This window comes from Vitis vinifera, chromosome 11 (genome assembly GCF_030704535.1).
Source record: "Vitis vinifera cultivar Pinot Noir 40024 chromosome 11, ASM3070453v1".
Taxonomy (NCBI): domain Eukaryota; kingdom Viridiplantae; phylum Streptophyta; class Magnoliopsida; order Vitales; family Vitaceae; genus Vitis; species Vitis vinifera.
Genome location: NC_081815.1, coordinates 18,447,906 through 18,569,909, shown reverse-complemented (window position 1 = coordinate 18,569,909; position 122,004 = coordinate 18,447,906). Strand labels below are relative to the sequence as shown.

The 122,004-nt window shown below is 36.1% G+C and overlaps 6 protein-coding genes across 8 annotated transcripts; 2 read left to right on the top strand and 4 right to left on the bottom strand.

The window, feature by feature from the left end:
* Positions 1-15,592: 15,592 nt before the first annotated feature.
* LOC100247920 (serine carboxypeptidase-like 13) lies at positions 15,593-18,713 on the bottom strand. Its single transcript, XM_003633151.4, has 14 exons — positions 18,527-18,713; positions 18,297-18,442; positions 18,098-18,174; positions 17,874-17,996; positions 17,703-17,805; positions 17,593-17,615; positions 17,290-17,391; positions 17,128-17,214; positions 16,905-17,039; positions 16,750-16,821; positions 16,550-16,671; positions 16,205-16,318; positions 16,055-16,109; positions 15,593-15,945 (listed from the first exon to the last, which is right to left on the bottom strand). The coding sequence occupies exons 1-14, from the start codon at positions 18,667-18,669 to the stop codon at positions 15,862-15,864; spliced, it is 1,386 nt and encodes a 461-aa protein (XP_003633199.2). The 5' UTR covers positions 18,670-18,713; the 3' UTR covers positions 15,593-15,861.
* A 16,202-nt stretch (positions 18,714-34,915) lies between these two features.
* On the bottom strand, positions 34,916-39,362 carry LOC100253044 (serine carboxypeptidase-like 17). Its single transcript, XM_002268481.5, has 14 exons — positions 39,169-39,362; positions 38,941-39,086; positions 38,671-38,747; positions 38,446-38,568; positions 38,242-38,344; positions 38,121-38,158; positions 37,867-37,968; positions 37,321-37,407; positions 37,075-37,230; positions 36,905-36,976; positions 36,702-36,823; positions 35,509-35,622; positions 35,341-35,395; positions 34,916-35,235 (listed from the first exon to the last, which is right to left on the bottom strand). Exons 1-14 carry the CDS (start codon positions 39,306-39,308, stop codon positions 35,152-35,154), a joined length of 1,419 nt encoding a protein of 472 aa, XP_002268517.1. The 5' UTR covers positions 39,309-39,362; the 3' UTR covers positions 34,916-35,151.
* An 8,600-nt stretch (positions 39,363-47,962) lies between these two features.
* LOC100258177 (rust resistance kinase Lr10-like) lies at positions 47,963-48,328 on the bottom strand. Its single transcript, XM_019222948.1, has one exon. It carries the CDS (start codon positions 48,326-48,328, stop codon positions 47,963-47,965), a length of 366 nt encoding a protein of 121 aa, XP_019078493.1.
* Positions 48,329-49,422: 1,094 nt separating this feature from the next.
* On the bottom strand, positions 49,423-79,382 carry LOC100244508 (adagio protein 1). Its single transcript, XM_002269069.4, has 2 exons — positions 78,820-79,382; positions 49,423-51,533 (listed from the first exon to the last, which is right to left on the bottom strand). Exons 1-2 carry the CDS (start codon positions 79,044-79,046, stop codon positions 49,925-49,927), a joined length of 1,836 nt encoding a protein of 611 aa, XP_002269105.1. The 5' UTR covers positions 79,047-79,382; the 3' UTR covers positions 49,423-49,924.
* Positions 79,383-90,835: 11,453 nt separating this feature from the next.
* On the top strand, positions 90,836-110,052 carry LOC100241048 (protein trichome birefringence-like 5). Its single transcript, XM_002268360.4, has 5 exons — positions 90,836-91,890; positions 107,806-107,998; positions 108,464-108,657; positions 109,076-109,234; positions 109,559-110,052. Exons 1-5 carry the CDS (start codon positions 91,067-91,069, stop codon positions 109,884-109,886), a joined length of 1,698 nt encoding a protein of 565 aa, XP_002268396.1. The 5' UTR covers positions 90,836-91,066; the 3' UTR covers positions 109,887-110,052.
* Positions 110,053-110,156: 104 nt separating this feature from the next.
* On the top strand, positions 110,157-120,834 carry LOC100246157 (putative serine/threonine-protein kinase). 3 transcript variants are annotated; one of them, XM_010658547.3, is made up of 7 exons: positions 110,157-111,206; positions 114,730-114,882; positions 114,984-115,114; positions 115,381-115,594; positions 118,393-118,624; positions 119,422-119,572; positions 119,868-120,834. In XM_010658547.3, the coding sequence occupies exons 1-7, from the start codon at positions 111,185-111,187 to the stop codon at positions 120,327-120,329; spliced, it is 1,365 nt and encodes a 454-aa protein (XP_010656849.1). In that variant the 5' UTR covers positions 110,157-111,184; the 3' UTR covers positions 120,330-120,834. The 3 variants fall into 3 exon arrangements, with proteins under 3 accessions (XP_010656849.1, XP_019078638.1, XP_010656848.1); XM_010658546.3 differs by having other exon boundaries at positions 110,852-111,206; positions 114,694-114,882; XM_019223093.2 differs by lacking the exon at positions 114,730-114,882.
* Positions 120,835-122,004: the final 1,170 nt, after the last annotated feature.

The following is a 122,004-nucleotide window of genomic DNA, read 5'->3' as shown; positions in this document are numbered from 1 at the left end:
ATAGGAGAAGCGTGCCCCGTGTATCTTATAGGAAAATCCGGATGAGGGTGATCCGGATGATAATGCGTGCCACGTGTCACCATGAGGTGTGTGGCACGTGTTCTCAGGAGGAGGGGTCCCTACAATGCCCCTTTTTTTAACTTGCCTATTTTGCTTGAGCGAAAAAATGGGCGGGTTAAAAAATAATTGGTTTTTTTGAAACTGAAGTCGTCTTTTTGTTTGGTTGGGCCACGTGGCGAGCGGAGGTGAGGAAGCCAAAAAAGGCATTTATGATGAGCCGCCGACTCTAGGTATTCCGAGGCAGCATGTCGTTTCAATGATGGCGCAGCTGTGCGTTTGGTTTTTCGAGGGGCTGCCCCCTATAAATAGCATACTATGCCTTTTGTTGCATTTTTCCTACTGCGTTTTTCCTGAGAGTACTGCTTCTTCTTCCTTCTGTGCTCTCCTTTGTTTTCCTGAGTGAAGCCCTAGAATTTTTCTACCGGTGATTTTTGCGTTTATTGTCGGCGACGTTACTGTGGATTTCAACCTCACGCCTCCAGATTTCCGCTTGGTACGTGCATTTACTCTTGTCTTTTCCTTTGTTTGCGTTTGTCTTTATTGGTCTGGTTCTGACTTGCTTGGGCAAGCTGCTTGCGACTGTGTGTGAATGTTGGTATATTTTTTGGTTTCTAGGGTTTTTTTTTTTTTTTTTTACTGTTGGTGTCACTTTCATGCAGTTTTACGAAGCGAAAAGATGTCTGCGAACCAGGAAGTGACTTCGCCTGTCCCATGCGGTGCTGCTCATGCCAAAAAATTGGTTGACAAATTGAGTGTGAAGGAGTTCCGTCTAGCTTTTGTAGATGATAAGCACCACTTTCACTTGACTTAGATACTATATAGGGTCCTTCCCAGTTGGCTTGAAATTTTCCTGCTCCCGTTTCTGCAGTATTTTCAAAAACTTTTCTAAGGACCAGCGTACCATTTTTGAAGCTTCTGGGCCTTACTTTGTGATTGTAATGAGCGGATGCCCTTTGCTAATAGTCCGCCATCCGGATGGCTGCGCTTTCCCTTACTTTATCTGCCCAATCCAAGTTTCTTCCTAACTCCACGTTTGCATCATCTTGTTTTGCTGCCTCAGTCCGGATAGTGGGTAGCCTAATTTCGGTAGGAATGACTGCGTCCATACCGTATGCGAGGGCAAAGGGAGTGTTTCCTGTTAGCCGTTCGGGTGTGGTTCGATAGGCCCACAGAATGCCGGGCAACTCTTCCACCCATTTTCCTTTGGCTTGCTCGAGTCTTTTCTTTAAGGCATTGATCAGGGTTTTGTTTGTTGCTTCTGCTTGCCCATTACTTTGAGGATAACGCGGTGTGGAGTAAGAATTTCGGATGTTCAGTTCCGAACAGAAATTTCGGAAGGCGATGCTATCAAACTGTGGACCATTGTCGGCTATAATGGTTTGGGGGATTCCGAAACGACAGATGATGTTTTTCCATACGAATTTGGTGACATCTTTGTCTTTGATGCTTGCATATGCTTCCGCTTCCACCCATTTACTGAAGTAATCCGTGGCGACGAGCAGAAATTTCTTTTGGGCTGGTGCGGCTAGGAGGGGTCCCACTATGTCCATACCCCACTGCGCGAAGGGCCATGGACCTGAAATTGGTTTCAATGTCTCGGATGGCATATGTGGAATAGGAGCATGCCTTTGACATTTATCACATTTTTTGACATATACTGCCGCCTCCTTCATTGTGGGCCAATAATACCCTTGCGAATGGGCCCTATGTGCCAGAGTCCGTCCTCCTGAATGGTTTCCGCATACTCCCTCGTGCAACTCAACTAACACATACTGGGCCTCTGAATGACCTAGGCACCGAAGGTAGGGGCCTGTGAAAAAACGTTTGTATAACTGCCCCCCAATTAGAGTGAAACGAGCGGCTTGCACCCGGATCTTGTGTGCTTGCTTGGGATCTTCGGGCAAAGTGCTTGTCCGGAGGTATTGTGCAATGTTGTTTGTCCATTCTTGGCCGTCTGGTTGACTTGCCTCAATGGTGCAAGTGGAGGTTTCTACGACAGAAGGGTTGGTTTGCACATGTATAGGCAACAGAATAGCTTCTTTGATAGGGAGGGAGGCAGCTATGCCGGCTAAGGCGTCGGCGCGCCCATTTTCAGTTCGTCTGATTTTTTCGATTCTCCACTCGGTGAATCGTTGTAAGGTGTCACTTACTTTTGTCAGATATCGTGTCATGCGCGCATCTTTGGCTTCGTATTCCTTCTGGACGTGTTTTACTACAAGTTGCGAATCACTATAGACTCGGAGCTTGGAAACAGATAGGGCCAGAGCGAGGTCTAATCCGAATAAGATGGCTTCATATTCTGCTTCATTCTTTGAGGCGGGGAACCCCAGCTGGATGGCTTGCTCCAGATGTTCTCCAATTGGTGATTGCAGTAGGAGCCCTACGCCGGATCCGGATGATCGTGAGGCTCCATCGACTCGCAAAGTCCACCACTCTTCTTCACTCTATTTCTGGCTTTGGCTAGGCCTTCGGGAATATTCCAGCATGAAGTTAGCCATTACATGGCCTTTCATGGATAATCTGGGTTGGAATTCGATTCCAAACTCACTCAATTCGATAACCCATTGCAGCATTCTTCCGGTTAAGTCTGGTTTGTGCAGAATGTTACGAAGGGGTTGGTCGGTCAGCACGACCACCGGGTGGGCTTGGAAATAGGGACGGAGCTTCTGGGCAGCGCTTCGAAGGGCTAATGCTGTTAGCTCCATTTTTGAATACTTGGTTTCTACGTCCGCCAATGCCCTGCTGACGTAGTAGATAGGTTTCTGCTCCTTTGGTGAGGGACAGCGGAATAGAACAGCGCTGATTGCCCACTCCGATACAGCCAGATACATGTATAATTTTTCTTTTGGGATAGGGCTGCTCAGGATGGGCGGCTGCATGAGACAGCGTTTAATATTTTCAAAAGCGTTTTGACAGTTGTCCGTCCATCCGTTTGTTCCAACTTTTCGTATTGCCAAGAAGAAGGGTCACAATTCATCAGTGAAGCGGGCTATAAAGCGCCCAAGCACGACGAGTTTGCCTGTGAGGCGCTGTAACTCCTTCTTGTTCCTGGGTGGTGGTGTTTCTATGACTGCTTTGACTTGATCCGGACTGACCTCTATGCCCCTTTGGCTGACCATAAACCCCAAGAATTTGCCAGCGCTTATTCCGAATGCGCATTTAGAAGGATTCAGCTTCATGCCATACTTCCTCAAGAGGTGAAAAACTTCTTGTAAGTGAAAAACATGCTCGTCTCGGGTTTTGCTTTTAACCACGATATCATCAATATATACCTCTATGGTGTGGCCTATGAGAGGTTTGAAGATTTTTGTCATCAGTCTTTGATAAGTGGCGCCAACATTTTTGAGCCCGAATGACATGACTCTGTAACAGTAAAGGCCGTGTGGCGTTATGAATGCTGTTTTTTCCTCGTCATCCGGGGACATGGGGATCTGATGATATCCGGAGAAGGCATCCAAGAAAGAGAGCATCCCTTGCCCAGCAGTAGAATCCACGATTTGATTTATTCGTGGCAAAGGGAAACTGTCTTTTGGACATGCATTATTGAGATTGGTGTAGTCGACGCACACCCGCCATTTTCCTTCTTTCTTGGGTACCACCACTACGTTTGCCAACCAGTCCGGATAATCTACTTCTCTAATAAATCCAACTTCTAGCAATTTGTCAATCTCAATCTGGATGACTTTTTGTCTGTTTGGGTGGAAACGTCTAACCTTCTATCAGATGGGTCTGGCTGTTGGCAAGACGTTAAGCTTATGAGAGGTAACTGAGGGATCAATTCCCTTCATATCCGAATGTGCCCATGCGATGATGTCATAGTTTTGCCTGAGGGCATTTTGCATGTTCTGGGTTTCTTCTGGCGTCATGAGGGAACTGATGTTCGTGAGGTGAGTATTTTCCTCCGAAATTTGGATTGTTTTTAAGGGATTTGCTGTCGGGGGATCTTTGTCCACCGAACCCAATAATTGCTATTGGTCACGTGCATTGCTGGGCTCAGGGAGGAATGCATCCTTCTGCTTGGTCCCTGCTTCTCGTGCTATCTGGTAGCATTGGCGAGCGGCTAACTGGCTGCCATATAAGTCAATTTGCCCATCGTTGGTGAGGAAACTCACCATTTGATGATATGTAGAGGGGATGACTTTCATGTAGTGTAGCCATGTGCGCCCCAAGATGATATTGAAGGGTGATAACTCTTGTACCACCGAGAATTGTACGTTGAGAGTGACTGGGCCTGTTTGGACCGGCAGTACAATGTCTCCCAAGGATGTAGTTGATGACCCGTTGAATCTGGACAGGATTCGTTCGGGGTTTTCAAGGCCTGTGAGGCTGTGTCCCATGTGGCTAACGACCGATGCTTGTACAAGATCGGCTGAGCTGCCTGGGTCGACCAAGATGCGTCTCACGTCGAAGTCTCCTATCTCTAGGGACAAGATGAGGGCGTCGCGATGGGAATGCAATGTCCGGGTGGGGTCAACTGGTGGGAAAATGATTGTCCCATCTATGGGGCGAGGGTCCCCTCTAGTTAACCCAGGCCGGATGGAGTTGATACGTTCGCGTACTGACGCGGCCCGCAGCAATTTCTGCCTCTTTCGCTTGGAGTCATATTCTTCGTCAGATGGGCCTCCGTTAATGTAGTTTATAACGGCCTTGGTGGTGGCTAGGGCTCTGGGAGCTCCAGAGTTGTGATTTTGGGGAGCGTCTCTTCCTCCAGCATTTGAGCAGAGGTATTGCTTTAAATGTCTCGCCTTAATGAGTTTTTCGACCAAATAATGGAGGCACCTGCATGTCTCTGTTGTGTGATCATGATCTTTGTGAAAGACACATCTCTTGCTATGATCTCTTGTGGATGGGTCTGTTCCGATGGGTCTAGGTCACTTGAAGTCGGACAAACCTTGGATCATTGGGAGAAGCTTTTCGTATGATATGGAAAAAGGTGTAAGAGCCGGCCTTTCCGGGCGACTTGGCCCTTCCTGCCTTCGGTCAGACGGCTTTGGCCGGTCCGGAAGTTTAGCATTCCTTTCCGCGCCACCTCTAGATGCCTGCCCAGCAACCATGACTTGCTAGGTGGCTGCCCGTACATCATCTTCGAGCATTGAATATTTGTTGGCCCGTCGGAACAAATCATCCATCGTTGTAGGAGGTTTTTTAGCTAGCGATTCGAAAAATGGAGTGCCTGGACAGATGCTTCATTTGAAGATCTGTAGGACAGCATCCATGCTGCAAGCCTCTACTTGAAGTACGGCTTGGCCAAACCGCTTCACGAATTCCTTTAAGGATTCGTTGTCTTGCATTTTTATGTTTTGCAGAGTGCTGATGTTCTGCTTGTGTCGAGCGGAGCACAAGTATTGTCCCACGAAAGCTTCGGACAGGTGCCTGAAATTGCCAACAGAGTTGGGAGGTAGGCGGTGAAACCATGATAGGGCCTGCCATTGTAGGCTGGCGGGGAACACTTTGCATAGTAGTGCATCGTTGCCAATATTGAGCGTCATGAGCTGTCGATAGTGCATGATATGATCGAAGGGATCGCTAGACCCATCGTATGTGGAAAATTTTGGTACGAGGAATCCCCTTGGGGGCTCGTAATGAATGATATGAGAGCAGAAGGGTGTGGAGAGTATGTCATCCAACCTTTTGCTGATGGAGCCAATGGGTGGCTCGTTTGGGAGGTTTCCCCCAGCTTATTGTACCGCTAGGTGCGAGTGAACGTTCTGCATCATGGGGGTGACCATGAGGTCACGATGCGGGTGCACGTTCTGCACCATGGGGGTGACAATAGGGTCAGGGCGTGGTGCCCAGGTTGTGGCTACTGGTGGCCTTGATCTCTCAGGCTCTTGTGGGCCTAGTCTTGCGCGCATCGAATTGGACAACTGAGATTTTCTATCATGTTGTCTTTTTGCTGAAAAATGAGTAGAGTCCGAGCTTTCCTCACGGGGAGCTCGAGACATAGGCGTGTGTGGCTCATGAGGCCTCACGTTGCATGCTCCTGGGATAGCTCCTACTGTTCCAGGATATATAGACTCTGGCTCTGGCCTTGAGTTTGCTACTTGGCCTCTTGAACGCTAACGACGAGGGGGCCCTGATGTTGAGGCCTGGATGCATAATACAACGTTTTCTTTTCTTAATCTTTCTGTCTCCTGGAGGAGAGCTTTCAATTGTCGTTCGCTTGCCAACTGTCTTCTTTCGATGGTTTGACGTCATTCAAAATTATTTTCCTCTCCCCTACCAGATGAACTGCTTCTGGAAGGTGTGGCCATCTTTGCTAGTGACTGAATCAAAATGAAAAATTTTCCCATAGACGGCGCCAATGTTGAGGCCTCGCGTCTCTTGTGATCCACGTAGTTGCCAAATGGATGGACGCACGATCTCAACCGATATAGGTTCTTGATTCAGTCGTTTCTCCTGTAAAAGGCGTCCGGACGGGGTGTCCGGACGCACCCTCTGATGGTTTTGTCAGCCATGGATAGAGAGAGATAAATCAGTTGGCCTTTTCTAGGTATAGTAAGCTTACCTTCCCCTTTGTGTGAAAGTTTGTATATATAGTATCAGAAGCTTTGTTCCCCTCTTCAATGGTGGGAAGATATTTTGTGTTGTCATGATGACACTAGGTGGTGGCAGGGTTATCATCACCCTACGGGCGGTTGACAGAGATCGTGGTAGGTGATCATGTGAAATGATCGTGGGAAGTGACTTGTTGTCACTTCATCTTGTCCCTTCACTCTGCAGGTGGCGGAACGTGGGCCATGGCAGGCTGTTTGTGATAACGTGTAAGACTTGCTTTACTTCAGTCAATGACCCGGACAATCATATCCGGATGACCTATGTTGGTCATCCGGATGTATTGTGAAAGTCGTCCGGATGTTTATGCTTATAAGTGTCGTTTGCCCTTCCTTGAGGCAGTCCGGATAGGAGAAGCGCGCCCCGTGTATCTTATAGGAAAATCCGGATGAGGGTGATCTGGATGATAATGCATGCCACGTGTCACCATGAGGTGTGTGGCACGTGTTCTCAGGAGGAGGGGTCCCTACACCGATAATTCATGTGATTTATCTTGATAATGTGAGAATTCTTTAAATCTCCATGATCACCCAACACAGATACAGAATATATGTATATATCTATCAAGCATTAAAACATGCATTCTTTAGATTTTGTGGAACATACCTGAGTCCATTGTTTATCGGGATGGATAAGGTATGGATCTTCAAAGGTTGTAGAGGGCACCACCTTTCTCTGTATTATCTCTGACAATGAGAGCGAGAGAGAACGAGTTCTGTTCTTGTTTCAAAAGATGTGATTTTCAAGAACTGACACTTACCCTTTATATACCCTCCTGCCTTAGGGACCATTCCGTTAAAAAGATTGGGCCATCTGTGTCTCAGGTCCATCATCTGAGACACATATGGTATCGGGCTCTACACATGAGGTAGCCCATACTTAGAAACAATAGAAAACAAATACTGTAAGGGTGAATAATAAAAATAAAAATAATAATAATAATAATGCACATTTTTTTTGTTAATAATAATAATAATAATGCACATTTTTTTTGTTAATAATAATAATAATAATGCACATTTTTTGTGTAATAACCTTAAGATATGTTCATTGATTGATACATTAGGACATATTTGATAATTATTTTTGAGAATATTTTTTTCTTCTCTAAAATAAAAAAATAGGAAAATATGTTTGATAATTTAAAATTTGTTTTCTATTTTCTGTTCTTAATAATAATAATAATAATAATAATAATAATAATAATATTTTTTTGTAATGACCTTAAGATATGTTCATTGATTGATACAATAGGACATGTTTGATAATTATTTTTGAGAATATTTTTTTCTTCTCTAAAATAAAAAAATAGGAAAATATGTTTGATAATTTAAAATTTGGTTTCTATTTTCTGTTCTTAACACAAAAAACATAGTATTTTTAGAGAATATCTTTTAGTTATTTTTAATTATTTTCACTTGTTTTTTAAATAATTGTTAGGGTTAATTCACAATATTCCAACAAACACCAGGATTTTTCTTCCATTTCTTTGTGCAAAATGAAATAGGTAATAACAACTAGTAGCAATAAATAAATAAACTCGTGCAACGGAAAAATAAATTAGACACTAGAATTTTTACATGGAAAACCCCCCAATGTGAAGGGAAAAACCACGGGACCTAGTCCAGTTCAAACTTCCATTATCAACAATAATGGGTTACACCTGTCTTCTCTAGAATAATCTCTAAAGGCTACCAAATATATCAAGAGCACATATAACCTTGGATTATATAATCTCTCTTGGCAAAAACAAGGAAACTTGGAGAAAGAATACCTAAAAACACACTGTTACTATTAATGGACAGTAACACCAGTTCTTGAGCTCAAAATCTGATCTCCACCGTTTAGATTGTAGCTACTCGAGTTTCAAACTTTTCCTCCAAATTTCAACTCGATCGGACCACAGATGAAGCAGGATCGACTCTTTGATGAAATCTGGGCAATGAGATGTGTTTTTCATTTCTCTCTGTTTTTCCTTTTTCCAAAAACTTTATGTTTTTGTTTTTTTATATTTTATTATTGTAACTGACTTGGGCCCTAGCATATGGGGCCCACTTCCTCACATACGAGGGAACCCAACAATAATTATATAAACATGTAAAATAATTAAAAATAAAACACTAGATATAAAAAATATTTTTAAAACATATTTAAAAATATAAAAACATTTCGGATTTCCAAATAAACTTTTGTTCTATAAAACATCAAAGAAAATTTTCAAAAATTGTTATCAAAAACTGTTTTTTGGAATTATTTTCAAAAATAATTATCAAATAAAGCCTTAATCCTTTAGTCAAAACTATCTAACCGATTTAAATGCTTAACCTTTTAGGACATCATAACATGGTGTTAAAACTTGTTTTACAAAAGTTAGAATTGTGGCTAATATTGGCTTGATATATGTTGTTGGCTTACTATTATATACTAAAAGTTTAAGATTTTAGTTTAAGCATTTGTGAAACCAAGTGATGATGATCTCATTGACCTTAAGATATTGTTTTAAATTATCTATCATGAACTTACTAAGGTAATTTGGTAGATCCATATACATAAGAAACTTTATGCAAGTTGTTGATACCTCGAGTCCCTGACGATCCACGCAGTTGCCGAATAGATGGACACGCGATCTCAACCCACAAAGGTTCTTGATTCAGTCGTTATACCTGCAAAAGGCATCCGGACAGGGTGTCCGGACGCACCCTCCGATGGTTTTGTTAGTCGTGGTTAGAGAGGGAGATATAAATCAGTTGGCCTTTTACTAGGTATCAAGAGATTACCTTCCTCTTCGTGTGAAGGTTTATATATAGTGCCAGAAGTACTGTTCCTCTCATTAATGGTGGGGAGATATTTTATGTTGTCATGATGATATTAGATGGCAGCAGGGTCATCACCACCCTACGGGCGGCTGTCAGAAACCGTGGTAGGTGATGCGGCTGTCAGAGATCGTGGGAAGTGATCATGTAGAATGATCGTGGGAAGTGACTTGTTGTCACCTCAACTCGTCCTTTCACTCTGTAGGTGATGGGACGTGGGCCATGACTGGTTGTTGTGATAGCGTGTAAGACTCGCTTTACTTTAGTCAATGATCCGGACCATTGTATCCGGATGGCCTATGTTGATCATCCGGATGTATTGTGTAAGCCGTCCGGATGATATGTTTATAAGTGTCGTTTGATCTTCCTTGAGGTAGTCCAGAAAAGCGTGCCATGTGTGCTTTATAGGAAGATCCGGATGAGGGTGACTCGGATGACAATGCGTGTCATGTGTTACTGTAAGATGCGTGCCACGTGTCATTGTAAGATGCATGCCACGTATCTCGGAGGGAGGGGTCCCTACACAAGTCACTATTTAAGAATATTAATTTTAAGTGAATATTTCTTGAAAACATGAGAAAATATTTTCTTTTTATTATTTTTTTCATTTTAATTGTGGACCTTCATTTTTCTTGTGCATTCCCACTCAATGGTAAGACTTACTTTTTTTATGAAAAACTTTTTTTTTTTTTTTTGAAAAAGGTGGAGTTGCCACTTATTTTATTTTATTTTTATAAAAGGAAAACAAAATAAGAAATAAAACCTTTAAGAATGACTCTTTATTTGGAAAAATATATATTTAAAAATCTGATTTTAAATTTAAGGGTCAAGTTACTTATTAGAAAGGTACCATAAGGTGACACATCTCTAAGCCTTGAATAAAGGTCTCTGCTAATGAGTTGAGGAAAATATGATAATTGGTTAGTAAATTAGTGGATAGCAAAGAACAAAAGTGACATGATAATAAATAAGAATATGGTAAAAGACTATTTAAACAAAACATGTATACATGATGAAATCAAATAAATGAGGAAGAGGAAGGAGCGTACCTCAAAAGCTGATATTACATAATAATAGGATCAAAATGAGACATGAACAAAATAAATCCGAAAAAATATTTAAACCTGATATTTTATTAAAATAAAAAATTCTACATCATCCTCAAAGTATCTAAAATATAAGACAAGTGTCAAAACAATTTAATCAATTATTGGTTATTTCAGGTTAAATCAAATTCATCATCACTTTTCAAAACATTCAGCAACATGGCAGAAGAAGCGAGCACATAGAATAGAATCGAAAAAAACCTAGATATAGAATTTTATCATGAAAAAAATTAAGTAACATCTCCCATGTGTCTAAATCACAATCCAAAATGTTGAATCATTAAACTATATCCCAATTCGTACTAGATTAAATTAAAAGCATATCAATAAGAAATAGAACAATTTTCAATAGTATGTAAAGATAAATTTAATCAACCTATTTAAATGTATGATAAAATCCTACCAAAATTCATGCAATTCATTCATGATGTCTACTTAGAAAAAATAGGAAAGTACTTATAGCGCATAAGAAGGATTTTTAAATCTAGCCAAATATCCCCTGACCACGGAACAAGGCCAATATAGTAGGTGAAAGCAAAATGATTTTTTTTTTCTACCATTTAGGAAATCGGTTTTCAATAAATAATAGGTCAAAAAATAATTTCAAAAATTTTAGATTAAATAAAATTAAAAGGAACAAAAAATAAATTATTTTAAAAAAAAATTAGTTCAAGTGTTTAAAATAGGGCTAGTACTAGGCTTGTGTAAAAACCAACTTAGGTCTTCTAATTGAAAAATGATTTTAGGTCCATACAAAGTTCAAATGACAAGTTTGAGAAGTTAGGAATATGTTCTGAGCATAGAAAAAATTTTAGAAAAATCTTAGGCCATTTGTTTCTAATTTTTCAATTCAATGGTCACAAATACATCAAATATTAATAGGGGCATTAGGCTTTTTTTTTTTTTTTTTTTGTGAAAATTGAAAATATGTGGGGCCTCACCAAGTCCCCATTTATTATACATGAGTTTAATTTATGCATTCTAAACCTCATATGAATATTAGTGAATTCATCAAGGCCAAAGATCATTTTATTATATTTGAAACCATGAATTTGGATTCGTGTGTCAAAAATCGAATTTCAATCTTTTTAGAAAACAATGGAAAGATGCATACCGATTGAAATTGATTACATTTTTTTATATATAATTTTTTTTTAAACCCTAATGACCTAAGATGACATATATTTTTTTTTAGAAAAAGTTTAAGGATTAATTTTCTTTGGAAAAGGTTTTGAAAAAGTGGGTATTAAAGCATACAAAATATTAAACACAAAAACCTCTACGATATTAAGTGACATAAAATTTAACATCTATAATTATTACCAATAAACAACCATAAAAGGACGCAAAAGCAATGAAAAACCAAGTTGAGAAACCCTAAGCCATTGATCATATATAGTCAAAGGGCCTAAATTGAGTGAGAATTGTTAGGATTGAGCCATTAAAAGCATGATGTGATGTAAAAAAATTTGAAATTCATTATTTAATCATATTCTAGTTTTGCTTTTATCTATCCTTATTTCATGCATTACACTTTATGAGCATTCTTGTTTACATCTTTTGTAGTATACATGACTTAAGTGTATTAGGATTTGCATGGAAGATACAAGTCATGGGTTCCTTGCAAATAGATGACTTGTTTATAGTCGATTCGTGGGTTTAGGCAATCCATTATAAGTTATAGTGCACCACTTCCTAATTTGAGGGATGATTGGTTTTGGCTATCAACATGGTTTTCCCATGGTGAGTGTACTAATGTGTATGGTTACACATTGAGGTGAGTTGTGACTTAAGGTTATCAAGTAGTCATGACCTCACTAAGTTGCTTCATTATGTTGTGTCTTAACCTTAAAAGAATATCGAACTTGTGCTAAAATTAATAGTGACTTTGACTTACGAGTGAGATTGTAAGCTGATCATATATTCCCTATTGGGTCATTGTTGATGAAAGTTGGTAGTAATAGATATTTTGAATAAAGGCACCATGATATCTCATGGGATTGAGATAGTGTGTCACCTTAGGTGATCCTAAGAAGGTGTGTTTATGGAAATTATGATCATAGTAGTTCTTTAATTGAAACTTAATATAAGCTCTTTGAGAGTTAAGACATGTCAGTTGAACACATAATAGGAGGATTTGTAATTCAAGAATAGTAAAAGTAGTTTTGAAAGGTTGATAGCTTTCACCTTATTAGACTATATACACTAGTTTATGGGGAGACTAAACGCAATGAATTACTGGTCACGGACCCAAGCACATAGTGTCTCATTATTATTTACATAGGATACTAGAGTTTAGTTGATTTTCTATAGTGGGATGTTAAATCAATTTCATAATTGGATTATAAGGGAGCAAGTACTCCTATGGGATCCAATGGTCCTCATTCTGAGCTCATATATCTTGTTAGCACTAGTTATGAGGGTCGAATTGGCTCTCGGTTGACTTTTGTGTATAAGGGTGTTTTGGTAATTATGCAAGGTTATACCGAGTTAAGTGAATAAGGTCTTTAGACTAGGCTAATTAATTAATTAGTAGGTCCTATTGGGCTAATTAATCAATTAGGATCCAATTTGTGTTGGATTAATTGACCTAAGCCCATGTGAGCTCAAGTCACTTAAGCCTAGTTAGGAACCTTATAAATACCCCCTAAGGGTTAGGGTTTTCATCACTTTTGTCTTCCACAATCTAGAGAGAAAGAAAACCATAGTCTCCACCCTTCCTCATTACCAGAAGTGTGCCAAGAACAAGGTTGAGTCATCAGGTAAAAGATTATGGGTTTAAGAGACTTTCAACAACTTCAAGGTCATTTTCAATACTTGGAATTTAAGGCGTTGTTTAGATCTAAGATGCCAACAAGAATCCAAACTCTATGTCCATGCACATGCCATGCAAGGTGACATGAAACTATCCTAAAATGCATCTAGATAAATTATCCTAAAATACACCTAGATGAACTAACTTTAAGGGTATCTAAGTTTAATGAACTAAGAATACATTTAAAGGAACTATCTCAAAGTGTACCCAAATGAAATGAACTAAAGTGCAACTAAGATGAACTATCCTAAAGTGAAACTAAGAAATTTCCTAAAATGCAACTAAGTGAGTCTAACCCAAAATGCATCTAAGTGAGCTAAATTAAAGTGTATTTAAGTGAACTAAGTGAGTTAAATTGAAGTACAACTAAGTGATCTAAACCTAAAGTGAACTAAGCAAGCTAAGCTGAGGTGCAATTAGATGAACTAAGCTAAAGGGCCAGTAAGTGAGATGATCTTGAGCTAAAGTGTAACCAAGTGATTTCATGTGAGTTGAACTTGAGCTAAAGTGTAGCCAAGCAAGTTGAACCTAAGTTAAAGTGTGACTAAGTAAGCTGATGTGAGCTAAATCTCAACTAAAGTGTAGCTAATAGAGCTTAACCTAAGCTAAAGTATGATTAAATGAGTTAATGTAACTAAACCTGAGTTAAAGTGTGACTAAGTGAGCTGAACCTAAGTTGAAGTGTAACCAAGTGAGCTGATGTGAGTTGAACTTAAGTTAAGTGTGACTAAGTGAATTGAGCTTGAGCTAAAGTGTGACCAAGTGAACTAATGTGAATTGAACCTAAGCTAAAAAGTAGCTAAGTGAGTTTTATCTAAGTTGATCAAGTAAGTTGAACCTAAGCTAAAGAGTAGCTAAGTGAGTTTAACCTGAGCTAAAGTGTGACCAAGTGAGCTAATGTAAGTTGAACTTGAGCTAAAGAGTAGCTAAGTGAGCTAAATCTAAGGTGCCACTAAGTGAGCTAGGCTAAAGATGCAACTACATGACCTAAACCTAAAGATGCAATCTAAGTGTCCTAAACCTAAAAATGCATCTAAGTAACTTATACCTTAAAATGCATCTAAGTGACCTGAACCTAAAAATGCATTTAAATGACCTGAACCTAAAAATGCATCTAAGTGACCTAAACCTAAAAATACATCTAAGTGACCTAAACCTATAAAAGCAATCTAAGGAAACTAAACCTAAAAATGCATCTAAGTGACAAATCTAAAAAAACATCTAAGTGACCTAAACCTAAAAATGTATGCAAGTGACCTAAACCTAAAAATGCATCCAAGTGACCTAAACCTAAAAATTCATCTAAGTGACTTAAACTTAAAAATGCATCTAAGTGACCTAAACCTAAAAATGCATCTAATGGAACTAAGCTTAAAAAAACACAACTAAGTGACCTAAATTGAGGTGTGATTAAGGTCACAATTGGGATCCATAAAAACCCCTAGACAATGAATCTCCAAAGGTAGCTTAATAAAGGTACCTAATGAGTGACAATGGACCACTATGAGACGACTATAAAGCAATGAGAAGTGGAGGAAAGCACATAGAATAACATGTGGTACTAGGACAAAATGGAAGGTCTACACTAACATTTTCTAACTAACTTGACCTTGAATATATTTTAATATCACCTTTGGAAGCACAGTTGGAAATACTTTGTAGCTTTCAAGTGCTTTCTTTCAAATGAAAAGAAATTACCATAATAAATTTTAAATATTTTAATCATAAATATTGTTAACAAATTAAAAAAAAAATTATTTACTAAATTTTAAATTGTTGAACAACTTCTAAATAATACTAAATGTAAGAGAATTTTCATATTTTTAATAACAAATATTAGAATGCAATTTTTATTTAAAATAAATATTAAACATTTAAAAATAATATATAGTTCATTTTATTGTTTTATTCATTTGGCCTCATTACATTGACTACAACTGCTTTTCTTTCTTATTTTGTTGTCTAGAGTTATACCATGGAGTCCTTGTTTAGTTCACTAGAATGAGACCATAGATTTCCTAACTGAGACATCCACAAGAGTTACATACCCTCCAGTCAAATGGCTTTCCTAAGGTAGTCGTGACTCGTGGGGTCACCTTGAAGTCCCTCATTGCGTAATCCATAAAGTCTCTTTCATTAATTACCTTATGCATAAAGTTCTTTTTGAAAAGAGGTGGGGGGGAATCTCATGAAAAATTATGTTCTATAAATTTGGATCATCACCTATTTTTGAATCAAATTAGTTGCTTTCCATGATATTAAAATTCTGTTTAATCAAAGGACTAAAAATATAAGTTACATAATTATCACCTACAATGATGTACTTAAAAACACATCATTTAAATACTGTATAAATAATTATTGATAATACATTTAATGTCAAATAGGACCTAAAAAACTAAGGCCTTTGTTTGTCCTCAAATGGGCCTTTGATGATCACCTCAGCCTTTTCACCCGCATCACATGCCTTATATAAGTTAGGCTCACATGGATGTCAAGCAATTACTGTTAACTAGAGTGGATAATGAGCAAACCACCTATCAATCATGGCATAACACTCCTTGGGCTTGTACTCAATGGCTACATGACCTGCACCCTGTACATATATCCATAGAAATTAGAAAATTAAAACTATGCTTTTTGTTTTTGTCTTCAAAAATTTTATAAAACCATGAAGAGAAGAATGAGATGAGAATTGGTCTTGCCTTTACAGTTGCAAATGTTAGATCAAAGTCATCATTTGTAAACGTTTCTGTGTATCTACATGAAACAATAATGGTATGACCATGAGCTTTCTGTATATTTGCATGAGCTTTCAGCGACAAAAATTTGTATTTTCAAATTTTGGAACTTACCCCGCAACTTGACCATCAGTACACCATGTTCGCCAAGGATCTTCTAGTGTCAAATTAAGTGAATTTATCCATTCTTGTGTGCCAATATGTGGAATAGACATGTCATGATCACCACTATAACAAGCCAAAAAAAAATAAAAAAATGATAGTATTAAGTATTATTTGAATGCCTTGTGATTCCTAACTCATTCAATTCAAGTATTGGCTTGATTGATACGATCTCATATGTCTAATCAAGACAATTATGTTAAAAAATAAGCATATATAATACAAGTTGACCATGATTCTATAGGTGGTTTATCTATATAAAAAAAGAAAAAGACGAAGACGAGGTGAATTCATTACCTGTATATTAGAGCTCGAAGGCCTGTATTAGTGAGATTCTGATGATAAGCGACAGTGCTTGTTACATCCTTTGTGAAAGCTAGGTTGGTAATATTGCATCTTACCCAATGGCCTTTTGTCCCCTGGTTCACATTATCAAAATTTCATGTATATGAAATTATTTGTATGCATCTCATCTATGTATCATAAAATCGATATACCTCTCTAACGCGAAGAGCTTCTCGTACGTCTTTATTATTGGCCCATATTTCAGAAAACACATAATTGTATTCCTAAAACAAGAAGAGGATAATTGGTATGCAATTCAACTTGTTCAAGTTTTGCACAAGCCTATATGAGATGAATAGAGGTTTACATGGCAAAAGTATGCAGATTTTTCACCAAGTTGTGTGAGGAAATGTGTATGATTCAACTCTCCTTCCTTTGGTTTTCGGGATGAAATACCACAGTTTGGTTCCAAAACTTGCATTATGTATATTTGATCGATCAACTGCAAACTCAAATAGTCACCATATCTCCATTTTTGTAAAAATTAATAATGGGGCATAGACTTAAAAGTCATTTGTAATGTATCTAACCTTACTAATGGCTTCCATATCTGCAACACATTGTTCATTGCTTGCATTTACTGTCACATAATCGCCATTGCAGCTTGTTTTGGCAGACTTGAAGATCATAGAAAGAAAAGAAATTGTAAATTTTAAAGTAAGATCATATGACTAAGGGAGCCACGGAGTCACCTCATAGAGTTCATCAGATATAAGAGTCAGCCGGTGTGCAAATGGAATTCTGGAATTCACATCATTATCTGTATCAGTCAGCGGGTTCCCAAGCACATATCCCTGTTTTACAGTTCCAAAAAGATGATAGGAAATAAATTTAACCACGTGAATTGCAGAACTTGAAGCAGTCAGGCTATAGGCCATAAGGAAAGGACCCCAAAAAATTTAAGAGGAATATTCCACATTTTCATAATCAATTTGTTGGAATAAGCCAAAGAAACAGAAAATAGTAATTGAATTCCTATAGTAAAGATCATTTACTTGGAGGTTCAAGCTTGGACTACCTGCAATCCATAGCAAACCGAAAGATAATGTCAATGAGCCGAAATTCAACAGCTTCCAAGTTTTCCTTTCAAATGAAAAGAAATTACCATAATATATCTCTTGAACAACCATTGGGACAGGTATGCCCGAGTATGAATCGCCGCCAACGTAGAGCTCATTTTTCAGGAACTCGGGATGATCCACCAACCACTGCACAAAGTTTGTGAAATGTTCAACATTTATATGAATATTATAAGAAAGGTTACCATTTAACATACCTTCTTGAGGAATTCATATGTCTGTGCTGCGTATTTCAAGTCTTCCATGATGTAACCTTCTTGTGTTTTTGAGTAAGAGAATCCACTACCCACAGGAGCATCTACAAATATTATGTTGAGGGTCTGTCCGAAAATGGCATTATCCTTGTTATTGGAAGGCTGAAAAATCGAAGTGATCCTATAGTTTGTGTAAAAAATTAGTACAACAGCAAGACACTTTGTACCTTCGTCCATGTGTTCTCTTTCAAATAAAGATTCGGTAAGCCTCCTTCATATTCTTGAATATTGAAAGTTAGGGGACCTATGCAAAATGTTCTTACATTTTGCTTAAAAGTACATTCTGGTATTGTCTCGTAAAAAGAAAAATCACAGGAAATGTCCTTGTGCCAACTTGTATTCCGAAAATGGTAATAAGAAGCTTACCGTTTTCATAGAAGAATGCAGTGAGAGTGGAACAACCGGGGCCTCCAGAGAGCCAAAGCATAAGAGGGTCAAATACTGGATTCCTCTGTGACTTAACAAAATAGTAGAACAGCTGCACTTCCTCATTTTCACCTACACCCACATACCTGAATACCAAAACCAAGTTTACTGAAAACAGTTTTTGGGCAAAATTTTCCCAAAATTCAAATGGGCAGAGCTAAAAAATTTACCCAGTTTCAAGATAGAATGGAAGTTCACCAGAAAACCCCGGTAGGGTTTTGATGACTGAGCGCCCGTTGGCAATGCCTGATGAGAAAACCAAAAGAAGAAGCATCACAGACAAGAAACGATGTTGGTGTTCAGCTGCTGCCATAGTTGTAGGCAGAACACGCCAAACAAAGGAAAAAGAAGAAGGCTAATGAAGTGTGGTATGAAGACCCTGATGTCATAAATGTAGGTTGCTTGCGGAGAGTAGTAACTTACTTTCAACAAGAAAGTTTGTTGTGGAGTGAGTGATCTAGTCAACTAATACGACAGTAGTCTTCTCTTTGTTTTTCTGATGGACTATCATTAGGCATGTGAACAAGTATAACAAGCTTTATTGATAAAGTCAGGATCAAGTAGGAGTGACAATAGTTCTTGTTATGTCAAATTTGAATTGTATGGACGTAAGAAATACAGAAAGTTTATTCGATCCAAATACGATCTCGTTTAATCTGTTTAATAAATGAATTTGATTGACTTTGTATGGATTGACCCGAAATAAGCCTTTAACATTATGTTAACCTGTTAACGTAATTTTAACTCATTAAACCAGTTAACCTTTTTAAGGTTTTAAATTTATAAAAAATAATATTTTTAATGTATATATATACTTTTAAGTTTAAAATTTAATCATAACTAGAAAAAGATTTTAAATTTTCATTTCATACTTATTTATAATTTTATTTAATATTTTAATTATAAAATATTTTTATTTTTATAATGGAATATATAGAATTTTAATTTAATTTTTTATATTATTATAATGATATTTATAAACATAAATATTTTTTAAACAATTTTAAATATATAAAATTGATAAATTTATATTAGGTTAAATATATTATAATCGTGTTAAGTTAAAACGATTAAGTAAATGGATAACATGAGTTGAGGGGTTAAAACCAAAGACAACCTATTTATTAAATAGGTTGATAAAAACACGATTGTATCTATCTAGAACCTCTTAAATTTGTATTGTTTTTATGTTATGTTTTCTGGTAATATCAAAATTACTAGCCTGGTAGTGATGTGTTTTGTGTTCCTTATTTTCAATAAAAATTAAAATCATATTTGATGCCTAATAATTTTGGACTTCATCGAGCTTTAGTGTTTGGTCAAGCTTGGGTTAGGTCATGAGAGAGTTTAATTTCACTCATCTTCCATAGAATTAAATACACTTAGTTAATATTATTTTAAAATTTCCTAAAATTCCTCTTCTATTTTTTTTTTTATTGATTTCATTTGCCTCCATAAGACTTAAAATAAGATATGTATTTAATTAAAATTAAAATTAATAATTATTAAATATATTTAATAAAAACCTTAAAAGTAAAAGAGATGAGTGAAATTAACCCTGTTAGGAGGGATTGTACATGGACTACAACAATGTAGGTGAGGCTTATATTGTTGTGAACTTCATTTGGCCTCATTACATGGACTACAACGGTTTTTCTTTCTTGTTTTGCCGTCTACAGTTATACCATGGAGTCTTTGTTTAGTTCACTAGAATGAGACCATAGATTTCCTAACTCAGGCATCCACAAATTACATACCCTCCAGTCAAATGGCTTTTCAAAGGTAGTAGTGGGGTCACACTGAAGTCCATCGTTGGCTTACCCATAAGTCTCTTTCATTACCTTATGCATAAAGTTCCTTTTGAAAAGGGGGTCTCGTGAATCAAATTATTTGCTTTACATGATATAAGAATTCTGTTTAATCAAAAGACTAAAAGTATAAGTTATATTATTAAAAAATATATATTTGGAAGGAATATATTTAGTGAGGAATAAAATTTATAGATTGAAAATATTTGGAATGATTAATTTAATGAGAACGATATCTTTTTCTTCTGAGGCTTCTTATGTCAATCTATGTCTCTATACTTTTCTTTCTTTTTGTTGTCAGTCATTTCAGAATTTTTTTTTTTAATGTTTGTGCAAAGGGATAAAATAATCGCCATGCTTTTACGATTAGAGTGTATCTTCTATTGGTTTATCTTTTGTAGGTGTTTCCAAGTTTAATTTTTTTTTAAATAGCACCCTAATGATGGGTCAAACCCACACAAAGATCCAATCAATGATTTTAGTAAGAGAGGTATGGAAAATGGGTGATTCAAGGTGAATGACTTGCAAATGGAGGCAGTTCAAGAAACTTAACAAAGATAAAGGGGGAAATCACTAGAAAATATATAATAAAAATTTCCAAAATCAACAATGAAATAAACAATTAAACACCAAAGGCAATGATCTATAAAGAACATTAACAGTAATTAGCTCAAATCCTTGTCCTCAACTAAATGCTTTTTGGCCCAAGGTTAAGGGGGGAATTGATAGTATTGAACTAATGCTTTTGGCTTTAGATTCAAACCATGAATCCATGACGAAAGGATAGTGCCCCAAATCAAAGGAATCCATGCCAACACAACTCAGTTTTACACACAAGGTAATTGTTTGACTAACTACAAATCTCTGTTGTAATCAAAATACTAAAACTTAAATACGTGGTAATTCTAACCTAGGAAAACCAGAGATAGCGTTTTGATTTTTTTTTTTATTATTTCTTAACATGTTTAATGAAATAAATCAAATAAAGAAAAAAAATGTCCTGAAGAATTTTACAATCCACTGTCAAATCCTTGAAGAAAGAGCATTATAAAATTTAGGGTTTAGGATCAAAGTTAATCTACAATCAAATTGAATCTTAAGACCAATATCGCATCCGAAACTTAGATTTTTTTCCTTTTTAAAATAGATTCTTAAAACCATCAATTGAATAAGATTGATTACCAGTTCAATGTTTGACTTTTTAACTTTTCTTACTCCTTATAGCTTTCTTTTGGGACAAATAACAATAGGGAAAACTATGATAACTAATTATCAAGAGTTACTGAGAATCATTAGTATCTAATAATAATCTATCTTATTATTCTCTAATACAACTTAAGGACCAAAGATTCATAAATTGTAACCTAACCATTCATTAATCTCATTAACTTTTTATTTATGAAATACAAATCTTTTAAATCAATTTTGATTTTTGATGTTATTCAATCAAAAGACTATATCCAGCTTTGTAGATTCGTTAACAGTAAGATCAAATTATAGAAATTAGTAATCAAGATCTTCCTAAGAATCACTAGTATCTTTATAAGAATCCTTTGTAATTTATTTAGGGTAAATTAACATAGATAATTTATTTCTACCAATTAAAACTTTAAAACATAATCAAGCCATTTAATACATTATCATTTCCTGCTACACTTCTTTGGATTCTTCACCTTCATGTTAGCATCTTCGGATCAATTAAGTTAGTCAAACATGGTGGAGGATTTATCCTCACAACCCATGTTTTGTTGCCAAGAAAATAAAATAGAAAATAGGAAAAGAAAATCTAAAACTTTACTAAGAATTTCAAGAGGAGATATCAATATCCCTCTCTACATTCCTTCCTACATTCCATCCTTCCAAAAACCTAAAACTAATGAATACGATAGTATTTTTCGTGAGGTGGAAAATCATAAGTTGGGTATAATTCATAATTACAGAAGGTGAATTTAAGAATAATAGTTTTAATTTATTAAGAGAAAGGACATGCATAGAATTTTCAAAATTGTTTAATATATATATATATATATATATATATATAAGTGGGTTGTTGCGTGTCGAGAGGCAAAAGAAAAGGAAAAGAAAGAAAGGAATGGGGAGGCAGCACAAAGGAGATGCAAGGAAGTTTTCCGACGCGTGTTTCCATCGATCTGATGGTGAAACGACCTTCGATCGTGATGAAATTTTAGACGGCGATAGTCTTCAATGTGGTGAACACTTCTACGGAGTTGGGTTTTCAATCCCACGATTGGATTTTACTGTGCAGGTAGGGGTGTATTTTTCCTAAATTTCTCTCTCGACTTTTTTTGGGTTTTTCGCTTTGCTTTTATTTACTTTCAAAAAACTCCATGGAAATGGATGAGTTGTTGGGTTGTTGTAGATCGTCATATAGTTTTCATTTAAGTTATTTTTAGAAACCCTAAACATGTAAAATGATTTGGTTTCGCTTAGAAAATGTTAAATGGGAAGTGAATGAAAGTTTAATGCAAGATAAAAATATTATAATTGTTGGTATTTTAATTCTTGTTCCTGTGATAGGATTTACTGGATTGTTGTGGTTGTGAAAATTCTTTTTATTGGAATATTGGTTAATATATTTTAATGATTGTTGTTATGTTAGAAATTATATAAATTTATTGGTGATATATTAGTATTGAAAATAATGGAAATTATTTGTGGAAAATTTTGAGTATTGAAATATGTTTAAAATGATTGTTTTAAAATTATTAATATTATTAGAAATAAATAAATCGATGATATAAATTGGGTTTTTGTTAATATTTGAATTATTGTAAAAATATTTCCCAAATGTTGTGGTGGTGTAATTGTGGAAAATTGTTGTATTGGGTATTAATATTATTGAGATTATTGGAGATAAATAAATTATGACATAAATTGCATTTTTGTTGATATTTGTATTAGTTAGAATTTTCTTGGATATGTGTGGTTATTTAATTGAAGAAAAAAATGGTTATGTGGGTAGTTGGAAATTATTATGTCAGGAATTTTTATTTTTATTTTTTTTATTTTTTTTTTATGGCTAAGGTTTAAAACTATGTGTTGATGCTATACAATTAATTGTGAATTTTCTTTGATGTTTGTGGTGATTAAAGTGAAGAAAAATCGTTGTGTGGATTATTGGAAATTATGAAACATAATGAGAGTAAATAGAATTATATCTTGAAAATTTTTGGATGTTAAAATATGATGTGATTGCACTTCATATACATCATGGTTGTGTGAAGAAAAAGAAATATTAAAGAAATGGTTGTATGAAATGGAAATGAGAATGAAAAGACTCCGAAGAGGGCAAAAATGAAAAAAAAGAAAAAAATAAATGAAATGAAATGACCTTAAAGATGGTGAATTAAGAAGGGAGTGAGATCCCTAGGGTGAAAGGCCAAAAGTTTACCCCGAGAAGACTCCGAATGGGGAGTATATTTGGGTACAAACGCGTATCATTCGGTGAAAACCTGAGAACGACAATGCATTGTGTGATTGTGTGTAAGCATTTGTATCATGGTTGCATTTGGAAGAAAGATTTGTATTATTTACCAAGTTTATGTTTGAATATATTATTTAAGACTAAAATGACTTGTTTATTTTGTAAATCTAGAATTGTCGATATATTAAACGTATGATTGAATAAGGAAAATGATAATTTTGATTGTTTTAAATTTGTATGGTTGGGGTTTCTTTTAGTTTGTATATTATAAATGTAATATTATATTTTGACATATAGTTGTGTTATTGATCTAGAATTTCTAACCTATTTGGGTGTAACACACCTTATTGAGCAATGTGGAAATGTTTGCCGCTTTATTTTCTAAAATTTTTAGATGCAGATATAATTTCAAAGGGACCACAGAAAGTTTAGGAACTAGTTCAGAAAGCAAAAGAACCATAATAATAGTTATTTTTAAATTTATATTACCTTTTTTTACATGTACCAATTTGAGTTATATGGGCTTTTGTATGTTAAATTATATTTTGTTAGGTTGTAAAACATTTTTGAAAATATTCTTTTTGACTTTGAGATTATTGTAAATATTTGAGCTTTTGGGCAAGAAGATGACTGGTGGATTTATTATACTTGTGAACATGAGATAATGTGATGGTTGGTTTTGGAAAAGTAAAATAATATGTTACAGTAAATCTTAGTTTAATAAATTTATTTAGGATTAGACACTTTACTGAAAAAGAAAAAAAAAATCCAAGATGTTTTAATTGATTGCCAGCGTGGATAAGAGTAACCCTTAGGGTCAAACCCTTGACCTGGGGTCACGAGTCGAGTTTTGGGTTGCCCAGAATTTGGGGCATGACACTACCATTTGAATAAAAGAATGAAGAGAAAGTAGAGCAACTCGGGCCTCCCGTGAGCCAAAACATAAGAGGGTTGACACTAGGGTTCCTCTCTAACCTAAAAAATAAGTACAATAGTTGCACTTCCTCATTTTTACCCACACCCACATATCTGCATACAAAACTCAACCACCATCAAACAGTTTCCTAAGTTCCATCCATGAAAGCAACCCAACTTTCCCAAGAAAAATTTCACAAGATTCAACAAGAAGCCATGGAAAATAGTTACCCAGTCTCAAGATAGAAAGAAAGCTCTTCGGGAAAACCTAGTAGAGTCGTGACAATGGAGCTAACATTGGTAGTTCTTGGTGACAAAACCAAAAGAAGAAGAAAAAAAAAAAAAGCAAATTTATGGAAGAACATAGGTGATCATTTTCAGTTGTTGCCATTGTGGTAAGCTAAAGACCAAAGCCAAAGTACGTCCTATGTACATCAATATCAATCAACTATGTAGTAGAATGCATGTATAGTTTTATATTAACCATAAACATAGTTTTCGTTATCCTCTTCGTGGTTGGCGGTAAAGCCAAGTTTGTTATGATAAAGCTCGACAAGGTTCACAAAGCTAAGCCCCACATTCTAAAAATATTTCTTTACATTATTGAATCAATCATAAAGAAATATCAAATTATTGACTAGATTAGTTAGCTAGGAGGGGATTGTACGTATTCAATCCCTACATGCATCAGATGCAAGAGGGGTGCAATTAATGTGTAGTTGTCAAATGGTCCACATGAAATTGTTTTTATTCACTTACACTTAAGAAATTTATCTAACACTGTCTTTTTTGCTTTATTGGAAATAACCACGGTGTTGGTGTTAAGCCAACTAGATTCAGGTCCGTTCAGCTTCATTGGAGTCAGACGGATTTCTTCCCTTATTCGTGCTTCTTGAGGAGTCCTTCTAGCTTCACTGGAGTCAGACGAACTTTTTCCCCGCATAGAAGGATGTCCGGACAGGTGGTCCAAGCACGCCCCTCCAAAACTTAAGTCAAATTAGGATAACTATAACTATTTTTGTGGGAGAGAATGAGTGTGTGTACCTTGTTTGTACTTCTTGAGGGGTTTATATAGAGCTGATGACATCGTCATTATAGCGCTGGTTATGCATTCTAACCTTTCTTGTAATGATGATTGTGAGGACTGTCAATGTTGTCATTGTTACGTGGATTGGGCAATCACATCAAGCAAGGGCTGCTGACTGGTGCCATTTGCTGACTGTTGTGTCAAAATCTCATATCGTCTATCTGATTGTCCATTTACCTTTCCAATGTCTGAGATTGTGTGTAACAATTATTTGACATTGACTTTTGGGTGTAAATGGTGTCTAGTCCGCCGCTTAGACATCACGTGTCTAGGCTGTCGCTCAGACATTAGGTGTCTAGTTCGATGCTCAGACATCAGGTGTCTAGGCCGGCACTCAGACGTCAGGTGTGGTTGACTACACATGCCAGAAATCCTAAGGACTTGACTGAATTGATTTGCCCGTTTGAAAGGTCCAGCCGGCTTGGTTTGTCCATTCTATCTAGCATTGTGAGCTTGTTTGAAAGGTCAGTCGACTTAGTCTGTCCATTTTGTTTGGCATTGTGGAAGAAGGAAAGCTTCTCACTTCTGATGCCAGATGAAGCTTATTTTGGTCCAGACGGAGTGATCCCAGATGTGTTACATGTTTGCCCTGGTCAGCCAAAGGGTCTTGAGTTTGGGAAGGACACGTGGAGGGAAGCCCCCCACACATGAATCTTTGGACAAAAAAAAAAAAAAAAAAAAAAAGAGAAAAATGACAAAATAAAAATCTTCAACTAAACTGTTTCTATTTTATTTCTCTTTTATACCAAGAATAAAAAATTTTAAAATATAGGGTGTATTTTTTATACACTTTCTATTTTTTTAAATAGAAAATAGTATTAATTTTTAGGTGATGTCAGGTTTTTGCAAAGTATCAAGAAAAAAAAAAGGTAAGGAAAATTATTTTCGGTTTAGATGTCAACAAAAATTGTGTAAGAAAAAGTAATAAGAAAAATACAAGGGAAAATACTAGAACATTTTCAATCCTATTTTCATTGGAAAAAGGTAAAGTAAGTTTGGAAAAAAATGTATTTCTCTTTATTAAGCTAAGTAACCTTTTGGGAAGGTGAAGTTTTTACTTGATATTAGGTTATTAGTTTCTGTTTATATGACTTTGGACATAAATCAAACCGAAAAAAAGAAAAAAAAAAAAAAAAAGAGGAAGAAAACCTTGAAATGTAATAAAAAAGTTATGAAGGATAAAATAAAGTTAAAATCTTGGCTAGCTAATTAACCATAAGATTGTATCGGATCTTGTTAGAGGCACAAGTTTAACCCTAGCATAACACAAAACTTTTATCAATTTATTTGGACTGCATCTCCCACAACCAACATTGGGTAATCCAAGATATTCAACTAGTTGTAGGAAGGACCATGCATCTCTACCATACATCATGGCATTCACCCTAATTTCCTTAATATAAAAATCAACCTCAATACCATATATAACAAATCAACCTCAATACAAATAAGCAATCTATTCAAATCTAACTCAATCCAAAGTCACCACATTCATGATCAAATAATAAACCAAAACTCAATACTTCAAAATCAACATGTACATACCATCGAACCATAACCAAAAAAAAAAAAGGAAAAAAAGAAAAAGAAAATGGCATATACATCTCAATAGTTTACAAAATAAAATTATATATCCAACATCGATCTACCCAAAATTAAGCCAACCCTTAAGATTAAACAAAAAATTCCAACTAAGTATATCCTAATACATAAGGATGGTAACAAAAATCTAAGTGCTACATATCGAGGCTCTCTTTTTAGTTGATAAGCATATGCATGTAGGTGACCAGGGAGGAATGGATTGTGGACACTACTACCATCAACCGTGCTACTTTCTATTTAGATTTGTTTTTTCATTAAAGAACTAAAGATTTTAGCATAGTTGGTGGTGTGTGTCTTAAGACTAATATTGTAGGATGCACGTTAATATTGAGAGGTGTGAGGCATGTTTATTCCCTAGTTTGAGGTTCATGCTTATTCCTTGAACAATGAAATAGATTTTAATTGGAAAACTTGATGTTTTGAATGGTTTTTATGCGTGCCTCTACAATCAGCTATGTCCAAATGCATGTAGATATATGTTAAATTATGCAATAAAACAACATAAAAACTAGTGATAAGAGGATAATTACCATAATAATATTTTTTTTATAATAAAAAGTTCATTTTTAATTTAAATTTTTTATCATACTTCTATTTACTATAAACATGGTTTATTTTTGGTTTCATATTTAGATTTATCTACTTTTATTAAATGCTATAAAAAAAAATTATCACTAGTATAAATGTGAAGTATTAAGGATAAATTATCACAACCTTTTAGTTTTTATTTTATTTTTTATTTTTTTTATTTATGAAATTATTAGTGTGAGATTTAAAAATATGATCACATAGATAAAAATATATATAAAAATATATATATAAAAAAAATTGTTTGTTTGTCTTTTTTATAATTTGTTTCGAAAACAAGTTGTTTTTAGACTTCTTTTATTAGAGCATGTTGAGCAACAATTTAAACAATTGATACTTTACAAACTTTTACTTTGTATATAAGCGTGTAAAGTACCTTCATAAAGAATTAAGCTAAAAAAAAAAACAGTTTTTCATATTTGAATTTCCAAATAGAATTTTGTTCTTGAAAACAATTGAAAACTCTATTTTTAAGAATTATTCTCAAAAACCGGTTTTGAAAACATTGTCAAATAGTCGAGTTTAATTTCTGTGTTTTTTTTCATACATTTTAAAATAATAATTCTATTATATGCTTCCATTTGGATGCATACTCCATATTAAACTCTCATTTTTCTGAATACTTAGCTTAATGATGACTTTAATAAACAAAGAATAATTTTCACACTTTTTAGGAATTTTTTTAGTCTAAATTCTTATACCAAGCAGTTAGTTTAATTCCAAAAATTTGCCTTAAACTTTCAAGACATGTCACTATTTATATGATATAGATTCACAAATTGAATCAAAGGAATATTAAAGACTAAAGTGGTGTTTGTTTTTTTTACTTTTTGCTGAAAATCATTTAGTTTTAGAATTTAGGTTGTTTGTTTTTTTACTTTTTCATAACTTATTATAAACTTTTTACTAAATAGAAAAAGCTAAAATATGTGTTTTTTTCTAAATAGAAAAAATAACACAATGGTTTTTTTTACTTTTTAATACTTAATAGAAATAAAATACTACAAAAACAAACAACCTAATATTTAATACTATTAAGTATTAAGGTTCTATTTAGAATTAAGTAAAAAAATAAACACCACCTAAGCCTACCTCTATGACTTGATGTAGTAGCAGAATATACAAACTTTGAAGTTGTTCAGTGTAAGATGAATGTGGAAAGTAACTTTCTGTCAACATGGTGTTTCTAGAGATGGAGAAAGTTGGTTGGAGATGGGAGTGTGGAAATGGAATCTGAAACCTACCATTTCTATCTCAAAACAAAGGAAGTTGTGGGGAGACCTTGAAAAATGGTTCACATCAGTATATCGCTACCTTTATTTCTTTTTATTTTTTATTTTTCAAAATTGCATGTGATTATTGTGGGTTGACATTTATTTCTTTTTTCCCTCTCTAAGGGTCAACTTAAATGAAGGATTAAAGAGTTCAAATTAGATGCACCTTATTAAATTTTTGTCACATTTTGAGTTCAACCGAGCATGCCTATCCTTGTATCATGACTTGTTTACTCATCTAATCCAACTAATCTATATGTTGACTGATATTTTAAACCTCACTTAATTTTAATTTGATCTTATAGAATCTCAAGTTGAATTGATTCAATGAGCCGAGTTGGAAATCGAGTCAAATTTGATTGCATTGGACTTGGATCGATTGACTGTCAACCCGACTCTTGAATTAATTCGAAGTTTTTGCAACCAACTTACAAGGCTGGAAACACCATGAAGTGAGACTTAATTATCATATATGAGGAAAGTAAGCCCCAAAAGAAATTAACATGCATGAGATGTCAATAAGGACCTTTAATTTCAAGTTCATCCCACAACTATCTTTGAGAAGTCCGGAGGTCACTTGAGAAGAGAGCACGTGATTTTCCCAAAAAAATGAAATGAAATCTCCACGTGAGTCGAGTCAACCAACTTTCTCTTTTTCCTTGGAGTCAAAACAATATCGAAAGTAAGGTAAGTAAGGTGCTCCCAGCCTTCCACCCATCTTATTCTTACAAATTGACATATGGTGCATTCATGCTACAAATTTGTATTTCCACAAGTTTATTAGCTATATTTCTCTTGCTTTTCTCAACAGTTATTATTAGTTAGCTCAACTATATCCAACAGTACTCTACCGGGATTTCCTTGTGTAAACTACCCTTCAAACTTGAACTTGGTTGAATTTAACTTTGTTTATGCTTTTCAGGGCCGGGATAATTTAATGGAACTGTTTAATTGTAGAGAGTATATATGTAGACATGGGCGTACGTGAAAGTGAGAGGAAATGCAGCTTTTTCCTATTCTATTCAGTCCCTGAAGAACATTGAAGAAGGCCCTTTTTTGCTTTGGTTCGCTCTCTTTGTATTCATTTATAAAAAAGGGATAATAAACCCTCTTCCATGTATTACACTAATGCTCAATTTCTCATTACATAATGCTAGCTCTACTTCTTAACTTCTTTCACATGTTACATGATGGGCAAAATGCACATATGGTATTTTAATGAATTATATGAATGTTTTTAACTTTAATAGGTTGATTCAGTATTATATCCATTGTCTAATGTTTTAAACTTATATGTTGAATTGGTAACATAATATTGGGGGTGACAATTTTGACATGATATACGACGTGACAATCAGACTCGAAAACAACACAAGTTTTAGTGTGTTTGGTTCAATATAATTATGTTTGTATCACCCTTGCTATCTATTTAATGAATAGGTCATGTTTGCGTTTGACCATTCTAAAAGCTTTAAAAAAAATGAAGAACTCTTTTATGTAATATGATAAATGGTTGTGTGATATATAATATATAATATTAGTTGACAAGGCATTATATAATATTAGTTGACGAGGTGTTTGAGAGGAATTTGTTGCTAACTATTGGTGTAATCTTTTGCATTATTCTCGCATTCCTTAATTGTTGACAACCCTTGATTTGCAATAATTTTGTTAGAGAAGAAATTTCTAGCTATTAATTTACTTTTTGAATTATTTCCCTTAGCATGCCCCCTTATGTTGGCAAGTGAGATATTATGAACTTTGAACTTATAACGAAAATTTGTGAATAACTAGCATGACTGCCTTAGTAAGAACATTTGTAACTCGATAGGAAGATGCCATATGCCATATTTGAAAGAAGCCAACTACTACTTTTTCTTAGATGTAGTAATCGATTTCAATGTGTTCTATGCAAGAGTGGAAAACAAGGTTCTTTGCAAGATATAGAGCATTCATGTTGTCACAATGCAGTTGAAGAGGGTGAGTTAAGTGGATGCCAATGTCATGATGTAAGGATGTAATCCATGTTAACTCAACTATTGTAGATGCAAGGGATTTGTACTTAGCATTAATGCTAGAATTGTTAGGATAGAACCCTTAAAAGCATGATATGATATAAATAATTGAATTTATTATATATTAATAAAATTTCAATTTCCTAATTTTATCTAATCTTTTTTAAGCATTATACTTTCTCAGCATTTAGACCCAACATCTCTTGTATTGTATATGACCTGAATGCATTAAGAGTTGTATGAAATATGCAAGTCATGGGTTCCTTGCAAACAGATGAATTGTTCATAATTGGTTTATAGACTTAGACAATCCATTTGAGGTTATACTACCTTCTAATTAGAGAGATGATTTGTCTTGGTCATCAGGATGAGTTTCCCATAGTGAGTGCACTACTGTGTAGGAATACACATTAGACATGAACTATGACAAGTCATGACATTGACTATCAGGTTGTCATGATCTCACAAAACTACTATACTATATAAGCTCTCAACCTCAAGAGAATACCGAGTTTGTCCTAAAGCCTTCAATGACTTTGATTTATAAATGAGACCCTAAGGTGATCAAATATTCCCTATGGATTAGGTTACTATTGATGGAGGCTAGTGGTAACAGGTATACTCAAGATAGACACAATGGGGTTTGAGACAACATGTCCACGCCCTTAGGTGATCCGAATGACATGTGATAAAAAATACCAATGACCGTAGTAATTCCTTAATTAGACTTGACATATGTTCTTGGAGAATTAAAGTATGTCAATGAATCATATAATAGGAAAATTTGAGGCTCAAGATTGTAGAGGTTATCACGAGAGACTCATAACATTCACATTGTTATATTATAAATACCAATTTATAGGGAGTCTGCATATAGTGGATAATAGGTCGTGAAGCTGAGTTCTTGTAACTTCTTGTTGTTGTGGTAGAGCCTTTAAAAACATCACTTGATTTAATTTATTATTTATTAATAAAATTCTTGTTTCACTTTTATCTATCTTCATTCCATATATTATATTGTGTAAGAATTTTAGCTTACACCTTTTGCATTGTACATGACTTGGGTGTATTAAGAGTTATACAAAAGATCTAAATCACAGGTTCCTTGTAAGTGGATGACTTTTTCACAACTTCTTCATGGACCTAGGCAACCCACAAGAGATTATAGTGCACTACCTCCTAATTGGAGGGATGGCTGGTTTTGACCATCGATATGAGTTTCCTATGATAAGTGCACTAATGTGTATGGTTGCATATGGACAAGACTTATAGTGAGTCATGATATAAGGTTATCAAGTGGTCATGACTTCACCAAGTTACTATGTTGTATTATCTTTCAACCTTGAGAGAATAATGAGCTTACACTAAAGTTAGCAATGACTTTGACCTATGAGTGGGATTCGAAAATAACTATATATTCCCTATAAACTGAGTCACTATTGATGGAAGTTAATAGCAATAGGTATTCTTTACGAAAGGCACCATGATATCTCATAATATTGAGACAGAATGTCCCTTTGGGTGATCCTAAAGAAGTATATTCATATAAACTATGATCATAGTAGTTCCTTAAGTGAAATTTGATATAAGCTCGTAGAGAGCTAAAATATGTTAGTTGATCAGACAATATGAAGATTTGTAACTCAAGGATAATAGAGGTAATCTTGAGAGACTGATAGTTTTCATCTTGTTAGACTGCATATACCAATTCATAGGGAGATTGTATGCAATGATTAGCAGGTCATAGATCCAAACACTTAGTGTCTTGTTGTTATTTATAAAGAGTAGTAGGGTGTAGTTGTTTCTCTATAGTGGGATGTTGAATCAACTTCAGAATTAGATTTTGAGGGAGTCAATACTATCTTATGGGTACCAATGGTCTCCATTTGAGCTCATATACTTTGATGACACGATTTAGGAGTGTTAGATTAGCTCTTATTTTGCTTATGTCATAAGGGCATTTTGACAATTTCATGATGTTGCACATGGGTTAGTGACAACAACTCCGAATTGTACTAATTAATTATAATTAGATAACATTGTTTGGTTAATTAATTAATTAGACCATTTTTGGATTAGATTAAGTAACTTAAGCCCATTAAGGATTAAGTGACCTAAACCCTTAATGGGCTTAAGTCACTTAAGCCTAGTGGGGAACCTTAAAAATATCCTCTTAGGAGATAAGGTTTTCAAACTTTCAACTGTTTTCCATCATCTAGAGAGAAAGGAGAGAGCTTTAGCTTCCATCATTCCAAGGTAAAGTCATCAAATGGAAAATCATGGGTTTACGAGACCTCTGATGACTACGGTTTGATTATTCATCACACAGATTCATCAACAACAAATCGATGAGACAGAAATTGATCAAAACTCATGGAAATGTTAGGGAAAAACTTTAAGAAATGATAAAAGAAGTAATAATAGACATTTTGAAATTATTTTGTTGAAGAAATTGATATATGTATGATATAATTAATCATATTTAACAATAATATCATATGAATCAATAAGAAATATGAATTTTGTAAGCGTATATTCATTTATTAAGTTACATTAAATATTATTTAACAACAATATTATAACATTTGATAATAATATGTACAACTTGAAAATATATTTAGTATTAAAACTATGATCTATTTAATGTATTCAATGATATAAAATAAATTATAATATATATATTTGTTTTTTAATATTTACATTTTTATATTTAATTATCATATAAATGATATACCAAAAAAAAAACTTGTCACTAACTTTTATATTTTTGGTAATCAATTAAATAAAATTTAAAAATAAAATAATTAAAATTAATTAATTTATTAAAATATTATTTTAATACTTTATTTTTATAATGGAATTAAATATATACATTTATACATTCTTATTATTATGTGTGAATTTGGCGCATGCAGTGGTTGCCAAAATTAATGTGAACTTTTTGTCTTGGGTTTTGATTCCCCCTTCTCAAAGTGCAAACCAATTTTTAAGGTTTGACCAAGGGGAGTAGGGAGGGGCATTTGACCAGCCAAATAAAGGGAAAATGATTTTATGGATGGTAGCCGATATTCCTCTATTTTTGCCGAAATTTCCTTGATTCGAAATTTCCACCTATATTTTGGCTTCAAGACCTGCATTTTTGGCCAATATATTGATGAAATTTTCCAACATTTCAAATCTTGTCATCAACTATGTGTTTTCTTTGAGTCATCCGCTCTCAGATGATGTTTGTTTTTTTTACTTAATTTTAAATAAAACTTAAAACTAACTAATACTTAATAGTTTTAAAATTTAAGTTATTTATTTTTTTAACACTTTGTTTCTCTTAAGTATTATAAGAAGTAAAGAAAAATCAACATGTTCTTTTTAGCATTTATAAAAAGTCAAATATTTTTATTTTTTCTATTTGATAAAAAAAATTATGAAATAAATAATAAGTTAACAAAAAGAAAAAAAAAATAAATCTTAAATATGAAGTTGTTTTTAGCAAAAAATTAAAAATGAAAAAAAATACAACCTTAGACTCCCTAACTAATAAAACCTTCTTATTAATTAGTTCATAGAAAATTTATGGAAAACAATGAGGGAAAGGAAATTTTACAAAGATAGAAATTAATTTAATCTCAATAAAAGATTTTGTTTGATTCTTTTACAACTATATCCCCCATTATATAGAATAAAATAATTGAAAAACTTCTAATTTTCCTTGATATTTGCATGGAGCATAAAGGGAATAGGATATATATTTCGATTTATTTATTGTTTCTAAGATTAAAAGATAACCTAATGATATGTTAATTAATTTGAAGTAATAATCCATAGAAATTATATCACTACAATTTTCTAATTTATTGCAAACAAAATTACAATCCTCATCTTGTATCAAGCTTCAAATTAGAATCTTGCATCCATGATGTCATAACATGGCATTGTTACATGGAGACAAGCCACGATAATTAATAAGCAAATCACATCTAAAACGACTAAATTATTATCCTCATCTCAAATCAAGCTTCAAAACAGTTCCACATCAATGATGCCCCTACAACTACCGCTTTTAATTAGAGAGGATAATAACCAAACCACCTCTTAATCATGGCATAACACTCCTTAGCCTTGTATTCAATGGCTACATGACCAGCACCCTGTAAATATACAAAGAGAAAAATACATAAAACCATGGTTTTTGTTTTCATTTTTCAAAGTTCTATAGAACCTTAAGGGGAGGAATGAAGTGAGCTTAGTCTTACCTTTACAGTTGCAAATGTTAGAGAAAAGTCATCATTTGTAAACCTTTGTGTGTATCTACATGAAAGGATCATAGCATGTCAGTGAGATCACAACATGGTTTTGATGCATTAAAATTTGATTAGAAAAAATTGTTAGGTTGCAAGAGGATCACAAATTTTGGAACTCACCCTGAAACTTGAGCATCTGTGTACCATGCTCGCCAAGTATCAGCCAGTGTCAAATTGAGTAAATTTATCCACTCTTGTGTGCCAACATGTGGAATAGACATGTCATGATCGCCACTGTAGCCAGTACAGAAAAAATAGTACTATCAAGCAAAATTTTATGCTTATAACCTTAGTTCATACAAGTATTGCCTTTATTGATGCTAGTACATTATGTAGCTAATTTTGTGCAACATTTATAGGAAGTGGCATTTTTGTACTCCTAGCAATCGCTTCCTTGATATGGTCCTCTCATGATTTAAACTCATGATCTCACCCAGGAGAATCATTATTGCATGCCTAATAATCTTTTTCCTAACATGATGATCTCGTGGCTCAAACCTATAATCTTAGTTTGATACCACTTGTCTACCCCAAGGCTTTTATCCATTTCATATGATCGATCAATTGTTTATAACATTCAAAATATACCCTTTTATATATAGCATTTGACATCACATTCATTATGAGACATACCAATACCCATTCTAGGCAACACTCTTCTTGAGATGAATCGACACCCATCTTTAGGCAACACTCATCCTGGAGCATTATCAACACCCATCACAAGGAAAAGTTCATCTCGAGGTATACACCCGCATTTCAGGGTTTAGTTCTCATGCCATCATTTCCCGATGAGTGGAATTGTTGTATACATAATAGTAATTGTTGTATACATGCATCAAAATTGTTATATAGATCATTTTTTGTGTTGAAAAGAAAGCTTTTATACCACTTAATATAGTAATGGAAGCTTTCACACAAAAATAATGAAATCCACATAGAAAAAAGAGGTTTAACATGGTTCACTCAATCATATCTACATCCATGGAATATCACAAGGAAAGAGAACAATGACACAAAATAATTTCATATATTTTAGTTTCTACATCCATATCATGAATCTAAATCCTGAAATAAATTTTGTCTCCCTTCTCCACGAGTGTCTCACACACCTCTCTTATATCTCTATTTGCCCATTATAATCTTTTCCTAACTTTTTCCTTTAGGACTAAAAATATTTGTTCTTTCCTTATTCAACAAGAAGACTCATTCCTATCAAGACAAGATTCTAAAGGAAAAAAGATTTTCATACAAAAATGTTACTAGAAACATAACCAAAAGGTAAGCAGATAATAGCTTCAAAGTTTCATCACCTGTATATTAGAGCTCTGAGGCCTGTCTGAGTGAGATTCCGTTGATAAGGAATGCTGCTCTTTACATCCCTTGTGTAAGCTAGGCCGGAAACATTGCACCTCACCCAATGCCCTTTTGTGCCCTGATTCACATTATAAAGATTCTGTATACTCTGGAAAATTTTCTGTTTGCTTATCATCTATCTCTTGGAAAATCTACATACCTCTCGAACATGAAGAGCCTCTCGAACACTTTCATCGTTGGACCATATTTCAGAGAACACATACATGTACTCCTAGAAAAGATGAAAATTGGTTCATTATGCAATTCAGCAATAGAAAGAATACCAAAATAAGTTGTACTATTTCACAAGCATATGCAACAGAGGTTTACATGGCAATGGTATGCTGCTTTTTTGCCAAGTCCTGAGGGGAAATGTTTAGAATTCTCAATGAGAGACCTCTGCTGCGATTTCCATTTGTTCGGTTTCTGGGATGAAATACCACAGTTTGGTTCCAAAACTTGCATTGTGTATATGGGACTGATCAACTGCAAACTCAAAGAATCAGTAACATCCATTTTTGTAAAATTTGGGAGTGGTATGTAGAATTTAAGTTAAGACTGAATAATGCCTCTAACCTCACTAATGGCTTCCATATCGGCTACACATTCTTCATTGCTTGCATTTACAGTCACAAAATCTCCATTGCAACTCGCTTTGGCAGACTTGAAATTCATAGAACCAAAAAATCACAGATTTTAAAGTGTTATCATATAAATGAAGGAATGAAATAGATTTTCCTGTATGTACATGTCCCAAGGTTAACCGACTTGGACTAAAACCCAAACACTCCCTTTCATGGCCATCTTCTCTAAATTTGTATTTGGACTCAATAAATGGAAAGCAAATAGGGTCTGTGAGGTATGGATTCAAGACTTATTCTAAACCAAGGCTTTGATACCATCCTAACTTAGCAATTTGACCAAAAAATTTAAGCTATTAAATAATAGATTGACAGGCTTATGAAGCAGCTCAAACCCTTGTAGAACTCCCTATTTTACAACAATCATGTCTTCTTATGGACCTCAGAAGTTAATATTTCTGAGCCCTCAGGTCTAAATGGTTCATCTAGCAGACAGAATTAGAAGCCGGAAAAAAAGTGACTACAAGATTGTTGAGTTAACCTCGTATAGATTATCAGGTATAAGTGTAAGCCGGTGGGCGATTTTGATTTGTGCATTTCCATCAATATATGAATCTGTCACCGGGTTCCCAAGAATGTATCCCTGATTACAATTCCAAAAACAAATGAATTTGGATAAGCTCAAACCGGTACCAAGAACACCTTTCTTTGATCAATCCAATATAGTGTAAGGCATCATCATCACTGAATTGGAATAAGCTCTATGAGCATAGCAGAGTGATTAAATTTCCTTACTTGGAGGTTCATTTGCAGAAATGTTCCGATTCCATTACCTGCAACTCAACAGGGAACCAAACCATACTTCAATGATCCAAGGCTTAACATACTAGCTAGACTAGTTTACAAAAGACCTCACCGTAATATATCTTTTCAGTGATCATTGGAAGAACTATGCCTGAGTACGAATCACCACCCACATATAGATTATTTTTCAGGAATTCAGGGTGATCCAACAACCACTGCGCAAAAGAATTTGCAAAAACAATTCCTTTTACTTTAGTACTCTTACTTGTATATAAACAGTACAAAATTAAATCACCCCCGGAGCATTTTTCCATACCTTGTTTAGAAATTCATAGGTATGTGTGGAAGATTTGTAGTCATCTGAATAATAACCCTCTTGGGTCCTTGAGTAGGAGAATCCTGCTCCAACAGGTGTATCTACATATATTATGTTGAGGCCCTGAAGAAAAAGAAGATATCGACATTCACATAAAGATGATAGCAAAACAACATTCCTAACAATTATGTGAAAATGGCAGTACAATGGCTCGAAACTTAGTACCGATGTCCATGTGTATTCATTCAATAGGAGTGATGGTAAGCCTCCTGTATAATTTTTGTAGTCGAAAGAAAGGGGACCTATGCAGATCAGTAAAACACAAGGTATTCAGTGCTGGTTTTTATCTGAGATTTCGGATCAAGGACAAAAGCCTAGTGCTTAAAACAAAACTAAACCGGAAAATAAAAATGTACATCATTTGAACACTGATATATATTGTACCTAAACTTGTAAAATTTATAATCCAATGGAATGGAAAGGTGAGATTTGTACCATTTCCATAGAAGAATGCAGAGAAAGTGGAGCAACCAGGGCCTCCAGTCAGCCACATGACAAGAGGGTCTAATACTGGGTTCCTCTGGGACTTGACAAACATGTAAAATAGCTGCACTTCTTCATTTTCACCTACACCCACATATCTGCATACAAAAACAGACCATCCCCAAGACAGTTTACACATGAAATTCTCCAAGAACTTAGCTTGAGGGAGACAAAACTTACCCGGTTTCGAGGTAGAACGGAAGTTCACCAGAATACCCGGGTAGGGTTTTGATGATTGAGCTTGTACTGGCAATGGCTGATAAGAAAAGAAAAGGAAGAAGCAGAAGCAAACGTCTCGGGAAATGCCGGTGTTCAGCCATGGTTGTGAAGCTTGAAGCTTGCCACAGGAAAGTAACTGAATTCAATATATATAAGCTGGATTATAGGGGAGTGCAGACACCTTACTGTCAACTCGGTGAAAATAAGGAAAACGGAGAAAGTTCGCTGTCCCATCAAAATCCACATTACCCTTTCTATCAAGGACAAAGGGAGAAAGTTAGCTGGGACAAAAGAGGGAAGTGGTCGTAAAAGAGGATTAAAAGAATTGTTTTTTGAAATAGTTTTTTATTCTTAAAAATTAAAAATTATTTTTAGAATAAAAAAGTAATTTTTTGATGAAAAGTATTTTTTTGAAAACATGTTTTGAGAAACATATTTTAATTATTTTTAGTTATTTTCACTTCTTTTTTATTATTATTTTTAAAAATAATTCTACAAATATATAAAATAATTATAAATAAAATTATTTTAAAATATTTTAAAAAATGGTAAACAAGTTAAGAACATTTTAATTTCTCAAACAAACTTTGTTTTAAAAAATCATAACAAAACTATATTCTTAAAACCTGATATTTAAGAATTATTTTAAAAAAGCTTCCCAAGTAGATTATAAATTTAAATTTTTGTTTCTTAAAGTAAAGTGTTTTACTTCGAACACTCATGATTTTTTTTTTATTATGAATATATCCTTTAAAAGAAACTAGCAAAATTCTTGGATCATCTCAATGGGGTTAGATACCAGAGGCTGGAAAATTTTATTGTTTAAAACTAAATCGAGAGTTCTAAGTCTAAATTTACCTAAGATCCCATGAATATTTTGATACACACTAGATGATAATGACTATGGTAGGTTGAGTGTGATAACCACCCTCAAGGTTTATTTATTAAATCCTCGTCAATTACTCAACTTATAAGATAACGTTATCCTTTATTTACTCTTTTTGCTTGGCTATGATTGAATGAAAAATAAATAAATAAATAAATAATTGGAAAAGTGAGTCATGATATTACAATTTTACCCTTTAATTTCCATCACTCCTTTACTTATATGAGATAGAAAAAAAAATGGAAAAGAAATAGGAAAAAATAAATTATTTAATTTTTGTCTTATTTTATTATAAGAAATTAAATTATTTAAAATATATTTTTCTTAAGTATTTTTTTTTTCAAAAATTTGAGATTTTTGTAGAAAAAGAAATAAAAAGAAATTTAATTTTTAATCTCTCTTGAAAAACCAATCCCTAGAGTTACTATGTCATTTTATGTATGTAATAACAAACTTTAAGAATTGCACATGATTAAGTAAAAACCTTATTAGTGTAAATTAATACATCATTTGGTTTCAAAGATGGTTTATAATATAAGTATATTACAAAGTATAGTATGATCATACCAAACTATCGGTTTGATAAAAAAAGTTTAAAATTTTCTCAATTAAGCTTTGTTGTAATATATTGTAATATTAGTGTATTTATATTTTAAGTATAGTATAACTTCATTATACCTATAATTTATAATAATGGTAGTAGTATTAAAGATATTTTTTTATACCTCATTGACATCTATTGCCTCTTCAATTGCGGTATAGAAAGTTGTATGGTTGAGAAGAATGTTGCAAAGCTTGGGAATAGTCAATGATGTTTTTGGACTAACAACAGTCTATAGTGACAGTCAAGTTGCGATAGCTTATGTAAAGGGGGAGCAATTTCTGGGAGTTGGAACTGCCCAAAAACTACCCCAATAATATATATATCACACTTTTACTTTTTCTTTAGAAAAAGAAAGATCAAGATAAGTCGGGAAGAAAAGTTCTTTGCAAAAGAATGTGAAAGACTTTTGTGCTGTGAAACGGAGTGGTTCTCAATTTTAGTATGGTTTCATTCACAACTTGGGGCAAAGAATTGAACGGTGAAACAATTATTTTTTTTATCTTGGGCTTTTCAAAAAGATAATCCGAAAATTTCTAACAAGCATGTTAGAAGACACCCAGTATAGAATTAGGTATGACAACAGGACGAGTTCGAGACGGGTCGCCCCCATCTCAACCTTGCCCTATTTATTCAAAATAATTCTCATCCCAGTTTCATCCCTTTTAACTTTTTTTGATTTTTTTTAAATTACTATTAAATTTTTTAATTACATTAAAATAAATATATTTTATAAATAATTAAATTATTATATTTTATAACTTATTTTATTAAAAAAATATTTTATTATTATCTATATATTAAAAATAGTCAAATAAAAATTAATTTAATTTAATTTTAAAAAATTAATTTTATATATAATCGAGTGGGGTAGGGTGGGACAAGGCAATACCCAAATCCATCATAGGTTTTACAAAAAATTCTCAAATCCATTTAGTTAAAATTCGAACTCATCCCATTAGGGGTTGGGCGGGGCGGGTACCCAAAAAAACTCGTCTTATTACCATCCCTACATAGAATATATACATAGGAATGGCAATGGGACGGGTTTGGGACAAGTCACCCCCATCCCAACCTCGCCCTATTTATTCAAAATAATTCTCATCCTCGTCTCATTTAAAAAATTAAACAAGACAGGACAGGTATGAGAAATTCTCATACCCTACCCGCCCTGCCCCGCCTCGTTTAACTTATTTTTAATTTTTTTTAAAAAAATTACTTTTAAATTTTTTAACAATATTAAAATAAATATATTTTATAAATAATTAATTATTATATTTTTATAATTTATTTTATTAAAAATATTTTATTATTATCTATATATTAAAAATAGTAAAATAAAAATTAAATTAATTTAATTTTATATATAATCGGGGCAGGACAGGATAAGGTAATACCCGAATCCGCCCTAAGTTTTAAAAAAATTCTCAAACTCGTCCCAAACCTATTTAGTTAAAATTGAAACACATCCCATTATGGGCGGGGTGGATACCCGAAAAAACCCACCCCATTGCCATCCCTTTATGTATATGAGATGAAACTCTTTTGATGTTTTGTTATGCTTTGTGTGAGTGTTTAACTAGGTTGACAATTTCGGACAAAATTCCTAAGTATCCCTTAACTCGGTTTTCCAATTCCTCTTCGGACTACTTGACCCTTGAAGATTATGACTTTGCTAAAAGGTAAAGGTATGTAGCCGAGTGTGTGGTGATTGAATGTGAATTAACCTTATTTTTTATATTTAAAAGAGTTAAGAAAGTTGAGAGAAATGTTTTTTTCTGAAAGATTTTTGTTTCCCTATTTCTATATCAATCCAGATGTAGGGACAGGTCGATCCAACTAACCTATTTTTAAGATCAATTTTCAACCCTTGGATTAAGGGTTACATTTTCATTTAAAATGAACTTTCTCCCATTTCTGGAGCAGAGAGACTACAGTAGTCGTTCTTGTGCTCCTCATTCCCTTTCCTCTTTGAGGTTGCTTGCTCTAAGAAAATCTCATCCAAGTTTTGAAATTTTGTTTTAATGGATTTTCTGAAAATGAACATGGGTTGATTTCTAAAACATTCATATCTCATTCTCTTGGTTTTGTGCAAAAACCCATTTTTTTCTGGTGTGGATTCAATAAGAGGTCGATATCGAGTTTGGTGTGGACTCCAAGTGTGCTTCGAAAAAAGAATGTGAGAAGCCGAAAGTGAAAAGTACTAGTCAAGTAGTCCAGGAAAGATTAGTTGGCTTGAGCTAGGTAAAACCTTGTATTCAGTTTTTATTCTTCATAGTGAATGTTTTCGATCGGTTGTAGGCCCGTTGTTTTTTATCTCTTCGGATGTTTTCCATGTTAAAATTTGGTATCTCATTGTCTCTCTCTCTCTCTTCTTAGCATCAGTTTTCAATTTCAGCAATTTATTATAGTTTTGATTTTCGACTATTTGATTGAATGATGAAGAGAAATAACTATGAATCATCTTTGAAGCTGTTTTTGAATGTTGATCATTAACATTTTGAGATATATTGATCTTGTGTTTATCAAGATTTAGTTAAAGTAGATTTGAGTTTGGGAGTGTTGGGTCATGTGCACGTAAATTGCATTTTAAAATTGTTAGGGAGTGTTGTTGCATTCATATATGCATATGATTTATAATTTGTGTTTTTGAGACTATGTGAAGAGAATAAAAATATTCAAAAAGTTTTAAGGTTTGCTAATTTAAGTTGAGAATTTTTTTTTTTTTTTTTATTGATCAAAACACCTATTCACCCCCTCTCTAGGTGTATTCCACTATTGAGATTCACATTTTCACTTTGTATCGGAGATACATGTTGTAATCCATTGTGTGTGCTTTCTTTTTTTTTTGGTTCTTGAATGTACATGCCTTAATCTATCATTAAGGAGGCATAGTTGCTTAGGTAGATATACTAGTAGAAATATTAGGTTTCTCTATCCAGAATTCTTCCCATTCTTTGGGGAATGGATTCCTTCCCCCAACCTTATCCATCCAGAATTCTTCCCATTCTTTTTTGTCTACCCTTTATGAAAGGAAAGGTTCTTTTCCATGCAAATGAAAGGTAAATGAAAGGGTAACATCCTAACCCACCCAAATAAAATAAAATAAAAAATCCAATATTTACAAGGTTCAATAAGAATGTCTTACCTACATTCTCAAGCAATGATGATCAGTCTAATAATCTTCATATTGGAAAATCAAAAAAATTGAATTGAGAAGGTCTTACTTAGCAAAGAGCTTTCTCCATATAAAATTGGCTAAAGCCACTAAGATTGGCTCAAACCATAAATATTGACTAAAGTCACTCTATTTTTTAGTTGAAGGACATGGGTTTATTTATAAGTTCTCAAGCCTTGGAAAAATCAAATTATTATTCATGTTGGACAAGGATTCTAAAATATAACAAACTCTTAATTGAGTAAAAAGCAACAAAACTCTACCTTGTGGAATTAGTTTCCACTAGCAACTTCTAAAATTCCAAAAATCCTTCGATAAGTAAGCTAACCATCATCTTTCCTCCAAGCTCCTCTAAATGCCATGCATCTAAAGTTACTCAAATTCATAAGATATTAACCACTATGTCAACAAATTAAGTAGGCATTTGAATCTCCATTTTGGTCTACTAATTGCAACTAAATTTTATTGTTGTTGATGGACCCATATTGAAACATCTTCTTTATTTATCATTTGTCGGTCATTGTTTGTCTTATTGACATTTGTTGGATTAATTGTTATTGTCTCAAGCTCTACCTATTATGAAGTAGTCATAATCAAGGATGAAAATATCGATAATCATGGATATATCGGATATATATCGGCAGATATTTTGGAAAAAAAATATCTATAAGCCTAAAATTGATCAAAATTTATAAAAATATAAGAAAAACTTCATAAAAATGTAATTAGAAATATAATAAATATTTTAAAGTTGTTTTATTAAATAATTTGATATATGTATAATATGATTTATCATATTTGATAATAATATCATATGCATCGATAAAAGCACCACAATAGAATAGGGTTGGAAGACGTTATTATTTGGACATTCTTAGGAAAATGGATCATTTATATTCACCTTCATTATTTAATCTCAATCATTTGATCATCTTATGAGTTTTGATCATCATTTTTCATTTCAAAAACATTCTCAAGATTTCATCCTTATTTTTCATGACATACACCCAAACCCTTGTAGAGAAGTCATCAATAAAAGTAACAAAATAGTGAATACCTCCCAAAGAAGCTATTTTAGTTACTTTCAGTAAGATGGGTTGCAATATCTAATTTAACTCTTATTTGCTTTCGAAACACACAATGCTAACAAAATCCTAGTTTGCAAGTTTTTACACCCTTCAATTTACCTTGTTTTACTAAATTTTGTAAAGCCTCTTCAATTGCATGTTTTAAATGCATATGTTATAGCCTTGTAGTTTCTAATTCTTTATCATCTTTAGCAATTGTAATTGTTGATCCAATGATCATACTCTCTTGAAAGTAGTATAAATTATTCTTCCATGTTCCTTTCATCACCACAATTTTACCTAACATAACTTTCAAAATCATATCTTTCACAATATTAGTGAACCTTATGGATTCTAATATTCAAATAAGATGAGATGTTTCTTCATACTATAAACATATCGAACATCTACCAAATTTTAGTCGATTTGTCATGAGTCTTTAACTAGATGGTACTAAATGAAAAACCTAAATTACTTTGTTCCCTATACCAAGACCAATTAGGGTGCATGCAACTTTCCTAAGACTTTTAGATCCTAGTAATGGAAGCATGGATATCAAAACTTTTCCCAGGATCTAAAGCTCAATGCTTTACCTAGATTTGGATGTTCCTAGATCAACTCCTAAGAATATGTCAAATTCACAAAGAATCCTATAGACAAAGCAATTTTTTGTCCAAGAACTCCTTCTTGAGTCCAAGCACTCAAATGGTAGAGATTGGACACAAGGTCAAGGCTAAGGTTCTCTTTCGCTAATGAACGGGAAGCAAGACCAAAGCCCTAACCCCTTAAAAAGGGTATTTATAGGTTTCCCATGGGCTTAAGTGACTAGAATCCAGCTTAGGCTTAGGTTACTTAATCTAGCCCAAAAATGGTCATAATTGATTAATTAACCCAATTGGGTTCCAATTAACAAATTAACCCAATCTCAAGAGATCATTCATAAGTTCCGAAGCAACTTTGCATATTTACCAAAACGCTCTTATGCACACAAGTGAACTAAGAACTCATACAACCCTCATCAAGGAATATGAGTTCGAGTTGAGATAACAGAGACCTATAGGAAAATACTGGCTTCCTCATAATCTAATTTTAAAGTCGAGTCAACATCCTACTACAAAAAGTCACTACATTCCAATGCCTTATGTATATTAGAATAAGACATAAGTACTTAGGTCTAAGACCTACTATCCACTATATGCAACCTCCTCATGAATTGGTGTTTATAATCTAATAAGGTGAATACTATCAACCTATCAAGATTACATCTACCATCCTTGAGTCACAAATCCTCCTATTGTGTGATCAACTAACATACTATAGCTCATAAAGAGCATATATCAAGTTCTTAATGAGGAACTACTACGACCATAGATTTACATAATACACTTCCTTTGGTAACTCAAACTCCATGAGATATCATGGTGTCTCTATTGAGAATACTTATTGTCACTGAATTCCATCAATATAACTCATTTTATAGAAAATATATAACCACCTTAGGGTCTTACCCGTAAGTTAAAGTCACTAAAAACTTTGACACAAGTTTAGTATTCTCTTAAGGTTGAGAGACTATAGGGTATAATAGTTTGCTGAAATCATGACTACTTGATAACTTTACATGTCATGGCTAACCATAGGTCCTCTCTAATATATAAACCATACACACAAGTGGACTTACCATGGGAAACTCATCCTAATGACTAAGACCATTCATTCCTTTAATTAGGAAGTAGTGCTCTATAATCTCAAATGGATTACCTAAGTCCATGAATCGGCTATGAATAATTTATCTACTTGGAAGGAGGTTATGACTTGGATCTTCCGTGCAACTCCTAATGCACTTAAGTCATATACAATGCAAAAAATGTCTGGCCAAAATACTTATATGATATAGTGCATGGAATAAGATAAAAATAAATGAGAAATCAAAATCTTATTAAATAAATAATAAATCTAAAAGATTACATTATATCATGTTTTTAAGGGTTATATCCTAACAATCTCCCATTGGCCCTCAAAGCATATTGGAAACACACCTAACACTTATGTTATTCCTACACCATCAAAGACTCTACCCAACAAAGTCTTAGTGAAGGGATCCATTAGCTTCTCAACAAGAAGTATCTTCTCTACTACTATATCACCACTTTGAATCAAATGATACTTAATTCTTCTTAATGTGTTTACCCTTCTAGTGGTTTCTTATTTCTTTAAACTGTGTCACTACCCTAGTGTTAACAATGAATAGTGTTATGGACAATAAAGCCAAGGGTACTACCCCAAGTCCCATGAGGAACTTCCTATGTCAAACAACTTCCTTTACTGCTTCAAAAGCTACAATGTACTCAACTTCCATAGTGGATTCAGTAATGTAAGATTGTTTCACACTTCTCCAACTAGTAGTCACACCACTAAGAGAAAACACAAAAATGGAGGTAAACCAAAGAGAATCCTTATAGGACTAGAAGTTTGAATCTATGTACACAATACATACTAACTCATCATGTTAGAACATAGGCATTTAATCCCTCATTCTCCTAAGATACTTCAACATATGCTTGACTATTGTTCATTGTTTTGGGCTAAGATTTGACTAAAATCTACTAACAATGCCTACTACAAAGCAAATATTCAATCTAGTACATAGCATCATATGCATAAAACTACCCACAACTAATGCATAGGGTATTGCCTACTTGCTCTCTTTCTACTCAAGTGTCTTAAGACACTGATCCTAGGAACTAGGAACTCCATGCCTAGAGGGTAGGAAACCCTTTTTGGAATCTTGTGTCACATACTTGACCAAGGGCTTGTTAATGTAAGTGGCTTGAGATAGTGTAAGTTTCTTATTCTTACAGTCCCATAGTTATATGATTGTCTTCCCTGTTGCAAAGCCTGGCCAAAGCGAAATCAGCTACTTTTGGGTTGAACTTCGAGTCCAGGAGGATGTTTCCTAGCTTGATGTCATAGTGGATTATTCTCTGTTGGCATTCTTCATGCAAATATGCAATCCCATGGAGTTTCTAAAAATCTATCACCTTGTTTTCCCGAAATAAGAACATGTCAAGGGAGTCGTTCGCCATGTACTCGTAGACCAAGGCTCTCAGGCTACTCTCAAAGCAGAAACCATGGAGCCAGAGAAGGTTCAAGTGATGGATTCTTCCAATGGTGCTCACTTCAGCCATGAATTGTTCCTCAATTCTCTCGTCAGAAGTCCCACTTAGAATCTTCACTGCCACTATAGTTCCATTAGGGAAAACCCCTTTGTAAACTGCTCTAAATCCTCCAGAACCCAACAAGATGCTGAAGTTATCGATGGCAATCCTGAGCTGCTGAGAAGTGAATCTGATAGACTTCTCTCTTTCCTTATCGTTGAGGAATTTATCCATGGTAGGTGTCAGAAACTGCCCCTCTGGACTAGCTGTGCTGCTTCCTGTTCGTCCTCTTCTTCAGCATATTACCATAATAATTACGATCTTTACCGCTATGATCACTGTCACAGATTTTGGATTACAGATAAACAGATTGGGGAATAAACAGACAGAGATTTAACTCAAGACCTGTAATTAACCAGAGTTCTGAAACCATGTAATGTCATCAACCAAATAATTATACTCAATGTTTTTTCATATTTTTCATAGATAAACCAAATATGAAAAAATCATTTTTCTTAATATGTTTTTTCTTTTGTTAATACTTTCTTGAAACCAATTGTAGTCTAAGGGGGTTTAATCTAAACACCATTGAAAAAACCCTAAATTACTACAATCTCATAAAATTGGGATTTTTTTCAAAACTAGATGTAGTTACTAATTCATGATCTAGAATCTAGAAACACTCCGTCTGGATTTTACAAGAATTTTTATGAAACCTTTCATTTGCTTGTCTTGGATGAAAGTTTTATTTTTCCAAAATATATCCTAATTTTTTCTTATGATGATCAATTCAAACATATACCTCAATTACCATTCATTTTTTTAAAAGTTGAGTGCTGAGCATGGCTACCACCCTTCTGCTCCAATGGAATAGAACAAAATTGCTCTTTTGTGGTTCCAAGCTTACTTCCATTGATCAAGCAAAGTTGACCCTAACCCTAGCCATTCTTCAGTCCAAAGTATACAACATGAACCAATCTGTAAAACAAAAATTAGAGACTTTGTTATAGGATTATCACTCTCAACCTGTAATTATCAGACATATTCTGGAGGTCAAAATTGAACGATGTAGCTTGTAATGTCATCAACATACAAGAATAAAAAATTTCTTGGATCAAAGATATAGTCCGCAACGGTCATGCTTCAATCCTTTCATACTATCATAACCATAGAGGAGGGGAAGTGGAAACTACCATTGTGTATGAACAAATGAAAAAGAGAACTGAAGGCAGAAATTGCAGGGTGAATTTCCCTCGATCATAAAAGCAAACCATTGAAATTGAGGCTGTAAGACGATAAACATGATCCAACGCCTGACTTAGAAGAGGTTTCAACCAAATAATAAGTTAGAAATGGCATAGTAGAGCTGCAAAAAGGTTCCATTACACATACAAGGCACAAACAGCGTGTTATATCGCTATATATACAAGCACATTTTCTGTTCTTTTTTTCTTTTTTTCTTTTTTTATTTTTGTTTTGGTTTTGATTTCGGGTTCAATACACACTTGAAAGGTATCACATGGGAATACAAAGACAAGAAAGGGACTAAGCCTACTTATGGAGATATACCTATCTGCTTATCGAATATTACTAACCTAAAATAACCTGTTAACATGTTCATTCCAAGTCACAACCAGTAACTTCCTCAAGAAAATACACTACACAAAACCAGTGAGAGAGGTACTGGAAAAAGCAATATCTGTCAGAGATTTTATAGCAACCGCAGCAACAACCTGCATCAACTGATTATTCAGTATGCTCCCTCTTCTTTTGTGGTTGGAGACCTCTGGTGATTCCTCTGCTATAGTTTGCCGTTCCATTTCCACTGGATTAGGTGACCGAACTCGCCAAAGACAGCTCATGGAGCTCACTTAGCATCCACTCCTCCCCAGTTTGACCACCAAGAACTATAGCCCTTGTCCCTCCAACAACACAAGTACTGTGTCCCCAAGCAAATCTTGGGGGACGCCCTGGTACATTTAATATCCTCCATGTAGGCTTTTCATCAGTTGGATCCAGTAGGTAGAGCTGCGAGGCAGAGTGAAGCCCAGCCACAGAACCACCAAAGATTAGGATTCTACCCCCTGGGAGGCTCACAGCCACATGGTCAAGCCTAGGAGGAGGTGCTATGCCTGCGGGATTTCCAGCCCCAGGCATTCCACTCCCAGTCACGCATCTCCAACACGGATTGTCCTCGCTCAAATCCATTGTGTACACATCACTAGAGCGGAACCGGAGAGGGCCACTCTTGGCCAGACCCCCAAACATCAATATTTTCCGACCACCATAAACAGATAGTGTGTGACCTAAGCGTGATGGTGGGCTCCATGCTACGGGTATCTCTCTCCAGATGGGTTTCTCCATCGAGAGATCCAAGAGAAAAGTGTCGCTAAGAAGTACTCCAGAATCTGCACAACCACCAGAAACTATTAACTTGGTGCCATCAAGGGTGCAGGAGCTATGCCATGATCTTGGAAGTGGAGGAGCCAATCCAGAGATTTCACGCCAAGCTGGAGGCTTGGCATCCAAATCCAACACGAAAACGTCATTGAGTAAACCCTGTCTTCCACAACCTCCAAAAACAACCAAATTAGACCCATTTACACAAGTCAGTGTATGACCCCATCGACCAGGTGGGGGGGAGTTCACTTGGACATGTTGCCACTCGGGATTACTAGAATTTAAGTCCAATACAAAAGTGTCATTCATTGGCTGCATGTTAACACCTTCCCCACCAAAGAGAACAACCCGACTACCAACAGCACATGCACTGAAATTGCAACGGGAGGGTTCAACAGCACCTCCAACAGTCAGCTTCCTCCATGCTGCTGCTTCAAGTGTTGTCAGCTCCCTTGCCAGCCTACCCCACCCTAGTTGTTTTGCCCCTGGCACTGTCTCTAAAACACGAGTTGTCTCACTTCCCCATGCGTTTTGGCAGACCATTCTCCAAAGATCCTCATTCTTTGTTATTTCATAAAACCGCCTACAGACAGAGCCGATGGAAGCAATATCTCTTGGTGTCAAAAGTGAAAGTATCTTGAGAGACAGGACTTCATCGCTCAATTGCATTATCCCACAAACCCCACGACAAATATTTCGATTCCCAGCTGGAACAGAAGGGTAAGAGGGAAAACCAGAACGAAATCGACCTGATGATCGTGCAGATTCCTTTGCTAAAGATCCCGGAAGTGGACCCAAATCAATATTTGCTTCTGTGAAGAACTGGATACCAATAACGTGTGTTATCGTTTCATCATCTCCATAAATAGGGGTCAACCGCAATCTGTTCATCAAAGGAGATCCATCTTTCCTAAAATTTAACAAATCACCATGAAATTCAACACCATCCTCAAGGCATCTTCTTATTTCTGAAACTACTGTAGAGTCCACCAATGGATGCCTTCTTTTGGCAAATGGGCCTCTATATTGCAAGAACCGGCTGAAACCAAATCCAACATCCCCAAAAAAAAAACAACAATTTCAATGATCAGTATTTAATCCCATATAAATAATGCCTTATAAGACTATAAAAAGTTACCGGAAAAAAAAAAAGAAAAAAATCAGTAGTTAATGACCCATGTGAGAGAGAGAAAGAACAGTCATTTCAGCTGATGTGCCCCAATATTGGAGCATGCAGACAACAGAGAATCCTAAAAGAGACATACACAGTGTACAGCATCACTAGCAGTTCAAAAGCAACCACATACGAAAACACATACATAGCATGTTTGCATAGTCAAGACAGAGAAAGAAACCAAAATTCTGTTTAATACGTTAATAAGGTTTACCAATGTCAGTACAGCAACTAATGCAAAAGCATGTTCAAGAAGCCGCAAATGTAGTCAGTGGTCAGCAAATAGTAATGGTTGAAATCTCAAAGTAGTTGAAATTTCAACTGGGCAACACCTAGGCCAGTACTTCCCTAGCCAGAACCTGTGTATCTTGCATTAGGGACAAGGTGAAGATGGTTGCTGGTGTATTAGTGGGCCACCAATAACTCAGATACATTGGCATTAGGTGCTTCATTGATTGAGTATTACATTTTGATTGCATTCTTCTCAAGCAATGTGATCACCAGAGATATTTGGCTTGTCCATGCAATTCAGAACAGCTACATCCGACAGCTGCACATCAAAACCCAAGGACACAACTAAACTAAAGCTCCAGGCAGGGTCAGGTTGAAGGCCAATCTAAGCCCAATCCTAAGATTGGAAGGATGCCCAAGCTTAACCAGTCCAACCTCATGTTGGAAGTATTCAACCTAAGAACAGACTAGATCAGGTGAGGTTTGGTTGGGCAAATAATTAATTCTTTTTAAGTTAGTTACTCCCACATCAAACCATGTGGATTTGGATTTGCATTTCTCAATTTATTTATGGCCATGTTTCAATTGACCCAAATTCAAACCCAACAGTCTGATTGCCACCTCTAAAATGAAGTGGATCTTTTAGGTAACGCTTGTCCTAGCAACATTTTCTAAAGGGACAAAATTGCACTTCTATTACTTGTCCACAGCAAAGTACTTCCAAAGATGCACTAATTAAGTTTTTTTTTGTTGTTTTTTTTGGTAAGAGAATGTATTAGAAGCGCAAAAAAACGCACGAGAGAAAAATGCACTAATGAAGTTATATCCAATACAATGGTCACTATACAGATAGTCTCAAAAGCTCTTCATTAGAAGCCACAATTAAAACAAAATAGCCTTAGTTTTCATTTGAAAAACATAAACATCTTATATAAACATATAGCCATAAACACGTAATGAATTTTTAAAACAATAATGTAAAGAAGTATCTCACATCATGTTCAGGTTGGCTTAGGGTGCCCATGGGCTCAACCCGAGTCCAACCCAAATTAAGTCTGGTTAGTAATGTTACATTATTCATGACAAAAGTTTCCTTGAATTATAAATGAAATATATACAATGGTTTCAGGACTATATAACTTAGGAAAAGGAGCAAAAGTGAAAAGTACAACTCTAAGTTGAATTTTCCAACCAAAACAATGGATACATATCATAAGATGGAACCACAAAATAAGTGCGCTCTCTAATTTTTCTACATCACAACCTAACAAAAATTAGAAATACATTCAATGCTCAAGCTGCACAGTAAATAACTTAAGATCTTTTTGTTAACATACCACCCAAGTCTGCATTTGAAGTCCAAAGCAGCATGTTAATAATAATCTTCTTTTATAATTTAGGTATTGTCTCACCCTAGGAAGCAAACTCTACAAGGACAACACTTCAAACTACACAATGCATGTATATATTTAAGAAAATTAATGCAGAACAGTAGGGCATAAAAGAATTCACAAAAGACAAAGTATATGACGCAGGATCCTTAGATTTCAGCACTATAGAAGGAAGGGTTGCTCAGGCTTATCACATTTTGTTGTCTGATTCAACAAATTGGAGACCTAGCATCAATGGGATGTTGTTCAAAGCCTTAGAAAGTCAAAAGGCTGATGCCTTAGGGTGCCTTTCTCTGAGGAGGAGGTGTTAAGCACTTGGTCATATTTGAATGGGGAAAGGGCTCCTGGCCCTAATGGGTTCTCTTTGGACTTCTGGCAAGTCTGTTGTGATTTTGTGAAGGGGGGAGTGTTAGGCTTCTTCCGGGAATTCTAAGATCAAGAAAGGTTTGTAAAAAATCTGCATGTCACCCTTTCTTTGTGCTAATTCCTATCAAAGGTGGTGTAGACGATTTGAAAGATTTATGGCCAATTAATCTAATGGGTTGGTTGTATCAACTTTTAGCTTAGGTTCTAACCAATAGGTTGAAGAAGGTGGTGGGAAGAGTAGTTTCCATGTTCCAAAATGCCCTTGTAGAGGGAAGACAAATCCTTGATGCAGTTCTTATTGCTAATTTTTTTCTTTTTGATAAGTAAAGAGAAGTATATTAAAATGAAAGAGGAGACACCAAACTAGTGTCCTCTAGGTATACAAAGGGTATACAAAAGCAGCCCCTCGAATCTAAACCAAGGAAGCGAGCCAAAACCCCTACCTATAACAAAAACCGAGCCACTCAATAAAGCTAACCAGAGACCGCGGGCTCAAAACTATAAACATCCTCACCCATGACCACAAATTACATACAAAAGAATGTTTCAACCTTTGGATTGACAACACCTCGTTCCCAAAAGCCAACGAATTTCTTTCCTTCCAAACTGACCAAAATATACATAAGGGGGCCATTTGCCACGCCTTTTTACGGATTTTCCCCACAAACGCTCCATACCACCCCAGGAGAGTTTCCTTAACTGTACCAGAGAGAACCCACTCCACACCAAAGAGAGAAAAAAGAAGATTCCACAATGTCCTCGTCATAACACAATGGAGTAAAAGATGATCCACTGTTTCTGCTTCAGCAAGACAAAGAAAACACCTATTTGCCAAAGAATAACCCCTCCTCTGAAGTTGGTCTAGAGTTAAGATTTTGCCCCAAGATGCTTCCCACGCGAAAAAAGCTACCTTTGGCGGCACACTCGCTTTCCAAATACCAATATAAGGGAACATAGCTGAACCACCAGGCTCCAAAAAAGAGTAGAGTGACTTGACTGAGAAAACACCACTTTTAGATGTTGTCCACACCATCTTATCCTCGTTCTCCCTTTGCACCCTAAAAGCTTGGATTTTAAGCATAAACTGTTCCATCATCTCAATTTCCCAATCATTAAGCGCCCTTGAGAACAAAGGGGTCCAACCATCCCCTACACCATCTGGGTTCCACACATCCGATACCCACGCGTCTTTAGCCTGAGAAATGGCAAAAAGAGAGGGGAAGGATTCGTAGAGAGGCTCATCTCCACACCACTTATCCTTCCAGAATCTCACTCTCCGACCATTGCCCACACGGAAGGCTAAACTGCTATACATACCCAACCACTCCTTTCTAATAGCTTTCCAAAGCCCTACACCATGCCTCCCTCTTTCGGCCCGAGTACACCAACCCCCCTCCTCTACACCATATTTGTGACTGATCACTTTCTTCCACAGCACCTCTCTTTCAATGGCAAAACGCCAATTCCACTTACCTAAGAGAGCTTTATTCATCAACGCTAAGTTTCTTACCCCCAAACCACCTTTCTTCCTTTCCAAGCAAACCAGATTCCACCTAACCAGATGAGGCCTCTGATCAAGAGCACTTCCCCCCTTGGAAATATACTGTCTCTTCCACATAGCCAACCTTTTCCTAAACCTCTCTTCAACACAATCCCATACCACCTCTGATTTGAAAGGTGCCCCCAAAGGCAAACCCAAATACCTGGAAGGCAGACCACCCACCTTACAACCCAACTCCAGAGCCAAATCCTCTATATCAGTCACCATCCCCACCGGAATAAGCTCACTCTTCTCCAAGTTAACTTTCAGACCTGAGCAAGCCTCAAACCACATGAGAAGCCAACTTAGATACGTCAACTGATCCTGGGACTCCTCACAAAACACCAAGGTGTCGTCCACAAAGAGCAAATGGGATATCAGAATCCCTTCTCCACCCCTACCTCTAACCCTCCATCCAGATAAAAAACCCTCACTGATGGCCCTTCTCATTAAGCAACTAAACACCTCCATAGTTATCACAAACAGGTAAGGGGATAGGGGGTCACCTTGTCTCAAACCCCTTGAGCTTTGGAAGAATCCGGAAGGAGAGCCATTTATCAGAACGGAGTATCTAACAGTTGAGATACACCACTTTATCCACATAATCCATCTCTCCCCAAATCCCATTTGCTTTAACACAGCCAACAAGAACTTCCAGCCAACACGATCAAAAGCCTTCTCTATATCCAATTTGCACATCACGCCCCCTTGATTGCTTTTCAATCTGGAGTCCACAGCCTCATTAGCAATCAAAACTGCATCAAGAATTTGCCTACCCTCCACAAACGCATTTTGGGGTTCCGAAATCACTGTTCCCATAACCTTCTTGATTCTATTTGCCAACACCTTGGCCAACAACTTGTAAAGGCTTCCCACAAGGCTAATCGGTCTAAAATCTTTCAAATCTTCTGCCCCTCCCTTCTTAGGGACTAAAACCAAGAAGGTTGCATTTAGGGATTTTACAAATCTGCCCCTTTCATGGAATTCTCTAAAAAAGCCCATAATTTCAAACTTCACCACATCCCACCCATAAAGCCAGAATGCCATTGTAAAGCCATCCGGCCCCGGGGCTTTGTCTTTGCCTAGGTCCGTAAAAGCTGCTAACACCTCTTCCTCCTTGAAAGGGATCTCCAACCCCTCAGCCTCACTGATATCTAACCTCATAAAAGAGATCCCGTCAACACTAGGACGCCACCCCTCTTCCTCCTGGTACAGCTCTTGAAACGCCCCCACCACACTGTTTCTTAAGTTATTTTCCTCTGAATGCCAATAACCATTAACTTTCAACTTGGACAGCCAGTTTCTTCTACAATGAGCATTCGCCATCTTATGAAAGAATCTGGTATTATTATCCCCCTCCTTCAACCACAACTCCCTAGACTTCTGTCTCCAGAAAATCTCTTCTTTTATCACCCAAGACTTGTAGGCCTCCCTTGCTCCATTTCTTGCTTCACAATCTTCCATATTTAAAACATCATATTTCTCCTTTTCATCCCAGTACTCAACCTGCTTAAGAGCTTCAATCTTTTTAGCCTCAACTAACCCAAACTCCTCCTTATTCCAAATCTTCAAAATATTTTTAAGGGCCCTCAGTTTAGCATCTAAAATGTAGCTAGCTGACCCAGTAAACTTTAAACTCCCCCACCACATCTTCAACTTGTCTTTAAAACCCTCCTCCTCCAACCACATGTTCTCAAACCTGAAAGGGGAAGGACCCCTCTTCAAACCTCCTCCTTCCAAGAGAATGGGGAAGTGATCCGAGACAGGTCTAGGGAGAATGCCCTGCACAGCACCATTGAACATATTATCCCAACTATCCGTCACTAAGAACCTATCCAGCCTAGACTGGACCCGGTTATTCAAACCCCCTCTCCAAGTAAACGGACCCCCCCTCAATGGATAGTCCCTGAGCTCCAGATCCTCTACCACTTCTGAGAATCTCCTCATAGAAGCTGTAAGACCACCTCCCCTGCTACGCTCCTCTGGAAACCTTACCAAGTTGAAATCCCCTCCCACACACCAAGGGTCACTCCATAATCCTTTAACTGACCCAAGTTCCTCCCAAAACTCCTCTCTATCACCACTGCAAACCGGCCCATACACCCCAGTGAACACCCACACAACACCATCCACACAATTTTTGAACCGGCACGAAATTGAGAACACTCCTTTTTCCCATCCCACCAGCTCCACCACCCTGTTGTCCCAGAACACCAAAATACCCCCAGCTGCTCCCCTAGAGTTGACTGCTCTCCACTCTATATTTCTTCCCACCCCCAAACTTCGAACAAGCCCCGTAGACATTTCTTTAATTTTAGTTTCCTGTAAACAAACCACATCCACTCTCTGGGATTTAATAATTGACTTAATGATCCTCCTTTTATCCCTATCATTAGCCCCTCTAACATTCCATGACAGAATTCTTATCTTCATTTACACCCTGATCCTGAAGCCCCTCTAGAAAAGCCCGTGCTAGATCCCATTTTCGCCTTTTTGTAACTAACCGTCCACTCCAACTTCTTGAGTTCCCTACTGGATTTTGAAGATTTTAAGCTCGTCCTCATAGTCACCCCATCCCTGCCCTTTTGCTCCATTCTCCCCTTCATTCTTCTTAAGAGATAAGATTTCCTCTTCGAAGCCTTTCGTTGGCATCCCCAAACAGTGGCTGAATCTCGCAAGGCTACTCGTACTCCATCCTTCCCCACTTTCCCCTTCTTCTATGTGACATGCTTCCTCTTCCTCACAGAGACTCATAAAAACCTCCCCAACTGGTACCAGAGCTAGCTCCTTTCCTTTTTTGGCATCACCCGAGTCCCGAAGATGTCCACTCCCATCTCCGCAAGCCGACGCGGCACTGATTCTCCCCAATCTTATCTCCTAACAATCCAACTCCCCTTCCGCACCAAAAATCACCCCCTCCGAAGTCCCGATGGCCTCGGCGATGCCCCCAAAAGAAGAAGAAGAAGAAAGGTGGGAGTGTCCCCGATGCCCCAACTGAGAAAGAGGAGAAGGACCAGCATCGTACCTGGAAGCCTCCTCCATTAGAGCCTCGTCGGTGCCTCTCCATCCACGCGGCGTCAACACGACAGCATTTACAGCTTGGACCACCATGAGCTCTGGATCCATCCCCTCTTCAGCCTCCGCGGGAACAGAGGAAGCCCTAGCCGAGGAGGACCGCTCCTCAAACTCTATTCCAGAAGTGGGCTTAGAAGCCCACCCCCAACCCTCCTTTTTAAAACTAACGGGTAGTGGGCTTTTGGCCCAAAACCTGTCCTCACTTAAGCCCAAGTCACTCTTTCCTTTATAAGCCTGCCCCTTATCTTTTCTGGGCCCAAACCCGCTGTTTGAATGGCCCAAATCACCTGCGGAGGGCCTCCTTCCCTCAGCCACCTCTGCGCCTGCCGCCTCACCTTGCCCTCTGCCACACTCAACCTGAACCCTTGACGCCTAAGCCTGCAGACCACTTTTGCCATTTTGAAAACCTCTCACGCTACCACTGGCGCGTGAATCTCCCCTACCCTCATACCTGACCTCCCGCCTCTCCTCATTGGATCAGGGTGATCTTGCTACCACCTCCGAGAACCATGGAGGATTTTCCCACCAAAGACTCACCGTCCAACAACGGTTCCCGGCTACCACCTGTAACGTACCCTGTCTAATCTTTCCCGGAGCTTTCACCAAAATGCGAGCCCACTGTAGCTCGGAGAAAAAGGTTGTATCCTCATCCACAGCTATAAATCCCCCGCATCTCTCTCCTATACTCTTGAACACTTCTCTACTCCAAAGGTGAAGGGGTAGACCGACTACTTTCACCCACACATCCTTTGGGTGGCTTCCATTTCTGCAACAACCCACTTCAGGTCCCCATTTCTGCAAGAAAAACTCTCTCATCTGAAGACTTCTACTACCCCTTAATAGCACCCAGTCCGCTTCCACCTTATCTTCAAATTCGAACAGCACTAGGGCTCCACCCAACCGGGAGATTTTTAGACCTCCCTTGAGAGACCAACTTTCATACGCCCACTCTTCCAAGAAGGACAAAGGCGGAACATCCTCAACATTATCACCAAAACATCCTACCAAGCAGCGACTAAGCTGCACTTCCCTTCTGGTCAAGTCTCGCTCACCAACATGCACCCATAAAGCTTCCCCTAATTCTCCTTTCTCCATTCTCACAGCATCTGGAAAAACTCCTTTCCCTTTCTCCTTTCCTTTACCTCTATAATCTTCCTTTACAGAGGTGGAATTACCCAGTTCAAACTTCTTCATGGGTTGAGTAGTAATTCCAAGAGCTCTTAGCTTCTGAGCCAGCATGAACCAACCACCTACTAATCCCTTACCTTCTGGGAAAACTAGACAAAACCTCTTCGCCTCCGAGTCCCTCACCGAACAAAGCAGATACCTACCTGCAATATTTGAACGACACTCCAACCTATATTTCCTTCCTCCTTCTTCCCAAGCTCTAAGGCTCCTCGAGCTTGATTCATCTCTGCACCACTCTTCCACTCCTTCCAGCAGAGAACTGAGGCTCTTTGCTCCAAATTTTATCCAAGAAGAGAAGCCTTTGCTTCTTTCCAGAATAACCCCCCTCAGTTTGCCTCGAGTCTCTTCAATGGTGATCTCAAATGTCTTTGACTCCACAGCAAACCAGCTCTTACCCCCCTTCGGAGCTCCTTCCCCCTCCGAGAAGGCAGCCATTACAGTATCTCAAACTTTATATATGAGCACTACCACTTGTTAGATCAGCTTAACATTGTCCAAATCCCATATTCTTCATCACAAGACCATTCACTATTAATCCTTAATAAAATTATTGAATGATCTTTGATCCTAAAGATTTATGGTAGTGGTGCATAGCCCAGCTGTTAGGGAAGTGATCTATGCTAAGGAGCAATTCTAGTAGAGTTATTTGTAAGCTTGATATTGAGAAGGCTTATGATCATGTTAGCTAGAAATTCTTGCTAGCTATTCTTGATAAGATAGGTTTTGGCCAGAAATGGATTAAATGGATCAAGTGATGTGTTTCTACAGCAAAATTTTCTATTCTAGTAAATGGTACCCAAATAGGCTTCTTCCAAGGGTCTAAAGGGCTAAGGCAAGAAGAGGACTCTTTCTATCCCTACTTATATGTGTTAGTGATGGAGCCGTTTAGTTGTCTTTTTGGAGAGGGCTAGAGAGGGTGGTCTTTTATTTCAAAGCCAAGGAGAGGGAAGGGTAGGGGAAGAGGTTTCCCATTTATTGCTTGCCGATGATAACTTATTTTTTTTTAGGCTTCTCAAACTCTAATAGTCCATTTAAGTTGGCTTCTAATATATTTTGAAGCAATCTCGAGCCTAAAAATCAACCTTGAAAAAGGAAACTCAATTCCTATTGGCGGGCCTGTCAATGCGGAGGTTTTGGTAGCACAATTCAGATTTAAGGTGGGGAATCTTCCATCTACCGACTTAAATTTTCTTTAGGAGCTTCATGCAAGGAAGATACAATGTGGGATAAGGTGGAGGACAGATTTCGACAAAAGCTATCAATGTGGAAAAGAAAGTATATTTTGAACTGATTCATAGTACCTTATCCAATTTGGCTATCTACTTCATGCCTTGTTCAGCATTCCTAGAAAAGTTAGAGTGAGGCTTGAAAAGATTCAAAGAGATTTCCTTTAGGGAGAGGGTGCTTTAGGGAAAAGCTACATTTAGTGAAATGGTAAATCATCTACAAACAAAAGAGAGAGGGAGGGCTTAGCATTAGATGTCTTCCTACTCTTAATAAAACTCTTTTGAGAAAGTGGAGTTTGAGATGTACTTCTAAGGAGAGGCTTTTTGGAAGCAGGTTATTAAGAAAAAGTATAAAAGGAGGAAGGGGGTTGGAGGTCTTGCATAGCAAGAGGTGGGAATGGGGTCGGGCTATGAAAAGCTATTAGGAAAGGGTGGGGGACCTTTTCAACAATAAAACTTCTTTTGAGGTGGGAGATGGGAGGAGGTTAGAGTTTTGGAAGGATAGATGGGTTTTGGAAGAACCCTTCTGCACGTCTTTTCCCACTCTAAATGCCTTAGCTATGGCTAAAGAAGCCTAGGTAGCAAATGTATGGGAAGAGCAAGAGGAGGGGGGATACTGAAATCCATGTTTTTTTTTTTGATAAGTAAATAAGATTTCATATATAAAAGAGACGCTAAAAAAACAACTCAAAGTATATACAATACCTATACACCCGCCTTCAACTTCAACAAGGCCAAAAGACAAAGAAAACCCAACACCACAAACCTACTTAGAACCCAACCAATCAATAAAATTAGCTATAGTTAGAGGGCAATCATCTATGAACAACTTAGTCTCAGCCCAAAAAGTAAGAATAAAAGAGTGTTTTAATCTCTGAATTGACAACAAATCATCCTTGAAAACCAATCTATTCCTCGCCTTCCAAACCGTCTAGAAAATGTGAAGAGGAGCAGCTCTCCACGCCTTCTTGCGTTTTTTGCCCAGGAAAAAACCATTCCAACTTAGAAGGGTCTCTCTAACTGAATAAGGCAAGACCCGATACACCCCAAATAAAGTAAAAAGTAGATCCCATAACACCCTTGTTCTTGAACAATGAAGGAGAAGATGGTTTATGTTCTCCTCTTTCTCAAGACACATAAAGCATCTATTTGCCAAAACCCATCCTCTTTTCTGGACCATATCCAAGGTTAAGGCTTTGCCCCACGTAGCCTCCCATGCAAAGAAACTAATCTTAGGCTGCACATTCACATTCCAAATATAGCTTGAAGGAAACAAAGATGAACCACCCGCTTCAAGGGCTACATAGAGAGACTTGACCGAGAATTTTCCACTCTTAGTTTCAGTCCAGGACACCATATCCTCCACATCCTCAATAACTCTCTTACCCTGTAGCCTCTCCAAAAATCTTTCCGCCTCCTCTACCTCCCAATCATTGAAAGCTCTTAAGAAACATGGGTTCCAACCCCCCCCCCCCCTTCAGCCAAGGGGTCCCAAATATCTGCCACCCACACTTCCTTCTCAACAATCAAAGCAAAAAGAGAAGGAAAGGACATACACAGAGGAGAATCCCCACACCATCTATCCCTCCAAAAACTCACCCTTCTCCCATTACCAACTATGAAAACCAACCTATCGCTCACCAACTTCCAATTCCATCCTTATTCCTTTCCACAACCCCATACCATGAGCCTCTCTCACTTCTCAAGAGCAACAACCCCCTTTATCTTCTCCATACTTCCCTCTAATCACTTGATTCCACAAAGCCTCTCTCTCATTTGCGAAACGCCAATTCCATTTAGCAAGAAATGATTAGGAGTTGGAAATTATGGAGTCTTTTTTCATAAGGTTACAAGGGAAAGTTATGAAGAGAGGAGAGGACAAGATGGTGTGGACAAGTTCAAGGAATGGTGTCTTTTTGGTCAAATCTCTTTATTCTATGCTAGAGTAAAGGCGCTCAATCCTTTTTCCCAATAGACATTATTTAGAATCCATTGGTCTCATCTAAAGTGAGTTTTCTTGCTTAGAAAGCTTGTTGGGGGTAGGTATTGACTTTAGATCAACTTAAAAGAAGAGGATGGTCTTTAGCAACACGTTACCTTTCTAAAGTGAGGTGGAATCAATTGATCGCATCCTTCTTCATTGCTCTAAAGCTAAGGAGCTATTGCACTTGCTAATTGCTTTATTCAAAGTAGTTTGGGTCCATCCTTTGATTAGGGAGACTCTCTTAAGTTAGCATGACTATTTCATGGGAAAAAAGTGTAAGAAAGTCTAGGGAGCTATCTCATTGTGTATTTTTTTTAGATTTTGTGGAAAGAAAGAAATTGAAGAACCTTTGAATATGCAGAGTAATTGGCTCAAACATCGAACAGCTCATTTGTTTAAAGTTTGCTGACATGGGTTAGGGTGTACATAGCACAAGGATCGATTCAAGTTTGTAGATTGCATGGGACCTAGATGAGGGAGGGAGCAGTTTTTATATTTTCCCTCTTTCAGGCTATGCCTTTTGTTTCCCTTTGTATACATCTTGTATACCTAAGTTATAGCTCTTTTTATTAATATGTTTCTTCTCATTGCTTACTGTCAAAAGAAAAGTCACAACCTGTTTAGAAATGAAAATATCCAAAAATGGAATTGAAACAAAGTAAACTTCTGGCATGGAAATGCTTAAAAGCATATAATCTAGACTTATGCAAAATAAATAAGCCTGAAAAACAAACAGCTTAACAAATCGACAATTCAACAATGAGAATTGACAAGCTATAAGGAAAAGAAAACAATTCTTTAAAACCTAATATTTATAATAAGCATTACGAACTTTGATGATCAAATGGTTTCTTAACAGCAAGAAAAAAAAAATCTAATAGTAGGCTTAGTAGCATGAAAACACACCTAATGATATGACTGCAACAATATATCGTGCTGCTATGCAATAATTACATTTGACAATGATATTTATGACACATTGAAGCATCAGAAAATTTTACATAATAAGGTTACAATTGCCCCTGCCAAGGAATCCATAATGAGACATGACAAGAACAAGGATCAATACTATCAAATGCTTCTAACCTAAGAACTATGATCCATGCAAATGGATTTAACATGGCAGTCCAACAAGAATAGAAGGTAGCAGACACTGAAGCAATTCCCCAAAATCTAGAAACATATGTAATTATGCAAAAAATGAACATGTATGTATTTATCTATATTTCAGTTTACATGTTCATAAAAGGATCATAGCAAAAAATAAAAAGGGTAATACTAAAAGCAACTTGAGAGAAAAAGAAAAGCATACACTCTGTTTCTATGCACATTTTTGAAGTAAATAAAGGTTTACACTCAAGTGCTCAATAGGTCTCAGACAGGACAAAAGCAGTCACGGCATTATGTCTGAAAGTATTTGAAACACCAATTGCCACCAAGGAGAAGTGTCAAACATATCATGGTTATTAGTCTCCAATAAAGAATAATAATGTTTTCTTCTTATTAGCAATGTATTAAATGTAAACTTTACAACCTTCCATCATGAATTCAAACAGATGGAAGAAGTATCCCACCTCAATTAAACAAAAGTACTAAAGCTTTTAAAATAAGAAAGATTACTATAATTTCCTTTTTTTTCCTTAAAGATTTGCTTCAAGATGATCATTACAGATTACAATAATACAAATTGTAAAATAAATTTACTTTATTTTCTCTTTTTCTCCCAACCACACTCTTTCATAGGATGATTCATTACACCTGTTCAATATTAACAGTAAGGTTTTCCATTCACCCACAGTGATTGAAAGCATAAGCAATCCAGAGTTCTAAAATTTTCAAAAATATCCTTTTAACATACCAAGTTAATTGTAAATTTCAAACTGACTTTCCTTTCATCTCTTCTCAAATATCTTTAACAAGGCACTTCTATATGTGATTGATCTTTTCGCTAAGCAAATATAGCAAGATTTTAATCTTTCTTTTTCCCTTTTAACATACCAAGTTAATTATAAATTTCAAACTGAGTTTCATTTCATCTCTTCTCCTCAAATATCTTTAACAAGGCACTTCCATATGTGATTGATTTTTTCACTAAGCAATATGGCAAGATTTTAATATTTCTTTTTCCAAATCATTAACTCCTCATAATCAACCTTATTCCCTTTTTTTTAATCACAAACAAGCATTTTCAGTCATCAATCAATTGATAAATATAAGAAGGATAAGCAATCCTTCAAAGATGCACAAAAGTTGGTAGAAATTAACAAAAAATTAGAACCACAAAAACTAGCCCCTCCTCATAAAAACTTGCTATACAGGAGAAAAAATATTGGATACTCAAGGGGGAAGGAAATCTCCAACAAAGGAGGTCACATATGCTTTGCTCCTTTTTTGGCTAATTGATCATGGACTTGGTTAGCTAACAGAAGAATCCAAGAGAAAGAACAATCCAGCTCATTCGCAGTATCGATGATTTTGCTCATCCAATTGTCAAATTTCATTAACCCTTTTCCTTATTAGTTATCCAAGATATTGCAATAAAAAATCTCCCTCTACAATTAGATTGGATAGAGAGAGACTTTTTGCCTACATCAAACCCTCCAATAATGTCAATATCTCTGCCTTAATGGCTAATCCCATTTCTGCATGCTTAGAGAAAGCTCTCAATACAGTGCCAAAATGATCTCTAATCACACCTCCAGTACCTACCCATCCAGAGTTACCCAATAAACATCCAAGTTTAACTTTACTGAACCTACTACAAAGGGTAACCAGTCAATCATTATGTTCTTCTTCAAATTGATAGAATAGCAAGCACTCTTTCAATCTAGCATTAAAAGACACGATGGAATATCTGCAAAAGGTTAGGTGATCAAGGCCCATATAGAAGGGGAAAAGAAATTGAGTCCTAAATGGCATCTGTCAATCTCCATTTATCCTCGAAAATCCTTGCAATCCTCTCCAACCAAAAAATCAAATCAAAGACAAGACAACCACCTACCAAAGAATCTTCCCTTTTGGAAGGCTTCCAAAGAAAATTTCCATCATCTTTGTTGTGACTCCAGGAGTAATCCAATCAAGATTGGCAATATTGAACAATCTATGCCAAAAGGACCAATGCAGCTGGACAATGAAAAAATAAATGGTCAGCTAATTCACTACTCTTTAAGCACATCACACGATTGTCTGGACTAAGAGCTTTGTTAGGCCTCCTCAATTGAAGCAAGTTGTTGGTAGTAACCTTCTTATTTGCCACAAGCCAAGCAAAAGCCTTAACCTTTGGAGGAGCTTTTGAGCTCCAACTTAGCCAAGTAGGAGCAAAAGAAGTAATAACAGGAGAATGAGGAAAGATTAAGAGAGCTTTATAGAAGAAGCTCATAGAGAAACGTCCAGAGGGAGTCAATGACCAAACTCTTTCATCTAGAAAGAGAGGTGATATACATATACATGAAGCAAAGAAGAAAGAACGCTAGTTAGTTCCTCAATCTTTGGATCAAAAAGGTTTCAATGAAAATTGAAATTCCAAGATGAATTAAAAACTTAGCTACAATTCAGTAAAGAAGGAAGCAACCCACACTCATTAAGTCAAAAGGCCACTAAAGTTAATATCACATCATATAATCATACATTCACTTAATAGATGGAATAGTTTTTAAGTTTCAATATTTTCACATCTCAATCCGTAAAAGCATATCTTATGTTAACTTTTATCTTAAAAAATTTCTTACTAATGCATCCAATCAAGTACATAAGATTGTTACTATTTTTTTTTATAGGCAATAAACCAAAAAAAAAAAAGCACACCAAAGTATATTGGACATATACCGTAGACACCAAATGGCAATGTCAAAAAAGAAAGAACATTAAAAACAGCTCTCTCCCACAGTTACGTGAAAACATCAAATGTGAGCACTACCCTTGCCATGGGCATGGATATGAAGATGAGCCAAACGTTGTCAAACAAAAGACAAAAAGAAAATGTTCATTTTTCCAGAGGTTCCAAATGATATCCTAATATTCCTAATCTACTTCTTTCATATTTCAAAAATTATTGTAGTTTGCATGTAAGGATAGTTTAGAATGAACACTTATTTCACCATTGAATATAAAAGAAGAAAAATTAGAATACTTTGACAATTTATCACGTTCTTGTGTCCTAATATTAAGAGGTTGGATAAATTCAATGCACGTGAATACATAAATAAAAGAATCCATATTACAAACCCTAGTGAGGTAGTAATAAACTTTAGTCTAAGGAATGTGGAATTACCTATCAAGAAAAATAGAAATATATTTTTTTTTAATAGCCAAATAGTATATATATATATATATATATATATATTAATAACGCCTATGCAAACAGTGCAACAAAGTACACACAATATATGAAGCTAAAAAAGCACACTAGAAGTGGAGAGAATAGCAAAAAAAAAAAAAATAGAATTCTCATCCTCACTTAAAAGCCTAGCATTGTCAAAGAAAGATCATCTATGTATACTCCTGACACATTCCAAAAAAGTAGTCACTAAAGAAGCTTTAAGTGTTTGTTTTCACTATTCTAAGCCTTCAAAGGACCTCTTATTTCTTTCCTTCTACAATGTCTAAAATTTTATTTTATTTTTTTTATAGGTAAAGAAAATTTTCATATAAAAAGAGACACCAAAAAAGCGACTCAAGGTATACAATACCTATACACCCACCTCCAAAAAGGCCAAAAAGAACCTAGATGGCCCGGAAAACAACCTTAATTAGAGCTCAACCAATCAATAAAATTAACTATAGTTAGAGGGCAGTCAACTATAAACAACTTAGCCTCTGACCAAATAGAAAGAACAAAAGAATATTTCACTCTCTAGATTGACAACACATCATTCTTGAAGGCCAATCTATTTCTCACCTTCCAAACCATCCAAAAAATGTAAAGAGGAGCAGCTCTCCACACCTTCTTGCGCTTTTTGCCCACAAAAGAACCATGCCAGTTAAGAAGAGTCTCTCTAACTAAAGAAGGCAGCAATCAAGACACCCCAAATAGAGTAAAGAGTAAATCCCATAAAGCCCTTGTTTTTTAACAATGTAGAAGGAGATGATCTATGATCTCCTCTTTCTCAAGACACATAAAGCATCTATTTGCCAAGGCCCGTCCTCTTTTCTACAACGTCTAAAATAGACACAAAGGAGCGGTCCTCCATTTTTTTTTTCATTTCTTCCCATGAAAGATCTACACCAACCTACCATATTTCCTCCTACTAAAGAGTGCATCACCAAGCCACCCCAAACAAAAAGATAACCAATTGCCACAGGATACTTGCTTTAAGGCAATGAAATAGTAAACGATTAATCAATCCTTCCTCAACTTTACACATATAGCATCTATTTGGCATTATTCATCCCATCCTTCTATACTAATCAATCACTAAAATTCATTCCCATGTTACTTTCAATGCAAAGAGCCCCCAACTTCACAAGTACCTAGGGATTCCAAATGATGTTTTTAGGGAAAGGCTCTCTTCTTCCTCAAACTAAGGAGTGGTAAATGATTTAATCGAGAACTCGCCACACTTACATTACTTCCACCCCAATTTTTTATTTTTTTATTTTTTTTTTTTGATAAGCTACTTCCACCCCAATTTGTCATCCTCCTCTCTACTAACTGAGCTCTTCTACATATTCTATAAAAAGTCTATCACCCCTTCAATCATTCAATTATGAATTGTCTTGAGAAGCAAGGACTTCACTCACTTCCCTCCCCAACTTGCTCCCACACCACTGCTATACATGAATCTTTATCGTTGGCTATAAAGAATAATGTCAAGAAAGGCACTTCCAAAGATAAGTCTCCACATCATCTATCCCTCCAAAATTTGGCCAATCTTCCATGGCCAATTATGAAATGAGATCTGCTCATGAAGGACTCCCTCCCATTTCTAATGACCTTGCACGCACCCAACCCATGATCATCCCTCACACCCTTTGAACACCAACCCCTATTCCTTCCCTAAATTTTTGTGCTATTAACATTTTTCCATAAAGATTCCCTATGATTTAAAAATCTCCAACTACACTTGCCAAAGAACGTCTTGTTAAGGGTAGAGAGATTTCTAATGTCAAGACCCCCATCCTTTTTGTTCGAATAGGCTATGAACCAATTAAGGATATGGGTTTTTTCAATGATACGGGCCCCACCCCAAAGGATGTTTCTTTGAATCTACTCCAATTGTACACTCACCTTTATTGAAATGACAAACAAAGACATAAGATAAATTGGTAATTTCAACAATGTACTTTTAAGCCCTTGAGGCCTGGCTCAAGTGGTAAAGGATCAGGAGGGTTTGTGGGAGGTTCTAGGTTCAAGTCCGAGTGGAGACAAAAAATTTACCTATCCAAAAAAAAAAAACACAACACCTCTAGTGAAATGACAATTTAAGACATAAGATAAATTGGTAATTTCAACATTTTTTTTTTTTAGGTAAGAAAAGATCTATTAAGAAGAGGCGCCAAAAAAGCGACTCAAGGTATACAATACCTATACACCCACCGCCAAACTGACCAAAAAAGTTCAAATAAACAAGCACCCAGCTGGGTTAAAAAACAACCTTAACTAGAGCCCAACCAATTAATAAAACTGACTATAGTTAGAGGGTAATCAACTATAAACAACTTGGCCTCTGACCATAGGGAAAAAACAAAAAAGTATTTGAGTCTTTGGATTAACAACACATCATCATTGAAGGTCAATTTATTTCTCGCCTTCCAAACCGTCCAAAATATGCAAAGAGGAGTTGCTCTCCACACCTTTTTGCGCTTTTTGCTCACAAATGAACCATGCCAACTAAGGAGAGTCTCTCTAACTGAGGAAAGCAGCACCCATGACACCCCAAACAAAGTAAATAGCAAATCCCATAAGACCCTTGTTTTTGTACAATGAAGAAGAAGATGGTCTATAGTCTCTTCCTTCTCATAACACAAAAAGCATCTATTTGCAAAGGCCCACCCTCTTTTTTGAATTAAATCCAAGGTTAAAATTTTCCCCCATGTAGCCTCCCAAACAAAGAAGCTAATCTTGGGCTTCACCCACACATTCGAAATGCAACTTGAAGGAAAAAGAGAAGGGTTGTCCAGCTCATAAACATAGTAAAGGGATTTGACCGAGAACTTTTCACTCTTTGTTTCGGTCCAAAACACCATGTCTTCCACATCTCCGCGCACTCTCTTCCTATGCAACCGCTCCAAGAAGCTTTCCACCTCCCAATCATTAAAGGCTCTTGAGAAACAAGGATTTCATTCCCCCCCTCCCGCCAAAGGGTCCCAAATATCCGCCACCCACGCTTCCTTATCATCAGCTAAAGCAAACAAGGAAGGGAAGGACATGCACAATGGAGAATCCCTGCACCACTTATCCCTCCAAAATCTCACCCTCCTCCCGTTCCCTACCAGGGAGGAAATCCTAGAACTTATAAAGTCTCAATCCATCCTTATCCCTTTCCAAAGCCCCACACCATACACCTCTCTCACTTTCCAAGAACACCATCCCCCTCTATCCTCCCCGTACTTCCCTCTAATCACTTGATTCCACAAAGCCTCTCTCTAACCGCCTCCCCAAAGGAAATCCCTTTGAATTTGCTTTAATCTTTGTCTAACTGAGTTTGGCATGCGCATCAAAGACGTAAAATAGATGGGTAAATTCGACAACATACTTTGAACTAGGGTCGCCCCCCCTCCTTTGGATATGTATTGTCTCTTCCACATAGCCAACCTTCTGCGGAACCAACCTTCTGCGGAACCGCTCTTCCACACCATCCCAAACTGTCACTAACTTAAACGGTGCACCCAAAGGAAGGTCCAAATCAGTGGACGGGAGGCTGCCCACTCAACCAAAATCCATAGCAAGATCATCAATATTCTCCACCCTACCTACTAGAATTAGTTCACTCTTTTCCAAGTTTATTCTCAACCCCGACACGGCCTCAAACCACATAAGCAACCAACTAAGATAGGTCAATTGATCTTGGGAAGCTTGGCAAAACACCAAGGTATCGTCAGCAAACAACAAATGGGAAATCTGAACCCCTTTTTTACTCCTACCCTTCACCCTCCAACCCGACAAAAAACCTCCTCCACTGCCCTCTAAATGAGACAACTAAACACTTCCATAGCAATCACAAATAAATAAGGCAAAAGCAGATCCCCTTGCCTCAAACCCCTTGAGCTTTGAAAGAAACCCATAGAGGTGTCATTAACCAACACAGAGAAACTTGCAGTGGAAATGCACCACTTGATCCACCCAACCCATTTTCTGCATAACTTTAAGAAGAAATGATCAGTCCACATGGTCATACGCCTTCTCTATGTCAAGTTTACACAAAAAGTCATATTCATTATTCTTCAAGAGTGAATCAATAGCTTCATTAGCTATCAGCACTGCATCTAGGATTTGTCTTCCCTCCAGAAAAGCCCCTTGGGCCTTAGAAACCACTTTTCTTAGCCTATTGACTAAAACCTTGGCCATCCACTTGTACAAACCCCCCATCAAACTTATAGGCCTAAAATCTCTTATATCTTCAGCACCCGTATTTTTTGGGATTAAAACCAAAAAGGTTGCATTCAAGCTTTTAACAAAGTTACCATGTTCATAAAATTCCCTGAAGAAACTCATTATATAATCCTTCACAAAATCCTAAGAAAACTACCAAAATACCATAGAGAAACTGTCAGGCCCTGGTGCTTTGTTCCCACTACACCCCAACAGAGCACCATACACCTCCTCTTCTGTGAACAGCACCTCCAAAGCTAGAGCATCCAAAGTCTCCAAAGTCTTAAACTACAACCCAAACAGGAAAGGACAACAAAGACCGAAAGGCTCTGACCACCCCATCCCTTATTTCATTCTCCTCTAAAAACCAAACACCATTAATCTTAATTATGTCCACGATATTCCTCCTTCTGTGTGCATTAATCATCTTGTGAAAGAATCTCATATTTTTCTCACCCTTTTTTAGCCACACTTCCCTAGATTTTTGCCGCCAAGAGATTTCTTCTAACATAACCCATTTTTTATAATCTTCCCTCACTTCTTTTCTAGCTTCCAACTCCTCCAAAGACAGGGTGCTAGTCTTTTCCTCAGCATCCTAATAGTCCACCTGGTTTAGAGCCAAATCCTTCCTAGCTTCAACCTTACCAAAAACATCTTTGTTCCACTCCTTTAGTTTAGACTTCAAGGCCTTTAATTTTGCCGCCAAAATAAAACTTGAAGAGCCACTAAAGTTGTCCCCCTCCCACCACAACTTCAAAAGATCCTTAAAGCCCTCCACCTTCAGCCACATATTCTCAAATCTAAAAGGGGAGGGGCCTCTTCTCAAACCTCCTCCATTTAAAAGAATCGGGAAATGATCAGACACAGGTCTCGGAAGGACACTGCATCGACCCACTAAACCAGCAGTCCCACCCCTCATTCACTAAGAAACGATTCAACCTTGACATTGATTGATTGTTTGCCCTTCCACTTCATGTAAAAGGCCCCCCCAACAATGGAAAGGTCCTTTAACTCTAAGTCTTCTATTAACTCAGAGAACCTTCTCATGTCTGAGTTCAAACACCCTCCCCTATTGCACTCTTCAAGGCATTTAATCGAGTTAAAATCCCCTGTAACACACCACAAACCACTCCAAAGTCCCTTTATAGCCCCTAGCTCACCCCAAAACCACTCCCTATCCCTCTCCTGTTGGTAATTTCAACAATGTACTCTTAAGCCCTTGAGGCCCGACTCAAGTGGTAAAGGATTGGGGAGGGTTTGTGGGAGATTCTAGGTTCAAGTCTTAGTGGGGACAAAAAATTTACCTATCAAAAAACAAAAAAAAAAAAAAACAAAAAAACCATTATTGAAATGACAAAGACATAAGATAAATTGGTAATTTCAACAGTATACTTTTAAGCCCTTGAGGTTCGGCTCAAGTGGTAAAGGATTGGGGAGGGTTTGTGAGAGGTTCTAGGTTCAAGTCCCAGTGGGGACAAAAAATTTACCTATCAAAAAAAAAAAAGAAAAAAAACAATATACTTTTAATATAAATTTATTAACAATATATATATATATATATATATTATTAAGAAGAATACATATTTTATTTATTAGGCGTTGTTAATATATTTGATCTTTGACTATCAAAAAAAAAAAAAAGGAATTGTGCTTAGCAATGCAAGTGTCCTAAGAATGGCACCCAAAGGCACCAGGAAACATCATATTGCTTCACTAGGCCATCAAGCACAAAGGAAAATTGCAAGAAGGAAACTGACTATTCTAGGTAACAAAGTGTCATTTCTTGGAGTAGTCATTCATTACACTAGCTCCACTTCCTTTGTAGTGGTTTTCTTGCTTCCACTAGTTTTATAATCTTTTTATTAGCTTCTTTAATGATAACCCATCTTCCCTGCACTTTCAAGTTCAAAGCAATTAGAAAAAAAAAACTAATTAATTAATTAATATATAAAAGATTGATGGTGGGTTGGGCCTTTGTTCAAATTTTAAAGAGCTTATTCTTTGAGATTGATGGGCTAGCTTCCATCACGCATAGTTTTTAGGTCTAATGCATTGGTTAATTTGGAAGATGAAATTCTCTTATTGACCTCTTTTATCATAGCCTAATTATTCTTGATTTGGATCCTCCCCAGAGTTTCTTAGGGCTTTAGATAGAGGTAAAGTGTATGTTAAGAGATAGAGTTCCAGCCAGCTGTAAATGTGTTACTTACCCTTCTAAAGCCTTACCCTTCATCCTAAGGAAAGTTGGTATGGTTGGAGATGTTGTGTTTGTTACATCTCAGGTGACTGATATGCGTTTTGTTATCCCATCTTCACCTGCACTTCTTAAAGGTGGAATTGGATTTCACCTTTAAGAAGTTAATGCCATGTATCTCAAATTCCAATTTGGATTTATATTTTCATTAGAATTCCCTTAAGAGTGGAATTTCTTGTAAAATAAACTTCTTGTACGTTTTTCTAGTGGGAATAAGATTTCTTTTTTAATGGAGGAAAGTTATGAGATAGAAATGAATCAAACCAACTCTACAAGGTTTGTGGAGATAGAGATGAATCTATGACAATTTGTAGAAGATTTGCAGAGATGGCAATGTGCTTATAATAATTTTACAATATTTATGGGAATGATTGGATGAGATGGACTTATAACAGTTTTATAGGGTCTACAGGGATGGAGATGGGCTTATAATGCTTTTTACTAGGTTTGAGATATGAATGAGAGAGAGCATGAACCTAGAACAGTTTTACAAAATTTCTGGAGATCAAGGAGAGAAGGTAAACACCCAGCATAACATTGAGAGGTAGGTTTATTTCATGGTTCAAATGAAGCTAGGAAGTATGGGTTTGGTTCATGGCCCATATGGATCATCAAACCACAAGTTGTTCATGGCTTAGGTTAGGGTGAGATACTAAGAGCAGAGCTCAGGTTTTTAGTGGACTGCTTTATCTTGTTCATGGAATTGGACAAGGTTTGCGAAACTATATTAATTTTACATTCATTTCTGATATTGCAATTTCTTTTGCTGTTATAGCATAAGTACTTCGATTAGCATAACAAGTAATCTCAAAGCTTTCCTATAGCATAAACAAACAAGAAGGTCAATTTAGGCTGATAGCTTATGTAGGTACCTTGTCTGATCCTGCACTGTGGGAAAGACTATCAGTAAGTGGTTCATCTCTCCCTGCATTCAAAAAGGGAAGGCAGGTTCTCCTTCTTGTGTAGCAATTGGAGGAGAAGCCCTCAGGCTTTTTTTTTTTTTTTTTTTTTTTTTTAATCAGACCTCAGCCAATTAGAACCTCCAATTCTTAATGAGCTGAAACTAAAGAATTGCCAGGAGTCATGTTTGTAAACCCTACTTCCTATGGAAGGAACCTCTATTTATTTGGTAGTTGAGAAGGAGCCTTCAAGTGATTACAACCTCCAATTCCTGTTATGCTTTGAGTTGAGGTTGTAAACTCTTATCTCTATGAAGAGAAACCTCCTTTTTAGATGGTAGTTGAGTAGGATCCCTTTAGGGTTTGAAATCTCTATTTCCTACCAGAAGGAAGGATTGGGATTGATTTTTTTTTTTAATTTATATGTGCCTTTGGAGGTAAAGTGCTCTATAGGGGATTGGGCATATATTCCATTAGGCGAGTTGGGGCAAATTGGGATAACTTCAATTCAAGCTTGAAGGGAAAGCATATTGGAGCTTGCTTCAATGAGTTGAGCAAGGATCCATTAGTAGATAATGAGAATGTTGAACACCTTACTCCAGCAGAGGATGTGATGCCTGTGACAATTTTAAGTCCTCTTTCTTTACAATCACAGAAAGAATATAGACCTGAAAGAGTTCAACTAGGGCATTACTTTTCGGGTTCTTAACAAGATGAGGGACTTTAGCTTTTATACCTAGGAGTCTCCTTTAAGGGGAATGAATAAAAGCCGATGCAGCCTTTTTAAGTCATACAAATGAGTAGGTTTCAGCACAAGCATGACTCAAAAAAGAGCAAGGAGTTGGACTTCAGCAATGAAAGAAAATTGAAGAGGATATCTAGAAAGGGATATGAGTGTAAGTAAGATAATGTCAGCAAGGGATAGGAAGCTAAGTACGACCATGGATCAGAATCATCTTTTGGAATGTCAATGATCTTTAACAATGTGAAGAAGGGTGAAATTTTAAATTCACCTTCGAGGATTGGAAGGCCAATTTATTGTGTACTCAGAAAACTAAAGTGGTTGTCTTTCTTTCAAACTTCTTCTGTTGTATTGGTTATAATAAATCCCTTGATTGAGCCCTTTTTGGAAGCAAACACAGGAGAATCTTAGATTTCTGGGACAAAAGGTCATAACAGAAGCTGGACATAGTTATAGGGACCTTTCCAATCCCTTACAGCTTTAAAAATGAGAAACATGGATTTATATAAATTTTCCAGGGGTATATGGCCCTCTCCTGTCAGAGAAAGAAATAATTCATTCTGGAGGGGATCTGTGCTGATTTGGGCCTTAAAGGGATCCTTAGGGTATTAAGGTGATTTCAATGCAAACTGCTTTCCTTTTAGGAGGAACAATTCTGGCAGATTCTATGGAGCAATAGAATGTCTTCAGACCATTACAAATTTTATGTGTAGGATTTTCCCAGGGGAGGTGAATGTTTTGCATAGGCTGGTAGGTTGAACAACCAATTGATGTCTCATATAGTTCAGTTTCTTGTCTCCTCAGAATGAGAGGATCAGTTTTCAAATGTCGCACAGAGTTTGCTACAAACATGTTTCAGATCAGCTACTTTTGCTTCTAGATTGTGATAGCCTCAATTTTGCTAAAAGCCTTAAAGAGGAAGGTTTCGGTGTTAGGGTGAACGCTTGGTGGAATAGTTATATGCTTTTCCAAAATCTTTCTTTGAGAGTGACAAAGAAAATGAAGTTTCAGAAGGAAAATAAGCACATGAAATAAAGAAGATCATTTAGAATGTGACTCATGGATAAAAATTAAGAGGTGGAATAAGATGGAAAAGTTCAGAACTTCCAGGCTATAGAAGGCGCAGTCACAGAACACTGATTGAGAAGAATGCCAGCCATGTGTTGAATTTGAGGAAGTGAAGAGGCAAAAATTTAAAGCATTTAGATCTTAGAATTTAGAAAGGGGCCATAACATGCAGTTCTTTCATCATTTAGGCAACGCTTATAAGCAGGTGAATCCCATAGGAGGAATTATGTTTGATTGGGATCTGGTGCACGGGGTTGAGGAAATCAAATCAAGAATCTTTTCTTAGATCATACTCAGACTCGAAGAATCTACAATCGCACAGGCTTACTTTTTTGCTCCAATTGTTCAGTTGATAGAGCTTTATTAGAGCAATAATTTTTCGCAATGCAGTTTTTTATGGCTTTGAGGATTTGATAAGGTTTGGTGCCAAGTGAATTGAGTGGCAGAGTTCGTCTCTTCTCAATGAGATTTTTGGTTCTAAAAATTTTTTTCTTTTCTTTTTCAATAGGTGAAGAACAATTGTATTAAAAGCACCAACCAAAAGGGCGCATAAAAATATACACATCATATACAAGGCACCAAAGGCCAAAAGAAACAGAGGGGAACATCAAAAACAACACCCTCATGTTACTTAAAGTTCATCCAATAAACAAAAGCCAACAGTGACAAGGAGCAATCTCCTATGTGCACCCTAATCTATTCCTAAAAAATGTACATAAAAAAATTGTTAAATTGTTTAATCCATATTTTTAGCATTTATGAAATTTCTTCGATTTCTCTCCTTCCATATGGTCTAAAATGTACACAAGGGTGTCGTTCTCCATGCTTTCTTCCTCTTCTTCTCTAGAAAGGATCTACGCTAGCTAAGAAGGACATCTCTAACTAAGAGCATCACCCACTGAACACCAAACAAAGGATAAATTAACTATCATAGCATAACTGCTTTGGAACAATGAAAGAGGATAAGATCCATTGTTTCTTCTTCTCCTTTACACAAATAACATCTATCGGAAACCTCCAACCTCTCCTTTTGAATTGATCTAAAGTCAATATTCTTCCCCACAAAGTTTCCCAAGCAAAAAACTTAACCTTCATCAAGACCCAAAGGTTCTACACAATGTCGGATGGAAACATCTCCTTTCTACAATTTGTCAAGGAGGAATAAAGGGATTTAACAGTAGATATGTCACTCTTTCAAATCCACCAAACCATGATATCCTCTAAATCCTTTCTAACCGTCTACACTTGCAATTTCCTAAAAAAAGTCTCCACCTCTCTTGATTCCCAATCATTATTTTGTCTTGTGAACAAGGGATTCCAACAAACTCCTTCCCCACTCTGGTCCTACAATTACTTTTATTTTTTTTACAAGTTTACCCAAGCATCTTTTGCAAAGGTTATAGAGAACAACTCAGGAAATGCCTCTTCCATGAACTCATCACCATATAATCTATCCTCCCAAAATTTCACCTTCCTACCATTTCTCACCATAAACCCAACCCTTTTATTAAACTCCTCCCACCTGTTACCAATAGCCTTCCACAACCCCACTCCATATCCTTCCCTCAATGCTCTTGAACACCAACCCCCCTCTTCCTCCCTATACTTCCTTATAATCACTTACTTTCAAAGGGATTCATTATCAAATGTGAATCTCTAACACCAATTTCTAATAAGAGTCTTGTTTAGAATTAATAAACTTCTAATACCTAAACCCCCACCCTTTTTCTCCATGAAAACCGTTGACCAGTTCATCAAACCGTAGACCAAAATCTAACATTTTGGTCAATGCATTTAGTTGCAAACACGATAAGCTCCCAGCCATCCATCAGATCTACTTCCATCAACCTATCCGGTACTTCCATTAGGTGCAACGTATGAGGGCAAGGCCATTTGTAACAGGCCCCATAAAAAGGATTGGCACTTGAAAAAAGAACCAACTTGTGAAAAGGAAGCAGGTTAACCCTCCTGAAGATTAGTTCATCAATCCATCAAGTGCACTATATGTCTTTCTTATTATTATCTGTGGCAGTTTGAACTTCTCAATCCTGTTCTTCCCTAGTTTCCTAGCTTCCATGCTCCTTTTTCCCCTCTTCCTTTGCCCACTTCAAGCCATCAGATTACTAGACAAGCTACATCACCACCATTAACTAATTAGCCTCCTCAGTGCTAAAACCCACATCAGCACTCCCCGCAGAATAACCCCAAACATATTTGAATCAGCCCTAACACTAACCATGGTCAGTCATTGCTCCAGATTACCACCTTCCAATCTAAAGAACTCAATTCTGAGCATTCACAAGCTATCAACCGATTCAACCACAGAGTACCTTGCTTGTCCAAACTGAACCATCTGGTTGTAACACAACAGACGAAAACAAATTCCAATTCTACATTTTGTGTTGTTTGTTTCCCAAGAAAAATGAAAACCCAACCTACCCAAACAGTTTCACAATACCTAACAGAAAAACATTCAAAGACCCGATTCCCTTCCCTTCCCCCAACGCTTTCTCAACAAACAAAATTGCCGATTCCATAACGAAATTCAAAAGGAAATTGCATCTAAAACCTCTAAAATTCCAACCAAAAATGCAAATTTCACCAACCCCAAGTACCAAACAAATCAAGAATAAATAAATAAATAAATAAAGACTGACCAATTACGCCCGAGGACCTCTTCAGCTTGATACCCTGTGACCATCTCGAACATGGTGTTGACGTAAATGATAGGGTGGTCAGGCTCCAAAGCGTCGGTGACAACGAACCCACACGGCGCCGTCTGTACCAAGCCCTCGGCGGGAAACGGAAGCGGGCCGCCATCGCTGAGAAGGAAACCCTCCTCCTCTTCGTCGCCGCTCAGATCAGAGTTGCTGTCCCATTCCATGGCTCCGCTCTTAGCACCAATACCTCCTCAACCCATAACCCACCTCCAAACAAGAAGCAGCCAAGGAGCCAAACCCTAGAGAAATTGAGAAGTGGGTGTTTGGAAAGTGGGAAAAACCTGGAACGAGTGGTGGGAAGTTTTCAAGAAATCAACGATAGAAGTTCCGTGAAAGAGAGAATGGTAGAGATGGAAATGAAAAAAGAGAATCGGTGAAAGCGCAGGACTCGGTTGCTAGCCTTTGCGCTTGGGCCATACGCGAGGTGGCATATGCCCACCGCCTACTGGATAACGCAACCCAATCGTGCGTGACACATTGCACTCCAAGCTACCCGACATTTCTCGAGTTTTGGGGCAAAATAGTCATTTCTCATAAAAGAATATAAGTTTTAGCCCCCCGCTATAAAACTTACATTCAAAATAGCCCTCACCGTGACATTAAAAAAAAAAAAAAAAAAGGAGAATTGTGTTTTGGACCCGGTTGGGCCCAAAAATTAACATTTGGTCCTCCAACCACCCATATTTTAAGTCCAAGACCCAAACAAAGTATGAAAATTAAGATGAAAGATATTATCTTCCATTAATTCCTAAAATATCCTTATCCCTTATATGCCTGCAAGTGAGTGTGAATTTTAATTTTTTTTTGTGTTTAACTTTTTTTTTTCCTTTTTATTCCAATATATATTTCTATTTTATGTCAAATAAAAAGCAATAATATTTTTTTATTTTTCATTTTTAAAGATATTGAATATTTTTGCTCTTATTAAAAGCAATGATAAAAATTTTGGGATTTTTCATTCAAATATTTTTTATCTTTTTGTATTTATCTTTTAGTTTAATTTTAATTTTTTATTTTAAATTTATATTACCCTTTCATCTATATTTTTCTCTTATTTTTAATTATTTTTTATATTTTCTACATTAACCATATTTTAAAATTTTTTAAAATTAACTATCACTTCACTTTATTATATATATATAGCTTTTTAATTTTTAATGTTTTTATTTTAAAATTTTTAAAAAAATAAATTTGTTGAAAAAAAATAACTAAGATATGAAGTTCTAATATTATATTAATAATTTTTCTTATCTAGATAGATTAATGTAAAGTATTTTGACCCGCAACAAGAAAATTGTCAATACAATTTTTTAGTTAAACTTTAAAAATTAAATTTCAAATAAAATATATTATATAAAATTTTATCTAAAAATTATTGAAAGCAGTATTTAATTTTTTTATTTATTGACTTTCAAACTTATCTAATTTTTTACTTGAAAGGTAATAGAACATGTTTAAAAAAAAAATTAGTTTTTCATTTTTTAAATAAATGAGTATAAATATATTAAAAGAATTAAAGATAATCTAAGTAAAAATTTTGATAAATATGATTATAATTTTAAATATAGATACATTTGGATAAAATTTCACAAAAAAAAAAAAAATAGTGAAAAGAAAGAACATTGCTAAAACTACAAAAACAAAATATGCAATTACAAAATTTTGATGATGAAATTTAAAAATAAAATTCAAAACAATTCTTGAGTGAGAGAATTTGAGTGGGGGAAAAATCTTTGAGTGGAAAAAAATAGGAAAGTTTTTCAAAATCACTTGAAATCCATAACAAAAAGTAATCTTGTACACCCTTATACAATTAATAAATTTATCTTGTACAGTTAGTGTAATACCCTTATACAATAACTCAAATAACTCAAAATTTTATTTCTTATGTGTTAATTTTTGTAGGGAATGTCTTAATGAAATAGTTTGGTAAAAAAAAAAAAAAACTATCAATAATCGTCTTAATATCAAATTCAAGTTGTTTAAAAATCGTACAAAACCTATTAGGAGTCTTATACACCCTTGTACACTTAGCACATTTCCCTTATACAATTAGTGTAATACCCTTGTACAATGATACAAATTTCATATTTGTCATAACTTAAACGTATTTTCAAAAAGAGACAATATAGAAAATAAAAATAAATAAAAATAAAAACTAGAAAAATATTTTAAAACCAAACTCAAATATAATCTATATAATTTTTAGTTATTTGTTTTCATCTAAAACAAGTAAATATACCTTTCAACCCTTTTTATATAAAAATAAATAAATAAATCTCTACTATGTATTGATATAATCCACTTCTAAAATTAAGTCATATGAAAACATTTTAATTGAGTACTTAAAATAAAAACTCTCCATTCATCATCATTTTAATCGAGTACTTAAAATAAAACTCTCAATCCATCCACTTTCTTTATTTTTCTTTTTTTTATTTTAATAAATTTTCAATTAATTCAAATCATTAAAAAAAAATTCTTAATAAACAAATTTGTAGCATTTCAGATAACTTATTACTAAAAGTTATTAAAATAAGGAAGGAAGAAGATTAAAAAAAAAAAATTGAACTTTTTATTTTATAATAGTAAAAAAAAAATTTAAAATACTTTTTAGTATTAAAAAATTAAAATAGTGAATATATTTATTTTAAATGGTATTTTAATCATTAAATTAGTTACTTCTAAAATGTAAACTATAAAAATAAATGTAAAAGATAATTTTTATTTATTTAAATTAATATTTTTTTAGAAAATATTTTCCAAAATAGTCTTTGAATTGTTAATATAATTTTTGTTTATTTATAATTTAAAAATAAAAAATAATGTAAATTTTCAATTATTTATAAAAGAGTTTTAAAAAAATGAAAAAAATCCAAAAATGGTTAAATAAGAAAGAAGAGTGGCAAGTAGTAGAATAAAGACAAAAATGAGTTAAGTGGGTATTTTTGTCAATTACTATATCATATCCTTGGGCTTAAATATAGGTGGTTGGAGGATCAAATGTTAATTTTTGGGCCCAGCTGAGCCCAAAACACAATTCTCCCTAAAAAAATAAAAATTAAAAATTAAAAAAACTAAAAAATTTTGAAATTTAAATTGAAACTTGATAATTAAGACTTCATTTTTTAATTAAAACCTTAATTATCAATTGAGACTTTATTTTTTAATTAAAGTATGAGTTGACAATTGAAGTTTTATTTTTAACTAAAGTCTCAATTGTTAATTGATGTTTTTTTTAACTTTAAAATTTAATTAAAAATATAAATTTATAAAATATTATTGAAATTAAAAATATGTACTTTAATAATAAAAATTTTATATATTTAAAATGAATAATCTAATATTATTTTAATAAAGATAAATTGATAAATATAATAATAAATGAATATTTTATTTATCAATAAATTAACAATCTTAAAATAATAAAGTTATATGATATATAAATAAGATATAAAATTATATAATTTATTAATTTAAGATATTTAATTTGTTGTATTTTTAAGAAATTAATTTATTTGTATTTTGAAAAAAATATCTTTCTTGAAATAATAGCATTATCTTAAATTTTCATATATATATATATATATATATATATATATATATATATTTCTCAGTATTTTAAAACATATGTTTATAATTTTATGTAAAAAAAAATGCCTTGAAGATACATTTTAAATTTAGTTAATAAAATTAATTAGAAAAAATTTACTGCAAAATGTAACTTTTAATAGTTTCATCAAAGTCACAAAAAATACCTACTAAACATTATATTATAATAGGTACTGTATATGATATGACTTAAATTAATAAATTATATAATTTTATATTTTAAAAATACAATAAATTATCTTTATTGAAATAATCTTAGATCTTTTAAGTTTAAATAGATAAAATTTTTATTATTAAAGTACATATTTTTAATTAAATTTTAAAGTAAAAAAAAATGAAGCATCAATTGGCAATTGAGGCTTCAACTTAAATTTTGAATATATATTGTTTTATGCCATGGTGGCAATAAAATGGCTACTTTGAATATAACTTTTGCAATGGGGCTAAAACTTATATTCTTTTACAAGAAATTGCTATTTTGCCCCAAAACTCACATTTCTCGAGATAACGTTTGACTGTTACGTTTCTATATTTGCTAGCAGTAAGAAAAAAACGTTCATACAAAAGAAAATATATCATGATATCCAAACCGATCCATCACCTTGATACAAGACTTTGTCGGTTCAATCCAAAAAAAATATTTGTTAGTTTAGTATCATAATCTTTTATGGCTATTTTCTACTCCGAATCAAATTCGAAACAAATAATATCTACATAAAAAAAAAAAAAAAAAAAAAGAGTACAACATTACAAATGATAACAAAATCAACCTTTTAACTCCGATGTGGAATGCTCAGTGTCTGATGATGGAAAAGACATTGATTGTCTAGTCTCATGATCTCATAACAACAACATAAAAAAGGTGATTATAATATCTTACATTTGATAGAAAATGAAGTTTATGATATTATATGTATAGTGAACTCCTTCTAATTACATATTGACATAAATATGTTTTAAAATCATGAGTCCCGATTGGATTTGAAATGAATAATATTTATCGAATAATGAGTAGATTGTTACATTAATAGTGTAATAAAAGTAGAAGTAATTATGTATTAGTATAGTCGAATAGATATGTTTTTGTTAAAAATAAAAATAATTATATTATTTTAAAATTGAATAATTAAATAAAAATTATTTTCCTATGTCATATTTGAAAGTTTAATATATAAATAAATTATATTAAAATATGTAAATTATTAGATTTTTTATTTTTTAAAACATGAATAAACCATATTAGGATTTGTAGTCATATCATTATTGTAAAATTTATGTTTTACTATTGGTTGTAACATTTGAGAAGCACTCTCAAAGGAGATTTAGGTTGTGTTTGTTTTTTTTACTTAATTTTAAATAGAACTTAAGCTAAGTAATATTTAATATTGTTAAATATTAAGTGTTCATTTTTTTAATATTTTATTTCTATTAAGCATTATGAAGTAAAGAAAAACCATCAGGTTATTTTTAATATTTAGAAAAAAAATAAAATATTTTGAATTTTTCTATTCAATCAAAAAATTTAAGAAATAAGTAATAAGTCGACAAAAAAAAAACATCTAATAGCAAGTTGCTCTCAACAAAAAGTAAAAAAACAATTAATAACTTGTATCATGTCAAAGGAAAACGGTGGATTTTATTATTTTTTGGATCCATCTTAGAATACTAACCTATTGTCACAAACCAAATTGTATGAGGTGTCAAACTATCTTTTTTAGGAGCAGTGATTTTTTATTATCATTTTCTTAGCCTCCTTGACTCCATATTTATAGTAGGCATTGATAGTTATTTTTTAGTTTATGATGTTCATAATTAAGGGAAGAAATTAAATTGTATACGTAATACTTTTTTTAACTATATAAAAGTATTAAAATTTATTTGTTTATAGAACATATCATATTTACACAAGACAAAATTGATTGTTACAAGTGCTATCAAGGTCGACCATCAACCCTAGTGTGAGACTCTAGTCACTAAGTATAACGGCCCAAACCTAGAGGTTAGGCACCATGGTCATTTTACAAGTAAAACTCAATATATATATATATATATATATATATATATATATATCAGTAAGAAATCATCCTTTCATGCGAAATTCACAATCCAAATATGACAACTTATCCAAAATAGTAGTGGTAAATTAAACTACTAATAAAAAAATGTCACCATGACACTAAACTCAAGACTAAGAACTAAATGGACTTCTAAAAACCCCTCCTACTCGAGTCACTCCTTGCAAAAATTAAGCATACCTAAAAATATTTTAGTAAAATGAGTGAGGTTGAAGTCCAATAATATAAAAATCAAGTATATATGTTTTCAGAAATGAAATAAGAAATCTTTATGATATGCTTTCAATTACACCAAAACAAACTTATATCAGAATTGTCATCTTTAGAACAGTTTAAGCACAACATTATTTTGCAACACATACATATTAAAAAAACAACTTTGATATTTTATAGAAAATGCCTATCAAATTAGGATTTGTAGAGATGTCCATTATAATGAGAGTTAGAGAAGTGGTTAGTTCCAAATGTTCCTTATATGATGGTGGGTAGAACTAGAACCAATTAATGGTATACTATAAGTCAATAACTATCCTACTAACTTAGTTTATCATTATTTCGACCAAAAGTGATGAGAATCAAAACATTTTTCCATTATTAACAATGGCTAGATTACCATAGCCACAAATTTTTATTTTTACTTTAATTTGTTAACCAAAAAAAAAAATCCATATTACACATGTAAGCCAACATATACAATAAGAAAATATTTCCCAATTTCAATATCTAACAAATTTGATCAAACTTTTTTTTTTTTGGTACTTTCAAAAGAAAACTATACCTAGCCATTCATAAAAGAAATATTTTTCAAATAGTCCCTATTGGTGTTGTGCTAACAATGTTGTATTTTGGATGGCTTGGTGCGATAGAACGGTTGGCGAACCTGCAAGAAGGAATATAAGGATGGGTTTTTTGGGCATAGCAAAGTTAGTTTTTTATTTGGAACTTAAACAAGGGGACTATGTGTGGATAATGCATTCCTTTTTTTTTTTCTGTCGACTAAAAGCTTTATATATAGAGGGTTATGTAACTCATGCCTCTGTAAATGGGTGATCATTATTGATTAAAGCTCATTAAAAGCAACGGATCGTGACTTAAAGACTAAAATGATCACCATTTCTCCTTTGGTCAATTATTAGCAAGCAAAAACGGGCGCCATCATTGACCCCTAGACACTAATGATGTTAATGCTCGACTACTTCGCTAAACAGTTAGATTGTTGGACCATAGTCATGTAACATGGTCACAGGGTACCACAATGCCTCATTTTCTCAATTAGACCCACTTGGACCTTAGTGGGCTAGTTGAGAAAATGCATGTCTAGGAAGGTTGTGTTGCTCCAAAAAGTTTTCAAAAAATGCTTTTGGCACTAGAGGACACATGTCACTAGCTTAAGATTCGAGGGGTCCCATCATTACAATATTTAACTACGATGGTTGTTGGCGATGCTTCATTGTAGGGCGTTATGATTGTCATGCCAGTATGTCTTATTTAAACCCTTTTTCTTCCTTTGTTTTCCATTTTTGTCATTTGCTTTCTAGGTGCTCGCATTTGCATCTTCTGCCATTGTTATTGCTTCCTCGTCAACCTTGTTGCCTTTGGTTTTTCACCTATATTTCTTTAGGTTAGCTTTTTAGCTTCTTTTTTTTTTTTCCTTTTTTGCCTTTACGTTGTGTTTTTCTAGGGTTTTGTTGTTCGGTAAACCTTCATTTGCTATGTTATTACAAGGTTTTTACCTTTATTTTGTTATGGTTTGTTGTTTTTGGGTATGCTTGTAAGGTTATAGGTCCTCCTTTAAGGTTCTGTAGTTTTTTAGGTCTTCTATGGTTAATTTATTATGCCCTTCTACGCAAGTGTCTAGTTCACTTTCATATTACTCCGTTTACATTAATTGGAAAGGTATGACATTGACGAGTGGTCAACCCCAACATGGTGGTACAAGAGCTTCTCGCTTTAGGTGATCTAAGGATCGACCTATGGACGAGTTGTTCGAGCAAGAGTTTCAAGTCTGTTTCCAAATACCTAATTCCATCGATATTCAACTTTCAAATAGTGACGCATTACCCACACATAGTCTTCCTACTTAAGTTCCAAAGAAAAAACTAATTTTGTCATCGGAAAAGCATCCCCGAAAAACTCATCCAAACATTCCTTCTTGTAGGTCCACCAGCCGTTCTGTCATACTAAGCTATCCAAAATACAATATTGTTGGCACAACACCAACAATCCCCTTACGTGAACTCAAAACTCCAAAATATTAAAGTAACAAAAATTTCTATGAATCACTTGAGAAATTAGGAAAGTCCTTTAAACTAAGGTTCTAATAATATTTATACTTTGTGTGTGTGTGTGTGTGTATTCAAATTTCTTTGCTTAAAATTAACTTAATTTGTATTACCTAAATTTAATTTAATGTGATCCACCTAAGTTAGTCAAATTTAATTTATTCTTGAATCCTAAAAAATAGAATTTTTGGTCTCCATATTTTTAGATTACTTAAATTTTTACACACATTAGTTTTTAATATAACTCTATTTCTTGTGCATACACTTCATCAATACTTCTCACCCATGCATTTTCACTATACCCGCACACCAATACACATCACCAAACTAAAACCCAACCTAATGTCTAAAATCTTTCACATCTACCAAGTTTTAACCAAAAATGCTTCCTTTTAAAAAAACTGAAACTAGATTAAGTAATAAAATAATTTCTAATCTAGTGCATTTATGCCACGTGAACATCCATATCATTAGTTTGAAATTACAGTTTTGAATTTTTTTTTTTTAATGATCAAAATTATAGTCACCAACTATAGCTTTAAATTTAAGCTTAAAACCATAGTTAACGACTACGATTTTAAACTTGACTTCAAAACTATAGTTATCAACTACAGTTTCAAGCTTAAATTTAAAGTCATAGTAATCAACTACGGTTTTAAGCTTAAATTTGAAGCTCTAGTTAGTGACTATGATTTTGAACTTGACTTTAAAGTTTATATATATATATATATATATATATATATATATATATGAAATTATGTTGTTTCACTTGAAATATATTAAATTATTATTATTTTTAAATAGATTTAATATCATGAATTTATTATATTATTTTTATTTTCTATTTATTAATATGTAAGTGATTAATAAACTTATGTGATTACTTTTAAAAAAAAATAATATATGAAGTTAAATAATTGGTATTTTTAATTTGATATAAAAATATTTTTGTTTAATTTTATTAAAAAAAATTGTATTTATAAATTATTATATTAATTAATTATTTTTTATGCATTATAATGTAAGTAATATATAATATCCCATGTATATAAGTTCAATTTAAGTTTTAAATTTATCATATTTTCATTTAAATATATAATAATTTGTTCATAATAAAAAAGTAAACAATATAATACAAATGAAAATAAACATAAAAAATGAAAAAAAAAATAGTTCTCAATGAATACCACATGATGTGACCTTCCTTTTTCTCTATAGATGCCTGCAATAGACATATTTATCGAATCTACCAATGCAATTTGGAAAGTCTCCATATGTGTAGGTTGAGATGGAGTTGATGGAGGCAAGGCTTGACATCTATGTGGACCACGATATGGCTTAGGTGGGCATACATCTAGTTATGTAACATGTATGAAGGTATGATGCATTGTAGTCTTCATGGGAGGAAGTGTAGGTGGTGGTAAAGTGGTAAATGGAGTGATCTCTAGTATGATAAGAGATGAAATCGTCCATTAAATTTCTTGGTCTACTAGAGATATTGTTGGAAGATGGGCAACCAAATCTCTGATGTAAGGCTCTCATAAAACTTGTAAATATTGATATTTTATACCAATGATGCTTATGTGGTTAACAATAACACATTACACCTTATATGTACCTGGTCATGAGTTTGTATGTCCAATTGGTCTTGATAAAATGTCAATACACATGATGGGTTATGAAACCATGATAAAGGTACTTTTCACCTATATCCCAACAGATCAACTTGCAAAGCCTCATTTAATAATGTCCCATCTTGTAATCTTTGGTCCTTATCCAATAATCCCTAATGTACCTGAATAGGACCTCCGCATTACGATCTAAATGATGAGTTGTTGGAGAGGTTGGTAGCATCAACCAAAATCAGGTTGACCCACATAGAGTCTCTCCTGAGACCACAATTGGATAAAATACAACATTAATAATGTTACGTAAATTATAAACTCAAAGCAACTAAAAATTATTATCTAATGTAAACAATTCAACAATATTAGTGGCACCATCCAAACTTGCCTGACACAACTCCCTATAAAGGCGTGCTAAGATTACATTGCCCCAACTATACATAGATGTTTGAACCAAGTTTCTAAGTAGTAGGAGATAACACATATGGATGTGTGTATCTTTCTTGTTTGTAAATAGTGTTGAACCAAGTAGTGTTAGTATGAAAGCTCGTGCATACCATTTTAATATGACATCATCTGCATTTACTTGTGCATATTGTTCTAATATGGTATCTTTTGCATCTATTGGTAGATGGGAGAACTAATGGCATAGTCATCATGTTGATATCACTAACCCTCTTATCTCATATGTAGGTGAGATCACACCTAAAAGCTCACGACATAGCAATGACCAATCTAAGTCACATGTGCCAATAATAGGAGGCTCATGAATACGAAGTCCTGAGATGACAACAACATCCTATAAAATAATTGTCATTTCTCTAACAGGTAGGTGAAATATGTGTGTCTCAGGATCTCATCTCTCAACAAGACTTGTGATTAGTCCTCAATCTAGTGTGACAAGTCCAATTTGGTACATATTGTAAAATCCAAATCGAATAACATAAGGGCAAATACGAGGATCCGTTTCCCACTCCCATATAAACTTCGATACATGTTGTCGACAAATCAAAACTGAAGTACGGTGCTAAATACAAATAAATGAATTAGATAATAAACTTAAGTTTTGTCATTTTTTAAAGAGATATTATATGCTTCCATGTACATACCTAGCCAAAGTTAACTATATGGGACACATGTCTATCCTATAGAACCAAAATAGACTTATCTAATGGATCTAGATCAAAACTATGCTCGCTATACTCCATATTTGTAACATAATTGTGAAAATAAATGCTAAAAAAAAAATTAAAGATTCAAATTTAGCAAACAATACTTTATGTTTTTTCATTCTCAATTATTGTTCAAGTTCATAGTAGAAAATTAAAAAATTTCAACAAAATTCCCCCTATATCATGGACATTGTCCCAAATAAAAATAACTTGATTATGCAAATTATATTAATATTAATAATCAAATCATCAACAAAAACCTTCATATATCAGTTTAATAAATTTAAGTCTATCATTTCATTTATGACCAATAAACAACTCAAACTAGTCCAATTCAAAATTTGAGATACAAATTCAATGGACCATATTGTCGATATTTATAATAGAAAAGTTAAAATTTTTGACGGAGTTTCCCTTATATTATGAACATTATCCCAAATACAAATAACCTAATTATGCAGACTACATCAATATTTATAATCAAATCATCAGCAACCAAACCCAATAATTGCATAAAGATAGTATCACAGTACCTTGCAATATAATAATATTAATGAAAATTACATACATACATCACAATGTCTTATAAACTCTATTCCTATTTGATAAAACCGATAATTGTGATCATTTTGTTTGCACATCCTACATATAATATAAGTCTTGCATTTTTTTTAAAGTCCATTTCATTACACAAACAACTTGATTTAGGTCATCTACTAGATACACATTTCATCAACTTAGAAGGCACAACAATCAGACCATCATAAGGAGGTCACTCATACACATTAAAGATGGGATAGAATAAAGGTGCTTAAGTATATTATAGTATGATTATGTACTATAGTAGTATTGAACAAGTGATCTAAAATCAATTGAATGAAAGTGACAAGCTGTTAGAATATGACTACATGAGAATCAATATATAAGTATTTTACCACATATACATGTATGCTCATGTAAGTTGACATGATATGTTCAACCACCACGTGAATATCTATGATCTACTCCCTTTTGTGTAAATCAATGAGAGCAGACAAAATAGAATTGGACAAATAAAGTTCCAAATTAAATCCATGATCAACTTCAATATCATTTAGGTGAATACATTAAATTTGGATTTCTATCTTATTTTTTCACCTTTATATTACATTAATCATATTGAATAAGAAAAGAAGAAGAATTGAAAAATGAATTTGTTTTACAATACCAATACGACAAGAACATTCCTTTGGTCACGTGGCACTCCTACTATTAAATTTGTTTTTGGACAATTTTGCTCTTTTTATCTTCCTCGCTCACATGCAGGCCGTGGCCCAAGCAGGAAAGGGAAAGCTATCGTCTCTTACATGACACGTCTCCTAACGGCACAGAAATAGTGAAAACACATCGGAAGAATCTCTCTGTGTGCCCCCCTCCCAATGGCAAGCTTCATTCCTCTTCGGAAGAAGAACCGCTACGCGATTGTAACTATTTCCGTCGTTTTCTTCTTTCTCATGAGCATACCATTTTTCAGCAAACGAGCTCTTGAACCCACTCTCCATTTCTACACAGATCTTTACCATTCTCAGCCCCACTCTGTCCATCCCCCAATAATTGTTGATGATGTTTTCGAGGCTGACACAGGTGGGTTTGAGCCATCTGATCCACAACCCACTTGGCAGATTTCAAAAAAGGGCTCAGTCGATTTTGGGTTCATTAACAGTGGCGGCAATGACGAGGTTTCTGTAGAAGAGAAGACAAAGCCCTTGTACAAATCGCAATTTGTTACCGACCCAGGAGGGTTGGAGCCGTCAATTCAAGAACCTATTTCGCAGATTTCTGAGAACGAGTCGTTCGATTCTGGGTTCAATGGCAGCGTGGTTTCTGTTGAAGATAAGACAAAACCCATAAAAGAACCGGAATTTGTTAATGACCCAGGAGGGTTGGAGACGTCAATTCAAGAACCCATTTCGCAGATTTCTGAAAACGACTCGGTGGATCCTGGGACCAATGGCAGCGAGGTTGCTGTGGAAGAGAATACACGCCCTATTATTGATAATGAAACTTCGGTTAAAATAGTTGATAATGGCGGGAAAAATTGTGATTTATATATGGGAACATGGGTGAAGGATGAAGAATATCCAATTTACAGCCCGGGTTCTTGCCCATATGTTGATGAGGCTTTTAGCTGCCAAGGTAATGGGAGATCAGACTCCAAGTATCTGAAGTGGCGATGGAAGCCAGATGGGTGTGATCTTCCGAGGTACGAAAATGCTGGGCTCCCATGATTTCATCGTTATACATAATTCTTGGAATTGTTTGTGGTGGTGTTTAGTTTTTTCTATTGAGTATTAAATTACTAGTCTTGTTATGGTTGAGTATTGTCTTTGTTTATTTAATATGATGGCTCTGATGGGATCACTGAGTAGACTTTTGCATCATGACAGCCATTAGACTTCCCATGCTGGGATATGTTTCTTAAGAATTTTGAAATTCTTTGACATGATGTCACAAAATGTGATTGGCAGATGATTTAAATTCCAGTCAGTGTTTGCGTTGGGTATTTTGATAAGGTTGCATTTATAACTTCAGTCAAGTGTCGTTGCCAGTACAGATAAGCATCTTTGTTAATTTTGGGTTTTTCTTTTTTAAATTTTTTTATAGGTAAACAAAGTGAAGTGTAATATAAATAGAGCTCCAAAAGGAGTACACCCAAGTACACAATACGCAGGGTATACACGACTACTGCAGAAGGCATAAGCAAAAGGAAAGAGGGACCACACAAACTCTAAAGAAAATCGCTTTTCTTTCTTCGATTAGAAAGCTACTCGTTTTCAAAAACTCTTCTATTCTTTTCCTTCTAAATTCTTCAAAATGTACAAAGGAGCTGCTTGCCTCGTCATTTTTCTTTTTTTACTAATTAAAGAGTCATGACATCAAAAGAGGGTCTCTCTAACTGAGGAAGATAACACACATGTCAAAAAGAAAAAACAACTACTATAAAATCCTTATTGTGTCATAATAAAGGAGGATGTGATAAAAAGATTCTTCCTTGATATGATAAAGGAAACATTTGTTTGCCAATGATCACCTTCTCCTTTGAAGTTGTTCCAAAGTTAATAATTTTTCCCATATCACATCCCAAACAAAGAAGCTTGCCTTGTGTGGAATCAAGGAATTCCAAAGAACACCCATTAGGAAAGGAACTAAACTTCCCAGTTCTAGGACAAAGCAAAGGAGTTTGATGGAAAATGCTCTACTCTTAAATCATCCTATCTTCATCATCCTTATTCATCTCCATCCCTTGCGGTCTTGAAGAGAATGGCTCCACGTTTTCGATCTCCCAATTGTTCAAATGTCTAGAGCAGTAAGTATTCCAAAAACCCCTTTCATTTGACCAATCCTATAAATCTGTTACCCACACTTATACAACTATGGCAAATAAAGAAGGGAAAGATACTCATAAATGCTCATCTCGACAACAATTATCCTTCCAAAACTTTAGCCCCCCTCCCATTGCTCATTGAAGAGGGGACTCTACAACTAAAAGCTCCTAATCATTCTTGATGGCGTTCCATAACCCAACCTCATACCCATCTCTCACTTCACAAGAACGCCACCCCCCTTCATCTTCCCAATATTTTTCAAGTGGAAGAGAGACACCTAACCCCTAAGTGCCCCTTCCTCTTATTTGAACAAACAGTTACGTGTTTTTACTAAATGCAGTTTTCTCTCTAGAGCCTTGCCTTCCAAAAGGAAATCCTTTTGAATCTACTCCAACCTCAATCTGACTATCCTTGCCACGCAAAAAAGGAAAAAGTAGACAAAAGATAGATAGACAAACTAGATAAAGTGCTCTATGTTAAAGCGAGTCTTCCCTTCTTGAAGATATATTATCTTTTCTACAATGCCAATCTTTTATGAGTTTCTCTTCCACCCCATCCCAAGCTGCCATTGATTTAAAAGGGGCTCTCAATGGAGCACCTAAGGAAGTGGATGAAAGATCTCCCACTTTTTGAGAAGCCTTACAAAAAACTAAAGTATCATCAATAAATAACAAACGAAATAATTCCACCCCTTCTCCACCTTTGCCCATCACCCTAAACCCTAACAAAAAACCACCCTCCCTAGCTTTTTTAAGAAGGCAACTGAATGGTTCCATGTTAACTCAAACAAATAGTGCAAGAGAGGTGCCATTAATTAGGATAGAGAGCCTATTTAATTCATCTTATTCACTTTTGACCAAAACCCATCTTATCCAAGACCAAATGCAAGAAGTCCCAATTAGCATGGTTGTAAGTTATCTCAACATAAGTCAATAGTCTCATTAGCTATAATCATTACATCCAGAATTTGTTTTCCCTCCATGAAGACAATTTGGAACTTGGAAACCACTTTAATTACCATCTTCTTTAGTCAATTGGCCAACACTTGGTCTAAAATTTTATAAAAGCCACCCATCTAAAAACAAAAAATGTTGCATTGAGGCTTTTAACAAATCTACCCTGTTCATGGAAGTCTCTAAAATGCTTATCATCTTTTTCTTCACAAAGTCCCAATTGAACTGCTGGAACATCATAGAGAAACTATTTGGGCTTGGAATTTTGTCCCCATATAGGTCCGAAAAGGCATTGAACAATTCTTCCTCCAAAAACGACACCTCCAATTTTGTTGCTTCTTTCACATCTAAAATGTCAAACTTCATATCAATGATTCTAGGTCTCCATAGGAGATTCTAAAAAGCTCAATCCACCACTTCCTTTATCTCATTCTGTTTTGTTAATCAAATCCCTTTAATTTTAATATGGGCCAAAAAGTTCCTTCTTTTGTTCTCATTAACCATTTTGTGAAAGAACTTAGTATTTTTATTACCTTTCTTTAACCATAACTCCCTTAAGTTTGGATTAACATGCATAATCTTCAATGGTGCCATTTTTTTCTTATCAACAATGGCATATGCAAGATATGAATGTTATTTTTCCCAACCAATTTGGGCCTATGGACTACACAAAAAGGGTAGCCCTCAAAGACTTGATTAAGAAGGGTGTAGATTCCAGGTCCATGGGACGATCATAGAGGGATTTTACCACTTTAACTAGTTAGAACCTTCAGAAAATGTTGTTTCTTTAATAGCTTTGTTAATCCTATATATTCAAATTTTAAATGTTAGAAAATTCTATACCTCATCCTTGAAAATACTGCTCCTATATTGATGTGGTATTAGTAATTTAAGAGCAGTGTGTTCATATTACCAATGCCTTTTGTTACTATGTTGGAGATTGACTATTATTATTTCTCTCCTTCTATTGAAAAAGAAGAGTGAAAATTGAAAATTGTTTCATGTTTGATCAAAAGTTAAATTGTTTCATGCTTGATCAAAAGTTAAGTGTTTTGGTTTTTTTAGTTGGAGGATTTCAATCATGTGGGACAAGTTGTCCACTTTGAAGGGAGAATGGAATCAAGTGAGAAGTGAGGGGTTTGGAGCGAATGTTAGTTGTCTCATATAAAAAGTTCACACATGGGAGAATGTGATATCCAAAGGAAACTTGAGAATCAAAAAGAATAAGAGCCTATTTGGGTACATTTTCAAAAAAATTCTCAAATAACAGTTTTTGATAACAATTCTTGAAAACAATGTTCAATCATTTTCTAAAAAAAAAAATTCTATTTGGGAACTTAAATATGAAAAACAGTTTTCTCGACTTATTATCTATGAAAGTACTATACCCTAATAAACAATGTAAAAGTTGTTGTCAATTGTTGCTTAATACACTGTAAAAAAAACAACTGAAAACACCTCAAATTTGTTTTAAGAAATAACCTGTTTTCAAAACAAATTCCCAAAGAACTGTTTTCTATTAGAAGTTTGTCAAATGTGTTTTTTGAGTTACATCACAGTTTTCTGTTCAAAAGAATAGAAAACTGTTTTCTAGAATAGTTTCCAAACAAGGCCTAAGCTTCAATGCTTTTTTCTCATGTGTTGCAAAAATGAAGCCTCTCGTGGTGCTCTTGAAAAATAATTCCCATTAATTAGCATATCACAATGTAAGAGTTTTTTTTTTTTTTTATGGGGAGATGTGTTTGATATACATAGTCTTCTATTCCTCTCATTCTAGATGAAATGCATTCAATATGTGTCAACCTTATCTTGGTGAATCTCCAAATCCAGTAGCCAAACCAAAATCTTCAAACAAGTTCAAATATACTTGGTGGTGGGGCTGTTATTATGAGATTATTCTGCCTTACGTTATTATTTTGAGATGATTGCAATGTTGTAGAGATATGAGAGAGAGCGAGGGTGAACATGCAAGCGAAGGCGAGGAAGGGGAAAGCCGGGCGGAGAATCGTGGGAAGAGGAAGGGAAGTAGATTCGTGGTGGAATCAAAGGTGTTCGAAGTAGAAGTTGAGGAGAGAAATGGTAAGAGCCATGTCATTATCTCGGAAAGCAAGGGAGGGTTAGTGTCTTGGGTCCGTCTGGGGCCGGCGAGTGTGGGGCTGCTCATAGAAGGGTTGATTCAATGCATGAGGGATGGGAAAGAAGGAAGATGGGAGAAGGGCTGGAAAGAAAAAGGGAGGAACTATTCCCTGGTGAGAGAGGCCAACAGGGCCGGGAGCTTCATCCGTCTAGGGGTGACGGACTTGGAGAAGAGGAGATTTGGTATCTGTATACCAAAAGGGAAAGGGGAAAAGGGAGGATGGGTTTCTATGGTGGAGTCCTTACGGAGGGTAGGATTTTGGCTCGAGGAAAAGGAAATAGATCAAGGAGTAAGGGATTTAGGTAGGTCGTATGTGGAAGTGGTCAAGGGCTCAGAGCTTAGGGATACTACAAGGGTCAGAGTGGAGACAAAGAAGAAGGAAATAAGGAACAACGTGAGCAGATTGAAGCAATGTCTGATAGGTAAATGGAACCCTAAATCAGCATGAGAAGAGGACCTAGCGAGATTGGGGTGGTCAGTGGCAAGAGCATGGGGATTGAAAGGTAAATTAGGCTTGGCTAGATTGGGTAAGGGTTGTGCCCTTTTGGAATTCGAGACGGTGGAAGAAGCCAAGAGGGTTCTAGCCTCGGGGGTGAGATCAGTGGGAGGGACCTAACTGGGATTGGAGATGTGGAGCCCGAGGTTTGGATGTTCTTCAGAGGGTGAAGATAGGAAAGAAGCTTGGGTGAGGATCTTGAGTCTTCCAATCTCGCTGTGGGTGCCGTCGATTCTGAGGAGAGTGGGGGAAGAGTGCGGCAGGTTCTTAGGCATCGATCCTCTAACGGAAAGGAAGGAGGACTTGGAATGGGCAAGGATCCAGGTAAAGCTGAATGGAGGGGTCTTGCCGAGTTCGATGGAGATCGGGGTGGAGGGGGAGGTATATGCCGTGTCTTTGTGGTGGGAGATTCCGCCGGCAATAAGGAAAAAATAGGGGGATGGCCGAGATGGCTTTGGGCGGCAGAGAGGGGAGGTCAGGGGTGGTGGTGACTCACGTGCGGGATGGCGTGTGGGAGAAAAGCCGGGCGCTGGACCCAAGGAACAACGTCGATCAGAGGACGTGACGGGAGAGCAGGTGGGAGGGGGGGAGGGTGGGGGCGAGTTTGAAAACTGGGCCCATCTCGGGCGGGTGACCCGGCAGAGTTTTAGCTTCGCGGGCAATGGGTCAAGTTCGTCTGGATCGGGTTTTGGCCTCGTGGGCCTGAAGCGGGACTCTGGGCCAACTACGCAAGGCCCGCCTCTTTCTAAGGGGGCTGAATTGGCTGCAACTGGGATAGAGCGTGGGCCGGCTGAGGGACGGGCCTTCGAAGGGCTGGAGCTCCTATCTCATGGGCCTACTATTATGGTTGGGGGCTGTCTAGGCCACTCGTAGGCCAAAATCATTGGCACAGGCACTGAAGATGATCTGGGCCTTAAGCTGGAAATGGAATTCATCAAGTGTCGTGAGAAGGAGGTTAGTGGGAAGCAGCTGCCGGCTCTCCAGTGCTCAATGGCAGAGAGGGTGATCGTGGATGAAGCCTTAAGGTATGGGTCTTTTTCAAACCTAAGGGTTGGGGAATCCTCTTTCTCTTCTTCTACTCTTTTTGGTCGGACTCCGGAGAGGGAGTTTTGCGACCACTCTGGGGAAATAAGGGCGAGCCTCCAGAAAGAAAACAAGATGGAGCTCGCAGCTATAGGGGGGGCTACAGCGAGTAGAGAGGGCTGCTGGGACCTGATTGAGATCAATTGTGATGCTTTAGAGGTTCAAAACCCAGAATGGACTCCAGTTCTGACTAGGTCCCAGGTTCTAAGGAGCGAGAAGGAGACTAATTGGGAGGAAAGTAGTTTGGCTAAGTTTAGCAAGCTTTTGGGATTTTCAATAGAAGGCCTGGAGAGGGAGATACTGGACTTTTTGTCCAAAATTAGAAAAAGACGGGAAAGGATACATAACAAAGGGTTATTGGAGAAATCAAAATTTGAGAGGGAGCTCAAAAGGTTGGAATGTTCAGTCAAATATAAGGGGAAGGACAAGAAGAACAGTCATCTAAAAAGTAGAGGGGGCCAATTATTGTTTGTTTAATGAATCTTAAACTCTTGAGTTGGAATGTGAGGGGTGCAAATGACGTTAATAAAAGAAGGATTATTAAGTCTGTGGTTAGAAAACAGAAGGTGGACTTGTTTTGTATCTAGGAGACAAAAATACAGTTAATGATTGATGGGGTGGTGAAAAGTTTAAGGGTGGGGAGATTCTTAGATTGGAGAACTCTTGAAGCTGCTGGAGCAGCTGGAGGTGTGCTGATTTGTTGGGACAAAAGGTCCTTGGAAATGCTGGAGTGGGAGGAGGGCCAATTCTCAATTTCCTGTAAATTCAGAACTGTGGAAAATGTGGTAGTTTGGGGTGTTCACGGGTGTTTATGGCCCTTTCACCAAAGAGGATAGGGAGTGTCTTTGGGATGAATTTGGAGCAATTAGAGGTCTTTGGGGTGAACCATGGTGTGTAGGGGGAGACTTTAATGTTATTCTCTCTCAAGGGGAAAGAAGCAAGCAAGGGAGGGTTACCTCAGCTATGAGGAGGTTTGATCAGGTTATGGATGACCTTGAGCTATTTGGCCTTCCCCTTCAAGGGGGCTCTTTCACGTGGAGTGGGGGGCTTCATAATCAAGCTTGGGCCAGGCTGGATAGATTTATGGTTTCTCCCAGCTGGCTTGATCAGTTCAGCAATGTGACTCAGAAGAGATTATCTCGGCCTATATCGGATCATTTTCCAATTATAATCGAGGGGGGTGACAAAAGAAGAGGCCCTTTACCTTTCAGGTTCGAGAACATGTGGCTGAAAGTGGAAGGGTTTAAAGACCTTATGCGGAGTTGGTGGTAGGGGATGTCAGTCAGTGGTAGGGCTAGCTATAAGCTGGCTACAAAACTGAAGGCGATTAAACAGAACTTAAAAGTTTGGAACAGGGAGGTGTTTGGAACAGGAAGAGGTACAATGGAGACAAAAATTTAGGGTTAAGTGGATTAAAGAAGGGGATTGCAACTCTAAGTTTTTTCACAGAGTGGCCACTGGAAGAAGAAGCAGGAAGTTCATAAAGTCTCTGATTTTTGAGAGGGGGGAGACTTTAAATAACATTGAGATTATTTCTAAGGAGATTGTAAATTTCTTTGGGAATCTCTATTCCAAACCCGAAGGTGACTCTTGGAAGATTGAAGGAATTGATTGGCCCCTATTTCTGAAGAGAGTGCAATTTGGTTGGATAGACCGTTTTCTGAAGAGGAGGTTCGAATGGCAGTTTTCCAATTGAATAAGGAAAAGTCCCCTGGCCCTGATGGCTTTACTATAGCAGTTTATCAAAAGTGTTGGGATGTGATAAAAGAGGATCTTATGAGGGTGTTTTTTGAGTTCCACACTAAGGGGGTAATAAATCAAAGTACAAATGCGACATTCATTGCTATGGTGCCTAAGAAAAGCCAAACTTTTAAAATCTCAGATTATAGAATTATTAGTTTGGTTACAAGTTTATATAAGATAATTGCTAAGGTCTTATCGGGCGTTTACGTAAAGTTCTACATGAAACAATCTTTGGCTCTCAAGGAGCCTTTGTGGAGGAAATTTTGGATGCTGTATTGGTAGCCAATGAAGTGGTGGATGAGAAAAGAAGGTCAGGGGAGGAAGGGGTAGTCTTCAAAATTGATTTTGAGAAGGCCTATGATCATGTGGATTGAGGCTTTTTAGATCATGTGCTTCAAAGGAAGGGGTTCAGCCAGAAATGGAGATCTTGGATGAGGTGCTGTTTATCTTCTTCTAGTTTTGCTATCCTAGTTAATGGGAATGCAAAGGGTTGGGTTAAGGCCTCTAGAGGTTTGAGACAGGGAGATCCTCTTTCTCCTTTCCTTTTTACTCTAGTAGCAGATGTTATAAGTAGGTTGATGATTAGAGCTGAGGAAACTGGGATAACTGAGGGTTTCCTTGTGGGGAGGGATAGGACTAGAGTGTCCTTGTTACAGTTTGCTGATGATACCATATTTTTCTCTAAAGCCTCTTTGGACCTTTTTCAAAACCTTAAGATTATCCTTTTGGTTTTTGGGCAAGTATCTGGTTTAAAAATCAACTTAGAAAAAAGCACCATTTCAGGTATTAACACTAGGCAGGAGGTGTTGTCTAATTTGGCTTTGGTTTTGGAGTGCAGAGTGTCAGAGTGGCCTTTGTCTTATTTAGGTCTTCCTTTGGGAGGGAACCCAAAGACAATAAGCTTTTGGGATCCAGTGGTTGAGAGAATTTCGAGGAGGCTGGATGGGTGGAAAAAGGCCTATATGTCTTTGGGAGGGAGGATTACTTTAATTCAGTCTTGTCTGTCTCACATCCCTAGCTACTTCATCTCCCTCTTTAAAATCCCTGTATCTATAGCTTCAAAGATTGAGAAGATGCAAAGGGATTTTCTTTGGTCTGGGGCCGGGGAAGGGAAGAAAGATCACCTAATCAGATGGGAGGTTGTTAGTAGACCAAAGGAGATGGGAGGTTTGGGCTTTGGGAAGACTTCTATGAGAAATATTGCCCTCTTAGGGAAATGGCTTTGGAGGTTCCTTAGAGAAAGGAGCGGTCTTTGGCATAAGGTTATTGCGAGTATATATGGGACACATCCTAATGGATGAGACGCCAACATGGTGGTTAGATGGTCTCACAGATGTCCTTGGAAGGCTATTGCTCAAGTTTTCCAGGAGTTCTCCCCTTTTGTCCGCCTAATGGTGGGCAATGGGGAGAGAATTCGGTTTTGGGAAGATCTTTGGTGGGGAAACCAAACTTTGTATTCTCAATTTGCTGATCTCTACAGAGTTATTTCTGTGAAAAACCTCACTGTCTCAAATGTCCTTGGCAATTCCTTACCATTGTCTTGGAATTTTAACTTTCGCCACAATCTAACGGATTCAGAAATTGATCTCCTTCAGAGATTAATGTCCTCCCTTAATTCTGTGCTTCTTTCCCCTTCTTCATCAGACTCAAGAGCGTGGTCTTTGTCTTCGTCAAGCTCGTTTTCAGTGAAATCTTTTTTCTATGCCTTGTCAAAAGTTTCAAATCCTTTAATGTTCCTTCCGGCCAAGTTTTTATGGAGCTCAAAAGTCCCTTCAAAGGTTAAGGCCCTCGCTTGGTTAGTAGCACATGGAAAGGTAAACACTAATGACAAGTTGCAATTGAGAAGACCCTACAAAGCCCTCTGTCCTCAATGGTGCATTCTTTGCAAAGGAAATGGAGAGTCGATTGACCACCTTTTTCTTCATTGTCCCGTTACCATTGGACTTTGGCACAGGTTGTTCAATCTAGTAGGTGTGATTTGGGTCCCTCCAAGGAGCCTTGAGGACATGTTGGTTATTTCTTTTAAAGGCTTGGGGAACTCATTAAAAGGCAAGACACTTTGGCAAATTGCTTGCCTTACTTTGATTTGGATGGTGTGGCAAGAAAGAAACAATAGGATCTTTGAGGATAAAGGGAGAACGGAAGAGATGGTTTGGGATTTGATCCGGTATTATTCTTCTCTATGGGCTTCTTGTACTGAAGCTTTTAGAGGAGTTCCTCTAAGCATTCTACAACTCAATTGGATTGGGGTTTGTGTTTCAAGAGTTTGAAGATTGATGGGGTTTCTTTTGTTTTTAGAGTTCTATTGTTGGGTGTTTTTCCTTGGTATTTGTGTAGGAAGGACCTCTCATCCTTCCCTTGGTTTTTTTCTCCTTCTTTTGTCTCTTTTTTCTCTCCTATATTTGTTCTTTTATTAATATAATCTTCTTCGTTTCTGATCAAAAAAATAAATAAATAAATAAAATAAATTGGCTGCCTTACAACAAGTGGACTATTGGGACCAAGTGGAAAGTGAGAGAAGTCTGACAGAGGAGGAAAAAAAAGAAGCAGAAGAAGGTTATGCTAAGTGGGTTAAGCTGGAGGAGATACACTGGAGACAGCTCTCAAGGGAGCTGTGGCTAAGAGAAGGGGATAAAAATACGGGGTATTTTCATCGAATGGCAAACGCGCACCGAAGAAGGCATACCATGGAAAGAATAAAAATCAGTGGGGTCTGGCTGTCAGAGGAGCAAGAAGTAAGGACCGGAATAGTAGACACCTTTCAACGGTTATTAACGGAAGACTCGGAGTGGAAGGCAGATATAGGGGGGTTAAATTTGAATTAGATTAGCCAACAAGAGCCGGACATCTTGGAGCTGCCCTTCATGGAAGAGGAGGTCCATTCGGCCCTAATGGACATGAATGGGGACAAGGCTCCAGGTCCGGATGGCTTTACGGGGGCCTTTTGGCAATTCTACTGGGAGTTTGTGAAGGAGGAGGTTTTGGAGATGTTCAAGGAATTCCATGAGCATAATGCTTTTCTCAAGAGCCTCAATACCACGTTTTTGGTTCTTATCCCAAAAAAAGGAGGAGCAGAGGAGCTGGGGACTTCAGGCCGATCAGTCTCTTGGGCGGGCTGTATAAAATTTTGGCTAAGGTGCTGGCCAATAGGATTAAAAACGTGATTGGTAAAGTGGTCTCTTCAAATCAAAACGCATTTGTCATGGGTAGGCAGATTTTGGATGCGTCTCTAATCGCAAATGAGGTGATTGACTCATGGAAAAAAGAAGGAGAGAAAGGTCTGATCTGCAATTAGATATTGAAAAGGCGTACAACAGTGTTAATTGGCAGTTCTTGATGAGAGTTATGCAAAAAATGGGATTTGGGGCTAAGTGGAGGGAGTGGATATGGAGCTGCATCTCGACTGCTAAATTCTCAGTGTTAGTAAATGGGGAGCCAGCTGGGTTCTTCTCTAGCTCTATAGGGCTTCGGCAAGGCGACCCTCTGTCCCCATATTTGTTTATCATGGGAATGGAGGTGCTGAGTGCCCTAATTTGGAGGGCTGTGGAAGGGGGCTGCATCTCCGAGTGTAGAATCCAGAGGGGTAGAGGGCAGGCTGTTATTATTTCCCACCTTCTCTTTGCGGACGATGCCATAGTTTTCTGTGAGGCTAAGAAAGATGACATGACATTTTTGAGCTGGATCTTATGTTGGTTTGAAGTCGCTTCAGGGCTGAGGATTAATCTGGCTAAAAGCGAAATTATTCCAGTAGGGGAGGTGGATGAGATCCTTGAGATGGCTGTGGAGTTGGGATGCAAGGTAGGTCAGCTACCATCAACTTACCTGAGGCTGCCTCTGGGTGCGCCCAATAAAGCCGTTTGCGTGTGGGATGGGGTGGAAGAAAGGATGAGGTGGAAATTAGCCCTTTGGAAGCGGCAATACATCTCCAAGGGTGGTAGAATCACCCTCATAAAGAGTACTTTGGCTAGCATGCCATTATATCAACTGTCCCTCTTTCGTATGCCTAGGGTAGTGGCAAGAAGACTAGAAAAGTTGCAAAGAGATTTCTTGTGGGAAGGGGGAAGTACGGAAAGAAAAGCACACCTAGTCAATTGGGAGAGGGTGTGTGTGGGTAAGGAGAAGGGGGGGCTTGGTTTGAGGAAGTTAGTCCATTTGAACAAAGCCCTACTTGGGTGTGGAGATTTGCTCGTGCCAAGGAGGAGATGTGGAAATGTGTTTTTGTGGCAAAATATGGGCAAGAGGAATTTGGGTGGAGGACTAAAAAGGCAAATGGGGCGTTTGGTGTTGGGGTTTGGAAGGAGATACTGAAAGAAACTGATTGGTGTTGGGACAATATGACTTTTAAGGTAGGAAAAGGCACCAAAATCAGGTTTTGGAAGGACCCTTGGTGTGGGGATGTGGAGCTGGCCCGGAGGTTCCCTCAACTCTTCAATGTGGCTGCCCAAAGGAGTGCCACTGTGGGGGATTTATGGGACTAGAATTCTGGCCAAGGAGGTTGGAACCTAAGGTTTATTAGAGGCTTCAATGATTGGGAGCTGAACTCGGTAGACGAATTGCTTCAAATCCTAAGGAGTCAAAAAATTACCTTGGAGGAGGACTTGACCTTATGGAAGGGAGGAAAAAATGGGAAGTTTGATGTTAAGGAAGCATATGGGCTGATGATCAGCCATAGTACCCCTTTGTTTCCCAAAAAGGGCATTTGGGTGGAGAACGTTCCTTCCAAGCTAGCGTTTTTTGTGTGGGAAGCTACTTGGGGGGGTTCTTACTCTTGATAGGCTTCAAAAGAGAGGATGGCAGTTTCCTAATCGGTGTTATTTATGTGGTAGTGATGAGGAAAACGTTAATCATCTTCTTATTCATTGTACAGTGGCTAGTGTGTTGTGGGGGATTGTTCTTAGTCTGTTTGGAGCCCAGTGGGTCTTTCCAGAAACTGTAAAGGAGGCGGTTATCAGCTGGAAGGGTTCTTTTGTGGGTAAAAAGAGGAAGAAAATTTGGAGATCCATACCGTTATTTATTTTCTGGACGGTTTGGAAGAAGAGGAATAGATTAGCATTCAGGGGGGGGGGGGAGTTAGCTATACAGAAAGTTAAGAATTCTTTTGTTTGTAATATGTGGGGGTGGGCAAAATTGTATAATGGTGCGGAGCCTCGTTCCCTTATAGGTTTCCTGGAGTGGATAGCCTCCAGTTAAGGGTTGGTGGGTTTTTGTTTTTTTGGCTTTTTTGTTGTGAGGCCTTCATCGCCTCGTATACTCCCTGTATGCTATGCGGCGCGTTGCCTTTTGCTAATATATGTGTTTACTTATCGAAAAAAAATACTTGGTGGTGGGAGGGCCAAAACCACTGAGGTAGTCCAAGCTCATATTGCTCCTCTGACCTTGCTCTTGGGCATGCATACATTAGGGTGCTATCTTGGTGGCATCTCTGAGAAACATTGACACTAACCTTGGTCATGGAGGTGAGGTACTTCCATCCTTGGACCTAAAGGTGCCATCTCCACCCAGAGATGAAGTTGGAGAACCTTATTGGCAGACTCCACAGGTGAGTACCAACATATAGTAAGCATTTGAAGTGCTTAGGTATCCATGCCCCCATATTTCAATACTTGGGCAGGAAGAGGCATGGTGATTGATACATGATGTTCTCATTCAGAGATAGAGGACATTCAGTGCCTGTGATAGTGGACATCTGCTTAGTTTATGTGGCATTGGATCAAAGGACTGCTGGAGCTTTTTATTTGTTTAGGTTATTTGATGTTTATGTACCACAAACTAGACATGTAGCATACAGTGATTGAACCATGTGGAGTATGCCAAAATAAGATACTAACATTATGTTTGGAAACTCTTTCTTAGTCAACTGCAAGGTATTAATCTCTGTTGTGCACTTATTGAATGTCTTCTTTCCTCCTCATGTATCCTCCAACAATTCTCATTATTGCTCTTTATCTAGGACAGATGCCGTCTATTGTGATAAATTTTCTAGATTCATGCATTTGGATGAGAATACATGGTTTATCAGCTACATGGGGTTTTACCTATGCCTCTAGGCTTCTCAAACCTTGCAAAAGCTTCTTATGTCTTATGCCTTATGCCTTACCTTTACCTTTAACTCTTATGTGAGCTCATTGAGCTGTCTTACCTCTTTCCCTTAGCTTCTGTCAAGCAATGCTTAGGCCTCTCACCTCTTTCGTTTACCGCTTTCTACTCTCTTCCAATCCTCATGCTTTGCAGGTTCCTTTTGTCTCATCCCTTTAGCATATTTGGAGCTTTGTTGAGACCTCTTCCCTCTTTCAAACTTCTCTTCAGCTCATCCTAAGTCCCTTCTTCTTTTTAGCTTTTCTCAAACTCAGCTGGGGCCTTTTACCTCTGCTTGTTTAATTCTTTTCTTTTGGAGCTCAAAAGAAATCAAGACCTAGCCCAGACAGTTCTCTTGTGCAAGGGTCCAACCTTTTTCCATACAACTTCTCAGTTTCCTGGGCCCCCACAGCTCTCTCTAAGCTTTTGAGCATCTGAGCTTTTACCTACAGCTTCCTATGAGTCTCAAGGGTTCAATCTCTTCCCCTACAGTTTTTTTAAGCTTCTAAGGGGCTAGCTCTTCCTCTGCAGCTGTTTTTGAGCATCCAAGGGTCCCATATCTTGCCGTACAGTTTCATATGAGTTTTCAGTGGTCCAACCTCTTCCTCTACTGTTCTCTTTTAACTTTGGAGGTCTCACATCTTCCCTTACAGCTTAGTTTGACCTTTTGGGTGTCTATAACCTCTTCCCATGCAGCTCTCTATGAGTTTCTAAGGGTCTACTCTCTTCCCTGACAACTCTCTCTAAGCTTACAGGTCTAACCTCTTCTTCTATTGCACTTTCTGAGCTTCCTCTAAGATTCTTTTGCTACAGCTCTCTCTGAGCTTCTTAGGGTCTCACTTTATCCTTACATCTCTACAAGCTTCCGAGTGTATTGCTGCTTCCCACAACTCTTTGACATTCTGGGGATTTAACATCATCCCTTCAGCTCTTCCTGAGGTTTCTCATTCTTCTCTCCTCCCTGTCAATGAGGTTTTAATTGATGATAATTCTATTCAAATTTGAATATTCAATAAGCCACTGCTGCATTTATAACCACATTCAGAAAATGTTATCTACATTCCTAATGAGTGAATATTAGAATATAAATATGAGAGGGAATACAGACATTTTGAACATCCATAATGTCGGAAAGTTCCATTTGATTACTTGAATAGTGCAAGGGAATTGACTTCAATTGATAACGACTCTAAAATTCACCATCTCCTTGGGAAATGATTAGAAAGAAACCACAAGAGGACTAGTCAAGGAGCTCTGTTGATCTTAAAATCTGTTGGCTATGCCCTTTTATATAGATACCATCATGTAATTGATTTTTTAGAGGGGGCTGCACTTCAATATGATGAACTTAGTTAAACCTTTTTTTGAGAGGCATCAAACAAAAAATATGTGATGTAGAGAAGATGATTGTTGAACTTCAAACAATTGAGATGAAATGCAGCTGCCTTTTTTTCCAAATAACATAATCAGCTGTCTTTTTTCCAAATAACTTAATCAGCTGCCTTTTTTTTTTCAGTATCCTTCCATGCTATAGGGAGCTTACAACATTTTGACCAATCTACCTTGCCATTTCCCATTTGATTGTATACACCTGGGTGATTTTGGTGGTTGGATTGATGGATTCCAAGAACCTTTGTTCCTTGATTGTTATAGTTGTGATCATCACCATAAGCATGAAATTCATAAATTGGCCAAGTGACAGCAACCAACAACAAGGAATAAAGTATTAAAAGCACTTCTATTAGTTTTTTTTTTTTTTTTATAACTTTTGAATCATGTGTTTGGGTTGGGGCCCAGTTACAAATATTTCTCTGGAGATGTTGGGAGCTAGCCAAAGCAATTCTAAAGTTAATGATGTGATGGATGATAATAATTTAAACATTCAAGTCAGATCTTAGAAAATCCATCTAAACCTGTGAACCCACCAGGCAAAGGTAGGTTGGCTTTACACATCAAACCTATTTATTATTTGAAATATGATTCTATGTACTTCTACAATTTTCAAATGTTTCTTGAACATGAATGGATTGCTGGGGCTTGGTAGTTTTAGAGGAGTCTGTACTTGTACTTCATGTGTGTGCTGTGATGAATATAATGTTTGGATGTCAAGGGGATTACTGAATTTTAATTATCTACATTAGCATCAACCTTTTTACTGCATTTGTTTAACTTCCAGCTTTTTCTTTATCATGTGAAACTTTCTCCCTAGGCTACATTTTGAAACCATGATGAAGTTTTGCCTCGTCTTCAATTTGAGTGAATTTATTGGGAACATATTCTTTTCTGCTTTCGTTTTCACTCGTAGGTTTAATGCAACAGACTTCTTGGTGAGACTTAGAGGTAAGAGGCTGATGCTGGTTGGAGACTCCATGAACCGGAATCAGTTTGAGTCACTCTTATGCCTCCTCCATGAAGGACTGCCTGATAAGAGTAGAATGTATGAGATCCATGGCCACAAGATAACCAAGGGAAGAGGCTACTTTGTCTTCAACTTTGCGGTAACTACTTTGTCCTCCCTTATTGTTTTCTTAGGTTAATCCAAATACCAGATCACAAGTATTTTGAATCTTTTTAGGTTACACCTTCTCTTGTGTACTGTATTAAAAGAAACTATGTTCTTGTAATTGTTGCTTTCAAACAATGTGTCTCTTTTGTAAAGTTTGCCTAGAGATAAGAAAATTGGTAGGTTTTGTGTATTCCTGAAGGAACCTTTGACCTCCTTTTGGTTACAATACAAGCTTGGTCTAGGAGGAGCAGATAACAGCATTTACTATGTCAGTTTTGCATCTAACACTAAATTAATGTTTTTGTTCCATAAAATTCATTGTGATCTATGTCAATTGTCATCAGCATATCACAAAAAATTGCATCTGGTCTCCTTAGGATCAACAACTTTAGTGTGGGTGGTATCATAGAATGACAGGCACTTTGTAATCACCCACGCTTTTAAACTGCTTGGGCAGGACTATAACTGTACAGTTGAGTTTGTGAGATCACACTTCCTTGTGAGGGAAGGAACCCGCATCAATGGGCAGGGAAACTCAAATCCAACTCTATCAATAGATCGAATTGACAAGTCAGCTGGCCGATGGAAGCGGGCGGACATTCTTGTCTTCAATACTGGACACTGGTGGACTCATGGCAAGACTGCTAGGGGGTATGTCTGGTGTATTCTCTCTTTTTTTTTTTGATTGACATGTATGTGTTTCTTTACTTTTGATCTATAGGTCGAAACAGGATGCATTTTCTGTCACTCCATTCAGAAAAGCAAGTTCTTTACTTTCTTTGGTATAATAAAAAAAGAAAATCCTGAAATGGGATCAGAACATCCTTGTCACAGCATAAAAACTGATAATTTTTGTTAAAATAACTTAAACTTCTCAAAATATTGGAAAGGTTGAATGTGTTAACCTAATTTGCCTTGTTTAATGGATTCTGCAATAATATTACCTTTTAGCAATACTGTGGGCTTGCTGATACACTGAATAATGTAGGCTTACTTTTCCTTGATATGTTCTCCATCAAAATGAAATGAGCATTGTAGACAAACTGACACACACGACTGTTTGATACAGGAAAAATTACTATAAAGAAGGTGATGTTGTTTATCCCAAGTTTGATGCAGTTGAAGCTTATAGAAGATCCCTGAGAACCTGGGGAAGGTGGATTGATAAAAATGTGAATCCAGCCAAGCAGTTGGTCTTCTATCGTGGATATTCATCTGCCCATTTCAGGTACTATATGCACAAGCTCAAATTAGTCACTCTTCTAACTGAGCTCAATCTCTCTCTCTCTCTCTCTCTCTCTCTACATTTGGTTTCTAAAGGCCAAACAATCTGATTGTTAAAAAAAAAAAAGAAGCCTGAAATATGGAGCCTGGAACCATGCGGTGTAGGTTGCATGTATCACTTCTACCACCCTATCTAGTCTCATTCATTATGAAAACAAGAGAGAAGAAAATTGAAAGATTATGTCCCTGAAAAGCCTTGAGGCTAATCTAGAGACCTTCAACGGATTCATTAGCATAATAATTTCTTGTTTTAAACTCTTCACAACAGAGGTGGAGACTGGGACTCAGGCGGTGCATGTAATGGGGAGACTGAACCGATCTTGAGTGGGGCCTTCCTCAATAACTACCCTTTGAAGATGAAGATAGTAGAGGAGGTGATCCAGGAAATGCAGGTTCCAGTCATACTATTAAACGTGACAAGGCTGACCAATTTCCGCAAAGATGGCCACCCATCCGTATATGGAAAGAACATTACAGAAGGGAAAAGGGTTTCTACCAGGAAGCAAGATTGCAGCCATTGGTGCCTCCCTGGGGTCCCTGATGCATGGAATGAGCTGATTTACACCATCATTCATCAATCATCCTCTACCAGCTAAATCCAAATCAAGTTATTTTTTATTTTCATCTTTTGGAAAGAATTTTTTTTTTTTGTTATGCTGATATGTATATCTCCATGCCACACAGAATCGTATCCTAAAAATGAAGTTCTGTAATTTGGGAATCATGTAATTGTAATGCTGCAAAAGAATTTTGGTTTCTGAATGTGTTGGTATGGTGGTTCCAGAAAATATGAACCAGAAACTGATGTTGGTTCATATTTTCATATTCCTTACAATTCTATAGGTTCTGTAGGTTCGAGTTTTGATATTTTTTTATCTGTTTATTAGATTGTAGTCTTCAGTTTTGAGTTGGTATCACCTGATCTTCAGGGCACAAAGGACTGGAATCACTCTTCTAGGGCTCTATGCGCAAAGAACATTTATATTATGCATAAGCCTATGTTACCTTTATCAAGAATAAATGGAAAAAATTATTATTCATATATGAATAATATAATTTTATTCATAAAAACAAGTCACAACTGTTAATAAAATAGCAGGCTTCACAATTTAACATATTGTGTTTCATCTTAGTGTAGTCAAGATCAAGACCATGAAGGAATTTTAGAAATCTTTCCTGAATCCTAATATCAAGGAATAATGGTTGATAAACAATCAATCCCAGAGCCCATCCCTTTGCATTCTTAAACAATCAATTCCTAATCCCTTTGAACAATTCATAGAAATCATTTAGGCAATGTTTGGTTTCAAAAATTATTATTACCAAAATCAAAACTCATTTTTGGAAGGATCTTGATTGTTGTCATTGACATTCGATCTTTGTTCCTCGTCAAAATTGTGGATGCAATGCATGGAGTTCTTCCATGGGTGGTTCTTATCTTTAATTTTTATTTATTATTTATTTATTCCTTGTTAAGCACCAGCTCATTGTCTATACGATCATATCAATATTCTATTGCTTGCCGAGAAGTTTCCAGTTACCACGGTTTCCAGCTTATCCCCAGCAATTGTGGCAACAAGAAAGCATCCCATAGCCGTCTCCAAGGAAGACATTTGTCTCTGTCCCGTCCTTTCTCTCTTCATCTCCGTCTCTACCAAAGAAAACAAACTCCGCGTCTTCCAAACTCCAAATTCCATCGATTATTCCCATGCTCCACCCTCATTCTCTATCTCACTGTTTCCCAAGTCACCAAAGAACAAGAAAAAAAAAAAGGAAAAAAAAAAAAGAAGGAAAGATAGGAAGATAGAAATAGGAAATGGTGGCTGCCTTTTGTTGAAGCTACTGCACCTTTCGTCACTGCACCCAACATCAGTGCTGTGCTTGATGGTTGAGGATGCCTCGCCTCCTAGCAGAAGGTATGTGATGATCCAGTTATTCAGTATTTCAAGTTGTAATTTTAGCTCAAAGGGTTGATGGGTTCACTTTATTTTTTAGTATTCTGTTATGATTCTGTTATTCATAATTTTCAGGTTGTAGTTTTGGTCCAAAGGGTTGATGGGTTCACTTTCTTTTTCAGTAATCAATTTGGGCTAAGGTTTTTCGTTTTGTTTGATTGTTTCTGTTTGAATGGTGAATGATTCAGTGGGACTTGGGTGGAGTAATGCCTTCCAACTGATTGTGTAAAGTGCCCAAAGAGGAGTGAATGTTGAATGGTGATAAAGTTTATGAAGTTGAATCCTCATGACTAACAAGGCATTAGAAAAGCATTAAGAACCTGGCAAACAAAAATATGAACCAAGAAAGGCCTAGCTGCAGATACCCCATTTAGATCCTGATTATTAATTGATAAATCACATTTTTGTGTCCAATTACAAGCATTTGGAACAAACACGATCCTAGCTAATAAATGATATTCACCTTTCTAGCCTGATGATAACAATTGGGTGAAACCAAGAATGGTTCTTATTACTTGATTTCCTGCCTACTTGCAACCTTGAAGTGGGTGGTCTATGTGGATACACCAATTTGTGGATCTCCAGTGTTGATCTTTTCCTTCTTTGTATTTTGCTTTGTTGATTTTATCCTTGGTATGACATGGGGGTTCTTTTTATGAAGTCGTTGCAGTTCATCATATATTTTCTTGAGTTGACCTTAAAAAGTTTGAGCAATTGTGGATTAATGCATGATTTTGACAAGGGAAAGCTTGCAACTTTGTTAGGCCAGCCTTGATTATATATGTAAAGCTTTTATGGATCACATAAAGTGGACTGGTAATCAGGAGGATATCAACTCGTGTCTTCCTGAGTTGAACAGTGCAGTTCTCAGTAAATTTTGCTATATTTTGATTTCTTAAATTTTTTGCTTTTGGGGAAAGAGAAGTACAAAGAGGGTTCTGAAAATGGCTTGTTGAGTTTGATTATTACTTATGGTTTAAAAAGTTGCCACCAAATGATTAAGCAATTAAGGCAGGTAGGATACCAGCAGTTTGGCACTTCTTCAGGCCCATGGAATGCTGCAAGTTATCCCTGTCCTTGTTATACCTATCCTAATGTTCTGTCTCACTTTTGAGCCAGGGGATATCCTTCTTTTGATCCACCCTGGTGGAATCCAATAGGTTTGAGCTGCCTGTTTGGTTTGAGAAAGTGGGACAACCAGATCCATTGCCAGAAGAAGTAGCTGTAGTTAGGCAACTTTGCAAAATATTTTCCTTGTCACCCTTTTAGCAGCATTCTTTAAGAAAGCACTGGAATTACTAGTGGTCAATAAGTTTCTATAATAAATATTATATGTTATTAATAAAATTGCCTGATATGGTTCTCAAAATGAATTGATAATGTAGAAATATGTTTGGAATATATAATGTTAAGAGTAATGTTGTCATGTTTTCCATTATTTGGAAAGGCTTAGATCAATTCCCCTTGGTTTTTCCATCCCTTCTTGGCGCTCCCTCTAGCCACTATGTTTTTAGTCGTAAAGTTGCTATTGGTGAATCATACATTTGTAATCATCTTCCATCATAGTCGAGCTGATCTCTTCTATTGCATGTTTTGAATGCTAATTAAGTTCTTTACCTCCTCAACTTGTTTGAAAATTTCTCTTGAACCCCTCTCATGTATCATCAAGTGGATGAGGTGGAGATCTGACTTCCATTTTATCCATGATTGAATATCATCCATTTGTTGAATTTTCTCCCTGGAGTGTATGGCTTCTTGCTCACCATAGAAGGCACTGAAGCATAAAGTAATTTTCTTTGTCAGATTTTCTTAAGAAAAAACCTATATCCCTTTTCATAGCGCCACTAGGTAGGTTACATAGGGTTAAATTTTTTGGAGCCAAGTAAATAAGGATATTACTTTTGGAGGACAAAACCTGAGGAGAGGAAAGAACTAAGCAGGCTACAAAAGCGGACAAGGACAAAGGTATTGCCTTTCTAATAACTTAAGTTTAATACTCAAAACCTTTAATGCAGCTCTGAAAACTCCAAATAGCCAAAAAAAATTTCATTAGGGCAAATGAAAATTTGGTGAAATTTATGATACCTTTTGATTGTTTGAATTCACTTGTAAGGAGCATATCGATTGTTCAGCATAAGTTAGCAGATTCCAGCTTAACTTCTTAGCCCTTGTTTTTTTTTTGGTTGACAATATATCTTGGTTCATCTCTTAATTTCCTTAAGTTCTTAACTTTAGACTGTTTACAAAAGGTTCTTTGTCAACAGTATAACTATGTAGACATAGAAGTGTCTAAAGGGAGGACAGCAGAATAAAAGTGAAGGAGATGGCAGTCTATCAGAAACTCTCTGAAAGGTGTCATAGTTCCAGAATTCTTGGAGAATTAAGAAATTAAGCTTTTCAACTAGAACCCTTCAACTGATGCAAGTTCATTGCTCTTCGTGGCCACCATATAGACATATTTATAAGGGCTTTCAGAATGATAGCTTATTGGGGCTTCAAACTCGTGAGCCAATTGATGCCACATGGGTAACCAGTTTAATCTTTTGGTGGGAAATACAGTGACATCAACATGTACACTGCAGATGGTAGTGGCCATCCCTTCCTCTTAATCTGCTCCAAAATAGAGCAGTGTTCTGATTGTTCTTGCCTAGAAGGCCTCCAAATCTTGCTGTCAACCAAGAACCTTCAATCATCCTATATATTCAATTGGTGGTATAGGATTAATTTTGGGATTTCATACAAAACCATCATGTTAATTCTTAACCATCATTTTTATTTCAATGTGCTTCAGTCTTGGCTTCTCCTTGATCATATAAGTTAAGGGTGTAAATTGTGATATATGTGGCTATCGAGTGCTGGAACTAAAACTGAAGCACAGATACTACTTTATCATTCTGCTATCCTTTTTCATTCAATATGTATTTGTCTAGAATTATCCTTTGCAAGTGCATGTATATTAAAAAGCTCAATATCAAAGCCTCAAAAGATCACACAGTAGTTTCTGGCATCAATAACAAAGAGGAAGATCGCCTTTTATATTAGCAGATTTAAACAAATCATTATGCCCAACCTCTCTTAAAACATTTTGTGAAATCTGGTTTTTAAATGTAAGGCATTTAGCATTCATACTAGGTGGATATCAACCTATAAACTGACAGTAGGATCAATATCTTGGTGTGTCTAATGAAACTCAAGTGGGGACTCTATACTTGAATGCGTATATAATTATTATTTTACAGACTAATAAACTTAACATTTTTCTTGAGGAACCAAAATATTCTCATGTTATCTAATTAATAACATTTATAAGACATTATTTGTGTGCGTGTGGGAAGTAATTTTGATTTTTATGGAGTGTCCAACTTGAAACTTGTCTTTTGTGTTTCCATATTTTACTCTAGCTTTTCAGTTCAATAAAATAGTTGTTTTTTATTATTTATTAATGCAGTGACCTCACCATCACTCTCTAAACTACAAATGTCAGGCTGCCGACCACCGCATCATTCTCCAGCTTTATTCTTTTTCCTAGTAGCAGCAGTTGTGCTTCTAATATTTCTGATTCTCATTTTAGTCTCATGGAAATTTAAAAATTTAGCAGAGCTGAAGAAGTTGGTTACAGAAACTAAAAGGCTTCAAGGTAGTAAAATGGATCTAGTATAAGATTTCTTTTTTTTTTTTTTTTATAGGCTAAAAAAAAGATTGATGAGACCTCAAGACTAATTTTCATTTTTGTTGCAGAAGCCAAAGATTTTTGTAGTGGAAATCTTCGAACAGTAGGCCAATTTGACTTCCGCTCATTAAAGAAGGCCACAAAGAACTTTCACCCCAGTAATCTTCTAGGAAGAGGTGGATTTGGGCCTGTTTATCGGGTACTAATGCTGAATCTAAGAAACCTGATTTAACAAAGTTTCTTAGTTATACTGGAGAAAATCTTTAACTTGAGCATCAAATCTCTGTAACCAACTCAAATTTCTTCAAAATAAAATATCAAAACCAACAATAAGTGGATTTCTCTAAATATTTGGTGGTGCTGAGTAAGGAATTTTCAGAAAACCATTCCTGGGATTTGACTATTATGCTCAAGTCTTTTGTTTATGAATTAGGATACTTTCTAACATATTCCATCTTTTGATAGGGAAAATTAAGAGATGGAAAGTTGGTGGCTGTAAAGAAATTATCTCTTGACAAGTCCCAGCAAGGAGAAGCAGAGTTCCTTGCAGAGGTGAAGATGATCACAAGCATCCAACACAAGAATCTGGTTCGTCTTCTTGGATGTTGCTCAGATGGGCCTCAAAGGTTGCTTGTGTATGAATACATGAAAAATAGGAGCTTGGACCTCATCATATATGGTACAACTTCTCTATCTTTCTCTCTGCTTGTCCTTTTTATCTAGTTCTTTATTTCCTAAAGATATGATTATGGAGTACAATATAATTACTCTCCTTCTTAAGCACAAGAAACCCAGGGAGATTTCTCCCTGCATGACATATTTCCTTTTTTCTTATTTTTTGATTTATTTTTGATGAAGGTGGAAAGACTACATTTGTACTGTTGATTGTGCTTTACTGTTGCATTATATTAGGATACTCCTTCCATCCACTATACTGGCTCTTTTTGTGGTTTCTTCATCTTGTGGGAAAGTTGTAATTGCGAAAGGAGCTTATTAATGATGTTGGTTGACATGTCCATTACTATGATTGTATTTTTCTTTTTCATTTTGTCTCTTGTGTTGAAATATTTGAATATATGAGACAGTGGCAGCATATGTAGCCTATTTCCCTAGAATAATCTCCAATACTAAGAGATAAAGGAAGCCATTTCCGGTTTTGGATAGTTTATATTTTTAACAAAACTGATTATCATTTTTTTGTGATGCAAGCACTATTCCAGATGGACATGCCTTGAAATGCAGCTGAAATTCTGAATTGGTCTTCATGATGGAGGCATTTTATGTGCCTACTTTTGAGTGGTGGAGGTTGGTGCTTTAGTAGGTTATGAGCTGGGGAGAGGAGATGAGAGAAATAGGGAATGAGGTTGCTTCTCATTTGTTGTATGTGAGGCAAACCAGATGAAGTTGAGGCATCTTTCAAGTGTACCATTTTTCTCTTTTCCTTTTTATTTTTTTAAGGTGATGTTGCACTAGGAATAAATTTGTAGAAGGGTGTTGTTTTCCCATTTAAATATTTGGGAGGGGTGCCTTATAGCTAGCAGTTTACTTGGGATGTGAATTTATTTGGGTCTGCCTTTTGGTTCCTATTTAGAGTGATTTTAGTTTGTAATTCTGTTGTAGAGTAGTTTGAGAGAAGGTTGGTTGGTTGGTTGGGAAATGTATTTATCTGAAGGGGGTGGCTGACTTTGATTAAAGCATTCTTCTTAGCTTATTAGCTTCATCTCTATATTTGTAATTCTGTGTTCAATAATGGTAAGATCAGAGAAGCTCTAAAATTCCTTTTGCATTTTTTACCCAGGAAGGGCTTTTAGGAGGAGTTCAAATTTCATCTGGTTTGGTGGAAAAGTGTGCAAAACAAAAAATGGTGGTCTTAGTCCTAGGCACCTAGGTCTTTCTTAAAGCTCTGCAGGTTAAATGGTAGTGGGGGTTCACCACAGAGAGATAGAAACTTCAAAGAATAGGCGGTGGATAATTGCATGGGGAGGGAGAAGGAAGGGGGTAGGGGGGCTTTTAAAGGAAGTTAGAAGGTCTCATCCAGTCAGGCTTTGAAAAAGACTAGGAAAGATTGATTGAGTCAAGCTGGCATGTTTCCTCTGTAGTAGACTGGTAGGGATTGGATCAGAGTGAGGTTCTGATGGGATACCTGGCGTGGAGAGGTGTTGCTAAAGGATGTCTTTCATCATCTTTTAGGAACATAATTGTGTCGCTGAAGGGGGGGTGACCTTTTTAGAGCCCTTGTTTTCTTCTATCTTTCATGATTCATACTTTGAATTGGTGGAGGCCTTTCCTGAGTCTATCCATGCAACTAGAATGGTTGGGAAGGGATCATGATGACAGTTTTTCAGTTAGCTCTTGTCTAGGTGCTTTGGTGGTGGAGGAAAAGGGGATTGCATTAGATGTCATTTTGGCGTCTGGGGAATAAGAAAGGACAAGTTTTTGCTTAGGTCTTGCATGCCCTTGAAGGAGTTTTGGTTTAGTAGGATTCCAACTAAGATGCCAATCTTTGATTGGATTGCATGTCAGATGATATCTTGATTCTTGACCATGATTAACCTGGTGTGAGGATAAGGGTGCTCCTAACTTGATTTTATGTAGGCAAAAGAGTTGAGGAGACAGGTTGATCATGTGCTCCTTCATTATGTAAATGATTCCCACTTGTGAGGCATGCTTTTAGAGGCAGTTTGGGTTATTAAGCTGATCAAATCCTTGGATAATAAATAATGTTCTAAGGGCCTCAAGAAAGGAATAAATAAAATTCCCATTGAGTGACATGTGGGACTTTCGTGAAAATTAACAATCTCTACCACAAAATAGCACAACTACGCATTTTCATGAAGGTCATTGAATGTTTGTGTTATCTGGACACTTTATGGATCGGTCCATGCATGCCTGTTGATAGGGTCAACAATGAATAAAAATTGTACAAGGTCCTTCATGTCTTTATATATTTTTCATGATCAATGATCATAGAGGAGCCCCTTAGTACTGTGTAGATGGCCTAGTTTACTTGTATGTGTTAGGCATTCATCCAATCATGTTTTGGCTATTAATTCCCAGTTGTTGGCACAGGCAGCACATAAGGAAGAGGAAAACAGAGGGAGGCATCATCCCTTTACTTTGGAATTTGGACCATATTGATGGAGTGGGATTGGAGTTCCACACATGATGAGTTGTTGGTTCTGAAACTCGAACTGACAAGGGATGAATTCTCTGTTTGATTTTCCCAGCAGAGTGAATCATTAGGGTTGTTTTTATTTTTGTTTGTTTTTTGCTCTTTCTAATCCTTGTACACTGCATGAACACATATGCACCCTGTTATGTTGTTTTTGGTTGATTTCATTGCTCATGGAAATATGAAGTTTTGGTTTGGATGAATTCTAGTCTCAATAAAAGATTATCCTTAATACTAAAGGCAGCCAAATTGATTAGATATTGGCTTAGTTCCAAACACTAATTTTGAGTTGTTCTGTTTCACAGAAAGAAATGATCAGTTCCTGAATTGGAATACTCGATTCCAAATAATACTTGGCATTGCTCGAGGATTGCAGTACCTACATGAAGATTCACACCTGAGAATTGTTCACAGAGATATCAAAGCAAGCAACATTCTTCTTGATGACAGATTTCAACCAAGGATTGGAGATTTTGGGCTGGCTAGGTTCTTCCCAGAGGACGAGGCTTATCTCAGCACTGCCTTTGCTGGAACTCTGTAAGCCATTTTCTTACTACAACTATTCAAAGAAGCTTTATCTCATGGAGATGATTGATAAGTAGTTGTTGCATATGGAAAAATACCCAGAGAGAAAAATGGAAAAATTAGTTCGGGTCAGTCATGTACTTATCTAGAAAACTACTTAGAATCAAAGGGGGAAAACAGGGAAAAAGAATCTCTTTTGAAAGCAAAAGTTTTCCTTTTTGCCTCACCCCTATCACAATCACCACCACCACCACTAGTGTCCATCTCCATCATTTTGTTGATTGCATGGCACTATGAACACCGGTATAGTTATTATCACACAACAGTTCAGCACAATCTAGATAGGTGCCTCTGTAACCACCTTCACCAATCTATAAATCAATGGCATTCCCGTTAATACATTGTAGCCACCACCACCATCTCTTCCTCAACAATTTCCATCCATGTCTCCATCAAAAACCACTGTATTGCTATAGATACTGTAACAGAAACCGCCACCAGTGCTAGTATCACAATACACATTTATTCTCTCTGCCTTGCCCTCTCACAGATACACACAGCAAGTTATCCTATGCAGCAAAAAACTGAATGTAAAAATTTTCCTCTTGCTCAGAAAATTTTCCTGCCCAAGTCATTCAACATTTTCTGATGTGGGAGTGACTTATTTCTGTATTTGCTGTGAGGTTTATCAGCTTCAAATTCAGTTACACATCCATACTATGCTTATCAAACATTCTCATCATAGTTTTATTTCTTGTGCTGTGGTTATCTGTTCGCAATTTACTCTTTCTCTCTGCTTTCTTCTCCAGAGGTTATACAGCACCTGAATATGCCATTAGAGGAGAATTGTCTGAAAAGGCTGACATCTACAGCTTTGGAGTTTTGGTACTTGAAATCATCGGCTGCAGGAAAAACACCGATCTTACTTTATCATCAGAAATGCAATATCTCCCTGAATATGTAAGCCATCAATCTTTAGGCAAGATTTACTTATTTATTTGTATATTGTTAGTTTATGTGCATAGCTTGTGTTAAGCCACTAAATACACCTAGAAGCTTAAACTGTTAAGTGATGAGCCAACAACATATAAATCAAACCAATTAACTCCAATGACATTAGCCTTAACGCCCTGCCTTATATGCAGCTTCTTCTCCCACATGAATTTAATAAACAGGGGAACAAGCAATTCTATGCAAATAGCATTAACGGATTGAAACCTTGTAATTGGTCTTTATTTGTCTTTTTTCATAATAGGCTTGGAAGCTATATGAGAAGTCCAGGGTGATTGATCTGGTAGATCCAAGAATTCAAGAAGATGGGTTTGTGGAGAACCATGTGTTGCAAGTAAACCATGTGTTGCAAGTAATCCATGTGGCCTTGTTTTGTCTTCAACCTTATGCAAACTTGAGACCGCCAATGTCAGAGGTCGTAGCAGTGTTAACATGCAGAGCTGATATGGTTGGAACACCCATGAAACCGGCCTTTTTGGACCGCAAGCAGGACAAGAACATCTCTTCGGATACTATTTCAGAGGCTTTCCCTTCTCCTCTGCACAGTGATTCTCCTTCCTCATCTCAACAGCCAAAGATTTCAGAGGCTTTCCCTTCTCCTCTGCACAGTGATTCTCCTTCCTCATCTCAACAGCCAAAGATTTCAGAGGCTTTCCCTTCTCCTCTGCACGGTGATTCTCCTTCCTCATCTCAACAGCCAAAGTGAGGCCACTTCGCACTTCCCATCTTAATATAGCTCCTACGATTTGAGTCTGATTCCAACTTCCCTCTGGTTTCTTGCGGCTAGTGCTAGTTTCCTTTCCCATGTCAACACAGAAAAAGGATTGAGACCCACCATATGATGTCAAGGGCATACTCTGTTCTGTTGGCTCTTCTTTCTTTTTCAATGTAATATGGTGAGATTATAATCCAACTTGGAAGAAGCTGAAAACAACGGCAAGGGACGACCCTGACCAATCCATATTTATAACTTCTGCAGAAATAGCTGAAGATTTTCCTGTTCAAAATTCATTTGGTGATCATTTCATCAAAATTCTAGTTAGAAATGTAGACGTGTTCAAAAACGGTTGCAGGGTATCTATTCTTTTTGTGGTTGCAGTCTGAGATTTCGCCCTGTGGTCTTTACTTTTGTGAAGTTTTGCATGATATGCCGTATGAGAATCTATCATGTATCTTCAAGAGAATAAAAAATAAACTTTCCCTTGTCACAAGAGTATGAAATTATTATCTATACCTCGTTCTATGCTTGTTGCTAATATAATTACTCCAGTCTTTGGTATCGAAAAACACTTTTCTGCATCATATGGCATACCCTCGTCGAATTTGATTGGACACTTGTAAAATAAGAAGAATAGGTTCTTAATATCCTTTCTGGGTTAGGTGTTGAATATGGCCCTCTTGTTTCTGATGTTACCTCCAAAGCTGAACCTCTTTCTCTGCAAGTTTTGTGCGCTCTGTTTGTTGCTCAAGAAAATAGGATTGAGCAGCACAGAGTGTCAATTGTGCAGTAAGCTTAGCCCACAATGCTACAAGCGTTTGTATTGGTTTGATGTGAGCTTCACTGCTTTTCAAGCTAATTCCTCAGGCAACAATGGAGGTGGTGGGGTGAATCCAAATCAGATGATTGCAACGATGGAGGTGGGCAATGACAAAGTTGTACGATTCAACTTCACAAAGACATTTGGGAATGGTTTTTGAAACTGCCGCAAGAGATCTGAAGGGAAAATAGTTGGACGTGAACAATGCGTTCCTTAATCAGCGGGAAAATATGGAAACAATAACAACTTTTTTGTTTTAAAACTTAATTACTTTTATTTAGAATTAGCCGTTTCTAGAACTACATTTATTCATTTTTTTTTATGTGTATCTTGAAAGCTAACTAAAGAAAATAGAAATAAATTAAGGCCCGTGACTGTTTTTGGAAATAGTTCTAAAAAATGGTTTTTTAAATTTGTTTTCTAATGTTTTGTAAAACAAAAGTCTGTCTAAAAAGTTTTTAATCTATTTTTAATATTTTCAAATATGTTTTAAAAATAATTTTTTTATTAATTTTTTATTTTTAATCATTTTACATATAATTATTTTCTAAAATTATTGTTAGAAAACAAGTGAAGACAATAAAAAATAATTAAAATATATTTTTTAAAATATCGTATTTTATATTTTTAAAAAGATAAAATAGTGTTTAGTTATCAAATATATTTTTTTATTTTTTTATTCAAGAAAACCGTTCTAAAAAACAATTATAAAATACGCATGATATCATCAGAGTTTGGGCATATGGAAGGTGGAAGTAGGGGTCCACTTCCGTGTTGGCTGTGCCTTGGTTAGGCTACAGAGCGTGCTCACTCCAATCCAATAAGTCCACAGCTTTTGTCTTT

What these genes read in the sequence shown, in the direction of transcription:
- LOC100241048 (XM_002268360.4), top strand. Translation starts at nt 91,067, where the DNA reads ATGGCAAGCTTCATTCCTCTTCGGAAGAAGAACCGCTACGCGATTGTA. An exon ending in CATGGCAAGACTGCTAGGGG is followed by an intron (nt 108,658 to 109,075) that starts GTATGTCTGGTG and finishes TGTTTGATACAG; the next exon opens with GAAAAATTACTATAAAGAAG. An exon ending in TATTCATCTGCCCATTTCAG is followed by an intron (nt 109,235 to 109,558) that starts GTACTATATGCA and finishes TCTTCACAACAG; the next exon opens with AGGTGGAGACTGGGACTCAG.
- LOC100258177 (XM_019222948.1), bottom strand. Translation starts at nt 48,328, where the DNA reads ATGGATAAATTCCTCAACGATAAGGAAAGAGAGAAGTCTATCAGATTC.
- LOC100247920 (XM_003633151.4), bottom strand. Translation starts at nt 18,669, where the DNA reads ATGGCAGCAGCTGAACACCAACATCGTTTCTTGTCTGTGATGCTTCTT. An exon ending in AATCTGCATACTTTTGCCAT is followed by an intron (nt 16,822 to 16,904) that starts GTAAACCTCTAT and finishes TTCTTGTTTTAG; the next exon opens with GAATACAATTATGTGTTTTC. An exon ending in CTTCGAGCTCTAATATACAG is followed by an intron (nt 16,319 to 16,549) that starts GTAATGAATTCA and finishes GGCTTGTTATAG; the next exon opens with TGGTGATCATGACATGTCTA.
- LOC100246157 (XM_010658546.3), top strand. Translation starts at nt 111,185, where the DNA reads ATGCCTCGCCTCCTAGCAGAAG. An exon ending in AGAAACTAAAAGGCTTCAAG is followed by an intron (nt 114,883 to 114,983) that starts GTAGTAAAATGG and finishes TTTTTGTTGCAG; the next exon opens with AAGCCAAAGATTTTTGTAGT. An exon ending in ACTGCCTTTGCTGGAACTCT is followed by an intron (nt 118,625 to 119,421) that starts GTAAGCCATTTT and finishes TTTCTTCTCCAG; the next exon opens with AGGTTATACAGCACCTGAAT.
- LOC100244508 (XM_002269069.4), bottom strand. Translation starts at nt 79,046, where the DNA reads ATGGAATGGGACAGCAACTCTGATCTGAGCGGCGACGAAGAGGAGGAG. An exon ending in GAGGTCCTCGGGCGTAATTG is followed by an intron (nt 51,534 to 78,819) that starts GTCAGTCTTTAT and finishes ATTTGGTTTCAG; the next exon opens with CCGGTTCTTGCAATATAGAG.
- LOC100253044 (XM_002268481.5), bottom strand. Translation starts at nt 39,308, where the DNA reads ATGGCTGAACACCGGCATTTCCCGAGACGTTTGCTTCTGCTTCTTCCT. An exon ending in TGCATTCTTCTATGGAAATG is followed by an intron (nt 38,748 to 38,940) that starts GTACAAATCTCA and finishes TGATCTGCATAG; the next exon opens with GTCCCCTTTCTTTCGACTAC. An exon ending in TTCTGCAAATGAACCTCCAA is followed by an intron (nt 37,969 to 38,120) that starts GTAAGGAAATTT and finishes AATTGTAATCAG; the next exon opens with GGATACATTCTTGGGAACCC.